The 141748-nt window shown below is 45.1% G+C and overlaps 3 protein-coding genes and 1 long non-coding RNA gene across 45 annotated transcripts; 3 read left to right on the top strand and 1 right to left on the bottom strand.

Annotated features, from left to right (window-relative positions):
- Window positions 1-29712: 29712 nt before the first annotated feature.
- Window positions 29713-37399, bottom strand: LOC148184969 (uncharacterized). Of its 2 annotated transcripts, XR_015771827.1 has the most exons (6): window positions 37306-37399; window positions 36047-36557; window positions 35269-35331; window positions 30783-30926; window positions 30529-30685; window positions 29713-30331 (listed from the first exon to the last, which is right to left on the bottom strand). It is a non-coding gene; the product is annotated as an uncharacterized LOC148184969 (long non-coding RNA). The 2 variants fall into 2 exon arrangements; XR_015771826.1 differs by lacking the exon at window positions 30783-30926.
- A 183-nt stretch (window positions 37400-37582) lies between these two features.
- LOC102100037 (kinetochore protein NDC80 homolog) lies at window positions 37583-52935 on the top strand. 3 transcript variants are annotated; one of them, XM_088051115.1, is made up of 18 exons: window positions 37803-37863; window positions 38374-38489; window positions 40266-40483; window positions 40862-40948; window positions 41713-41836; window positions 41965-42137; window positions 43311-43413; window positions 44153-44242; window positions 45493-45586; window positions 46725-46831; window positions 47638-47782; window positions 47980-48185; window positions 49260-49412; window positions 49680-49769; window positions 50274-50366; window positions 51816-51946; window positions 52445-52547; window positions 52812-52935. In XM_088051115.1, the coding sequence occupies exons 3-18, from the start codon at window positions 40383-40385 to the stop codon at window positions 52932-52934; spliced, it is 1923 nt and encodes a 640-aa protein (XP_087907241.1). In that variant the 5' UTR covers window positions 37803-37863; window positions 38374-38489; window positions 40266-40382; the 3' UTR covers window position 52935. The 3 variants fall into 3 exon arrangements, with proteins under 3 accessions (XP_087907238.1, XP_087907239.1, XP_087907241.1); XM_088051112.1 differs by lacking the exons at window positions 37803-37863; window positions 38374-38489 and adding an exon at window positions 37583-37768; XM_088051113.1 differs by lacking the exon at window positions 38374-38489 and having other exon boundaries at window positions 37762-37863.
- Window positions 52936-60157: 7222 nt separating this feature from the next.
- Window positions 60158-100686, top strand: LOC148184968 (E3 ubiquitin-protein ligase FANCL-like). Of its 39 annotated transcripts, XR_015771817.1 has the most exons (14): window positions 60327-60554; window positions 62122-62180; window positions 63200-63260; window positions 64028-64084; window positions 65686-65783; window positions 68329-68423; window positions 70756-70797; window positions 71919-71987; window positions 72117-73747; window positions 75465-75537; window positions 90234-90422; window positions 97850-98072; window positions 99447-99504; window positions 100447-100686. XR_015771817.1 is itself a non-coding variant. In XM_088051130.1 (10 exons), exons 5-10 carry the CDS (start codon window positions 70788-70790, stop codon window positions 100390-100392), a joined length of 282 nt encoding a protein of 93 aa, XP_087907256.1. In that variant the 5' UTR covers window positions 63062-63260; window positions 64028-64084; window positions 65686-65783; window positions 68329-68423; window positions 70756-70787; the 3' UTR covers window positions 100393-100686. The 39 variants fall into 39 exon arrangements, 10 of the variants coding, with proteins under 10 accessions (XP_087907248.1, XP_087907247.1, XP_087907249.1 ...); XR_015771815.1 differs by lacking the exon at window positions 97850-98072; XR_015771814.1 differs by lacking the exon at window positions 97850-98072 and having other exon boundaries at window positions 100389-100686.
- A 9848-nt stretch (window positions 100687-110534) lies between these two features.
- Window positions 110535-119756, top strand: LOC102099667 (uncharacterized). Its single transcript, XM_014262686.2, has 4 exons — window positions 110535-110639; window positions 111967-112119; window positions 117714-117792; window positions 117979-119756. Exons 3-4 carry the CDS (start codon window positions 117771-117773, stop codon window positions 118899-118901), a joined length of 945 nt encoding a protein of 314 aa, XP_014118161.2. The 5' UTR covers window positions 110535-110639; window positions 111967-112119; window positions 117714-117770; the 3' UTR covers window positions 118902-119756.
- Window positions 119757-141748: the final 21992 nt, after the last annotated feature.

The raw sequence follows: 141748 nt of genomic DNA, 5'->3' as shown, positions 1-141748 counted from the left end.
TAGGGGGAAAAATGGGAATTTTTGGTGGAAAAATGGGAATTTTAGGGTGGGAATGAAGGGAATTTGGGGGGGAAATGGGAATCTTGGGGGGAAATCCGGGAATTTTGGGGGAAGAACTGGGAATTTGGGGGGGAAAAAACCGGGATTTTTGGGGAAAAACTGGGAATTCTGGGGGAAAAAAATGGAAATTTGAGGGGGAAAAAGGGAATTTTGGGGAAAAAAAGGGAATTTCGGGGGGAAATCTGAGAATTTTGGGAGGAAAAATGGGAATTTGGGGGAAAAGTGGGAATTTGGGGGGGAAAATTGGGAATTTTTGGGGGGAAAATCCGGGAATTTGGGGTGGGAAAATAGGGATTTGGTGAGGGAAAAAACCGGGAATTTTGGGGGGAAAAAATCAGGAATTTTGGATGAGAAAATGGGAATTTCTGGGGGAAAATGGGAATTTCTGGAGAAGAATGGGGGTTTTGGGGGCGAAATGGGGATTTGGGAGAAAAAGCAGGAATTTCGGGGGGAAATATGGGAATTTGGGGGGAAAAATTGGGAATTTCAGGAGAAAAAAATGGGAATTTGGGGGAAAAATCCTGGGAATTTGGGGGGAAAAAATCGGGAATTTTGGGTGGGAAAATGGGAATTTTTGGGGAAAAATGGGAATTTTGGGAGGGAAAAATGGGAATTTTGGGTGGGAAAATGGGAATTTGGGGGAAAAATGGGAATTTCGGGGGAAATCGGGTACTTGGGGTGGGAAATGGGGGGAAAATGGGAATTTTAGGGTGGGAAAAATCGGGAATTTGGGAGGGAAATGGGGAAAAACTGGGGAATTCAGAGGGAAAATGGGAAAAAAATTGGGAATTCGGCTGGGAAAATGGGAATAAACCGGGAATTTTGGGGGGAAAAGCGGGAATTGGGGGGGGAAATGTAGGAATTTTGGGGGAAAATGGGAATTTGGGGGAGAAAAACCTGGAAATTTGGGGAAAAAACCGGGAATTTGGGGTGGGAAAAGGGAATTTTGGGAATTCAGAGGGTGAGGAAGGGGATTTGGGGTGGGAAAACGGGAATTTTTGGGGATTTTGGGGTGGGAAAAAGCGGGAATTTGGGGTTGGAATTGGGGATTTGGGGGTGGGAAAAGCAGGAAATTGGGGGGGAAAAGCAGGAATTTGGCGTGGGAATTTGGGATTTTGGGGATTTTTGGGATTCCCGGATGGATTTGGGGATAAAATTCCCGATTTTTCCCGCAGCCCCGAGGCGGCTCCGGGCGGCTCCTCCTGGAATTCCGCTCCTCGCGCCCGGAGCTGCTCCCGATCCTGGATTTCCACCTGGAACCGGCCGCAATTCCCAAAAACTGCAGAAATTCGGGAATCGAGCTGGGACCCGTCTGTTTCCTGGGATAAAAAACCCCCCATATTCCCGCTTTTCCCCCCGAAATTCCCGCTTTTCCCTCCCAAATTCCCGATTTTTCCCTATTTCCCCTCAAATTCCCGATTTTTTTCCCCATTTCTCCCCAAATTCCCGGGATTTCCCAAAAAAATTCCCGGTTTATTCCCATTTTTCCCTGGAAATTCCCGATTTTTTTCCCAATTCCCCCCCCAAATTCCCGATTTTCCCCCGAAATTCCCGATTTTTCCCACAAATTCCCGGTTTTTCCCGCCGGGAATTTGGGAATTCCCGATCCCGGGGTTTTTTTTTGGGGAGGAATTCCCGGGAATTTCGGCTCCTCCCGACATTCCCGGATTTGAAAATTCCCAATAAAAATTTTCTATTTTCCTATGGAAAGAGGAGAATTCCCGGAGCGCGGGAGTTTGGAACTGGGAGGGACTGGGATGGACTGGGATGGACTGGGAGGGAACTGGGGGAACTGGGAGGGAACTGGGAGGGAACTGGGAGGGACTGGGAGGGACTGGGATGGACTGGGATGGACTGGGAGGGAACTGGGGGAACTGGGAGGGAACTGGGAGGGAACTGGGATGGACTGGGATGGACTGGGAGGGACTGGGATGGACTGGGAGGGAACTGGGAGGGAACTGGGATGGACTGGGATGGACACTGGGAGGGACTGGGATGGACTGGGAGGGAACTGGGGGAACTGGGAGGGAACTGGGAGGGAACTGGGAGGGACTGGGATGGACTGGGAGGGACTGGGATGGACTGGGAGGGAACTGGGAGGGAACTGGGATGGACTGGGAGGGACTGGGAGGGGACTGGGAGGGACTGGGAGGGACTGGGAGGGAACTGGGAGGGACTGGGAGGGAACTGGGAGGGAACTGGGATGGACTGGGAGGGACTGGGAGGGGACTGGGAGGGACTGGGAGGAACTGGGGGAACTGGGAGGGAACTGGGAGGCAACTGGGAGGGACTGGGACGAACTGGGCCGAACTGGGACAAACTGGGACGAACTGGGACAAACTGGGCCGAACTGGGACGAACTGGGACGAACTGGGAAGCTCCGAACGCTTCCCCCGCTCCGAGCTCAGCCCGCGCTCCCAAACCACGCCCACATTTACCATATAAGGTCATGACCACGCCCCTCAACCGCACGCACCAATCAAACAATAACCACGCCCCCTTCATTTACATAACCACGCCCCCAGCGCGATCAGGGCCGTACATTTGCATAACCACGCCCCCTACGCGGTCGGAGCCGCGCTCATTTACATAACCACGCCCACTATCGGCTGTGATTGGTCCAGCCCACCTGCTCTTCCCATTGGCCCGCAGCGCTTTGACGTCATCAAAGCGGCGCCACCCGGAAGCGGCGGCGGCGTCGCGCGGCCGCTTTTGGGGGGGGGGGGGGGAATTTTTTGGGAATCCCGGCGGGAAAAAATTTGGGAATTCCGGCGGGAATTTTTTTTTTGGGAATTCTTTTGGGGATTACTTGGCGTGATGGCCGCCCCCGCCAGCGCGCAGAGCGCCAGCAAGACCTGGGAGCTGAGTCTGTACGAGCTGCACCGAACGCCGCAGGTAAAATCCGGGAAAAAATTCCCGAAATTCCCAAAATTCCCGAAATTTGGGGTGGGGAATGAGGGGGGAGGGGGAGGAGATTGAGCGGTAAACGGCGGGATTTGGCGGGAGAAATGTGGGGGGGGGAAAGAGGAAGTTTGGGGGGGTGGGTTGGCGGGAAAATCCCAAAATTTGGGGGGAAAATCCCAAAATTTGGGGGGAAAATTTGGGGGAAAAAAGAGAAAATTTGGGGAAAAATCCCGGGATTTGGGGTTTAAAGTTTGGGGAAAAATCCCAAAATTTGGGGTCAGAATTTGGGGGGAAAATCCCAAAATTTGGGGTCAGAATTTGGGGGAAAAAGGAGAAAATTTGGGGAAAAATCTGGGAATTTTGGGGCAAAATTTGGGGGAAAAATCCCAAAATTTGGGTCAAAATTTGGGGTAAAAAGGAGAAAATTTGGGGAAAAATCTGGGAATTTGGGGGCAAAATTTGAGGAAAAATCCCAAAATTTTGGGGCAAAATTTGGGGTGAAAAAGAGAAATTTTTTGGGAAAAATCCGGGAATTTTGGGGCAAAATTTGGGGGGAAAATCCCAAAATTTGGGGTCAGAATTTGGGCGAAAAAGGAGAAAATTTGGGGAAAAATTCCGGGAATTTTGGGGTCAAAATTTGGGGGAAAAATCCCAAAATTTGGGGTCAAAATTTGGGGGAAAAATCCCAAAATTTGGGGGGAAAATTTGGGGGAAAAAAGAGAAAATTTGGGGAAAAATTCCGGGAATTTGGGGGCAAAATTTGTGGGAAAAATCCCAAAATTTGGGGTCAAATTTGGGGGAAAAATCCCAAATTTTGGGTCAGAATTTGGGGGAAAAAGGAGAAAATTTGGGGAAAAATCTGGGAATTTTGGGGCAAAATTTGGAGGGAAAATCCCAAAATTTGGGGTCAAAATTTGGGGGAAAAATCCCAAAATTTGGGGTCAGAATTTGGGAGAAAAAAGAGAAAATTTGGGGAAAAATTCCGGGAATTTGGGGGCAAAATTTGAGGAAAAATCCCAAAATTTTGGGGCAAAATTTGGGGTGAAAAAGAGAAATTTTTTGGGAAAAATCCGGGAATTTTGGGGCAAAATTTGGGGGGAAAATCCCAAAATTTGGGGTCAGAATTTGGGGGAAAAAGGAGAAAATTTGGGGAAAAATTCTGGGAATTTTGGGGTCAAAATTTGGGGGAAAAATCCCAAAATTTGGGGTCAGAATTTGGGAGAAAAAGGAGAAAATTTGGGGAAAATTCCGGGAATTTTGGGGCAAAATTTGAGGAAAAATCCCAAAATTTGGGAGCAAAAGGAGTCCCCAGAGTGGGGGAGGGGCGCCCCAAAAATGTCCCCAAAATTTCCTCAAAGTGTCCTCAAATTGTCCCCAAAAATGCCCCAAAATTGTCCCCAAGGTGTCCCCAAAATTGTCCCCAAATTTCCTCAAATTGTCCCAAAAATGTCCCAAAATTGTCCCCAAATTTCCTCAAATTGTCCCCAAAATTGTCCCCAAATTGTCCCAAAAAAGTCCCAAAAGTGTCCCCAAAAATGTCCCAAAAATGTCCCAAAATTGTCCCCAAAAATGTCCCAAAAATGTCCCAAAAGTGTCCCCAAATTGTCCCCAAAACGTCTGCAAAATGTCCCCAAGGTGTCCCCAAAATTGTCCCCAAATTGTCCCAAAATTGTCCCCAAATTGTCCCCAAATTGTCCCCAGGAGGTGTCAGGGTGTCCCCAATGTCCCCAAGGGTGTCAGGGTGTCCCCAGGACTGTCAGGGTGTCCCCAGGAGGTGTCAGGGTGTCCCCAGGACCCTCAGGGTGTCCCCAGGACCCTCAGGGTGTCCCCAGGGCTCTCAAGGTGTCCCCAATGATGTCCCCAATGTCCCCAGGACTGTCGGGGTGTCCCCAATGTCCCCAGTGATGTCCCTGATGTCCCCAGGAGGTGTCAGGGTGTCCCCAGGACCCTCAGGGTGTCCCCAGGAGGTGTCAGGGTGTCCCCAGGAGGTGTCAGGGTGTCCCCAGGGTTCTCAGGGTGTCCCCAGGGCTCTCAGGGTGTCCCCAGGAGGTGTCAGGGTGTCCCTGATGTCCCCAGGAGGTGTCAGGGTGTCCCCAGGAGGTGTCAGGGTGTCCCCAGGGTTCTCAGGGTGTCCCCAGGGCTCTCAGGGTGTCCCCAGGAGGTGTCAGGGTGTCCCTGATGTCCCCAGGAGGTGTCAGGGTGTCCCCAGGAGGTGTCAGGGTGTCCCCAGGGTTCTCAGGGTGTCCCCAGGAGGTGTCAGGGTGTCCCCAGGACCCTCAGGGTGTCCCCAGGGTTCTCAGGGTGTCCCCAGGACTGTCAGGGTGTCCCCAGGACCCTCAGGGTGTCCCCAGGGTTCTCAGGGTGTCCCCAGGAGGTGTCAGGGTGTCCCCAGGACCCTCAGGGTGTCCCCAGGGTTCTCAGGGTGTCCCCAGGGTTCTCAGGGTGTCCCCAGGAGGTGTCAGGGTGTCCCCAGGGCCCTCAGGGTGTCCCCAGGGCCCTCAGGGTGTCCCCAGGGCTCTCAGGGTGTCCCCAGGGCTCTCAGGGTGTCCCCAATGATGTCCCCAGGACTGTCAGGGTGTCCCCAGGACCCTCAGGGTGTCCCCAGGGCCCTCAGGGTGTCCCCAGGACCCTCAGGGTGTCCCCATGGGTGTCAGGGTGTCCCCAGGAGGTGTCAGGGTGTCCCCAGGACTGTCAGGGTGTCCCCAGGGCTCTCAGGGTGTCCCCAATGTCCCCAGTGATGTCCCCAATGTCCCCAGTGATGTCCCCAGTGTCCCCAGGAGGTGTCAGGGTGTCCCCAATGTCCCCAAGGGTGTCCCCAATGTCCCCAGGGCTCTCAGGGTGTCCCCAGGAGGTGTCAGGGTGTCCCTGATGTCCCCAGGAGGTATCAGGGTGTCCCCAGGACCCTCAGGGTGTCCCCAGGGCTCTCAGGGTGTCCCCAGGAGGTGTCAGGGTGTCCCCAGGGTTCTCAGGGTGTCCCCAGGAGGTGTCAGGGTGTCCCCAGGGCTCTCAGGGTGTCCCCAATGATGTCCCCAATGTCCCCAGGACTGTCGGGGTGTCCCCAATGTCCCCAGTGATGTCCCTGATGTCCCCAGGACCCTCAGGGTGTCCCCATGGGTGTCAGGGTGTCCCCAGGAGGTGTCAGGGTGTCCCCAGGACCCTCAGGGTGTCCCCAGGAGGTGTCAGGGTGTCCCCAATGTCCCCAAGGGTGTCCCCAATGTCCCCAGGGCTCTCAGGGTGTCCCCAGGAGGTGTCAGGGTGTCCCTGATGTCCCCAGGGCCCTCAGGGTGTCCCCAGGGCTCTCAGGGTGTCCCCAGGAGGTGTCAGGGTGTCCCTGATGTCCCCAGGAGGTGTCAGGGTGTCCCCAGGGCTCTCAGGGTGTCCCCAGGGCTCTCAGGGTGTCCCCAGGACCCTCAGGGTGTCCCCAGGGCCCTCAGGGTGTCCCCATGGGTGTCAGGGTGTCCCCAGGGCTCTCAGGGTGTCCCCAGGGCTCTCAGGGTGTCCCCAATGTCCCCAATGTCCCCAGGAGGCCATCATGGACGGGACGGAGATCGCGGTGTCCCCGCGCTCGCTACACTCGGAGCTGATGTGTCCATGGGGTGTCCCCAAGGGTGTCAGGGTGTCCCCAGGACTGTCAGGGTGTCCCCAGGACTGTCAGGGTGTCCCCAGGAGGTGTCAGGGTGTCCCCAGGACCCTCAGGGTGTCCCCAGGGCTCTCAGGGTGTCCCCAATGTCCCCAATGTCCCCAGGAGGCCATCATGGACGGGACGGAGATCGCGGTGTCCCCGCGCTCGCTACACTCGGAGCTGATGTGTCCATGGGGTGTCCCCAAGGGTGTCAGGGTGTCCCCAGGACTGTCAGGGTGTCCCCAGGACTGTCAGGGTGTCCCCAGGAGGTGTCAGGGTGTCCCCAGGACCCTCAGGGTGTCCCCAGGGCTGTCAGGGTGTCCCCAATGTCCCCAGTGTCCCCAGTTTCAGGAGGCCATCATGGACGGCACGGAGATGGCAGTGTCCCCTCGCTCGCTGCACTCGGAGCTGTTGTGTCCCATCTGCCTGGACATGCTCAAGAACACCATGAGCACCAAGGAGTGTCTGTACGGCTTCTGCTCCGACTGTATCGTCACCACGCCCCGGAGCGGGTGTGTGTCACCTGTGTCACCTGTGTGTGTCACCTGTGTGTCACCTGTGTGTGTCACCTCTGTGTGTCACCTGTGTGTCACCTGTGTGTCACCTGTGTGTGTCACCTGTGTGTGTCATCTCTGTGTGTCACCTGTGTGTGTCACCTGTGTGTGTCACCTGTGTGTGTCACCTGTGTGTCACCTGTGTGTGTCACCTCTGTGTGTCACCTGTGTGTCACCTGTGTGTGTCACCTCTGTGTGTCATCTGTGTGTGTCACCTCTGTGTGTCACCTGTGTGTCACCTGTGTGTGTCACCTGTGTGTGTCACCTGTGTGTCACCTGTGTGTGTCACCTCTGTGTGTCACCTGTGTGTCACCTGTGTGTGTCACCTGTGTGTGTCACCTGTGTGTGTCACCTGTGTGTCACCTGTGTGTGTCATCTGTGTGTGTCACCTGAGTGTGTCACCTGAGTGTGTCCTCTGTGTGTGTCACCTGAGTGTGTCACCTCTGTGTGTGTCAACTGTGTGTGTCACCTGTGTGTCACCTGTGTGTCACCTGTGTGTGTCATCTCTGTGTGTGTCACCTGTGTGTGTCACCTGAGTGTGTCACCTGAGTGTGTCATCTGTGTGTGTCACCTGTGTGTGTCACCTCTGTGTGTCACCTGTGTGTGTCACCTGAGTGAGTCACCTCTGTGTGTGTCAACTGTGTGTGTCACCTGTGTGTCACCTGTGTGTCACCTGTGTGTGTCACCTGTGTGTGTCACCTGTGTGTGTCATCTGTGTGTGTCACATGTGTGTGTCACCTGTGTGTGTCATCTGTGTGTGTCACCTCTGTGTGTCACCTGTGCGTGTCACCTGTGTGTGTCATCTGTGTGTCACCTGTGTGTGTCACCTGTGTGTGTCACCTGTGTATGTCACCTGTGTGTGTCATCTCTGTGTGTCATCTGTCACCTGTGTGTGTCATCTGTGTCACCTGTGTGTCTCACCTGTGTCACCTGTGTGTGTCACCTGTGTGTCACCTCTGTGTTACCTGTGTGTGTCACCTGTGTGTGTCACCTGTGTGTCATCTGTGTGTGTCACCTGTGTGTGTCACCTATGTGTCACCTGTGTGTGTCATCTCTGTGTGTCACCTGAGTGTGTCATCTGTGTGTGTCACCTGCGTGTCTCACCTGTGTCACCTGTGTGTGTCATCTGTGTGTGTCACCTGTGTGTCACATGTGTGTCACCTGTGTGTGTCACCTGTGTGTGTCACCTGTGTGTCACCTGTGTGTGTCACCTGTGTGTGTCACCTCTGTGTGTCACCTGTGTGTGTCACCTGTGTGTGTCACCTGTGTGTCACATGTGTGTCACATGTGTGTGTCACCTGTGTGTGTCACCTGTGTGTCACCTGTGTGTGTCACCTCTGTGTGTCACCTGTGTGTCACCTGTGTGTGTCACCAGAGTGTGTCACCTGTGTGTGTCATCTCTGTGTGTCACCTGTGTGTGTCACCTGTGTGTGTCACCTGTGTGTCACCTGTGTGTGTCACCTCTGTGTGTCACCTGTGTGTGTCACCTGTGTGTGTCACCAGAGTGTGTCACCTGTGTGTGTCATCTCTGTGTGTCACCTGTGTGTGTCACCTGTGTGTGTCACCTGTGTGTGTCACCTGTGTGTCACCTGTGTGTGTCACCTCTGTGTGTCACCTGTGTGTGTCACCTGTGTGTGTCACCAGAGTGTGTCACCTGTGTGTGTCATCTCTGTGTGTCACCTGTGTGTGTCACCTGTGTGTGTCATCTGTGTGTGTCACCTGTGTGTCACCTGTGTGTGTCATCTGTGTGTCACCTGTGTGTGTCACCTGTGTGTGTCATCTCTGTGTGTCACATGTGTGTGTCACCTGTGTGTGTCATCTCTGTGTGTCATCTGTCACCTCTGTGTGTCATCTGTGTGTGTCACCTGTGTGTCTCACCTGTGTCACCTGTGTGTCTCACCTGTGTGTCTCACCTGTGTCACCTGTGTGTGTCACCTGTGTGTCACCTGTGTGTGTCACCTGTGTGTGTCATCTATGTGTCACCTCTGTGTGTCACCTGTGTGTGTCATCTCTGCGTGTCACCTCTGTGTGTCACCTCTGTGTGTCATCTCTGTGTGTCACCTGTGTGTGTCACCTGTGTGTGTCACCTGAGTGTGTCACCTGTGTGTGTCATCTGTGTGTCACCTGTGTGTGTCACCTGTGTGTGTCACCTGTGTGTGTCACCTGTGTATGTCACCTGTGTGTGTCACCTGTGTATGTCATCTCTGTGTGTCATCTGTCACCTGTGTGTGTCATCTGTGTCACCTGTGTGTCTCACCTGTGTCACCTGTGTGTGTCACCTGTGTGTCACCTCTGTGTTACCTGTGTGTGTCACCTGTGTGTGTCATCTCTGTGTGTCACCTGTGTGTGTCACCTGTGTGTGTCATCTCTGTGTGTCACCTGAGTGTGTCATCTGTGTGTGTCACCTGCGTGTCTCACCTGTGTCACCTGTGTGTGTCATCTGTGTGTGTCACCTGTGTGTCACCTGTGTGTCACCTGTGTGTGTCACCTGTGTGTGTCACCTGTGTGTCACCTGTGTGTGTCACCTGTGTGTGTCACCTCTGTGTGTCACCTGTGTGTGTCACCTGTGTGTCACATGTGTGTCACATGTGTGTGTCACCTGTGTGTGTCACCTGTGTGTCACCTGTGTGTGTCATCTGTGTGTGTCATCTGTGTGTGTCACATGTGTGTGTCACCTGTGTGTGTCATCTGTGTGTGTCACCTGAGTGTGTCACCTCTGTGTGTCACCTGTGTGTGTCACCTGAGTGTGTCACCTCGGTGTGTGTCATCTGTGTGTGTCACCTGAGTGTGCCACCTCTGTGTGTCACCTGTGTGTCACCTCTGTGTGTCACCTGTGTGTGTCATCTCTGCGTGTCACCTGTGTGTGTCACCTGTGTGTGTCATCTCTGTGTGTCACCTGTGTGTGTCATCTGTGTGTGTCACCTGAGTGTGTCACCTGTGTGTGTCATCTGTGTGTCACCTGTGCGTGTCACCTGTGTGTGTCACCTGTGTGTGTCACCTGTGTGTGTCACCTGTGTGTGTCACCAGAGTGTGTCACCTGTGTGTGTCATCTCTGTGTGTCACCTGTGTGTGTCACCTGTGTGTGTCATCTCTATGTGTCACCTGTGTGTGTCATCTGTGTGTGTCACCTGAGTGTGTCACCTGTGTGTGTCATCTCTGTGTGTCACCTGTGTGTGTCACCTGTGTGTGTCATCTGTGTGTGTTACCTGTGTCACCTGTGTGTGTCACCTGTGTGTCACCTGTGTGTGTCATCTGTGTGTCACCTCTGTGTGTCACCTGTGTGTGTCACCTGTGTGTGTCATCTCTGTGTGTCACATGTGTGTGTCACCTGTGTGTGTCACCTGTGTGTCACCTGTGTGTGTCATCTGTGTGTGTCATCTGTGTGTGTCACATGTGTGTGTCACCTGTGTGTGTCATCTGTGTGTGTCACCTGTGTGTGTCATCTGTGTGTCACCTGTGCGTGTCACCTGTGTGTGTCACCTGTGTGTGTCACCTGTGTGTGTCATCTCTGTGTGTCACCTGTGTGTGTCACCTGTGTGTGTCATCTCTATGTGTCACCTGTGTGTGTCATCTGTGTGTGTCACCTGAGTGTGTCACCTGTGTGTGTCATCTCTGTGTGTCACCTGTGTGTGTCACCTGTGTGTGTCATCTGTGTGTGTTACCTGTGTCACCTGTGTGTGTCACCTGTGTGTCACCTGTGTGTGTCATCTGTGTGTCACCTCTGTGTGTCACCTGTGTGTGTCACCTGTGTGTGTCATCTCTGTGTGTCACATGTGTGTGTCACCTGTGTGTGTCATCTCTGTGTGTCATCGGTCACCTCTGTGTGTCACCTGTGTGTCTCACCTGTGTGTCTCACCTGTGTCACCTGTGTGTCTCACCTGTGTGTCTCACCTGTGTCACCTGTGTGTGTCACCTGTGTGTCACCTGTGTGTGTCACCTGTGTGTGTCATCTGTGTCACCTCTGTGTGTCACCTGTGTGTGTCATCTCTGCGTGTCACCTGTGTGTGTCACCTGAGTGTGTCATCTCTGTGTGTCACCTGTGTGTGTCACCTGTGTGTGTCACCTGTGTATGTCACCTGTGTGTGTCATCTCTGTGTGTCATCTGTCACCTGTGTGTGTCATCTGTGTCACCTGTGTGTCTCACCTGTGTCACCTGTGTGTGTCACCTGTGTGTCACCTCTGTGTTACCTGTGTGTGTCACCTGTGTGTGTCACCTGTGTGTCATCTGTGTGTGTCACCTGTGTGTGTCACCTATGTGTCACCTGTGTGTGTCATCTCTGTGTGTCACCTGTGTGTGTCACCTGTGTGTGTCATCTCTGTGTGTCACCTGAGTGTGTCATCTGTGTGTGTCACCTGCGTGTCTCACCTGTGTCACCTGTGTGTGTCATCTGTGTGTGTCACCTGTGTGTCACATGTGTGTCACCTCTGTGTGTCACCTGTGTGTGTCACCTGTGTGTCACCTGTGTGTGTCACCTGTGTGTGTCACCTCTGTGTGTCACCTGTGTGTGTCACATGTGTGTGTCACCTGTGTGTGTCACCTGTGTGTCACCTGTGTGTGTCACCAGAGTGTGTCACCTGTGTGTCACCTGTGTGTGTCACCAGAGTGTGTCACCTGTGTGTGTCACCTGTGTGTGTCACCAGAGTGTGTCACCTGTGTGTGTCATCTCTGTGTGTCACCTGTGTGTGTCACCTGTGTGTGTCATCTCTATGTGTCACCTGTGTGTGTCATCTGTGTGTGTCACCTGAGTGTGTCACCTGTGTGTGTCATCTCTGTGTGTCACCTGTGTGTGTCACCTGTGTGTGTCATCTGTGTGTGTTACCTGTGTCACCTGTGTGTGTCACCTGTGTGTCACCTGTGTGTGTCATCTGTGTGTCACCTCTGTGTGTCACCTGTGTGTGTCACCTGTGTGTGTCATCTCTGTGTGTCACATGTGTGTGTCACCTGTGTGTGTCACCTGTGTGTCACCTGTGTGTGTCATCTGTGTGTGTCATCTGTGTGTGTCACATGTGTGTGTCACCTGTGTGTGTCATCTGTGTGTGTCACCTGTGTGTGTCATCTGTGTGTCACCTGTGCGTGTCACCTGTGTGTGTCACCTGTGTGTGTCACCTGTGTGTGTCACCTGTGTGTGTCACCAGAGTGTGTCACCTGTGTGTGTCATCTCTGTGTGTCACCTGTGTGTGTCACCTGTGTGTGTCATCTCTATGTGTCACCTGTGTGTGTCATCTGTGTGTGTCACCTGAGTGTGTCACCTGTGTGTGTCACCTGTGTGTGTCACCTGTGTGTGTCATCTCTGTGTGTCACATGTGTGTGTCACCTGTGTGTGTCATCTCTGTGTGTCATCGGTCACCTCTGTGTGTCACCTGTGTGTCTCACCTGTGTGTCTCACCTGTGTCACCTGTGTGTCTCACCTGTGTGTCTCACCTGTGTCACCTGTGTGTGTCACCTGTGTGTCACCTGTGTGTGTCACCTGTGTGTGTCATCTGTGTCACCTCTGTGTGTCACCTGTGTGTGTCATCTCTGCGTGTCACCTGTGTGTGTCACCTGAGTGTGTCATCTCTGTGTGTCACCTGTGTGTGTCACCTGTGTGTGTCACCTGTGTATGTCACCTGTGTGTGTCATCTCTGTGTGTCATCTGTCACCTGTGTGTGTCATCTGTGTCACCTGTGTGTCTCACCTGTGTCACCTGTGTGTGTCACCTGTGTGTCACCTCTGTGTTACCTGTGTGTGTCACCTGTGTGTGTCACCTGTGTGTCATCTGTGTGTGTCACCTGTGTGTGTCACCTATGTGTCACCTGTGTGTGTCATCTCTGTGTGTCACCTGTGTGTGTCACCTGTGTGTGTCATCTCTGTGTGTCACCTGAGTGTGTCATCTGTGTGTGTCACCTGCGTGTCTCACCTGTGTCACCTGTGTGTGTCATCTGTGTGTGTCACCTGTGTGTCACATGTGTGTCACCTCTGTGTGTCACCTGTGTGTGTCACCTGTGTGTCACCTGTGTGTGTCACCTGTGTGTGTCACCTCTGTGTGTCACCTGTGTGTGTCACATGTGTGTGTCACCTGTGTGTGTCACCTGTGTGTCACCTGTGTGTGTCACCAGAGTGTGTCACCTGTGTGTCACCTGTGTGTGTCACCAGAGTGTGTCACCTGTGTGTGTCATCTCTGTGTGTCACCTGTGTGTGTCACCTGTGTGTGTCACCTGTGTGTCACCTGTGTGTGTCACCTCTGTGTGTCACCTGTGTGTGTCACCTCTGTGTGTCACCTGTGTGTGTCACCAGAGTGTGTCACCTGTGTGTGTCATCTCTGTGTGTCACCTGTGTGTGTCACCTGTGTGTGTCATCTGTGTGTGTCACCTGTGTCACCTGTGTGTGTCACCTGTGTGTCACCTGTGTGTGTCATCTGTGTGTCACCTGTGTGTGTCACCTGTGTGTGTCATCTCTGTGTGTCACATGTGTGTGTCACCTGTGTGTGTCATCTCTGTGTGTCATCTGTCACCTCTGTGTGTCATCTGTGTGTGTCACCTGTGTGTCTCACCTGTGTCACCTGTGTGTGTCACCTGTGTGTCACCTGTGTGTGTCACCTGTGTGTGTCATCTGTGTGTCACCTGTGTGTGTCATCTCTGCGTGTCACCTGTGTGTGTCACCTGTGTGTGTCACCTGTGTGTGTCATCTGTGTGTCACCTGTGTGTGTCACCTGTGTGTGTCACCTGTTTGTGTCACCTGTGTATGTCACCTGTGTGTGTCACCTGTGTGTGTCATCTCTGTGTGTCATCTGTCACCTGTGTGTGTCATCTGTGTCACCTGTGTGTCTCACCTGTGTTACCTGTGTGTGTCACCTGTGTGTGTCATCTCTGTGTGTCACCTGTGTGTGTCACCTGTGTGTGTCATCTCTGTGTGTCACCTGAGTGTGTCATCTGTGTGTGTCACCTGCGTGTCTCACCTGTGTCACCTGTGTGTGTCATCTGTGTGTGTCACCTGTGTGTCACCTGTGTGTCACCTGTGTGTGTCACCTGTGTGTGTCACCTGTGTGTCACCTGTGTGTGTCACCTGTGTGTGTCACCTCTGTGTGTCACCTGTGTGTGTCACCTGTGTGTCACATGTGTGTCACATGTGTGTGTCACCTGTGTGTGTCACCTGTGTGTCACCTGTGTGTGTCATCTGTGTGTGTCATCTGTGTGTCACCTGTGTGTGTCACCTGTGTGTCACCTCTGTTTGTCACCTGTTTGTGTCATCTCTGTGTGTCACCTGTGTCACCTGAGTCACCTGTGTGCGTCACTTCTGTGTCATCTGTGTGTGTCACGTGTGTGTCACCTGTGTGTGTCACCTGTGTGTGTCACCTGTGTTTCATCTGTGTGTGTCATCTGTGTGTGTCACCTGTGTGTCTCACCTGTGTGTCTCACCTGTGTGTCTCACCTGTGTGTCATCTGTGTGTCACCTGTGTGTGTCACCTGTGTGTGTCACCTCTGTGTGTCACCTGTGTGTGTCACCTGTGTGTGTCACCTGTGTGTCACCCGGCTGTCCCCCCACGTGTATGCCACTGCTAGCAGAGCCTCAGCCGCTGCTCTCAGCTCCAGTCCCGTGCCCCTGAGCCTGGGGCTGAGCCCGGGCAGCACCGGGCTGGGGTCCGTGTTCCAAGCGCTCGCAGGCAGGATTTGGGCTCCATCCCTGGGGCCCAAAATGCAGGATTTGGGCTCCCTGCTCAAGGCCCTGGCGAGTCTCATTTTGCACTCCGAAAACAACGGGCTGAAGTCGCTGTTTCACAGCCCTCAGCCCGGCCAGATGGGTCCAGGACTTTGTCCCTGAGCCCTCCATACCTTCACCCCCACCAAAAAACCCACGGGACTTAACACTCCGATTGTGAGAGCAGAAAAATGCCCAATTTATTAATCTCAGTTCACAGGGCTGTGGATTTCACCGTGGACATCCCCACGGGTGCTGACAGGATGTCTCACACATCTGATTCTGCCCTGAGAACTGCTTCGGGCTAGCAACAAGCCACACGTGGGTTTAGAAGGTTGGGAGCCTCCCCTGGAATGAAGGCACGTGTAGCCCATCCGCATTACCTTATCATTCTGCCGGTGTGCTATCCCGTTATCCCAGTGCCGGCTCTGCGGTGCCGCCTCCAGCTCACCGAGTGACCCTGCTCGTGGCTCCAGGCGCTCCCGAGGCACCGGGAACACGCCCGGAGCTGCTCGGCCCCGTGGAACTAAAGGGCTGAAGATGCCCAGGCCCGAGCAGGAGATGATCCAGGGGCTCCTCCCGTGTCCTGAGCTCAGGCTGAGGCAGCTCCCCAGGGATGCCCGCGCTTCCTGCGCTGCCCGGCCCTCTCTTTGGGAGGAGGAGCTCAAGTCCCGGCGCTCGGGGTGCTGTTAACGAGATGTCAGCTTTTCTATGGATGAAATGGACACACACTAAAAGGAGCCCTTTACTTCTGACTTAATGCTATGGACTAGACCCAAGTTACAAAACCATGGTTGAGGGAGACTGAGGAAAAGAAAAATAGAAGTGGACTTGATTTAAAGGAGAATTTCTCACATTAAGAATCAAATCTTTCCTGAAGCAGGAAATGTTGAAGCCTCTTGCCTATCGCTCTTCCAAGCACCTGGTAAAAGCTAAGCATCTGTTAAATCAGAACTCTGAACTTCTGTAATGAGCAGCAAACCTCAACCCTGTTATGTTGCTCTTTCTCTGTTGATGCAAGCCTTGGAAGCTGCAAAGCAGAAAAGTATTTTTGCTGCTGTAATATAAACTACACGTGAGCATAGATGTACACCTAAGCATCATAAGGAATATGATTCCTGGTTTGCCTGATTCATCATCCCAAAGAAACTGAGAGGGACAGCAAGCTCATTAAGACAGGGTGATGCCTGGCAGCTGGACCACACTGGGCAAATATTTCCAAATTTTTTAGCTCCTGACTTGCTGTCACACTGGGGAAGTCATCACACCGCAGTAGCACAAGCTTGCTAACCTTGCTGCTGCTTTACACAGCAGCAATTCAGACAGACTGCATTGCATTTGGTCACTGAGATGGACTATGAAAACACAGCTGACCTAATTTTTTTCCCTTCCTCCCCAATACCCCTCCCAAAAGGAGGTCACCAGTGCCTAGACAGCAACTTCACACCAGATCATATGAGAAAATATAGCCTTGGATAGGAATCAGGTTTGTGTACAACAGAAGAGAATAATGCTAAGTGAATGATTCCCAAAATGAGATTAGAGGATGACTTTTAGTGATCTGCATAGAAATGATTTGTTGCACACTACCAAGTCTCTCTCATTCTTAGGCAGCTCTTGTCATTTTACTAATGTTTGTGCTCATGTGAGCACTCAGATTTTGACACGTTATGACTCGATGCTCGGCTAAAGCAGCTTAGTTCATGACATTGTCAGTATACAAATCCTCCTCTTCCACACATAGAGGATGAGGTGCCAAACACAAGGATTTGTGATATGCACTCAAAGACATACCTCAGTCCTGCAAGAGGGAAAGATGAAGAGTGAGGAACAACTGGATGCCTGTATGTCTAGGGAAATTTAGCATCCCAGTGATTCAGAAGATCACTGCTGCCCGGACTAAGTGATAATTGTTTTCTTGTACACAAACACTGACTCTTTTTCTGTTTAACATACAAGGGATTTATTCAAATTTCCCAAAGTTCTTAGAGAACTTTGCTAGAGAACATGAACACCTGGCTTGATCTCCCTCCGTGCCTTCCCCAGCTAGGACTTGCAGTCCTGGGAGAGAGAGCCAGGTGCCAGTTTCTGTTCAGCAAGATGGGGACTCATGCTAAAAGAGATTTCAGCCTTGTACAGAATCTATTTGCTTTTCATCTATTCTCTGTGACCATCAGTGAGCTGCGGGTCACGGCCAAAGAAGGCAAAAAAATAGAATCTGGAAGTGAAGAGACGGAGCATGCAAAGCATTAGGCAGCTTTATGCACTTAGAGCCACCAGAAGGGGAACTAATTGCCTGCTCTTTTCATATGTTTCTTAAATATTTACTTTGTTTGGGTGTTTGAGTATCCACAAGAAAGACGATTATGCTCGCTGCTGAGGGAGAAGAAAAGCAAGAAGGCCATGCTTTCCAAATGCACAAAACACCAATTTAGTATGTGCAACAGGGCTGCAAATCTCCCATGTTCTCCTTGAATTTTTGAGTCTCATGTTGTGTGCTACTTTGCAGTTCTTGTAAGTGGAAATTCAAAGATTATTTTCATCTCTTCACTGTAGCACTAACCTCAGATCAAAGTCCCTCAAAATTTCACAGAAATGCTGGTTTTAAGATTTTTGTGTTGTATTAACATCTGTAGAAAAATGCCCACCTAACTTTTTTTATGAAGACTTCTTCCTTTGTCTTGTGTTGGAGAAGCCACCTGTCATCTGCCAAGTCAAAAAGGGACTTTGTTAACAAGCTAAAACATCCTGTTGCACTCAAAAAAGAAGTGGATGTTTGAGACCTTGGTAATGACAGGAGCTGGCAGCTTGTCACCTCAAATCCTTGCCACCACAAAAAAAAAACCCCAGACCTAGAGAATTTTAATATTTCTGCTAATTCAGCCTTGGAATTCGACAACTGACCTATACTATTACCAGCAAGTGACATTCCACTCGGTTATACTGCTCGGTTGACTCACGAGTGGAAAAAGAAAAACCGCAGTAAGGGTTGAGGGTTCTTGAAATTGAGCCTGTAAGAGCAATGTTCATAAACCACCGATGAGCAAGCACTGTCAGACAGCTTCTCTGAGCAGCATTTGGCAGTCTGACACTCACAAGCTTCGGTTTGAATGTGGAGGCAACATCTGAACACCAACAGTTTCAAACCTACACGCAACAGAGAAATAGAAAATCTGCAGAAGAGGGCAAAAGAGAGCAAATTGCAAGGAGGAGAGGTCTCTAGATGTACTACTGTTGCCATTTGGTTCAATAAACTATATTAGTTAGCATTAGTTTGACATTAATAGTAGTTATGCTAAGGCTTGGTAGGCCACATGTAACCTGCAGATGAACTATACGGCAGATATTGCAAAGTAAGCAGTGTAACTAGGAGATAATCTAGGAATGTACTTTTGGCAAAGTTTAAATGTCAGAGAGATAATTGTACCAGGTAGTGAGAGAGAATTAAGAAATTATGATGATGAAGAAATCATGTAGAAAACATATAAAAACCCTGTGATTTTTCTGTGAAATGAGGCTCTGTCTTTGGACGCTAGTCCACAGGCTCCCGGGCCCTCAATAAAGCACCGCATAAATGACTTCGGTTGTTTGTGTTTTCTTCGGATCGGGCAACACTACCAAAGCAACGTGTCCAGCTTTCATCTTTCAAGAGTGTCCCTCAGAAATAAATCCATCAGTGGAAAATGCATAGGTAATTATTTATTTTGAACTAAAACACTGGGATTTTACCCGTCATCCTTCAAGTAAGCTTGTTCCTGAGCCAAGAGCAGCCACCTGGGAATGTGTCCATCCTTTCATTCTCTTTGACACTGGCAGAATAGCAGAGTTCTCAGCAAGGACCTGTAGCCTAGCCTGACTTCCCTCCAGCAAAAACTTCATTATCCTGAGATTATTCCTATCCCTCATGTAATATTTCAAAGAATTAATGAATCTGCTCCTGAGAATTTCCTGTGAATCCTTAGATGTTTTGATGCACATTTGGCCTTTAGATTAAATAATTGATTATCATTAAATTAGACTATCAGACTGAGCATCACACATAACATACTAAAGCCTACCCTTAGTCTTTCCTACTCCCAAATGTATGAAAATCTCAAACTGGTAGATTTGTTGAGCTCTGTTACCAAAACAACATGCCAATACCCCTTCTAACCAAAATATTTACCCAAATGCTAGATATTAACTAAGATATTAACAAAGTTCCCTCCTTAATTATTCTGAAAATTTCTTGTGCAGTATTTTAACAAGTTAACTACTAAGGACAGTTATCATTTGTTAATGACTTAGAGAAGTAGAATTGTCAATGCAAAAATTCAAATAGTTCAGTTGAGTAGATAAAAATGCCAAGATACACCCATCCCATTCATCTATTGGAATAGTCTCAAGTTTTAAATTACAGGCAGCTGTCATTTAAAATAATGATGAAGCGCCATAATTTACTTGCCCGCACTTAACTGAAGCTGAGTCTGTTCACATCAGTAAGCTGACTTGCCCTAAATCTAAAATACATTCTTACAAGTTGCTTTCCTTTCCTTCCAAGCAATCATCTACTGAACTCAGCATTCATAGATTCTCTTCTGGTTTCAGCTAAATGCCACCCCTGAAAATAGAGCTTTCTCCTTTCAGAGAAAGCAGACAGTGCTCACTAGTCTGTGTAAGTCAAAGACAGAAGTTTATTTTTAGCTAAAAAGAAGAAATCTTTGCCCAAATACTTTACTTTTGTGGGCAATACTCGAGGATTAATCATGACATGTTATTGACTCTGGTCCGTTTTCATAGACTCTTCATGTTACATTCTTTGGACTTTACATCAGCAAGATGAGGAGTTCCCATAAAGCCATTTAAGGAAGGCAGCTAAATAAAATCAGGGTGGTTGCATAATCCACGTAGTATTGGACCACACAACAGTATAAAAACAATCAAGATAAGATGTGAGAAGAGGATTGTATTTCCCTGAAGCCTGCCAGGACAGATGACAGGGTTTATGCCAACTTTATGTCACTGTTACGAGAGCTGCGGGAGGACAAATGATTCACGGTCCAGAACAAAATAAGGAGGGGTTGGGCAGATGCTACCCTGACAAAAACTCTGGACGAAGAAACCTAGTGCATAAAAACCACTGCAACATCTTGGATCCTGCTCCAGTGAGGGTTGGTGTTGAAACAACTTTTGACTTCATTTCTCGTCTGATTCTGAGTGCTAATGCCAGATTTACTGGATGACTCGCTCTGAGACCGTATGCAGAGAGATCTTAACCAGACTGAATGCATAAATATCCAAGCCTATTTCCTTTCATTCAACACCAATGACTTTCATGTCAGTAAGCGTGAGAAATTTAGCACACAGGTTTATTCATCAAAGGCTCACAGAATAAATCAGCTGTGAAAGGACCTCTAAAAGGCATTTAGTCCAATGCCAGCCCTCAAAGAAATACTACCTAGCTGAGAAAGCCCAGGGCCTCTCCAACCCAGCTCTCATCTCCAAGGATTGAGGCTTTGAGTTTTCTGCCAGTGTCTGCTTTCCCTCAGATGAAAAAGTTCTGCCTTGTACTCTCTCATATTACAACTTTCAGAACTTTCTGTTCCAAATTTTGTGGTCATTATCCAGTAATTTCAAATAAATTCAGCACAGAGTGACAGAAACTGATCACTGGTCAGATCTCACAACTTGAATTTACTAATCATGGTAAATTTACAACTTACTAGTCATAGCAGCTAGAAAATGATAGATTTAACAGTGTGCTTTGGAGAGATTATTCATTACATTTAAAAACCAAACAGTAGTAGCTATTGTTGCTCAAAGACTCAGCAAACCCTGGGATTTAAGGTGCACAGAAGGTTGATACATATGAGTATGAAGAGCAGCAGGTTACTGTAAATCAGAAAGACTTTTTTAAAGTGTAGAAATCAGAACTGTCTTCTTACCTTGCCATATTTTATCAAGAGCTGGATGTCGAGGCCTCCACAGACTCATCTCTTTCCACCTGTTGACCTCAATTCCTGGCACACAACAATGGTGCTTGCAAACCAGCACCCAAATTGCTCCACATCTCTTTTTATCATCTCACAGTTCATTCACTTAATTTTCAAAACCTTGGCAAATAATCTGTACCAGCTCTAAGGTGTGATCTGAAAACCACAACATTCTCTTTTTGTTCAAAGACTTGCTGTGGATACAATGAGGGGGGGAAAAAATAGAAACAGAACTTATGTATTCCATAACTTTCCATAAGATCAAGTTTTAATCATTAAGACATCCTGCCACAAGTAAGTGTATTGCATGGCAATTATGTGCCTTTAGATCACAGTTTGCTATTTTTTGTATAGGTGGGGTGTTCTCTTCCAAGTGCTCTCCCACAGTTGTACAGGAATTAAAACATGCCAGGGCATGGTTTTGATTGATCTTGCCATCAGCTGACTGTGTCTTAGTCTGCTTAGAAACAGTCACTGGCAGTACCTCAAAAAGCACCAGATGCACCATTTACATAAGCAGGGCGTTATATGTGAGCTCTTCCCTTTCCTTTTTCCATCACTGAAGCTTTACGGTAGCAAATGGGTTTGTTCACAGATGGACAAGAAATTAGTGAGAACCTCTGAAATGTCAGTGAGCTCACCAAGTAACCAGGAGCACATCCAGCTCTGTTGGACAGGCTGTGATGGAGTCGCAGTGCAAAGTATTTCAAGTAGTAAGTTCCAATGTTGTTATGCTGTTCAGTAATTTCAATACATTATCCAGTAATGCATAATGTTCAAAAACATCTCAGTTAAGTTTTCAACATTTCCTTCAGTCCCCAAAATTATAAAATAACTGAAGACAGTTTCACAAAGAAAAGTGGATAAAAAGCCCAAAAAGGTGCCCAACCTTGGGATTTTCTTAACAGAATGAAGTATTTTTAGAACTTGAAAATAAAGTTGGGAATAAAAACATTGAATTGCCATTAAGGCAGTAATAGAGGACTCTGCAAACAAAAAATCAACCAGGAAAGATTAATAAAAATAATATTTTGATTATGTATTTCAGAAAACTATTCAGTAATTACCAATAAAACCAACAAGTCTCCTACAGGGAGCTGGTTTACCCATAAAATTGAGCCAAAGAGAAAGAAGAATTCGGTACCACAAATCCCTTTTGCAAAGTAGTCGTAGTGATGGAAAGCCCAAGCCATAACTTTATGGTGAATAGTTGAGGAATGCTGCAATTATAAGAGAATTTACCTTGTATCAGGCTCATTAAAAACATAAGGATGAAAATTACTTTTCACTTGGTACTAATTGCATTTTGTTGACATCTGATTAGCCATACTGGTCTTAAATGCCAACAAGGCCATTAATAAGGGAGAAATTAATGAATTAGGTAATTTAGAGTATTTTTGAGTAAATAAATATTTAGAGTAATTACCCTCTGCAATGCCATTTTAAGACAGTGCATGTGGCATATTTGTACTGAAAAAGCATTTTTAGCAATGTAAAAATACGAAGATTTTTTTGAATCAAGGAAACAATCAGTAAAAGGTTGACCCGATAATACTGTTAAGGCAAAAAATTGACAAATTATTACTACATTACCCTAATCAAATACTTGCTAGAATAGCTTTACACTGCCACAAAACCTCAGAATGTTACTGATTTCTACAGAATGTCAGCTTAAAAAAATGAAGAGAGGAGGTAATAAAAGATTCTTTTGAGACTTAATGACTATAAATTGTAGTTACCACTGCAGTGAAAAGAGATTCTCGTTTCAATGGCAACTCAAAGCAATAGAATTTTTATCTTTCAAAGAAATAGCCTTTTTTATGGGTGCAGTAGAATTCCATAAACAATGCCTTACTAACTCCTTTTCCAGTTAAATAGCTACGGAATCCTAACTTCATTGAAATTACTATAGGACATAAGACTAATGCCTTCATTGGTGATCAGAAGAGGTAGTTACAGAGATAGACTATTTCAAAGTCATCTTAATGCAAGATTCACAGCAAAAAGAAACACTTGAAGTATCCATGAAGAATAAATTAATCATAAAACAACAATACTATCAAACTACTTCTGCCACCAGCTCACACCTACTGACCTCAAACAAGTCTTGTGTCAGTTTTTTAAGTCAAGGTTTTGTGGGGATCACACTTATTACTCAGTTTCTACAGTTTCACAAAGATTCTGGTTTCTGCCGGTGCTTTTCATAGACAGGCTCCAGCTTATGCACATCCAACAGCAGAGCACACAAATCTTCCTGCCTTAGCTCTACTCAAACACAAAAATATTACCTTCTGCTCTGATTTTTATTTGACAGATTCCTCTTCTGTATCAAACTCTAGCAGCCACTGTGAGTCATCACCAAAGTCCACGTGACTACTTTTGATAAAGTTACACAGGTGAACATTTTCTGGGGCTGGGTGGCCTCCAGCTACTGCAAAGGACTCCAGTGATTAGCTGTCAGAAATTGGTTATACGGAATGAGCTTTTGTGTTCAGAGCTCATTCAGCATGTTGGCATTTGTCAAACCTTTGATTATTAATAGGGTCAGAATTTCATTCCAAATACAACTGAGGAATTTGTGCCTCGGGCTTTGGCAGGACAAGATTTCACACGCTGAATTTCAAGGAAAAGGCTCACATAAGGCTAATCAGAACAAACCTGAATGAGAAAGAAGCCTGAAAGTAAGCCTTACCCGTGTGCTAGTTCCCCTGGGGGTTTTCCTGAGAAAGTGATTAATACTTCCCTACTCATATGGAAAAAACACTGTTAAAAACTGCTTTTCCCTTGCTCGAGTCAGAAAACGTGAACTGAAATCAAAGTGTATTAGTGACAATAAAATATTAATGCTCTGGATTTCTTATGCAAACTTTTTCAACACTGTATTATTAATGACACCTAATTGTAGTGGAGATTGCTGCAGGACAAGCTAATTTTACTACACACTTTATATTTTTAACTATGAAATGCTTTCTTGTAAGACCCCCCCCAGGATCCTAGTAGGATTTCATCATGTCTTCTAAAAGTCAGTTGTTAGTACTGATTCAAAAGTTTTCACAGGAGCCAGTAACTTATGAAAATATTGTGAAATGTGCCAATTTTTGTACAATTTTCTTTGACGACAGAAAGAACAATTTATTTTAAATTGTTCTTGCACAGACTGCATTTAAAGAGTGCTATACTCAGTCTCAGTATTTTACCACAGCAAGAAATTTCTTGAAGTTAGTATTGCCCATACGTAGACACACATCTTTGGTTTAGGCTGAGGTGGGCAGCACTGAACCACTCCAAGCTGCTGAAGCAGACCCTGAAAGCCAAGGGCCGCCAGAGCAGCAGTACAGTTTAAACATGCCACCTTCTTCCTACAAGATCAAAAGGGACTGGAAGATCACGCAGGAGTTCCTTTACCCCATATCTGTGGCATGTAGGGACTGTCAGCTTCTTTCAGTGGCACAGCAACAAAGAGAGCACCTGAAGAGCAATATCATATTTATTTCAGGAAATTACTGTATTACTCAAGAATGGGATTGCTGAGCTGCAGTTAAGACAGATTTCAAATCAGAAGAATTTTACTCTCAGATACGAGTTTTTCATGAGAGCCTCAAAACATCCAGCCTTCATCCCCTGCCTGGAGCCCCCTCCTGATTCTAAATGACCATATCCCTTCTTTTAAAGGAGGACACATCTCCTGGAGCAAAAAAGACATTCTTCTATTTGATAAAAAAATAAATCTTCTGAGGCACTTCAACCAAGTAAAAGACACCTCTGTAACTGTGTCTCCTTACTACAACCTTGGCACAATAAGGTTGTTTGACTCATCAACAAACAACAGCTTCAGGTATCTGTGACTGGCAAGAAGAGCAAGGAGGAAATAAATATATCCAGGGAAATCATGGCACAAACAACCCTGCAAAACCAGGGAAATGAAGAAGGTACCATATTGTAATGAGTCTTTTTCATTGCAGATCACTCAATTTTTACTGGCGCTTTACCATTCTCTGATGTGAGGAATAACTAGAAACAGTTGTAGATGAATGCTCAATTTCAGCAGGAATACAAACTTGTTCAACAGAACCTGACTTGTTTCATTATGCAGATTAATAATGGCTCTTTAATGCAGTGTGCTATGATGGATTTTTATTAAGCAGCCCCCTGTTTATTTCACATTGTTCCAAGAAAAAGAATAAATTCACTCAGGCTATTCTTAACCCAGTGGATTCATGACACACATCTTTGTCTACTGCCAGTTGCTTTCCTCTTTCCAGTGTTCCAGTCATAACACTGTGGTGCATTTAGTTATAAAACAGAAGACTCAGTTCTCCTTAATTTGAAAACTCAGTCATTTGAACAGGATTTTCTTTGTTTGCTGAGAATGGGAACAGCCATGTAATCTCCTGTAACATCAGCCTCCGTGTTCCTTATTCCTACAGTGGATTTGCTTTCCCTTACGGCACTTTGGCAACACAAAAGCCGCTTTGAAGTTAAGTACTAAATTATGTATTATGGCTCTCGTCATTCAAGAGCACTACAATAATTATCTCTATTAAATAACTGGAAAGTACAACAGGCAAACCTAAGTGAAGCAAAAAAATTATGGAGTCCAAGATAAAGCTGTTGGTTTTACCCCCATTATTCCCTGCATTATTCGTTCCTAGTAGGAAACTCCATGAGAAAAAAACCTGCTACCTATTACACTGATAATTAGTTGCTAAATACTCACGTGACTAATAGCAGCCAACTTAAAGAGAAATCATACATATTTGTGTTGTTAAACCCTAGCACGTCTGTGAGCCTAATGGAAAGGATACCTAGATTTAATAAAAAATGGCAGTTCTAAGAGAAAAAACAGTACAGAACTGAAAAAAAATCTGGCCTTTGTTTTAATTAGAAAATAAGGGAAAGAATCAAACAAAGAATATATAAATAATACAGTCCTTGAAGTATATTAAAAATTTTCCCATTATTCCTATGAGAAACAGTACATTTTAGACCCTGAGTTCAAAATAGGACTAAGACCATGACAAACCTTACTGTAACCTTCCTTTTAACCATGTAAAAGCTCCATTATTTAGGCATTCTAGAATTATTGGCTTTGTTGAAGAAAAATACCCAACAGCAGTAAGCAATTATGCAGCTGCATTTGTACTGCAGAAGTTAAAGGTTTATTATGCTTTCAGATTAATAGAATAATGCCCCTGTATAGAGCCAGCCAATTCCTTTACAAGTTTGCATTTCACATTTAATCTAGTCCCATAATTTAATCATGACAGGTCTTGTGCATTATACCAGGGCTGAAAAAGTGTAATGATCTGAAAGCAGGCTTTTTATGCATGAGATAATTACAGTGTTACCAGCTAGCGCCACAATGTAGACAAGAATAGATGAACCAATTATTTTTTTTAAAATGTTTTTATGTTACGCAACTCTTCCATGCTCCTAGGTAAATATAAGACATAATAGAGACTACCGCGTTTATATGAATTTAGACCTCAGATACTTGCCATCTCTGAGGAGAACCCACTTTGAATTTGATTGAAGTGTGGCAATGCTGTTTCAGGATCTGTACCCATCCTTTCCAGCCAAGACAGCGACCTAAGTGGGATAGCAAGGACACTCCCCGTCATAGTTGTATGAGAAAAAGGTTAAGAGTCTCTGCTTCCTTTTCCTTCCTGGCTCAGCCAAAACAGCTCAGCTGAGCTGTGCAAAGATGGTGGCTGCAGTGAAAAGGCAGCAAAGCCAGCACAGCTCAGATAAGGGAATAAAATAACAAGAATCCAAGACTACATATTTGCCATGAAAGACAAGAAAATATTTCCTTTTGTGCTTTAGTCATGGGCAAGAAAGAATATAGGTCCTGTCAGACATCCCTCAGACAGAAGAGAAATACTAGGAACTGATTTCGTTTCTGTCGTATAATTTATTTTCTCAGCAAACAGATTATTTTTTTGGTATTTACTCAATATAGAACTTTTCCACTAAAGCAATTTCTTTTTCAAGTGTGTCGTGGTTTTAAACCAATAACTAAGAAAATTACTTATTTCTTGCTGTGAGATATGGATTAGAACAAGAGCAAAACAGGCATAAAACTTAAAAGGGAAAAAGAAAGAAAGTTTATTGACAAACTACAATAAGAACACCAGAATAAACTTCCAGAAAAACCTTTTCATCCCCTGTCTACCCACTATTCCCTTGTTCACATGACAAAAGAGACAAAACCTTTAGAACTTTGATGGTTAAAACAGTCCCAATTCTTGCTACAGTCTTTTCACCAGTCTTTATAGAGAAACAGAAGTTTCTTCCTGTTAATTTATGGAGTTTCTCACAAGAAAAACTATTTTTCTTATAGTTTTCCATTGCTCTAATGTTAGCTGCCCAGAGCTGCTGTTATTAGAGCCCACTCCTCCCATTTTCACATCCCAAGTGTGTATGGGCCATGAGTCTAGGGATGGGATTTTTAAGGATAAGTTATTCAAAGGCAAAAAGTCTTCTTCATCTGTTTCCGTGAGCTTCACCAGAAAACAGTTTTCTCATTGCCTCTCAAGGCTTCAAATCTTCCAGCACTTCACTGTACCATAATTACTCTACTTTTTACTCAAAATTTACACTTTGAACACTCTATTCCTCCCTATTTACTGTCATGAATTAAAGGAGCGTTTTCAAGACCTTATTGTCCATTTCCATAGTTTTAACAGAAAGATATTTCAGCTTAATTAAAGCATCTTCTTAATTCTCTACCTTTTTTTTCTTTCCTGTCACTAGTAGTTTATAAAGTCTCTTTTCATGTTGATCACTCTCTTTTCTCTGTCTGGATAAAAAGATTAATAAGCAAGTCTCATCTGGGTAATGAAAGAGTTAAAATCTTGCCCAGGCTGTTGTAGGTAGTTCTGTGGCCTCGGCCGGTGCAGGAGCTGGAGCCGTCTGCGATGGAAAGCTCCTCATGGCTGCTCTGGAGAGTGCAGTCGCCGCGCCCAGCCCGCTGCAGGCCCAGAGCCTCTCTCTTTCTTCACTCAGCAGTCTCCAGTGAATCCAGCCACAGCAAAAAACCTGCAGCCGAGCCAGAGATTGGCTCGGCCCGGCCCGGCCGGAGCCCGGAGAAAACCCCCTCCACAGGGCCCGCATCCCCCGGCCGGGAGACGCTGGGCCCAGCCCAGTCCCCGCCCGGCCGCATGGCCTGGGCAGGGAACGGGAGGCCTGGAGCTTTGCCGCCCTTCCCAGCCAGGAAACAAAGAGAACCAAGAGAGCTCTGGTTTTACACTTTAAGGTAGGGTTCACAAGTTGATCCCACTTTTCAATGGCCTAAACTGCTGTCAATTCTCAGCAATGACCGATAATTGGTCAGGAGAAAAGACGCCAGGCAGATCCCAGCAACTTAAACTTTCTTAAAGGTAAAGTAACTCCATGACAAAGTGTCAATCTGAAAAAGCTTTTCTACTGGTTTATAAGTATGAAATAAACACTACCTTAATGTTTAACTCTTTCTGTCTTCTCTCCTTTAACTTAGGAGAATTAAAGCAGATAGAAATTCACCCTTATTTGATGTTGCCAGAACAAGTTCTGCAACACAGCATCAATTTCGTTGCATGCACAGACATTATCACCCTTCTGCCTAAAACTTCAGCTGAAAAATGGTGCTAAACCAGCAACACAACTTGCATCCTTTTCAGGGAGGAACTGTAATGAATATTAAGCTTTACTGAATATCAGTGCAGAACAAAATTGTAACCATGAAGGATTTTATACTCCTCATGGTCTACTTCAGACTTAGAAATCACTCATCACAAATCAGGATGATGTAATGTGGTTCTGCTAAAATACATTACATGAAGAAAATGAGCTGATTTCCCTTACTGACTCACCAGTATCCATTTCTGTCATAGACAAACTAGAGGGGTCTGGGTTTGCTTTAATGTATCTGAATAATTCCAAATTGATTTACAGTGAGACATAAATGGGTAAATACAATAGCCAGCATTGGTGAAAGTTACAGTTTTAGAAAGACTAACAAGTCTTATTAATGCATATTCTCTTTCTGAGAGGCACTATCAACCACGAGACAAATCTTTCCAAGCACCATAGGTTGACTGTATTCCATCACACAGCCAATACCATGTAATCTGGCATGCCAGAAACTCACACCCTGTAGTTAAATACCTAATTTGGGCCCCCGAATCTGGCACCTTTATAAAGGGAAGAACCAACCCAGTAACTGCTGAATGAGCTGTTCTAGAGAGTTTTTAAGCAGATGGTGGGCACAATATATTAGTAAAAGCCTGTCTGCACAAACCAGCCTCTGGAATAAGTCGTAATATTAAGGGCTAAAATCCTTGAAACTTGCCTGCAGAAGAGAGAGTAAAGCAAAACAATATTCTTGTGTAGAAGGGAAAAAATGTAAACCTGTGTGTGTTAGCCAATAGTAGCTTGCTCTGCCCGCGGACCCTGTAGAACCCTATAAAAGGTGTGTTAATAATAGAAATAAACGGTGTTCACGATTACTTCTGTGAAGAGTGGTGAATAGCTGGCGGTCTCCCAATAAACTGTGAACAAGCCTCTAACCTGGTGGCCCTGCTTGGAGCCTGCCACTTCCAGCAAGTTCCAAGCAGCTTACAGAGAAGTAAAACATGGCTGTAGGAACCATTTAAGGGTTTGAAAAACTGTAAGAACATAAAATTTAAAGTATCTTGATTGTCTACCCCTATCTCTTACACCTCTGTACAGTATACACAGAAATGCTCCTTGACAGAGAAGTAACACTGTAACACCGCTAACAGTAGCTGACCGCTGTGAAAAACAAGGTTCACATATTTTTCTTATAGAATTTAAAAGTTTAATAAAAAGACAATTTGGAGATAAAAACAAAGTACACAGATACAGCCAGGTGTCTCTGCATTCAGCCAAGAGAGCACCCCTTACTAACAAAGGATTGTCCCTTAAAAACAGAACCCTACTTCGTATCCATAAATTCTCATACATATTCAGATATTCTTCTTAGGATCTTTGGTGTTCTTTTGTTTAGTTTTCTCTTGTCCCCTTCCCTATAGATCAATCTTCTTGGCGCCATCGAGATGTACATTCCCTGATAACAGAAATGCAATCAATTCCTCCCCCAGAGTTCTGGTCACTGCTGTCTTCATCTGGATAAGATAGTTTACAAATGCAGGGCTTCTCTAGCTATTTTTTCTGTCTTTGGGTTATACAAACAAAAGTAGTTTTTGTTTTAATACTATGCCATAGGCCAACATATATGTATTATTCCACTATTTCTAAGTTTCATCAATAACAGAAATAAAGGAAACTATATTAATACAACAAAATTTTCCAATCTTATACACATAGCATTCTTTTTAATATTTGCAAAAAGCCAACAATATAATATGTATCTATAACAAGACCCAGCTCACATCTGGAGCCAGCAGTGTCCTGTCAGCGCAGGGAAGCAGCCCAGCATCCTGCAGTGATGCTGACCAGCAACGCTTTCATCGGTGCTTCGTGTGAGGACCTCAGCTCCACAGCCACAGCCCCTGCTTCAACTCAGCTGGCAGAACTGTTTCTTGGAGAAACAAAAGCAATAGAAGTCAGAGGTGCTTCTAATGATAAGAAATGCTGATGAACAAATCAAGGTGATTAGGCAGTTTCAATCACACCCTCCTTTATGCTGAGCTCACTGTCTGCTGTGGAACCATTAGAAATCGTAAAGTTTACTTCTATTTTTTCTGTCTTGCAAAACTCAGCTATTATCTCACTCACCTCTCTCAAGGATTAAGATTACAGCTGGGTGTTCTCCCCTTTCATTTTAGAAATGAATATAACTTGCAGAAGATATTCTTCTTTTATCTTGTCTTGCTAGATCCGTGTACAAACAGCTCATATTGTCCTCAGCTGATTGAGTTTGTTGAACAGACAACTGTCAAAAGCAGAAATGAACAGATAAAATGTTCTTCAAATTTGAACTATTACCTGTGACACTCAAGTGAGGTTACTGTACTGTTCTTGCTTCATACCATAAAAAATGATTGTCCAAAAGTCTCCTGCAGAAGACAGTAGTGGAAAGAGTAGTTTTTGGAAAATGACATCCTCTCCAGAAATTCATGCACAGAAAGTGGGAGTCTGTTTTCATGAACAATATTCTGGGGGTGCTTGACATCCTTTTCATTTGTAAAAAGCAAACAAAAAGAATGGGGATAGTTTTGAATCAACCTTCATTTTGTTATTTGTTTCTCAGTAGCATTTCACACAAAAACAGAGACTTGCAGTTTAAGTAATTCTGATGATGAGTGAACAAGAAACAGTTTTCCTACATGTAAATCAGATTTGCCTTTTAAATGGTTTACTTCTTCCAACTTGTTATTTAGCAGCATGTCAGTTTTGTAAAAAATACTAAAAATTAGCTGACATTAATTGTGCTTTGCTTGAGCAAAACCATTTCTTTTTTAAGACATGTTATTCAAAGAAATGTCCTTTAAGTCTCTAAAATCAAAAAGTTAATTTTGTTATGCCTAAACAGGCTTTAAGGTTATTGAAATTGTTAGTAATGGAGTGAAAAAATGGTAAACAGAACTGGCTTTACAGCTGGAAATTTCCTTCATAAGTCTGGATGCAGTTCTTGCCTGGTGCCATACACAGTGCTTTTTTATACAAAAAAGCAAACCTATCCTGTCTCAAAGATTTAATTGATCAAATATCTGAGAAGATACTGAGCAAAAATGCAGTTAGGGTTTGGGTTTTTTTGATACATAAGCTCATTTTTATATGACTGAAATTGCTTTGGTGATTTTTATTCTATGATGTAATGCTTAGTGGGCTTATGGACCACCCACCGAAATAACAATTTGAAGTGAAGGTTTTGGCTATGGGAAGCTGTGCTTTGTAATAGCACGCAAGGGCCCTTAAAAAGTACTTTTTTAGGCAAAAAAGAAGTTTTGCTTGCTCTGTGATTATACTAGAGAGGGTCTAAACCTCGTGTGATTAGCAACAAAAATTCTGGTCAAGTCTGCTAATCTTTTCCTGTAAAATATTAACCTCTTCTATTAAGAATAAATGGCAGTATGTTATTTTATAGATATATTTGCTCATTAATTTAAGACACTGTCAGGTTTGTGGTGCATGTTCTAAATTCTCAAGTTTATATCACCGAATAGTTACTGTTATTTCTGAAGTTCCTTACTCTCTAGTGATTTCTCAATATTTTGCTGCTTTCCTTCGCATTATTGCTGGTTCTGAGGCACTCTTAATTTGTAACCAGTATTAGCTTCTTAATGAAAGTCTCTTCAGGTAGATTTTAATCTAGATATTTGAAGATGCCAGAAAAAGGATGAAATTAAGGTCAATTTTCATGGGAGCTTGGGAAATTTTACATATTGTCTTTTAAATTTGCAATTTTCTTTTAATTAAGAAACAAATTTGGATGAAGCTGCATTGATACATTGTGATGCCTACAATTTTATTTCCAAGTCTTGTGAAAGAGAACTTGATTTGATGACCTTACTGAAAGTTAATTACTGCTAGTAGATTATTGAGGAACCACTTCATAAAATAAGCAAGGAAGTCTATAACTCTCTCTAAAATACTGGCTTTGATGTGGGTGAAGACAACTTTGGACTATTCTGAAAACATAGACAAGAGCAAGAAATTTTGCTTTTCATTAAGGAGAATGCTAATTTCTCTTCTTACAAATGTGGATAGTTGAGATTCATTTTTATATTTTGATGATAGATGACTAATAGGAAATGTGTTATCTTAACACTGGTTTACATAATCTCTGAAACACTCTGCATTTTAATATTTTTGAGGGTGATATAACTGACAGATGGAAGTAGCAGCCAGTCATAGATCAAATCCAATACCAGGACACCACGCTAACTTCTGTTGTTGGTTTTCATTTTTTGGTAAAGTTACAATAATTAGAAGGCTGGAGAAAGAAAGAATGTGAAACTACTGAATAAAACATTTCAGACAACAGACGTAGAATATCATTGTTTCAACCAAACATTTGAATTTCAAATTTCAAAGCAACTACCTGAAGTTTAATTTAAAATTCTAATTTAATTTCAAGTCACTGTGCCCATGAACATACTTTTAATTGAAATGTATACTGGGATCTAAAAATAAGTCATTTTCCACATTTCAATTCACTTCATAAAACAACAGTTTATGCATTTTACAGTAATACAGAAGTACAATCAGTAAATCAAAGTATCAGAATTTGATTTTTGTAACTTTTCTAAGTGGCAAACCTCTCAAATAGCCTGTTAGTCAGTCCAGGATGACACAATTCCTGGACCTATATACACTGTTATTCACTTCAGCACCTTCACAAAATTTAGAGACCTGTTTTGCTGCATTCTGCAGCTGCAGGATCAAGTCCAGGGAGGTTATGGATTCTGGTGACCAACATGGGACTCAACGAGACGGGTCTCTGCTTGGTTAATGTCAGGAAACCATTTATTCAACACAGGAACAAATTCATCTTAAATCCAGACACAGAGAATACAGAGCAGAGGCAGGGTGGGGGTTTTATGGAACAGAGCCAGGCTGGAGTTTAAGGTCAGGGTCTAATAGGGACAGAGCAAAGGAGAAACCCAGGGGCACAAAACACATCACAACACCCTGGGCTGCCACCCCACCAGGGGTCTGCAGGTGGGGCAACTCATCCCGGGCTCACAGGGCACATCTCCTGAGGCAGAGGGTGGAATTGACTTTTCCTGGCCTTTAAAGACACACCTCTCACTTTAACACTGCTTATCCAAAAACAAATCTTTGCCCCCCACACCATTTTATACCCAAATCATGGAGCCTTTATGTCTTTTGATTGTCAGTGAGGTGTGTTTATCCATTTGTCCATTGTCAGTTAGAGTGGCTTTATCAAAGGTTTCAAATGCTTCTGATTACAGAATCTTCAAGACTACAAGAGGGTTTTACAAAATATGCTTTATTACAATTCCCAGATTAGTGACGGGGAAGAATTTTTTTTTTTAATAATTTAATAGTGCCACCTCTAGATATCAGAGAGTACAGAGTCATAAATTTTTAGTACCTGGGTTTGTGATAAGAGGAGTTCATACTGTTTCAACAGAATTAATGAATATATCTTTAGAAACGACACCCTCTTACATGCACGCGTTAACTCACAGGTGGACAAAGTGGACAAAGTCTCCTGTCTATCAAGCTATTGAAGCAGGAGTTTTAACAAATGGCTGCTGAAGGAATTTAGCATATTTTGTACTGTTGCCACTGACTGAAATTCATAAACGGATTCAATAGCTAAAATTCATAGATTCACTTGCAGAAACAAAATTGGGGTTCTTTCGGTTTCTTGACAATGACTCTATAGAAACAAATACATGCCAAAATAATCTGGGTTGACTTGCAGAGTTATAACCTTCAACAACACAAATATACTAAAAACCCAATACTACTTTCCAATCTGTGAATGATAGAAGAGGCTAACTGGGGTCACAGATTTTTCCAAACTCTGTCTTTTCCACATATTTACCAAATATCATTTGAAGTTAAACAAGCCTTCAAGACTTCATTTCTTTCCTTATTTCTACTGTTGAATGATTTTATTTTTGCCCTGAAGTTTTCATACTCATGTTGAACTTCATGCTGAACTTCAAAGTTTTTTCCTTTATGGTGATTTTGCACATGCACAGCTTACTCACAAAAATAATCACAGGACCTCTACACTGTATCAGCAAGCTGCAAATGTTTACTACAAGATTGCTGCCATGTAAAAGGAAAAAAGCATAATCATCTAAATGTAGTTCAAGCAGAACAGATTTAAGAATAAAGCCCAATATGACTAACATCTTTGCCAAAGGAAAGAAAGCAAGTGTAGCTCCCAGTTCAGGCTCACATCACTATTTGGGAAAGCAGTAAAATACATCAAACATTACCTACAGATTGTATTTCTACGATTCACTATTATGCTTCAGTGTTAATCAGCTGTATCTTCACCAGCACATCACTGACATAAGCACATAGATTTGAATTCCAATTAATGCATGATCCTTTAGTAGGACAATATAAAACGTTAGAGAAAAGTTGGTTGTTTTTTTTTTTTTTCAATTGCAGAATAAGATACTTTGAAGCACATTTTCTTCAAAGGTCCCAAAAGCTTTGAGTAACTCAGCACAGTGTCCTGAAATGCTGAGGAGCTGATCTTCAGAATGGGTTATGCTGCCAATATCAAATTGATCACTTCCTAATATTCAACTCATCACAACATAATGTTCAGTTATCTATAGCAGCTTCCAGCTCTCTGTAATGTCTCAGATGCAATTTCACATGTATCTACATAGAAGATCTACTTTGTAAACATGAATTCATGTAAGGATTGGAGAGATTGACCTTCCTTTCCCTTTCCTTCTTTGCACCAGTGGAACAAGCTACGAAAACAGAATTTGTTTGCAACCATGCCCTCCACTTTTGCACATGCCCAAAGTCAAGTTGCTTTTACTTGCAAAATATACATTTTTTCCAACTTACATTTGAATGGTATTCCAAAGCATCCAGTTCACCTTGGTTGAATACACATTTCCTTTCACCTTTCTGCAGAATTAGCAAAAAAACAACAAAAAAACATATAATTCCACAATGAAATAAAAGGGAAAAAAAAATCAAAGATACCTGAATTACAACTTACCTCTTTAAAAGCAGACAAAATTTTCCATCTCTTTTTACTATCATGAGTACAAGTCAAATAAGCAAAAAGATCTGAAAATAACTAAACTACTGGAGGCATTCACAAGGTACATAGGCTTAAAGCTGCTCTAAATTATTCATGGTACTAGGATCTGAAGGTACCTAGTGCACAGTTTGTGCTCATGCCTCCTTTGGGCCCATACTAAAAGTTTCAGCTGCCAAGTGCAGCTTACCAATAAAAGAAAAATATTAACTATTTCTCTATGATTACATTTATTGGTTTAGGCAAGTGACTCTTATTTTCTCATGTCCATATGGAACAGTACTGAACAACACTTAAAGTAAACTCATACTGTCCTTCCCAACTCGCTAATCTGCACAATCTCAACAGCTACCACAGTTTCAGGCTGTGTACCTGACCACAACCAGTGCCAGGAGATCTCAGGAGCAATCCACTGCTTATGAGACAGAATGCACATTACTCACATGAGGGGCACAAGAATATCCTCAAAAGCGCCCGCTCTTCTACACTACCTCAAAAGACTCAGGTATACAAAACAATATTAGCAGAATATTATTTATCAAGGGATTACTGCAATTTACTATGTTACAGAGAACATACCTTCCTAGCAGTGGCAAGAGAATCTCCAGTGTCACTGTTTGCTCCTTCTTGGTATTCCTGTCTGTTGCTGTTGGCCTTTACTTCTGCCAGACTCACCTGAGGGCAGGACACAGCTGCTCCTCACAAGCTGCAGCTATATAGGGCTTAGAAATATCCAAGAACTCCTCCCAAAACACGTATCTCATTTTTGCTCTTTTACCTTCTGCTTCTACGGCATCTCCCGGATCAAAAGGAGGACCATCGCTTGATGAGGGCGTGGCAGCAAAAGTAGAAATACTGTAACAGTCTTCAGTAGATGTGACAGAAGTACTGTGAGTGACACCACCAGCGTGTGCAAAGGAGTCACAGATCTCATAGCCACACTGGCTGATGAAAGAGAGATGATCCACAAGCCATCCCACTGTCAGACCATGTACCACCGACATCCTAAGTCCCCTTTTCAGGACGAAAGATGAGCTCCCTGAAACCACAGCCTTCACCAACCGTCTGCACTTCCTGGAGCAACCTCCTCCTGTGGGAATTTTTATAAGAATTCACTTTACAGAATTATCACTATTTAATAAACTAGCACATCCCTTCTGACAGACATTTCCATGCTCACACAGGCCACACTGCTGACTTCAGCTGGTTTCCCCATTATGTTGATCCCCATACCACTACATTTTTTGTAGTAACCAAGTTTTATATGACTTTCCATACTTTTATACGGTATGTGCTTACTCTGGCTCTTTTTAACAAGTCAGAAAACAGCCCTATGACACTCCAATTATGTCTAAGACTATATGATACCTGTGTATATCTATACACTCTATATACACCACATATATATGCATTTACACTACATATCTTTACTACATATGTTACACACATGCTATATAGACTACATATATCTGCACACTATAGACTATAAACTACATATATGCACACACTATATATACACATACGCTATACATATTCACATATGAACACACACATGTGCATACATACTCACCATGTACACATGCACACACTGTATCTACACACACACACACATATACATAGAGACATGGATCACTATGACGGCACCCGGGAGCAGCAATATAGGCACAAGGGCAGGGGCAGCCGCAGCCCCAGCGCGGCTGAGGCCAGGCGCCGACTCCCATCCCCGAGGGCACACAGGGACCGAGAGCTCGGGGCTGGGTTTTCTCCAGGAAAACTCTCGGCGGCTGGAGAAAAGCCCGGGGTTCGCCGTGGCCCGGCAGCGCCTGGCAAACACTCACCGCGGGCGCCGTCAGGTCGCTGTACGGCCATGGCCCGTCCCTGAGCACTTCTGGGGCTTCAGCTCCTCCTCTCCTCCGTTCCCTCCTCTTTTCCTCCGTTCCCTCCTCCTCTCCTCCGTTCGCTCCTCCTCTCCTCCGTTCCCTCCTCTTTTCCTCCGTTCCCTCCTCTTTTCCTCCGTTCCCTCCTCCTCTCCTCCGTTCCCTCCTCCTCTCCTCCGTTCCCTCCTCCTCTCCTCCGTTCCCTCCTCCTCTCCTCCGTTCGCTCCTCCTCTCCTCCGTTCGCTCCTCTTTTCCTCCGTTCCCTCCTCCTCTCCTCCGTTCCCTCCTCCTCTCCTCCGTTCCCTCCTCCCCTCCTCCGGGCGCTGCTCCGCCCGCGGCCCGTCCATGACGCAGTTCCGTGGGACGCTCTGAGGGACGTCCGGGCGGGCGGATTTGAAATTGCGAGCGGGCGGCGGCGCTGGCGGTAAGGGCAGGGCGAGGAGCGGGAGGGGAGCGGCAGCAACACCAACACCCTCAAGCACCAGGACAAATGTCCGTGCGGCGGCGGTGGTAGTGGTGGTGAGTCCCGGGCTGGCCTCGCTGCTGAGTGCCCCGGTCGCCCTCGGTACGGTTTACACGCGCTCTCAGGGCGAGAGGGCGGAGCTGCGCCCGGCTCTGCCGCGCTCCTGCGCTCTTCTCTTTTTTATCCTGCTGGCGTGCTGGCTCTGGCAAACTGCTCTTCCATCTCTGCTGCAGCTCTGCTCTTACAGCGGCCTGGCTAATGGCAGCAGCAGCGTGGCCAGCAGGAGCAGGGCAGTGACAATCCTGGTACGCGGCGCTGGTGAGGCCGCGCCTCAGTGCCGTGTCCAGTTCTGGGCCCCTCAGTTCAAGAAGGACGCTGAGGGGCTGGAGCGTGTCCAGAGAAGGGCAGCGGAGCTGGGGAAGGCTCTGGAGCACAAGTCCCATGAGAAGTGGCTGAGGGAGCTGGGGTTGTTGAGCCTGGTGAAAAGGAGGCTCTGGGCAACCTCATAATTCTGGAAACATCTGAGAGGAGGCTGTAGCCAGATGAGGGTCGGCCTCTTCTCCCAGGCAACGAGCGACAGGACACGGGCTCAAACTCTGCCAGGCTTTGGTGGGACAGCTGGAGGAATTGCTCCACAGAAAAGGCGATTGTACACTGGAATGGACTGCTGTCGTGAATGAGGGTGAGCTTGCTTAAGCAATCACCACACCTGCCCGGCATGATGGTGGAGTCAGTGTCCCTGGAGGTGTTTAAGGAAAAGCTGGATGTAGCACTTAGAGCTATGGTCTAGCTTACAAGATGGTGACTGCTCGTAAGTTGGACTAGAGGATCTCACAGGTCTTTTCCAGCCTAATTGATTCTGTTATACTAGAAGCTAATCACTTGCTATGTTTGTGAAAATTCAATCTTTTTGTGGTTGGTCCCAGTTAAAATAATGGAATAATGCAGCTTCTTCCCCAGACACAGTGAACTCATGAATATGCTGCCCTATGAATTGAGCTTGAGAGCTAGACTTCTGTTGTGGTTTGTGAGCAGTGTAACAGGAAGTAAAATGAAGCAACAGTTTATACTAATAATGTGTTTTGGTAATGTTTGTAGAGGAGGGGGCTTTTATTAGTTATAATTCAGTCATTTAAGCCTATCCCACAAATGAGATACACTTTCTGCCCTCTACAGAGGTTCTAACTTTTCTCTAAAAATTACTTTTTCTATTTCTCTGATTCTGCTGCATTTCTTCTGTATTTTCCTCTCTCTTCCCGGATTTCTCAGCCTCCTTTGGACTGAATTCTTTTGGGATCCTCCCTCATGGGGAGCTCTGCTTATCTCAGGTCTTGTGATTTGATGAAAACTCCCCAGCTCATTAGAATCTTGTTTCTCGTGTTTATTGGAAGGTCATCACAAAACTTGGCAGGTCTCTCCAGACTGACTGCACAAGGTTATATCTTTGCAATCTGGTACATTTCTTTCTTCTGCTGGTACAACAAGGCCTTGTGGCTCATCCCGTGCCCGACAGCACAAAATGGCCCTGAACTACGCAGTTTTTTTATCTTTATACCTATTTTTACCCAATTAACAATAGACATGTATATTATTTTTCTTAATGACCCAATGACCCTTCACCTCTGTGCTACACTGTGGCATTTTCTGTCCAATCACTTACTATTACCCAAAAACCTCTAGGAGAAGATCATGAAGAAGAAAGAAGGGACAAGAGACAACACCCTAAATCGTCCATCTTGCCTTCTGCTCTCTAAACTAACTTTTTCACCCAGTGATTTAAGAAAACTTTCTAATCTACACTTACACTTTTAGCTTTTTCTGTCTAATTTTAGCAGCTGTTTTCATGTATCACCATGAAAACATGCTCATGAATTTCATGTTATATGAAATTCAGTGTTTTTCTGGATCTTAGAACTAAGTATCAGAAACAAGGGTACACACTTTGTATCCCAGACTCCAACAGAAAGCTGGCATTTTTTTCCTGAATTAATTCTGTTTACTTCAAATTCCACCTTAATGCCACTGTGGGGACAATGGTATTAATATGCCAGTTTGATTTATATCTGCATGCACAGTCTGAAGACAGCCATAATATTACCTCAGAACAGATTTTCCAGTTATTGTGCTATGATGCTGGGGGATCAGTTGCAAATGAATTGGTAGGCTCAGACTGAGCAGCTCAGGAGCTGATGTATGGCTGAAGTGCTGTAAGCAGTACTTGTGAACTCGTGGTAGTGTGGCCTTTATCCCAGTGGACTGAACTGAAAAATTTCTCAAGCTCTTTTGCTTTTGGAACCTGGGCGTTTGAAGTGACCAAACAGAAAAAAAGGCAAAACAGTAGGTTTGGAGTAACCACTGACTCTTTCGTCAATAAAACAGTTGATTTAAAAGACTGTGGCTGCTCTTACATATTTCTGGAGTCTAACATAATCAATCTTTTTTTTGATCCAATGTACAGGTCTACTTCTTTATTCTGAGCTTTTGGGAAATCATTGTGGCATTTAGAACACAAAATACCCTTAGACCCTGTATTTTCTGACACTGCTGGAACACTGAGGGATTTACAGCAGTCACAATGAGGCGAAGCTCAAGTATTGCTGGAAGCAGCAGCCGACAATCTATGATGGCACTGAGAGTGGAGGACAGCAACAAGATGGGTCTTCAAACACCTCAGATGTAAGTCTTGCCTGTCAGATTGCTAAAAATAATTATATAAAACTAATTCTGAAGAGATTTATCATAGTGTGTGGGAGTAGCAACTGAGAAAATAAACTGAAACAGTGAGAAGTCTCCTTACAGCCACGGGTGTTTGCACAAGTGCTCCAGTTTTGCAACACTACTTGCTTTAACCTTTTTGTATACCTGTGTCATGTTTCAAATGGTAACCCTTTGTTACATGTTGCTTAGGAGATGGCTGGGTGCATGAGCTGACCTTTCTAAGATGTTGCTGTGATGAAGGTGCTTAGGAATATATGAGTGCATGTATAGTTCTTGTAAAAGCAAGAGATGGAATTGGTAGAAACAGTCACTTGAATCCTTCTCTCTATTCCTAAGGAAGGACAGAAGCACCCTTGGGAAGCTGAGCATGAGCAAACCTACATCTGGAGCTTCAGAAGGAAAAGCCAGCTGTTCTGGGAACAGGTACGTATAGGTTTTGTTCTCTGCACTGTATATTGAAACAAAAATGGTCCTATATAATTTTGGAATTTTTCTTTCTTGACTGGTTTTCGTTATAGGGAGTAATGGATCCGAGGCAAGCAGACCTTCAGGTCTGCCTTCCTCCAGTCCTTGATCAATAAACAATAATGCTGTGGAGCAGGAATTGCTTTGGGAGCTTTTTTTTTTTCTTTTGGGAATGACGTGCACTGCAGACCTTAAGAGTATCTCATTACATTTTTTTTTTGTTTAAGGAAGAATGACATCTAAAATATACTCTGCATTAATTTCTTCTCTCTGAGGTACTAACCTTCCAAAAATCTAAAATCTTTCTGCTTAGCTCATGACTTTCTGTGTTGTGGGTATCTTCTTTCATAGGACCCCCAATGCTGCAGGGGTCTATTCCTATTAAATAGTCCTTAAATATTTTGGTCTTTATTCACAGTCACCAACATGATTTCTTCATCTTTGGGTTTGTTTTCTGCTCTCTAAGAGTTTATTTCTTTCAATAAAATGATGACATTATTCATCTAGGATGCAGTAATCCCTTTGTTGCACACGTGGCATTGTGGCTTCCACATCAATGATGTTTATCCAATCACTTTAAATGAAGAGAAAACTTCAAGTATCACTTTGTATAACAAATGCAAAGAAAATATCAACATAGCATTTGTGCTGTGACTTAAACATGAAGAGTGTTGTTCTTTCTATGTATTGTCACAAGACCTGTGTTTACTGTCTGTCCTTAGAGCGAGTGGGGCTGGAGGGTCCCGCAGCAGCCAGCACGGTGTGTTTGGGACAGAAAAGATAAAGGATCCCAGGCCCCTTCATGACAAAACATTCATCCAACAATGTATCAAGAAGCTTTATGAGGTAACATATTAACTCCTTCTGCACTTATGTTATGAGGTGTACAACGTATTCATCAGAAGGGTCCTTTCTCTTGGTTTCAACTCTTAAGCTTTATTTAGTGACTGGTATTCTGTGTTTCTTTTGCACAGTTCCTCCTTGAGAATGCTTATGGGCACAACGTTTCCATGAAATCTCTACAATCTCCATCAGTTAAGGACTTTTTAAAGATCTTCACCTTTATCTATAGATTCCTCTGCCCTTCTTATGAACTGCCTGACTCAAAATTTGAGGAGGAAATTCCCAAAGTTTTTAAAGACCTTGGGTAAGATGATTATTGTTATTCTCCTGGGCTGAATAGATATGTTATGGCTAGAAATTTAAAAGCTAAGAATTTCGCATTGATACCTGGGGAGAATGGATAGGTTTTTTAATTCAGATGAGACTCTAAAAGTACAATGTTGTGACAGTTTTGTTTCACTTTTGTTTAGCTCTAGATTTACTTGCTGATTTTCAGAGTCTACTATACATTTTATATTTAAACCTGCAGAGCTATAAGCTCTTGGAATCTTGCTTTGTAACATTAAATTTAATTGATTATTTGTATAAAAATTTGAAAGATAGGACAGAATTCTTCTTGACAAACCTTTCTGTTCATTCTGTTAGAATCTAACAACTAAAATTTCCAGAATTTTTGGATCAAGTCAATTTAGTTTAAAATATGTTTCCCTGTAATTACACTTATTCTGCTTTGAAAGCAGAATGTGGAAATAACAAAGATGACTGTTGAGGTGATAAAACGCTAAGTAGCTGAGTGGTTTATTGCTGAATTTGTTCAGTGTTTGAAATTATTAATGCCCCAACACTTTCCCAGAAAGAAAACCCTCTGCCTATTGTTAATTGTGAATTTTCAATCTCATTAAAAAAAAAAAAAGTCTATTTTACTCTTGTAGATTTGAACCCGTGATGGTGTGAAAGTGCCAGGGCTCCTTAAATGTAGGTGTAAATCTGTTTTTTTCACTTCTCGGCATTTTAATAAAATTTTGTTTTAATCTGTAACATTTGAAACTGCTGACCTAGTGTTGAAAAGGATTACACTCTGCTGCACCAAGAGTGTCATTTTGGATAAAATTATTAATTCTGACAACTCACTTGAGGTTGTCTTTTGGGAGCATCTGGATGACACTCTTGATCATACGGTTTAGTTGTAGGCAGTCCGATGAGGAGCAGGGAGTTGGGTTTGTTGATCCTTAGCGATCTTTTTCAAATCAAGATATTCTATGAATCACAAAATGAGAAACCCACAATAATTGAATAAAATAGTGCTGTAAGAACTTAATTTCCTTTGAAGTACAGTATAAAGTGCAATTGAGTTTGCTCTTCCTTCTGTGCTTTCATCCACATATAAAAATGTGCTGCTTTATTTTCCAAATATGCTGGTTTGTTTTGGTCAGTGTCTGCCACAGCTATTAAAAATGTATCTTCTTTGGCCTTATAGGTACCCCTTTGCTCTGTCAAAAAGCTCCATGCGTACCGTGGGTGCACCACACACCTGGCCTCAGATTGTGGCAGCTTTGGTTTGGTTAATTGATTGTGTCAAGGTAACGTTAAACAAATCTCTTTAACATATAGGTAAAGAAAAAGTTGGGTGTTCTTAGCTGTAATCTGGGAGCTGACCCTCAGCCTTATGTTTTAGTAACTTTTAAAGTGAGCTTTTCATGTTATACTGTGATATTTTTTTTCTTTAAATGCATGCACTGGATAAACTAAAGTATAAAAAAAAGGTGGGGAAATACTGACTTATGCATACATTAAACATGAGAAGTTAATGGGTACAATCATTGAATAGAACATCTATCTTCAGTGCAAATGTTGTGACATCTACCATTCTCTCCTAAATTTGAAATCTAAGGATGTAATTTTCAACTGAAATTATTCAAATGTCCTGTAATTCTTATACAGAGTGGCAAGTTTTGTGTTTGGGTGGGGTGTTTTGATTTAATTTTGGGTTTATTTGAGTTTTTTCGTTGTGGTAATTGTTGTTGCTGCCAGCTCAGGTCTGAGCAAAATTTGGAATCTGTGACAGAAGTTCACCACTGCTGACCTAAGCACCCATGAACATCCTTGTCCTTTTTTGCTGAGAAGACACAAGACAATTTGGCAGTGTTGACTGTCCAGTTCATGCCTCTTTACCTGCATGTTTAGTCAACTCAACACAGGCTCATTCCAACCTGCTTGCTGAAATCCTAATCCAGTGTTACTTTGCTTCTTATGAAACCAGTATGAAAACGAATGGATGTCTCCACGTTTGCTCTTTGTGTGTGCACCTCTGCTTTTCAGCTGTACAATGCGTTCAGGGAAAACCCACCATCGTATGATGATGGACAGGCCTGGGGAGGAGAGACGGATGATGGAATTGTACATCATAAGGTACCATAAAAAGGGAATTAGAATCAGAATTGCTCAACTGAATTTTGCCATGTGCTGTAGCAACACAATTTAAATGCAGTTTAGGTTGCTGTGTCATGTACTTAGAGATTCTGTTCCCTTTTTTATTCACAACACTTTCTAGGAAGTAGAGTAGCATTATATAAAAAGCCTGATCATCTATTTCCTGAGCAGGCATCATGGCCAGTCTGTTGGTGAAGACTGGGTATTAAACAGAAATGCCTTATTCTCCAAGCACCTACTGTTTCAGTTCTCCTTTGTGGAGGAAGGAAATCATGCTGCTTATTGTTTTAATAGAGTTTCTGGTATGTTTTGCTGTAGCACTCGAGACTTCTGAAGTTCACAGCAGTGCAGTGTAAAGACAGTGACTTAATTCTAAATATAGTGGCTCCTGCCAGTATCTAGTCAGTTTACTATGTAAAAATTGATTATAAAGTTTTATTTCTGAGCCACAAAATAGGGTGGCAATGTAATTCAGGGTCTTAAAAATCCAGCAGCTTGGTTTCTTTTTAATATATCATTGATTTTTAGTACTACTCAGATTTAACGCAGTGTTAACACACAACAGGTGTTTGGAAGGGGTCACATTATAAGCTAAAACATTTAATTAGAAAATTGCAAAAATCAAGTTAAATCATAATTTTGGACTAAGGTTACAACCTGACGGTTGGCAAGTAAAAATGTTTTTAAATTCAAAATGTTCTTCAACACTGACACTTATGCATATATGTTGATACAGAATTCACAATATTGGTGTAATTGCTTCTGAAACATCTGTAACAGTGTCTAGCAGATTCTTTTTGGGTAAGCTTTCGTTAATTCTAGACTAGTTCTTTGACATCTGCAGATCTGAATTTTAATGGTCATATTTACTGAAGAGATCTGTTAAACAGACCTCCAGTTTCCATAAACTAGCCTGAGAGAATCATATCCGTCAAGATGAAAAAGTCTTAAATATGGTACCTTCAATCCTTGTTAAATATTACAGAAATATACAGAATTTCTAGACCTTTCATACGGTGAATTATAGGTGCCTCCTTCTGTCTGAATATAATCTGTTGACATTCTTTGCTCAAAGGAAAGAAAAATGTTTAATTTTACAAAAGTACAATCAAAGCATTGAAAGATATTTCGGTGTCTGCTTAATTCCAGTGACTGAGTAGCTTTAGACTACCCAGATATTTTACAGGCCTTGGAATTGTTGAAATGAAAGATTTTTAAATTGTTTTCAGCTTTTCATGGACTACTGTGTGAAGTGCTATGATCTTTTCATGCAAGGGAGAGATACCTTTGAAGAGTTGGATGCTGAAGTGCAGTCAAAATTAAGTAAGTTTTTGAGTTTTAATTAAGTATTCAGTTGTGTTACTGGTTTTTCTCCTAACATCAGTTTGTTTGGTTTACAAGTGGAAGTGATCTAAGGGAATCTCGAATTCCTAAGTACTTTTTGGTTACTTCAACTTTTAATGCTCTCTTTTTTATATATTTTTTACCAGTACAGATGGATAGGTCATGATCTGCTATCAGCTGTAGCTGTGTCACCTGTTTTTTTAATGGTTTGTCACAGAAAACCAGAGTAACAATTCTTCAGATGCAAACTCCCATCTATGCAGATGACTCTTGTTCATGTCACATTTATGTCTTGTTTATGGCAAAGCTAACAATTAAAAATCAAGAAAAAGGAGGATTATCAGAGGATGCACACCTGATCAGTAAGAAAGTTCATCTTTTGAAAGCTCTGAAAACAGTCTGCAAGTTTCAAACTCTGTTGTGAGGGTTCTTGTATATGATTCAGCATGTACCTGTGTTTGTCTTCAGGTGGTGGAAAATTATTAGGTTTTTTTTACTCACTCACCACCTACAAAAATACAAACAGAATGTGAGAAGAGGGAAGAAAAGTGTTTTTTACTTTCTTTGATTTCCTATGAAAGGCCAGACTAAGGGCCCTTTGTTTGCAAAGTGGAGCCATCAGTTGGAGAGGAAACAAGCTACCACGCTGTTACTGGATATTAGGAAAAAATAATCATCCCATTCTTTGGCAAAGCCAAGTGAAGTAAGGGAAAAGATGTCTCAAGAAGCAAGGAAGTATGTGGATAAGAAAGAGGTTGTTAAATAAGTTTGATCTGTTCTAACTTCACAAGGTAGTCTGACTTGTATGCTCTCTTGTGGTTTGGGCTGTAGGAGAGTTTGGAAACTCTTACCCCTTGGGAGTGACTTTGAAATCTTTTCGTCATGAAGACTGAGAAACCCATTTCTCTTCTTGTTTGTTTTGGGGTTTTTGCCTAGTTGCATTTGAAGGAAGGGTTTTTCTGATAAGTTCTTGGGTTTTTGTAGTTACTTCTTCAGTGTAAAATAATTGTGCGGATAATGGGTGCTTACTGTGCTGAAGCTTAAGTTCAGATACTCAAAATAGGTGGTGATATTAGTGAGATTAATTTGTAACCCCACTTTCTCTTCTCTCTTACAGAGGATTTATTTAATATAGATCAAGCCCGGATGGAAAGTTTAGAAGCTGAGAACAAAAGACTTCAAGAAGAGATTGCAAGACTAGAAAAAGAGAAGGAAAGCGAGCCAGTTAGTAAATTGTGTCTCTCTTTTTATGGTGGAGTTGAACTTTATATTATTGACCATTTCTGAATGAAGATACTTACAATACATAACAAATGGAAAACTATTTTCAGTGCTTTAAGTTTTTAATTAGCCTAGGTTTTTACAGACTTTATACCATTGTAGAACAAGGCTTTTTCTGTGGAGTGTTCAGTGACTATTTGTTTGATAATGTGCAGATGTTTCCAGATAATAAGGTCTTGTATTGACTGAAATATTAATAAAATACTTGAACCTCTTTTTTTTAATATAAATTTCAAGATTATTTTTTCCAAATGTGTTGGTATGAGGCGTGGGATTCAGTGGTAACAATATATTTTATGGAAAATATTTTGCTTGAAAAGCTGGATTCTGCTTTTAATGCATCACGAGCTTAAACATGGGTTAGTGCCTGTGCAGGTGGCAAATTAAAACTCTTGCTGTGCAAAATGTGCTGGGTTTATTCCTGGCTTTCCATGCCCTAGTTTTATCTGCCTTCCATATATTATTAGAGTTTAGTTGTGAACTACTGTAGTAAGAATTTTCTAAGTGCAGTGTCTGATGCAAATGAGAGACCTAATGCTGCAATGCAAGAATCTTTTCAGGCTTCTTAGCTGTTATTTTAAAGGTGCTTGACTTGACTCAGCTCTCACGGGGCTAAAAAATTGTTAAAGTTCTTTAGTTTTATATTTGTGCTATTGATATTGACCAATTATTCTACTGTCTTGTCTGGAACATGAAGTCATTATTTTATATTCATCTAGGAGTGGTTGTTCTTCTCATCCATTTCCTAGGATCGTAGAGTAACGCTACGAAAAGTGAAAACATCTCTTGAAGGAGACGTCCAGAAATACCAGGCTTATTTGGCTAGTCTGGAATCTCATGTAGCTGTCCTTGATCAAAAGCTGGAAAGTGTTAACAGTGAAGTTGAGACAGCAGGTAAGGAGGCCTTGATCACAGTCAGGACAGTGTAGCTAGAAATAGTCTTCAAGTTGTAGCTCTTAGCTTGAGGACAGAGGTTGATCCTTGGAGTAGGATGATGCTACAAATAAGCTTTCTAGAATGGATTGCTAATAAAGATACTTTTTGTCTAATAGTTCTTTCATGTCCATTTCACAAATGTTTTGTGAGCTTAGAAATGGAGGTAGAAGCAATGAAGCAGGAGAATGCCCGGCTCCGGCATGTCTTAGATAACCAAAAGTACTCAGCTGTGGACATTGAGAGAGTAAATCACGAGAGAAATGAGCTGCAGCAAACCATTAACAAGCTGACCAAGGAACTGGAAGCAGAAGAACATCTGCTGTGGAATGAAGAGCTAAAATATGCTAGGAATAAAGAGGCGGTATGTGAAAACCACACTACACTCAGAGGTGGCTGTCAGTTGTCATCATATAAGCTTCAAATTGGAGTCTTGATAGTTTATTTCCTACATAATCTAACACCACCATATGTGTATCTAACCAGACAAAACTGACAAGAATGGCCTCTGTTTACAAGATCGCTGCAAGGTGTTTCTCTTTTTTTCCCCCCTTTTTTCTGTTTTGCACTTAATGGAAGTGTATTTTTCTTTTTTCTCCAGAAGAGATGTAGCTAGAATATGAATCACTGTCAGCTCTCACTGCTATAGCAGTGATAAGAGCTTTGATAACATTAGCATGCCGTTGCTTTGATAACACAAGAAATTTCAGACTAATGTCAATATTTCATAGCAAGAAAGCAAGGCAAAACTATTATTTGAATCAATAGCTTTGCATGCATTTAGGGCTTGATTAGTTCTTTGTGTAGAAGTTGTAACATCTTTCAAGGGCAAAGTTCAACCCCTTCAAACAGAATGAAAATATATAGTCCTGTAGGTGATGGGATTTAAAAGCTTCTGCTTTGCCAGTTGGAGAACTAAAGAAAAAAAGTTTCAAATATATTTGGTAAGGTTACCCTTTATCAAGCACTTGTATTAACTTAAATCCTCCTGTGCAAGTATGAAGTACATAAAACTGGAAAAAAAAACCTGGGTACTTTGTTTGCATATAAATAGCACTCATTAATTAGAAGTTAGAGCATTTAATAAGCTTAGTTTAGAGGCATGCTCAAGTTAGTTATAAGGATGTGTGGCTGTGTGGCATTTCCTGTCAAGACTAATGAGAGAAGGCATATTGACCTGATGACTGATTATTGGTTTAGTGTTATTTTCCAGCAAGTTTTTAGTTCCCTGTCAGGTAATTCTCAAAAACTTGAGGCAGGAAAAATTATGGCAGATGAATCTGGAAAACCACAGGTGAAGCTGTTCAGTGTCAGCCACATACCCTGAGAAACCTGGCTATATTATATGTGTGCTTCTTAAAGTACTGTACGAATGCTTCTCGCAAAGCCTTCCACTTGTATCTCTTCTATGATTTCTGCCCTTGTCTCCTCTGAGCAGATTGATAAGCAACTGGCAGAGTATCATAAACTGGCTCGAAAGTTGAAATTAATTCCAGTAAGTGCTAAGAATTCCAAAGGCCACGACTTCGAGATTCAGTTTAATCCTGACGAAGGACCAAATTGCCTACTCAAATACGGAACTCAGATCAAGGTAAGCAGAGTCAACACTGAAGGCTTTAGTTACCACTCACAAAAAAGATGTGTTTCTTTGGAAATGCTGGAAAGGTCTCTGTCTCACAATGAAATATTGTTGAGAAGTTTGTGTGATGAGTCACTATAATGATGTTGTATATGAAAGATGTTTGGGTTGGGAGAATGCAGTAGCCTAAAAAAAATAGAAAGAAAAGATGTACTGGGGTGCATCTTGGTTCAAATAAGCAAATTGCATTTGTCAGATCTTCTTGTATGTGTATTACAGGTTCCCCTCATGGAGATCATCAACGAGACTGAGGAAGAAATCATTAAAGCTACTCAACGGAAAATGACTTTGGAAGATACTTTGGAACAGGTGTGTTGGCTAATGAAGATTAGGACTAAAATACCAGCCCTAAAACCTTATCTGCTGCTTTCATTCAGCCTTTTGCATGGGTGAAGTGTGGTGTGGTGGGTTGGATTCTTGAATTGGTTGGGGTTTTTCTGAGGACAAGTAGAGGGGGAGAAGCTGTGAGAAAATTTAATTGTGATGGAACCTAAAAGTTTTTCTAGGAATTGGGGACTTCATTGGTTGCAATATTGCCTATTCCCTGAATTAAATTTTATCAAGGTTACATATATTTGACCATAAATATTGGAAATATTTGTTTTTAATAAGTTGCCCATTCCAGTCAATTGTGTGGCTTACCATCACTGACAAATTGTCATCAGGAAGATTTTTAGCAATACTTGGTTTGCTGGTATCCCAGCCTAGCCTATTTTGTTTTTTGGGAGCTAGCAGGTGTAGTTTGTGATGGCATCTATTTGTACGTTGGAATTCTTTCTGAACCATATTTCCTCGGTTACATTTTCATCCCAGGTGAATATAGAGCTAGCGGACAAGAAACGCAGTGTGAAAATGCTGACAGAAGAAGCTGAAAAGCTAGATGATCTTTACCAGCAGAAGCTTAAGGTAGAACTTCTTACAGCTTGATGACAAGTCATCCTTAATCATACCCTTATCCTTAACCTTTGTGTTTATAGATAAGTTTTGGGGGTTGCATTTTTGTTTGGGCTTCTGCCTTTGCCTTCTTCCCTTCCTCTTACAGGATTTTTTCATTCTTTTCAGAAAAGTTATTTGACTGCTACCTTAACTGAATCAGTTTTCACTCACTTGTAAGAGAATCTGGCATCATACTGTAGCAGATCCTGCAAATCTTAAATTACTGCATCCATTAATAAAAGCAGCAGCAGCAATCATCTGACCAGAATCTGCCGTGTCTAATTAATTTGTATATAATAAATACATTTACATTTTTTAGTAAACACGTTTAATCAGCCTCTGTAGAAAATAAGGAAATCATTGGCTGGCCAAAAGTACGTTAAATTGTTTTAATGATCTCAAACTGTTGCTTGCTTTAGCTTCCTTTCCCAGCACAGGAGCAGTCCCTATCCTTTTCCCCACTTGCAGTTCAGCAACAAAACACAGCCCTCTGTTAACAACAGAGTGGCTATTTTGGTACCTCCCAACTTCTCTGACAACACTGTTTTGATGGGGCTGAGGTGCCCTGCAGAAAAATGTTCTTTGAACTAAGCCAGTGTTTACCAGATATGCTCTTGTAAATCCTAACTCCTTTTGCTATAGCCATGAAACAGGGTTGCTTCACTGCTAATACCTGCTGAGTTGGCTAAGGACAATTAATTTAGTTTCTATTTTTCAAAACCACATGAAATTTAGCTTTTGCTCTGTGCTCTTGCACATACTTTTCTCTAAAGTTAAATTCATAAAATATACAGTTGCCATTGGATGTTTATAATAAGACAGTCATGTAATTCCTCTTGTGATTTTTAAAATGCTGTTTGTAAGTCTTAAGTATTAAAGTTATTTTTTAAGGATGATGGTTCAGTAATCTACCAGAATTGCATGTCGAGTTGATGACAGAATTTTGTTTGGTTTTGTGTGTAGCATCAACAGTGTCATTCTCCTTGAAGAGACGATTGCTTGGAATTGCACTCTCGGACAAAAAGGAAAAGCTGTTTTCGCACTCAAATGTGGTTATATTTTTTTAACCTAGAAAGAGTTGCTCACGATGTGCCATTTCTAAGCTATATAGACTATCTAAGCAACACATTTGGAGTTTAACTGTGAGGGGAAACTAGCTGCAACACAGACCTTTAAATATGGTCAAAGGAATAAAGAGATGGTTAGGCTTGTTATGGGATGGGGATGATACAGAAAATAGCTGAAACTTTATGTTTGGGAGGGATATCCTTGGGTTTCCTTTTTTTCAGTTCTGAAATTCAAGTTACTTGTGTGAGATTTGAATTCAGGCATTAGAATGTAATCAGGTAATAAAAACAAGAAAAAAAAAATTAAATTATTCCTGAGCAATGCAATTTTTTTCTCCTCTTATGACTATAGGAGATAGAAGAGGAAGAGCAAAAATGTGCAAATGTACGGGAATCATTAGAAAAGCATAAACAGTTACTTGAGAGTGGTGTCTATGACGGTCTCAGTGAAGCCACAAATGAATTGCATGATCTCCAACGACAGTAAGACTCCTAACTTCCATGTTTGCCTTGTTTGGTTTGTTTTTTAAGGATAAAGATATTCTCTTGAATGTAACATAAAGTTGTTTCAGCATGTATCCATGTCAGTGTATCAATTTCACAAGTTAACAACTGAAAAGTGTTTCTCCTCAACACTATTTTGCTAGAATATTTGTCTGCTGTATCAAAACTCCTGTTTTCCATGTAATTATATATATATATGGTTGTAGCAAAGAAATTAGTTCCCAAACTTACATTTTATACCTCGAAGTCTGGAAAGAGTATTCGGACTTTAAGGTACATTGTTTCTTCTCAGTTAGCAAAATACAGGCTTTTTTTTTTTTTTAATTGAGTATTACTATATTCTAACTTGGTCCAAATTAATACTAATAGAAAAAAGTATGGCTAAATATGATGATAAATCAGACTTGAAGTGTTTGTTTTAAATGTTAGGAATTCTTTAATTTAGGACACAACCTTCTGAGTATCTTTCCCTTTTAGATATCAAGTTGTTCTGCAAACAACAACAGAAGAGAAGAGAAAAATTGGTGCTAACTTGAATCATCTTATAGAAACAGTTGCTACTCATATAGCATCTATAGTGGTAAGCTAAAATTTGATATCCAGAATTAAATCTCTCTAGAGACATTTGCAGTTAAACACTTGGAAATTAGAACTTACTCTTTCTAAGGAAGTATCAGTTATTTAGCTGCTGCACTGAGTCCATGAAAGTGTTTAACTGAAATCAGTTAACCTCTGCAATGACTGCTTAAAATGCTTTAGCAGAATCAGTACAATACTGACAGAGCTAATAAATACATGATAATACATGATAGAGCTAATAAAGTTTTCTGTACCTCTTTTCTAGAAATACCTTGATGAACAGAATGTGAAAATTCACAGAGACTATGAAGAATTCATGTCTGAAGATCTATTGTCAAACTTGACCAGCATCCTAGACAGCTATAAAAAGAAGGCTGAAAGTCTCTAATCACTAGAAGGATGGAGATAAAAATGTTGCATTTCTGAAGCTCTTGTATGGTGCCTTCTAAAAGGATGGATACTACCTGTATTTAGCACTGAAACTGGTTTTAAGTGGAAGGAAGTAGTTACGAACGTTTTTTTGTTGACACAAATACATGAAAGAAATAAAAAACATATTTGCATTGTCTGAAGAAATGCTTTGCTCAGACTTTGTACTTGCAATAGCACATGTATACATGATGGGCACGTGCGTGACAGACAGTTCACATCCTTCTCCAAGCTTCATTTTACGAACAAGACCAAATGTAAAATGTCTGTCTCCTGCTTGTTCAGTTCCCTATGAAACTGCACAGAGACACCTCTTACATGAGTAAAAAATCAAAACCTCTTTGGAGAAGATGATTATTCCTTATCTAGTAGTCTTGTAAATAGTCTAGAAAAAGAAACAGTGCCGTGGCACTGTCAATGACAGGGGTGCCGCGACTACCCTGAAGAAGCCGTCCTGAAAAGGACTGCCCAGGGGCACAGGCACGTCCTCTGCCCGGCGAGTGGTCTCAGCTCAGCGGCAGCGTGCAGGCGACGCAGAGAGGGTGACTAGAGAGCTGTATGGCATTCCACTGAGAAACAGCCTTTATTATAGCAGGGCCCTCAGTGAAGGGAGCCAGTGACAGCAGCTCCTCGAACAGGGGAAAAAAAACCTGGGGTATTTATAGGGAAGGAGAGGGGCGGGGGAAACTGGGATACATGTAGCAGGGTGGAGTGGCAGGGGAGAACACCAATGGGGTGCAAGAGTTTAACAACTAACTCAAAGACCTCTGGGAGTGACACTTTTCTCTCTCTGAGACAAAAGTGCCTTGCCTAGGGAGAATCCTTCCAAGCGAGAGCCGGGCTCTCCGGGTTGGCCGGTTCTTTGGCCTCCACAACATAGCAGTTTGAAAACCAAGTCTTGTCTTTAGCTCCTCATACTTCCAGATGAAACTTCATTGAACTTCTTGAATATGTGTACCAGAGAAAGTTCTAAGTAGGACATCATATGAATTCTTGGTGTTTATCTAATCATTTAGATTTGGTTCATGTTCAATACATCAAAATGGTCTAAAATGTCTGTATTCTTCTTGTTAGGCCAGTTGGACAGACTCTATTTGACTTTTCTTCCTCAAGAAAGTAACAGTGAAATCAGCGTATGGGCAGCTTTGATCTAAAACAGTTTGAAGAAAGCGGATCGATGCTACATGAAAATAGTATCTTTTTATCTATTCTGTGTATAATTTTGTGTTTTAAAAAAAAATAAATAAAACCCAGCATTCATATCTTGGATAGTTTATGATGGTATTTCCTAATGAAAGCATTGAAGTATTTGAGAGTTGTCTCTAGAGGTCAGACATTCAAATATACAAAGATAAAAACAATTTTGCAGCTGCTTAAAGGCTTTTAGCAGCTGATAGGTAAAGGAAGCTGCTCCTTAATTCTACAATATTTGAATGAAACACTGATCCTTAGGATATACAACAAAACTTGAGTTAGACCATCTAAACACGGACTGCAAATACAAACTGAATTGTCTAATTCTAGGCTATTTCTGCAGAATGAGTTTAAAACTCAGTTGTCCTTAACATAGTGCATGAATTTTCTGGCCCTAGTATGATTATTTTGTTTCAGATATGACAATGATGACATTATTTAAGCTTCTAATTTTCTGTTCCTCTTATACTCCAGAACTTTAATTTGACAGCTTGAAAAATCTTCTGACAAGTGGGAAGTTCTTCTACTTTCTTTTGTTGTCCTCTTTTCTGTTACCTTTACAGACTCTTTGTTTTCTGTAACAAACTGCATCCCACTTCCTTGTCTTTAGAAGTTTTTTCCTTTTGTGAACTCTAAAAATTTGTTATCTAAAGCAATGTAGTAATCTAATGTAGCAAAACTATGAGTCATACATGAGAGCCACATTCCTTTAAAGAATGTGCTTATTTAGGGGCAGTGCTCTCTGACTCCCCTGTACCTCTTTGTCTCTGCTTCTATACTGATCTTGTGTTTCGTAGCATCTGTAGGTTCCTTGTTGTATGCAGTAGTCAGTTGATTCAATGAAAGCAAATAAGGGGCATTTCCAAGGACTTTATATTAACCCTTTATATTAATGAACACTGGTCAAAGAATCAAAATCACAAAGCCTTTGCTTAATGCACTGGCCAGTGTAATATTCTGAAATTAAAGTAGTCCAAGTAATAAAAAATAAAAAAAAAAAAATCCTTGTTAGGAACATTAGCAACGTGTTTTTGTTATTGGTCTGTATGTCAGTTAAGCTACACTGCTTAGAACCACCTCAAATTTGGATCTAGGTTCTGTAAAATACTTTGGGGCTGTTTGTTGTAATCTAAGAGATCAATACCAGCCAATGTTTTACTAGGTACTGTGTCTTCACAATTTGAAAATGGAGGGAATTTTTGAATCCGTGTTGAACATGTCTCCTCTGTGATATTGGAAGTCAGGTAGTTATTTTTGATTTGTGTTCTGGACTATGGCTTTTAAATTTAGGCAGTAGGCACTAGAAAATAATTACTGCTCTTGATTTTGTTTCTTTATTGGAATATAAAGTCTTAATGAGAAAGTACCACAGCACCTGTACATTTCAGTAGTATGAGTCATTTGTAAATTTTGGCTTTTTTATGGATACAGTTGCCTCATTTAGTGCTCGTGTACCTTTTGTACAGCTTAATGTGTCAAGTTTTTGTATTCTTACACTCAATAAAATTTCTTATGCCTGTTTCTACAAAGGACTGATTCTTACTGCTAGTGTGGAAATACTACATAAAATCCCAATTAATCTGACTTTCCTCATGGAACTAGATAATTATCCTAGCAGCAGATACTAATTCCCTGTCTCTCCTTGCTGTTGAACATGCATTGTGTAGAGGAAAAATAAAATATAGAAACATCATCTTCATGCAAGCTTTAGAGGAATAAAAATTGCTTTAACCTTTTTAAAAATAGATGGCTTTTTAAAAATTATTAGGAACATAGGGCCAAGCTGCTTTGACAATGATTTATATGGTGTCCTTTTGGCATTAATCTCACCAAGCAACCTTTTCATATTACATAAATATTTCCTCTATGCTACCACTCTTGCATCTGTTTCATTATTATTATTATTTAGCTGTAAAAAATAACACTTGATGCTGTAGAAGCATGCTGGAACTCTGTAGCTTTTTTCTTTTCCCTAGGGTATGTTGGTTTTTTCCCATATTTTCTTGTCTCATCACCATCAAGAACGTGGTAGTTCTTTTTGAGTAGTTCTTGAGTGGATCATGTAGATTCATTCAGGTTGGAAAAGGCTTCTAATTTCATGAAGTCCAACTGTTAACCCAACACTGCCCAGTCCACCACTGAACCATGTCTTTGAGTGCCACATCCTCACAACTTATAAATGCCTCCAGGGCTGGTGATTCAACCACTTCTTTGAGCAGCCTGTTCCAATGCTTGACAGCTCCTGCTGTGAAGAAATTCTTCTTAATAGCCAATTTAAACCTCCCCTGCTGCAACCTGTGCCTGCTAAGGCTTTAACTTTGCAGTGTCTGTTCAGCTCACTTGCATGAGGCTTCTGCAATGCTCTTCATTGGTTTTGCCAATGTAAAGCGTGGCATGCTGTAGTAGTTTAGATTTGCCAATTTCATTTCCCGGCCAATGCACCAAATAAAAGTCGTAGTTTTAAAGCAGTAACTAAAAAAAAAAAATCACTAGAAAACTTACTTATTTCTTGCTGTGAGATATGGATTAGAACAAGAGCAAAACAGGCTTAAAATTTAAGCCGGAACAAAGAAAGTTTATTAACAAAAACTGTAAGAATAAGAAAACAGAATAAAATCTCCAGAAACCCTTTTTTCTTCTAACTCCCCAACTATTCTCTTGTTCACATGACAACATAAAGACAAAAAAATAACCATGGTGGTTAAAACAGTCCCAATTCTTACTATAGTCCTTTCATCAGTCTTTGTAGAGAAACAGAAGTCTTCTTCTGCTAATCTATGGAGTTTTTCACAAGAAAACTCTTCTTCATAGCTTTCTATTTTTCTGATGCCAGCTGCCCGGAAATTCTGCCATCAGTTCTCTCCTCCCGTTTCACATCACTCTGAGGTGTGCTATGGGTCAATGAGTTTAGGGATGTCATTTTCAAGGATGAGTTATTCAAAGGCAAAAGTTCTCTTCATTTGTTTTTGTGAGCCTCTCTGGAAACAGAAGTTTTCTCTTTGCCTCTTAAAGGCCACAAATCTTCAACTATTACTTCTTCCCCCCTGTTCCAGCATCTCACAGGATCACAACCACTTCACCATTTGCTCAAAATCCACACTCTGAACGACTCCATTCCTCCCAATATACTCTCTCATTAATTAAAGGAGTTTTTTTTTCAAACACTACTGTCCATCTCTATAGCTTTAACAGAAAAATGTTTCAGCTTATTAAAGCATCTCCTTATTTTCTCTTCCCCCTCTAAAATTTAATTCCTTTCTTCACTGTCTTTGATAGTTTTTGGTTGTTTTTGGATAGTTTTTATGTGTTTTTACATGTTGATCACTCCCTCTCTCTCTTCCCCTCTCTCTAGAAAAAAAAGGATTAATCTGCAAGTCTCATCCGGGTGGTAAAAGAGTTAAAGTCTTGCTCAAACTGCAGATGTTCATGGTGTCAGGTTTCAGTTCTGCAGCAGAAACTGCAAACTGAGTCAGGCTGGCCAGCCCTGCTTTTCTCCCCCCCAACCCCTCTGCAGCCTTGTTCTGCCTGATGGGGGCAGGGAGGGGGGAGGCTGAGCCAGAGCCTGTTACCTCTGCAGAAGCCGGAAACCAAAGAGAGCCAGAAATTCCCGGGTTTACATCTTAAGGTAGGTGTTCACAGGTTTATCTCACTTTTCAATGGTTAAAACCACTGTCAGTTCTCAGAAATGGCCAGTTATTGGCCAGGAGAAAAAACTCCCATCAGCCTCCAGCAGTTTCAACTTCCCTAGCTCTCAAAGCCAGCCTGAAAGGTGCTGAACTTAATATATAACATAAACCAGGCCATTTGGGGATACCAGTATCATAAAGTCGCCCCAGGATAAATATTTAATGCTTCTGATCTTATTGTATTTTTATTTAGATGCATCTATAAATGCACTTGGCTAAAGGGACTTGACATTTTTTTAATGCCAGAGGCTCAGATAATCATGGCCAAAAAAAGAAGAAAAAAACCCCTGCCTCCAATTTTGCACTTGATGCAATTAAGAAATAATCAGTGGACCTGGTAAAGTACAGAGCTACTTCACAATTAAATAAAGTAATTTCTAGTGCAATGCATACTGAGCGAAAACAGCTCAAGAGGAAAAATGTTTTGGTCAAAATTAAATTAATAGATAACACAAGGGATACAAATTGCTACGAAACATTGGATGAACTGCTCATGGTGAGATATGCTGGGTAGTGAAAGGCACAGGAACAGCTTCAGGGGAGCAAACTACAAAAGGGCTGAACTTGATCGTTCATGTATTTAGAAAATGTTTCTTGTATTGGTAACAATCTTGCATTGTCCAAGCTTTTCTAGATCATAAACTGGTGAGTAAAGCAACATTCTTGCACAGAACGGAATCTTTCTTTCTCAGATACACTGATAGTTTCCTGTTAGTGTGGAAATCACGATACTTCCAAGGTATATGAAAAAGGTAAACAGTGGTGAGAATATATATTTAGTATCACATATTCCTGAAAATCTTACTATGATGAGTTTACATGTCAAATCTTGGGACTCTTTCACCTCTCTATTGCCTCCTTGTGCATTCTATGTTATATTTCCAATAGCCTCTATAACAACATAAAGCTGCAAAGGGTTTCTCTGCTTTTGACTCTTCTAATTCCATGCAATCCCTGAATGGGCCTCCCAAGCTAAGGAAATAGGATTTAACTGCAGGTGTGAACATTTGTATGGTTTTCTTCATTTCCCTTTCAACCCGTCTCCTATCCCACAGGTACAGTTGCTTGTGCCACACACCTCTTAGGTGACTGCGGTAAGTCACTTATCTCTTCAAAAAACTGTGTTTTCTTGCTCAAATATATCTATTTGGGCAAAAAACAGTGTTTTCTTTCTTAAACATGCCTATTTGGGCAGAAATTTAGTTTTGCATGTTACTCAGTCTTGGTGACGTGAAAAGTTGTAATACCTTCCAAAACAAACACAAAAAACCCCAAAGTTTTAAGTTTCTCTCCTCAGGCTTTCCCACAGATTTTGGCTACCAGGTCCTGGCAGCAACCCACCCAGAAAAGAAAGGAAGGTTTTTATCCCAACACCTGTGTGAGCGGGCAGAGGAACTATTACAACCCTCAAAGTATGAAACCCTTATGGTACAAAACATTGACTCCTAGAAAAGAAACCCTGACTCCTAGAAAAGAATGGATAAATCAAGTAACCCCTTGCCCTGGGTGGCACGAAAATCTCCATGACACAGTCAGATGACTACTATGAGCCTTACTTAATAGTTATCCGTACATAACAGCTAAGTCCTTACCTTAAATCCAGTCCCCTCAGGATGTGCTAAATAGAGAGGAAAGCCCGGCTCTGCTCTAGGGAAGCCGTGCTCCTTCAGCGCTCTGGAAAAGACGCTCCTCAAAGCAAGAGGAGCCCCTCCTTGCTGTGAGAGAAGACAGGGCTGCTCCTCGGGATTCTGGAAGCCGCTCCTCGGGATTCTATGGAAGCTGCCCCTCAGGAGCTCTGGAAGCCGCGGGGGCTCTCCCTCAGGGTTTCCCGCCTTCGCGACGCGCGCGCCTCCCCTGAGAGTGCGCATCCCCCAGCGCAGTGCGCTTCTCCCCTCAGGCCTTCGCCTCTCCATAGGTGCGCTCCCCTCAGTGGCACGCACGTCACCCCTCGAGGGCGTTCCTCCCCTCAGGTGCGCTTCCCCCTCCTCAGGTGTACTCCCTTCAGCGACACAACCTCCCCTCAGGTGTGGTCCCCCAGGAGTGCTCTTTTCCTCGGGTGCGCTGCCCTCAGTGACACGCACTCCCCCCGCCTCAGCTATGCTCCTCTAAGCGACACAACCCTCCTCCCAGGCGTACCCCCTCCTCAGGTGCGCTCCTCCCCTAGCGACACGCTCGTCACCTCAGGCGCGCGCCCGCCTCAGCGTCGCGCGCCGCCCCTCAAGAGCCCGCCCTTCCCTTGCCCTCGGGCGCGTGCGCCGCCCGCCGGCGGGGGCGGGGCCTCGCTTTCGAACGGCGGCGGCGGCGCCGGGCGGGAACATGGCGAGAGCGCGGCGGGAGCGCGGGCTCTGCTCTGGCACTGCCCGCCGCCGCTGCTGCTGCTGCTGCTCAGGACCGCCGCGGCGCCGCCTACGAGGGCTTTGTCACTGCCCAGGTACCGCAGCCCGGGCGCCCCTTGGCCGGCGGACTTTACTCCGAGGCGGAGCGGGGGTTGCTTCCCTCCCTGCCGGGTCTGGGGAGAGGGAAGCGCTTCCCGCCGTGTCGCGCCTGGTCTGAGGGGGAAGCGCTTCCCGCTCTGCCGGAGTTGCTGGCTGAGCCACGGGGAATGTGAGTCGGGGAATGCCGTTTCCCTGCCCTGAGGGATCCCGCCGCCGTCCCGCGGGTTTGCCCAGGGAATGGCTTCCTGCTGCCTTCTGGGCTGGGTTAGTTGTGCTGACGAAAGTGGTTTTGGGGCAAGGCTGAATGTGCCCGCGTTCATGGCCTGTGGTAAAAGTTGACGTAAATGACTGATGGCGGGCGTTTTCTTTTTATTTACTTGTGAGGCGGTTTATTTACTTTACTTACTTCAGCTGAGGCGGTGCATCGTCCCTCGGGATGCGGAAAGCGCGGGGCGGGGGGCAGAACAGCGCCTGAGGCCGGGTGAGGAGGATGCTCCCAACCCAGCTTTGCCATCACTGACACTGTGCCGCTGTGGCTCCTTAAAATATCACACAGACAGAGCTCTGAATTTTATTTTAATTTATATTAAATTTGTGTATTTTAATTTAGAAATAGCGCGGGGCTTTACTCCTCTAAGGAGATGGCAAAAGACATGGTCTGTGCCCCCTAGCATTGTCAAAACCGTAGCTGACATTGCGACTGAAAGGAACCTCTGGAGGTCCTCTGCCTTCAGCAGGTTGCTTTAGGCCATTTTCAGTCGGGTTGTGAACATCTCCAAGCATTGAGATTGTGCAACCTCTTAGATGGCCTGTTCCAGTCTCTGATCCCCCCTTATCTATAAATTAGGGTTATTTTTCATTCCATTCAGGTGACATTTCCTGTATTTCTGTCACCTTAGCCTGTCAGTTTGTGTCGCTCAGGTCTGGCTGTACATTTTTAGTCCTTCCCCAATCCCTCTTTTCTCCAGGCTAAACAGTCCAAGCTCCCTCAGGCTTTCCTGGCATGAGAGATGCTTTGAGCTCTTGGTCACCTTCAGAGCTCCTCCCTGGATTAACTCCAGCATGTCCACGCCTTGCTTGTGCTGGGGACCCAGTACTCCCAGCTTCAAGGTGTGCTGAGCTGGGATAGGGTCTGGAATAAAAGTTTTAAGATAAGTTATCCGTCCCCTATGCTTCGGGGCTTCACCAGCTTTATTTCAGTTTTAATTTGATCAACCCGTAAGTAAGTAGGAGGAGGGCCTCAATAAGGACTGCAAATACAAGTAGGGGGGATTTAGAAGCTGCTGCATGTAGATTGCACTAACAAGAAAAAAAGTTAAATTTATGTACCTGGGGCTGTTTTTGTTTTCAGTTTGTAAAACGCTGATGAAATGTGCTGTGGATCAGTGCCCAAGGTTCTTTTTAGTGTAGTTACTTCTTAGATAAGCGTCTGTTTTGACTTTTACTCGAGTTGAAGATAAACTTCCATGTACAGCAGCATGACTTGGATTAAATTATGTGTTTCGGTCTTGTCCAGATTTGGATAATGTTTATTTTTCTCCTGAAAAGTGTTATGTTTGCTTTATGAAATGTGATGTACTGAAGAGTTTTTACTGAATATTGTAAATTAAAGGTCAAGAGTATTTCAACTTCAGAATTAAAATCAACATTATTTGTACTTGTCACTCATGCTGCTTTTTATCCCTAAGGAAAGAGACTCTGAATAATATTCCTGAAAGACAAAAAAGACAAAGTTTTTTCCTTAGTAGCTGATCTGATGGGGAATCGTTCCCACAAGTGTCTAATATTTTTCTTTTCTGACCTTCCTGTTAACTAAATACTTCTTTTCAAGGGTGGAGACTTCCACATCAGGCTACTGCTACCGGTGGATTTGCAACTGAAAAATGCCAGGTAAGAGACTTTTATGATAGCACTTTCTAAGTGTGATGTAACAAAGTTAATTTTGATAAAAGCAATAATGGATATGAAAATGAGTTATTCTTTTTTTCCCAATATCAGTGTTATTAATTAATTTGCACTGGTTAATTCGCACTGGTTTCATCTTAACCTTGCAACAAAATTGCACAGCATCAGTGTTAATAAATGCTGACGATAAGCATCGCCTATATCAAAATATTTTGTTGTTAATTAACTTTGAAACATGTTGTAATTAATTGGTTGTATTTACGTACATGAAGCAATGTACTTGGGAAAAAATTATATTTTTATATAATTTATATATATAGATCATTTATATGTGACCATTACAGAAACAGAAAATTCAGTGCAAAGTTGTAAATTTAAGCAATTAGGTGAGCAATTTAAGCAATGATGGCTAACAGAGCTTTTAAACTTAATTTTCTGTTTGCTGTTTCTGTGTATTAATTGGTATAACCCAACCTTTCCTTAAAAGCTTTGTTCTTATTTCTGTTTATCCCAGCAGTCAGTGGGAAGTGGGATGAAAGGGGCTACTCCACCTACGTGGGTGAGCCTTTAACTTTGTATTCCATGGTTCTGCCTGGGCCAGCCAGCTCCAAACTGGGAGCCAGATGTGGTATTCCACAGCTTTATTACATTCTAGATTGGGTAATTAAAACTGCATTACAAAGCTAACTTTGACATTTTCAGGTTATCACTTTTAAATATTAGTGGATTTTATGAAGTCACACTTGCTTGCAAGAATTATGTTGTTATTTTTGGCACAGAATGGGCTTTTGCAGGTTGATGTTTAATTTTTAATGGGCTTTGACATAGTGACAGTTGGAAGTTTTAAGTAACTTTGAACACAAAACTCAAAGCAGTTCTGACGTATTGTTTCGTTCCTTTGGTTTTTTTCCAAGAAAAGCTGTTGTGTGTAGAAGGCTTTCTGCTCTCTTCTAAAAATCATGTACTGTGAGTTTAAAATCTCTACAAAACTCTTGTTTGTCTAGGATAGAGTGCAGCTGGTGTCTGAAGAAGATCCTGCATGGATATTGGCACATTTTAAAGCAGGTATGCAAGTTTAAAACCACTTATTTAAATATGATTATTAAACAGTCTTAAATCTTTGTTTATAAGGATTCTGAAAAGCTTGTGCTCGTGCACCTATTCTAAAAGGGCTAAAGAGCCTCCCTTTCATTGTAGAGCCAAGATGTTTTTTTTTTAAATGGATGAGGATTTGCAAGTAAATATAATGAGAAATGGATGGAATTCAGTGAATATTTACTTTTATTCAACTTTTATCTTTTATTTTTTTGACATCAGGCTAGAACAATTTTTAATAAATGACTGATGACATGGAATTTTTCTTTACTCTCTCAATTAGAAACAGATTTTGTCTTCTTTTTTTAACGTATTTACTTTTTTACAAGTTGTTCATTCAATGCACAGGGGAGAATTCACATTAATTTTTAATGGACTCAGTTCATTCTTGGGATCTAAATTACACCTGAGTACCCAAAGGAAGCTTTGGAGTGAGGATACAGCAGCCTTCGAGTCCTAAAGAATGCTTTGATTCCAAGGAGGAACCTTTGCCATGGTGTTGGTTGAGACACTGTATCTCATGGATGTGGGTTCATAAATACATAAATGAGAGATGCCAGGGGATGTTTCCTTCTCCATAAAGTTTCCTGGAAGTTCTCTTCTGTAACTGAAAAATGTAAACATGCGGTGTACATTTGGGGTTTTTGATGTTTAGTTTAACTACCAGAAAAAGAGTTGGGCTGAACCACCAGAAGTTACAATTTGCAGAAAATTAACTAATCCTCTCTTTCCTCCAGAGGCTGCAGAGCTGCCCAGATCTTGTCAGCTTTATGGTGGAACTGAAAACTGTTTTGGTGAGTGGCAGAATATATGTGTGGGACATGGGAGGCTCCGAGAGTTTTGGGTTTCACTTGCAGTTTTTACAGGTTACTGTTCCATAGATTTATAGCTTTTTTTTTTTTTTTTTTTTTTTTTTTTAATAAAAAGAAGTGATTTTGTATATATGCTGTTCATGTAACAGTTGTATAAATATCCTATTTAAGTGACTGTATTCTTTGGAATTTGGAGTATTATAGAAAATTTAGAATCCCAGCGAGGGATCTCAGTATAGAGATCCTCTTTACAGTGATTTTCTTGGAATTCCTGTTATTGTCTGGATGGTAAAGCAGGCTTGTAATTATACAATGGGTTATACAGTCAGTGGGTTGCTGAAGGTGCTTTCACCTGTGTAACAATTTGACAAATACAAGCAGGAAGGGTTTTTTTTTCCCCTAATATTTCAGAGGCTGCTGTTTATTCTTTTAGAAGATTTCCAGGTCTGGGGTTGAAGAGTAGCAAACTCTTTAATAAACATGAAACTGTGACTTCTTATCTAATAGTAAAACATTATTCTATGAACATTCTTCCTGATGAATACTTCATCCAACCTACTTTATTTCAGGAATAAAACAGAGGAAGTATTCAAAACTGCAGCAGCAGTTCCTCCTGGCATTACACTGCTGCTCTGCTCTGCTTTGCTTGGAATGGGCTTGAATAAGAATGTCTATTTTGGAATATTTTACAATAGTTATTCCAATCTATTTGCTTACTTACACAAGCACTCAGAAAATGAGAATGCAGTGAAAGTATAATCCATTCCAAATGGCAAAATAGCAATCCTCAGTTACTGCAGAGAATGAAAACACTGATGATGGTGTGGGAGAACTGGGCAGAAATTATTGTTAAACTTGTCTTACAAATTATATTTTCATTTAAATTTATTTTATTTTAAATTATTAATAATTTTATTCTAAATGTCATAAATGTTCTGTAAGCATAATTTTAACTTAAATGCACTTTTAGAGAACAAGTAGCACAACACAACTGAAACACATGGTTAGGGCTTATTTTTCGCAGTGATGTTAACTTTTCAATAAAAACTTATTTTTGAGACATTACTACATTCTTGATGAGTGTCTGTACCAAAACTTACTCTAAGGGATCCTGTGATGTTGAAACTGAGAAACTGATTTTGGTTTTTGATTGCTATATAAAGTTTATATATATATATATAAAATATGGGAAATATCATAGATGTGTTGTCCTTTGTGGCAGCAGAGCCAAGGAGACAGCTGTGGGCTTAATAGAACCTTATTTTGAAGTGTTCTTTCAGTCAAGATGCTTGACTTCAAATTTATTAGCTGAAAAAGAGGCACAATTGATATTTGCATCTGAAGACTCTGTTGTCAACATCTGTGGGTTTTTTTAAGTTGCAGATGTTTTCATTACCGGTATCTGAAGTAATTTATCGAACAGCTTCTTTATCTGCTTTAGCTGGAGGCTATAACAAAACAAATGCAGTGTACAGTTAATTTTACATAAGCTTAATATTTCTGAATTAATTGCAAAAATAACTAAATAGATGCAAAAATATTGAAATTGCCCTTAACGATGTTTTTAATGTTCTTTTAAACAGGAAATTGCTTTAAAAAACACACAAGACCTGCACATCTCACGGCCTCCAGAATACTACTCCTGTCTTGTCAGAGATCTAGAAATACTGGGCTGGAATAGGTATGATTATTTTAGTTCTTAACAAACACCATCTTTAGAAATCTATTCCTCTTTCGTATTTGTGAGTTGAACATATCAGATGTGCTTGTTCTGTTCATTTACTCTATTCAGAAACTGATTTTGCTTTGTTTTTAAATTAAAAACACCCAACAAACCTGTATCAACTGAAGGGATATTTTCTGTCTCAAATAACTAAGCTGAAAGATGATACTCTACTAGGAGATCACTTCTTCTTTTACCTATAAACTACGGGTATATTAAACACATTTACTGTTAATATTAGTAGTTCTCTTTTTCCCTATTTTGTACAGCTAGTTGTGACTATTGCTATAGATTATGGTTGACCGTCATGTACCTTTATGTTTGAATAAAAACATTTCATATGTTTTCTAGAATTAGAATAATAACTTTTTAAGAACCTGCTTTTAAGAACACAAGGATCTTCTTAGAGGAATTTATTATTTATTCCACAGAAAGGTAAATCTACCAAAAAAATTAATGAGTGGAGGGGAGAATATGAAAAACTCAACCCAAAACTTGAACAAGTGTATATTGTGCTAAATGAAATAAAGAAGCCTTAGTTGTAAGAACAGTTTTGAGTTTTCCCATCTGATTTCTATATAGATAAACAAGATGTGACTAACATTAAGTGGGAATTTGTTTTGAGGGCCCACTTTTATTTAACGTATGTAAAACACCCTTGTGAAATCAGCCAAAGATTGTGTCGGCGATTGCCATTGTTAATATGTAATTGTGCCGTATTCTATTTAAGTTTCACAGACTCAAATCTGAGAATATCAGGTAAAATTTCTTAAACACATGGGAAATAAATTTTCAGTTATGTTTGTTCTCCCAAAATGGATGAAAAACAAAAACACCAACCAAAAAACAAACAAACAAAAAAACTCAAACCCAAAAAAACCAAAATCTTGAAGAAAGGTTGGAGAAGTCAGTGATTAATCAAAGGACTACGCTGCACATGGGGAATCACATCGGGTTTACTCCGACATGGAAGCAGGATCACCTGAACAGGCAATGTGAAGTCCATTAGCAAGTCACACCTTTGATTTCGGAGTGCTTTTAACACTAAAGTGACTCTCTAAGAGACCCTCTTAACTGAGACTGCTTGTGAGTTGTAAGTGATGCTTTATTTGCTTGGCAGTTAAAGAACATCCTGCAATGATCTTTCAGCAGAACTGCCTGTGTTTGGTGCTGGTAGTGAGGAGCAATCACTGCTCACACCTTGAGCTTTAGTTAAGGATTTTTTTTAGGAAAAACCCTTGCTTGTTCTGTACCCCAGATTTACTCATTCCTAGCAAGTTTTGGGACATGCTGAAAGCTGACTGCACCCAAACCCACCTGAAAATTTGGAAGTCATTGGCTCTTCTAATACTTCCCCTTAATGAAACTGGTTGAGTCAGTGACAATTTGCCTGGGAAGGCAAATTATCAACTATAAAACACCTTTAGGACTGTTATCACCCTCATGGGGATTCATAAAGGTTGCCAATATCTCTTAAGTCCATGTTGTCTCAAATCTCAAAGCTCTTTTGCTTGATACATTGCCATTAATTTCATATGGAATATCTTCTCCTCTTGCCTTCTCCATTTCCAGGGAATCCTGCCTGGTCCTATGCTCTCAGTCATTCGTCTGTCATGCTGGACTTCAGAGATTTACCTGAGGCTTTCCATCTTTATGCTGATTCCTTTTATTCCTTTTTTTGTATTTTTCTTTTTTTTTTTCCCTCTGATAAAGTGATGGAGCGCCTAGAGAGGTATAAAAGTCTGTTTAAGTGAAATATCACCTTATGTACACAATTCCATATGTGTTTATACAAAAAGTGTGACTTTAAGCTGAAATAATCCAGCCTTTTCTTATAAATCAAGATTGAAGTGGTCCAAACAAGATGAATGTCAGAACAAGTAAAATCCCTGACACCTCAGCAGCATCCTTTGAATTTTTCTGTTTTCCTTTGCTGTGGATCTTTGGAGCAGAGTGCTGCAGGCTCCAGTTGTGCTTTGGTGTGGACACTGCTGCATTTTTCACTGCAGTATCTGTGCTGGGCCTTAGCTGCTGGTTCAGGAAGCAGTAGATGGAAGGGTGGTATAGAGGTAGTTTCTCATCTTTATAAAACTGGTACACTTTCGAGGTAAAGTTGGAATGAAGCAGGATTAATGATTTTTCTCCCCCAGTGAGAGAAAGAATCCTCTAATTCTTTCTAAGTATATCAAGTTCACCTGGTTCCAGCTGAATGACACTTTTATCAAGACTTGTCTTTCTTTCAGCTGTTGTGGAGAAATAGTCCCAGAAATCTGCAGGTCTCTTTAATATTGCAGAGCCCTGACACATGCTGTAAATAACCCAGAGATATATGACTGCATTAGGCATGAGGCCGGTGTATTAACAGCAGTAAATCTGCAGCAGCAGAAATGCTTGGCATATAGGATTCCCTCTGATTAATATTTGTAACAGACTAATCAGAGTATTGCAGACCTTTCAATCTGCACTTCTGGCAGGGCTCTGAGAGTTTTCTTCTCTATTCCAGAGTGGCCTATGTGGACACTGGGCTGACCACAGTCAAGTTAAAAGCTGAAGACTTGTGGTTGACAGCATCTCATCACTCTCAAGTTAAATGCAAAGGTAAATTGATGTGGGACAAAATACCTTGAGGCTGCCTTGAAATAAATCCATTTTTCCTAATTCATTAGGATTTTAGAGGATTGGTTTGTTTGCTGGTGTGTCTGTTCTGAAAGGTGATAGGTCAATTATATTTTCCTTATTTGAGGGTTTTCAGACTAACTATATTTAAAATTAATATTGGATTATGGTTATCTGTAAGATGCAGTAGTGCATCACATGAAAAAAACTTTGATATTGCACTAATTTTACTGGATTGCAGACAAAGCCATCTGGGAGACTTTCCTTCATTATCACTCCATCCAGAGACTGTGCGTAGAACAAGAATTAGAAGATGTTGGGTTGGTTATTAACAAGTCTTGCTGTTAAAGTCAGAGATGTAAAGATTTATGAAAAACTGAAGTCAGACAGAAAAATTATTTCTTTTTAGTCTAAATAAATGTCTCATTTTGACAGTACTTGCAAATCAAACCCCTGGCATTTGCAGAAAGAGAACAATTTTAATTCTTCCTGGTACTTATCACTGAACTCAAGTTGCAACGTTTCTTCATAGACTGTCTCATTTCAAGGCATAAATCTCTCATCAGAGACTGTGAATATCCAGGCTGTGTGGTGACAATTGCTTGTGAATAACTGTTGTCTTCAGAAAATCAGTCCAGGGGAAAAAGTGATCTAAAAGTGTCTGGGTGTTGTTGTTTGGGACTATCTGTGGCCCATCATCTTGAGTTATAATCTTGAAAGCATGAGGAGGGGGCACAGTATTGTAGAATTAAATCCCACCTTCACAGGCATCCTATTCTTTTAGAAACCAGGAGTTTTTCAGTCTTGCATAACATGAACAAGCTTCCCCTTTGAAAGGGGAAAAGGAGGGGAAAAAATACCATTAGGGAATGACTGTTGCTCAAGTGGATTTTTAAAAAGAGTAAAACTGTTCTACATGCAGAGAGTAATGAGTGCATAATTAATTTGCTAGTCAGTCCATTATTAAATACACTGATGGAAGAAATCCATCAGGAAGTACAATTATGGTCTATTTAATGTGCAAGGAGAGGAACCAGGTTGTGTTGTTTATAAGGGATAAATACAACGCTTCATGTGACACTAGAAATTACGTGCAGCCTGTTGCCCTAAGGCTTTCTTGCTCTTAGGACAACAGAAGTAAGGTATTTTTACTGTTTGAAAGTATAAAAATGCAGGAAAAACTCACAGTGCAATATTCTTTTTTCCCAAGCAGCTGTCACGGTCAAACACTGACACTTGTGCATTGGCTGGTTCTGTTCAGCCTTAACTTAGCACTGTCCTGAGAGAATGGAGGTTCTCATTTTCTGTCCTTGTACAGACTTGTGGGGTTCTTTTGATCATAATAAAATAGGTGAATATTCTTCATAGCAGAAGAAAGCACCATCTAACAACTAAAGATGTATGTAATAAAAAGATTTGATTATCAGACTTGTCTGTTTTAATAAGTAATCGTCTTTTTTCTTTTTTTGCTTCTTTTTTTTCATTTTGTTTTCAAGTGTTTTCGATGATGAAGGATCAATTACCTGTCCTTTTGAAACCATGTCTGGCATTTAAACTTGCCAGACAAAATTTGTGTGTGAAACATTGTTTTGATGGCGTGGGGATTTGATTTGCCTTTGTACGCACAGACACTACATTTGAGAAGACTTGGCTGAAGTATTTTTTGGGAAGGCATTTCTTTCGATAACATACTTTTATTAAAGTGTGTTTATTTTTGTTATGCTCTTTCTTTGATTAAGATCAGTGTAGGAGCATTTCAGACCCCAAGGCTTCAAATAGGCCACTGCAAGGGTTTGCCTGTTGTGTAATAATTAAGACACTTTGGTAATTATCTGAATGATCTGGCAAAGGGTATGAAAATGCTTTCTCTAGATAAAGTTAGCTGCATGCTCAGAAAGCCAATATAAATATTGTATTCAATAATTGTTTAAATTGTCCTAAAGAATGATAGGATGATTTCTGACACACACATTTGATTGTAACTGTAATAAGCTAAGGTGTTATCAAACATTTTATGGCTGTTTTTTTTTTTTTTTAAATACAGCCTTTTAAAAATTTTTCACATTGTTCTCTCTTAATTTGGCTTAAGAGTTTGTTTTAATTTTGGTTCTATGTTCACTCGTCTCTTTCTAAATAGTTAAGTAGTCTAGATTACTTTCAGTTTTAAAAAACAAAACATTGCCAATCAGAACAAATAGTTTAGCTTAAATAAAAATTAGTTACTGATTAATTGACTGTTTGATTTTTAAACTTTGCTATCCAGTATGGGTAATTGAGGAGAAATTTGTAAAAATATTTCATGCTTTGTCTTAAGGTTTCTTTAATGTGCCTTTGTGACCACTGAACATGGAAAACTGTGAGTCTGCTGCCTTTACTAAATACTGATATTATTGTGGTAAAGTTGTTAGAATGTTGTTAAGTTAGTTTTTGTTAGCAGGTGATAGCTTAAAATATATCTTTTCCCCTCTTTTAGTTGTGATTCCCCCCTGCCCCCCCCCCCCCCCCCCCCCCCCCCCCCCCCCCCCCCCCGCTTCTCATTCTCCTGTTGTTTACCTGAAGTCAGGTTACCATGGTTACTGAAGTTTTTCTCCTCAGCTCCACTGTGAGAGGCCCCAGATAGAGTAAAGATAAGACCCTGCTGGCGTTTCCAGCTGCTTGAAGTTTCGGTAGCCTGGGAAAGTGCAGGGGTGGTAACAGAGAGAACTTTCTTTCCAACACGCAAGTTTTACCTCTGAGCTATGGCAAGGCCTCTGAGCTATGGAAGCTGGGAAGGTGTGCTTACCTTCCATTCCTTTCCCCCCTGAGTTGCCAGGAAACAAGCCACCCCCCCCTCTCTCCCCCTCTGCCCCTCTGTGGAAGATACTCCTACACCTTTGTGGGCATTTGAAGAAGTTGGTGTCTGTTATTTCTTACCTTGGTGTGGGTAACCTTGATTTGTAGAAAGTTTGTAAGATGTACTTACTGAGAAAAATAATTGGTTCTCTCTCTGATGTTCCCTCCCTCCGAGAATCCCTGTTAAAAGAGACCCCCCCCAACCCCAAATCTTTTGTCTTTCGCCCTTTGGATTCCCCTTCACAGAAATAAACTGTGGAATGTAAACCAGGGAGAGAGTCCCCCCCTGATTTCTTTTCTTGCTTTATAGACTCGAATTCCTGAAGAAAATCAGTGAACCCCACAAACATATGCTGGCTCGAAACCGGAGTGAGGAGAAACCTCCTCACTGAGCCAGCCGGGCCACTCTCGGGAGGCTTGAGTCATGATATATAGAACATTTGCATGTAGCTTTCTTCTTTAAATGATAATTAACATTCATAAGTATTCCTGAAAATGTTTTGCAAACTGTTTCCTCTCAGAGCCAAATTCTCAAAATCCTTTAAATGCTCATATTTTGTTATCAAATTTGGAAGCTGAGTATGTCTGACTTTAAATTGCTAAGAAAAATAATATCCCAAACAGTATTTTCTTTCCCTCCCTCAGTATCCTACAGAACCACCAGATTGCCTTGTGGATTTTCCTGTTCCATTTGCTGTTTCCTGGATGCCACAGGTAACTACTTGTCCTGGTTTAGGGCAAATTTGGGAGAAAACCTCCAATGGGGCCTCTTTCTCCCACCCCGCAACCGGTTTGGGAAGAGATTTCTCTGAGAGAAGTGGAAAAAGCCTGTTTATTTCACAGGCACAGCACTACCCAGCACAACAATGAACAGTATCAAATTACAAAACCTCTCGCCGCTCTGAAGAGATGACAAACTTCAGAGGGTCTCTTTCCTATGGGTGTTCGCTCTGTTATCAGTCCCTCTGGCCCTGGAAAATGACACTGCCCAGGCTGGGCTCCCGGTAGTCCACGGGTGCAACACGTCTCACAGTCATGAATAACCTGAGAAATGCTGTTCATGGGTAGATCCACCCCTCGGCCTCGTGCCCACTTATAGGTGGCATCTCTACCCTGATGACCTGAGGCATCATGAGCCCATCGGGCTAGGAACAACTCTCCCTTACGTTCCCAATCCAAATCCATCTTTGACACTTTACAGAAGAAATGCATTTAAGATATGCTTCTACCACCCAAGGCCTTGGGAAAATGAAGGTCAAAGCACGTGCAGCTCCCTTTATGGGTCAGTACAGTACTGTGTGATCCATCACTCTGTTCCAGGGCCCTGGAACAGAGACTATGAGCTTCCACCAAAATAAAGAGCCAAGCAACAGGGGAAAAAAAGGGGAGGATTCAGTGGGGGCTGATTGCAGATGAGGAAGAGAGTGATGAACCCACTTGATCCAAGTCAGGTATTTACAACTCTGCACTGCTGCCCTGGAATGGAGGAGGCCCTTCCTCTGGGGAAGGGGACAGGTTCAGAAGAGCCTTCCTGGAAGACTGAACCTGAGTTCAGCTGCTCCAAGAAGGAAGCCCTGGGGAAAAGGTTCCCTTGTGGAGGCAGAGAGCTGATGGAATGAGAGGTGCTCAGCTCCAAGCTACCAGCCAGGCTGCTGGGTGGCCGCGGTGACACTGCTGCAGCCTTCCTGTGGCACTGTGCAATGAAAGCCTCCTGTCATGACACAATCAGGAATGCACTGAGCTACTGGGAATGATGGAAGAGAAATCAGGGTGGAATTGGCGCAGGTCCTCAGACTTTGGTCCGACAAAACCGTTCCCATGTGCTGTGATGCCACCAACTGCTCCAGAGAGCTGGACCGAGCAGCTGCCAGGACCTTCCCAAGACACCTGCCCCAGCAGCTGGGTACTGTGGGCTCCGACAGACACCAGTACTCGTTAAAAAGGGGACAACATTCCTCTCACATGAAATTTTGCTTAAAGGCAATGCAAAAACAACACTCTGAAAGCCAACTGCCAGGACTGGCTGTGAAGTTCACTGAGACTCTGATCGATTGGTGCGGTTAGGTGGGACAAAGGGAGTGAAAAATACACCTCCTTGCTGAGAGAGGTGGACAATCACTGACCCGCCACCTACCCCAAGCCCTAGGCAGAGGAATCTCAGTGATGGCAGGCAGCTGTGTCTCTTGGGTAGAAGAGAAGCAGTTTGAGAGCAGAAAGGTACAAGAAATCTAAGAGAATCATCTGAAAGCAGATTTGTCCCACAGCAGGGCCAGGGGAGGGTATGAGCCTTGGAGCTTTTTGGCTTAGGCAGCAATTTCTGTCACAGTGGTAACCAACTTCTGACCATTCCACACTGCCTTGAACTGTTCTGGGACAGGAAATTCAGTAAAGTCCCCCGCCTCGGTGGGGATGAGGACGTTCATCTCCAAGGACTTGGCACTGACGATCTCGCTGTCGAGGGAGCTCTTGCTCAGGTAAACGTGGCACGCATCTGTCTTGTTGATGGAAATTGTTGGCACTTTACCCATGACCTGAACTTTAACATCCCTGTTGATGATCTCTACAATGCCCACCACGTCATCAAACACCAAAGCCAGCTTCTTGCAGTCATCGAGGGTGATGGAGTTGATCTTGCCTTTGATTTGGAGTGTACCGTTTGTGCACTTGAAAATATATGCTACCTGCTTCAACTCTGTGTCACTGGTGACCAGGTTGGTGGCATTCTTCTGGTTTTCCACTCTCTCATGCCACATGCTGAGCACCAATAAAAGTATTTGTCCTGGTTTAGGGCAAATTTGGGAGAAAACCTCCAATGGGCCCCCACCCTGGGAAGCAAACCCATGTGGCCCCTTTCTCCCACCCCCCAACCGGTTCGGGAAGAGATTTCTCTGAGAGAAGTGGAAAAAGCCTGTTTATTTCACAGGCACAGCACTACCCAGCACAACAATGAACAGTATCAAATTACAAAACCTCTCGCCGCTCTGAAGAGATGACAAAATTCAGAGAGTCTCTTTCCTGTGGGTGTTTGCTCTGTTATCAATCCCTCTGGCGCTGGAAAATGCCGCTGCCCAGGCTGGGCTCCCAGTAGTCCACGGGTGCAAGTTCCCGGTGCTCCCCCGAGTCCCCAGTCCAGAACAGGTTCGATCCGTTTCAAGGAAAAGGGAAAGAAAACAGTCCAGGAAGATGTCTCTGCTTTGGCTAGTTGGAAAGCCAAGGCGATCTGTCCCTTGTTGTCTGTCTGTGCTGTAGTCAAAACCCCATCCTGGGATGCGGGGGGAGCAAGCACAGTCTCTGATAACAGACTCGGTGCTTCTTCTCCACTCACTTTTACTCTTAGATGAAGTTTTAAGGATACAAAACCTATTTCTGGGCTAGGTGGACAAATGGGGATACAATTTAACATCACACTCACCCCAGGACATTCCACTCCTTATCCCCATATCGTCAACTTACTGCCAAAACTAACATTCCAACTCTGCACATATATACATGCATAAAAGCTTCCCCTCCGTTCCACCCAAAAAATATGCAAGCAATATATCCATCATGCCCCTGTCATGTCCCACACCAAACTACTGAATCCAGGCCCCACGCTGCAGAGCTGCAGGATTCCCCACTCTCTCATTTTACTCACTCAAAGCACCATCTTTCACCTGCTCATACCTTCAACTTACACATTTCCTTCTATTTCATGTCTGCGTGGTTTAATGTATAGACAACTGCAGTAACCTTTTACCCAACGATCAGGTCTCCCTGAGGTACACATCATGTTCCATCTCTCTGCATTATCCACCATGTGCAACCTGGTCCTTGAGCAAAGGCAGCCCCACAAATGGGTTTGTCTCTGCTCAAGGTAGAATTGACCCAAACTGTCTTCCGTAGCAGACCTCTGACATGTACCACTGGGACTTTATCTAATACATGCAAAGACTCAGACCGGGCAGGACCTGCTCGGTTGGTGGAACCTCTGGTGTTGACTAACCAGGTGGCCTTTGCTAGATGTTGCTCCCAGTTTTTAAAAGATCCTCCACCCAGTGCTTTTAAGGTGGTTTTTAACAGTCCTCTCCACTTTCCCAGCTGCTGGTGCATGGTAGGGGATATGGTACACCCACTCAATGCCATGATCCCTAGCCCAGCTGTTTATAAGGCTGTTCTTGAAATGAATCCCACTGTCTGATTCAATTCTCTCAGGGGTACCATGCCTCCAAAGGACCTGCTTTTCAAGTCCCAGGATGGTGTTACGGGCTGTAGCATGAGGCACAAGGTAGGTTTCCAACCACCCAGTGGTGGCTTCTACCATCGTGAGCACGTAGCGCTTGCCTTGGCGGGTTTGGGGCAGTGTGATGTAGTCCATCTGCCAGGCTTCCCCATACTTGTATCTGGACCACCGCCCACCATACCATAGTGGCTTCAGCAGCTTGGCCTGCTTGATCATGGCACACGTCTCACAGTCATGGATGACCTGAGAAATACTGTCCATGGTTAGATCCACCCCTCGGTCTCGTGCCCACTTATAGATGGCATCTCTACCCTGATGGCCTGAGGCGTCATGGGCCCATCCAGCTAGGAACAACTCTCCCTTGTGTTACCAATCTAAGTCTGTCTTTGACACCTCTATCTTTGCAGCCTGATCCACCTGCTCATTGTTTCGGTGCTCTTCATTAGCCCTACTCTTGGGGACATGGGCATCTACATGACGGACCCTCACAGACAGTTTCTCTACCCTGGTGGCGATGTCTTTCCACTCATCAGCAGCCCATATTGGTTTTCGCCTACGCTGCCAATTGGCCCTTTTCCACCTTTCCAGCCATCCCCACAGAGCATTGGCCACCATCCATGAATCCGTGTAGAGGTAGAGCTTTAGCCACTTCTCTCTTTCAGCAATGTCCAGGGCCAGTTGAACAGCTTTGAGTTCAGCAAGTTGGCTTGATCCACCTTCTCCTTCAGTGGCCTCTGCGACCTGTCGTGTGGGGCTCCATACGGCTGCTTTCCACTGCCGGTTCATCCCTATGATGCGACAGGAACCATCAGTGAACAGAGAGTAGCGTGTTTCTTCTGCTGGCAGTTGGTTGTACGGTGCAGCTTCTTCAGCTCGTGTTACTTGTACCTGCTCCTCTTCATCAATGAGACCAAAGTTTTCACCTTCTGGCCACTTTGTAATTATCTCCAAAATCTCAGGGCGATTTGGGTTTCCAATACGGGCATGCTGCGTGATGAGGGCGATCCACTTGCTCCATGTAGCGTCAATGGCGTGGTGGGTAGCAGGAACCTTTCCTTTAAACATCCACCCCAGCACTGGTAGTCGGGGTGCCAGGAGGAGTTGTGCTTCTGTGCCAATCATCTCTGAGGCAGCTTGAACTCCCTCATAGGCAGCTAAGATTTCCTTCTCTGTGGGAGTGTAGTTGGCTTCGGACCCTCTGTAGCTTCGGCTCCAGAATCCCAGTGGTCAGCCTCGAGTCCCCCCCAGGCACTTTCTGCCAAAGGCTCCAGGACAAGCCATTGTTCCCAGCTGCAGAGTAGAGCACATTCTTCACATCTGGTCCTGTCCTGACTGGGCCAAGGGCTACCGCATGAGCAATCTCCTGTTTGATCTGAGCAAAGGCTTGCTGCTGTTCAGGGCCCCACTGGAAAGTGTTCTTTTTTGCAGGTGACCAGGTAGAGAAGGCTCACGATCTGGCTGTACTCAGGACTGTGCATCCTCCAAAAACCTATGGCACCTAGGAAAGCTTGTGTTTCCTTCTTGCTGGTGGGTGGAGACATTGCAGTGATCTTATTGATGACCTCAGTGGGAATCTGATGCTGTCCGTCTTGCTACTTTACTCCCAGGAACTGGATCTCTCCAGCAGGTCCTTTGACTTTGTTCTTGATGGCAAAGCCGGCTTCTAGCAGAATCTGGATGATCTTTTTTTCCTTTCTCAAATACTTCCACTGCTGTGTTCCCCCACACAATGATGTCATCAATGTACTGCTGATGTTCTGGAGCCTCACCTATTTCCAGGGCAGCCTGGATCAGTCCATGGCAGATGGTGGGGCTGTACTTCCACTCCTGGGGCAGTCGGTTCCAGGTGTACTGCACTCCCCTCCAGGTGAAGGCAAACTGAGGCCTGCATTCTGCTGCCAGGGGAATGGAGAAAAATGCATTGGCAATGTCAGTAGTGGCACTTCGCTGCCTTGGACTCCAGCTCATACTAGAGCTCCAGCATGTCTGGCACTGCAGCACTCAGAGGTGGAGTCACTTCATTCAATGCACGATAGTCCACAGTCCATCTCCATTTTCCGCCAGACTTGTGCACAGGCCAGATGGGGCTGTTGAAGGGTGAGTGGGTTTTGCTGACCACCCCTTGGCTCTCTAGTTCTCAGATCATCTTGTGGATGGGGATCACAGCATCTCAATTTGTCCTATACTGCCGGCGGTGCACTGTTGAGGTGGCAATTGGTACTCGCTGTTCTTCCACTTTCAGGAGTCCTACTGCAGATGGGTTCTCTGATAGTCCAGGCAAGGTGTTCAATTGCTTAATGTCCTCTGCCTCCACAGCAGCTATTCCAAAAGCCCACCTGAGTCCCTTTGGGTCTTTGTAATAGCCATTCCGAAGGAAGTCCATGCCCAGAATACACAGGGCCTCTGGGCCAGTCATAATGGGATGTTTCTGCCACTCCTTCCCAGTCAGGCTCACCTCGGCTTCCAACAGAGTCAATTGCTGCGATCCCCCTGTCACCCCAGCAATGGAAACAGGTTCTGCCCCTACATGTCCGGATGGCATTAGGGTACACTGTGCACCAGTATCAACTAAAGCTTCGTATTTTTGTGGCTCTGATGTGCCAGGCCATCTGATCCACACCGTCCAAAAGACCCGGTTTTCCCGTGCCTCTTCCTGGCCAGAGGCAGGGCCCCTCTAGCACTGGTCATCCTCTCCTCCCTGGGCATACATGCTAGAGGTTCTTTCAAGGGGATCATCCTCTTTTCTGTAATGTCTGGCAGTTTGGTCACAGGAGGTTGAGGCTACCTTCACTTTAGTGGAACCTTTCTGGTTACTGGTTCCCTGCCTGAGTTGACGCACTCGTGCTGCCAGGGCAGAAGTGGGTTTCCCATCCCACTTTCCCATGTCTTCCCCATGGTCACGTAGAAAGAACCACAGCTCAGTTCGTGAGGTGTACCCTCCCTCTCTAGCTGGGGGACGCTGGGCTTGGAGTTTTGGGCTTGTGACCCGCACTGGTGCCATATGGGAACTGCTCTTCCTCATCTCTTCCCTCATTTCCCTCATCTCCTCTTTGAGCTCCTTAATCACAGCGGAAATCTTAGCCTGCTGAGGGCCATGGACCATACTGTCGTAATTTCTAAGCCTGGTGGCGACAGAACCCACCGTCTCCCGGTTGTTATTGGCATTAATCATTGCAATTAATGTGGTGTATTCACGTGGCCCTAGATTTGCCAGACTCCAACAACATCTGCCCAGTGCACCTGACTTTGTTGGGGTCATTATCATGCTGTCCACCCCTCCCAAAAAGGACCTCTAATATCGCCACTTCTCTCAGCTCTTGGATCCCTTCCTCAATGGTTTTCCAGCCCCTTCTATGAAAGTGCTCTTCCATTCTCTCTCTGTGGACAAACCTCTCTCTTACACTCATCAAAAGCCGCTCCCAGAGGGAAAGGGGCCCTGGCTCCCTGATGAATACCTGATTCACACCTGAGTCCTGGGTCAAGGGTCCCACATTCCTTGCCTCACCACCATCCAGCTGCACGCCTGTACCCATAAGGTCCCAGACCCAAAGTAACCAGGTTGTATAAGGCTCAAGCCCCCGCCTCACAATGTCTTTTTGTAACTTACGGAGGCTGTCATATGTCAAAGACTCAGTAATGATTTCAACTTCTGGCTCCCCTGTGGGTTGTGAGGGCCCTCCTTTCTTATCCTTATCAACAAGGTGCTGTGATTTCATCTTAGACTTCCTTGTTTCCACAGGGGCAACTGCTGCTGGCTGTGACTGCCCTTGTGGTTCAGCTGGAACCTGGACGGTTGTAACGTCTGTGGGTTCCACTGCTGCACCATCAGACTCTTCCTCTTTGAGGCAGGGGGAGGGTTTCCCAGCAGCTGAGGAAATGCACTCCTTTAGCATCTGGCCCATCTCATGCATCTCCTTCACCAGAACCCCCACCCACTCTGGGTGGTTCATTTCTGAGGTGGGCTGTGGGGCAGGGGCAGGGTCTGGAGAAGCACCCCCTGTCTCTGGGGCTGTGCCAGGTTTTGGGGCAGCATCACTAGTCTCTGGGACTGTGTCAGGTTCTGTGGCAGCGTCCCCAGTCTTTGGGGTAGGTGTCAGGATGCTTATCCCAGTCAATTTCCCTTTGTCTCTGAATGCTAAGTAGAACAGGCCTATCAGCAACACCAGCCACTGTAAGATGTCATTAGCATTCAGAGAAGATTTTAACCCTTCGAAAACTGGCGGGGTAGGCCCAAGGAACTGGGTGAAAGGTTGGGAGAAAATTTCCTCAGCTGTGTTATAAATGCAAAGGCAGATTTGGGTTAAATAAAAACAATTTATTATAAAACAATTTCTATAAAAAAATAAACAATGAGGGAAAACCACAATAAAACAAACAGCGCAGCGCTGGGTGGACAGGGGTCTATACTCAAAGGTATAGGTGTTCCCAAATCCACGCAGGAGGGTAAACTGTCCGGGGTTTTTATAGGGATTTTTAGCCTTGAGGCCAAATTCCAGGCAGGCACCATTCATCAACAGTCCTTGATTGTCGTATGAATTGATTTCCTGGCATTGGAGAATAGAGTCGAATGGACGTCCGGACCGAGTCTCCTCATATGTAAAGAAATTCTGAGTGGCTCTTGTGGTTCAGACCATCCGGATGGGATGGCTGGATCCGGGTTGGAGCCGATGGATATTTCGGCTGGATTTTTCCTTTTGTTTACTTGATGGCTTCCCCCAACGGTAGCCCGCAAGGCGAGGTGTTCGGGTCCGGTGATGAATATCTCGTCGGTGCCTCTCCGTTTTGGCTTGATGTTTCGTGTCCTGCCTATTCTTCCCCGTTGATGGTCACCGAGCCTGTCCTTGTCAGTTTGAGGAGTTTTTTTTCCTGTCAGCTTGATGGGCCGCGTCCTGTCTATTCTTTTGTTGATGGGCGCCGGCTAGGATCGTTATCCTTTGAGTGGGAATTCGTGGCTAGATCTGGGAAGGGCTTGTGTGTCATACTGTACTTTATATTTTATATCATTATTGTTATATACATTTATTTAGATTTTTACGAATTTTTACAAGTTCATTTCTCACAGTCCCCCGCCTAATAATTCATTACATTAAAAATTCGTGTTATTTCATCTAATTCTGCAGGGGAGGACTATAATTTTTTTACTCACATTCATCTTCTTCCCAGTCTGTTAACGAATTCTCACTATATGCTTGTGCCAGGTTATATTTATTTTCAAAAATTCTTTAAGGCTTTAATCACATTTTCGTTTTCTTTTTCCTCCTCTAATTTCATTAGTTTAGAGAGAGGAGTAGGTCTCTCTTGCGCTTTCTCAGGATCAATTGGAAGTGTGGCAATCTGCATTCCTTGCACAACAGAGTGAATTAGTCTGATGAAGCAAGGAATTAAGCAGGGAAGGAAAATGATTCCGGCAACTGAACAAGTGATGAAAAATACTAGCTTCTTCCACCAAGCCCCTTGCCCGAATATCTGGTCTCACCAGGAGGCTTGTAGGATTGAATTCCATTTTTGGACTGGCACATGAGCTACCTTTTTAATTTCAGCAGCCAATCCTTTTATTGTTTCTCTGTAATCGTCTATTTCCATACAACACTCGGATTCGTTGTATCTGCCACACACTCCTCCCTCCTCGGCTAGCAAATAATCGAGAGCTAGTCTGTTTTGGTACACAAAAGCTCTCATTTGTGAATGTTGTTTGGCTAGGAGTTCTAGGGCTTCTGAAGTGTGGTTGGAAACTATCTCTACCACCGCTTGCAACTTGATAAGTCTGTTGAGGAGATAAATGGGGGTTCTGTAACCCCAGCTGCCATCATTTGCCTAAGTAGCGGCCCGTAATATTGAATGATCCTTTTGGCAGGTCATTCTTCCTCGTTCTACTTCTGGTTGCCTCCCGCTATTGGTAGTTTCCGTTTTAATTCTCTCCTTTGTTTGTTTAATGTCTCAAAGAGAGGGGCTCAATGATTTACTCTCTGTTTTAGGTAGAGTAAAGAAAAAGGACCGAATTATTCCAAGTGTGCAGGATCCTTTCTATTTTCTGGGTAGCTCGCTGTATGCCTTTTTCCACATATCCAATATATACTATTAGGAGCTTCCCAACCCTTGTTCAACTTTGCCGGATCATCTCAATATTCTTTCAATCCTATTAGCTCATGGAAGGGATTGGCCCCAGAGTTTTTGTACCAGTAAAGTTCAATTATTTCCATCTATTCACAGTTATTCCCCCGGGAGCGACTCCAATAGCCCGCGGGTGGTTCAGGTTGCCAGGTTTTTGTTTTGCTTTCTGAATTCACCGTGAGTGTGCTTACACACGGGGTATAGCCTACTAAATCAGTGAATTCTTTTCTCTCTGGTCTTTGTTTTGTTTTTGATATTTTAGAGCCTTCTCATTTTTAGAAGTTACTCTGGGGTTAGTTCCTCTCCCTTCCAAGGCTATCTTTCAGCTGATTTTAAACCGCCACAGATCTAACAGTTAGATAGACCTAATTCTGTGGCTATTTCTTGCATTAGATCTATGAAAAGATTCTGGTTGGGGTTTGGCAACCCCCAATTGCTGTATTGTTTCTCTAATTGCTCATAATGTTCACTAAGAGAGTTAAGCCTCTCCTGTTCTAGTTTCTTTTTCTGAGCTTCTGCTTCTTGCCTCTTTAACTCTAGGGTTAGTTGTTTTATATTTTGTTTTCAGGGTCCACCCCTTCCTCATCCCTGGAGAAGCAGAATACTTGGTTGAATTGTAAACATACCCGGTCATCACTACTTTTTAACAAATCAAGGATTATCGGTTCATTATTAAAAAAAGCCTTTTTTTCATGTTTTAAATTTCTACTTTCCCAATATACTTTCCCTCCCATGGTACACATTTTCAAATTCGCTTTATTGTAACATAAAGGGTTAACCGCATAATATGTCAAAAAGGTGGATTGTCTTTTCCCCCCTATCTAGACCGTTTTGTTACATTGACTGCAGATTGGAATTGGGGAAATCATTTCCACTTCTCTCTTATACCTGAAATGGGAATTTTCAGTCTTTCTTTTCATAGGAGTTTTAGACTGCCCGTTCTTAAGCCTTGCCCCTGAGTGGTAACACTGGACCTTCCCCTTTAATTCACAAAGATTATACTGAGTGCTGTTAGACAAACAACGTTCCGGAGGACAGTAGTTAACTATTCGTCTGGTATCTGTGGCAGTCTGACACTGCTCACACTTCCCCAGGAGACGCTCCCCCGGAGGTACTTCGGGAATCATTCTCTCGGCTAAGCACACGGCTAGACTCAGGACAGTCAGGATTCCCCACCGGTGTATCCTTCTGCCTTGCCCTTCGCCCGTATAGAAATATACGGCGGGGATTACCATCTTCTCGGCAGCAAGGATATTCTTCAGGGGCCCTTGTAGTTCTAATGGCGTACCTTCTCTTGAAAGCAGCCCACCGAGACGACTTAATTGTGTCTGTCTTGCTCGGTACCTTGACTGTCTTTTGGCACTCAATTTTTAAAGTTTTTGCTTTGGAGTCTAGTTTACCTCTAATCCCCTTTTGAAAAAGCAGGTACCACTCAGGAGAGTCAAGTTCTAAAAACCCTGCTCGGGTGACAAGTATTAAGAAACGGCTAGTCTCCTCCTGTTCTTTAGTCAGACAATTGGTACACAGTCTCTTAGGTTTGTACTCTCCTCAACAGTGGGTTACTCAAATTTGTTTACAACAAGCACATTTAAAATGTATAAATGGAAAACAATCACAGTTTGCGTTGATGTAACTTATCTGGTCTGCAGTTCTACGATTTTAGAACAATCATGTACTAATTTTTCTGAATAGAAACTGAGCAGGATTTTTTGTGCAGTGGTTTTCAATTCTAAACCGGGTGAGCTGATTAAGATGGCTTCATATTTTAGAAGCCTGGAATCAGTCAGCCACTTCTCTGCTTTTTGCTGCAATATGTTTTTCACATCGTGGGGAGTGTAAACTACTAGGGGAGGAAAAGTTATTTTCTTTGCTTCTCTTATTAACAGAGCTACTGTTACAATTGCTGGTAAACACGTAGGCTAACCCCGACTGATTGGATCTAAGATCTTTGAAGCCTATAGGCTTCCCTTTGTCTGCCCATTCCTGAGTCAGGACTCCCTGTGTTGTTTGTTTACTCACATTCACGAACAACTGGAATTCTTTATTCGTATCTGGTAGAGTTAGTACTGGGGCAGTCATAAGAACAGTTTTTAATTTCTGGAAATTAGACTCATTCTGTTCAGTCTACTTCAGCTTGTCAGTGTTTAATCTTTCATACAAAAACTTCACTTTTTCACTGAAACCCTCAATTCACTGCCTGCAATATCTTAAGAGCCCTAGAATTTGTCTAATTTGCCTTTTTGTTTTTGGTGCAGGCAATGCAAGGATGCCTGCTACCCTCTTCGGGTCTAATTTTTTTCTTTGAGATATCTAATGTCTGAGGTATTTTATTTTTTATTTCAGGCTCTGTGAATTGCAGCTTGGATTTTGATACTTTCAAACTTTTCTTTCTTAGAAAGTTTAACAAGGCAATCGTGCTTTTCTTCACACTCTCTTCAGTTGGTCCAGCTATTAGCAAGTCATCTACATACTGTGAAAGCTTTGTCCTGTCTTCAAGAGCAAATTGGGTTAACATTTGTTCTAAAGCTTGTCCGACAAGGTTCGGAGACTTTACAAACTCCTGGGGGAGGACCGTTCACCTTAGCTGTTGCTTACGGTTTGTATCTGGGTCCTCCCACTGAAATGCAAAATAATCTCTACTCCTTTCATCCAGAGGGCAAGTCTAAAAAGCATCTTTTAAATTAATCACACTATACCACACATCTTCTGGTGTGAGTCTATTTAGTAAAGTATAGGGGTTGGCCACCACCGGGAATCTAGTCCGGGTCCTAGCGTTTACCGCTCGTAGGTCCTGGACTAATCGGACGCTATCATCCGTCTTTTTACAGCCAGGATGGGGGTGTTGTGTTGAGACATGCAAGGCTCTAAAGTATCCCCGTTTAGGAGGCCATCAATTATTTGTTTCAACTCCCTTCTCTCTTTGAATGCTATACTTCAGGGTTTATTTTCTCTTCATTTTTAGGAGTCAACTTAAATATTTTCACTACTAATTCAGAATTTTTAATCAAGATATTAATTCTTAAAGCAACAATCATGTCCCTTCCCAGTAAATTGTAATTTGCTTCTTCTACTAATAGCAAATTCCCTAAGCAAATTTTATTTTCAGATTCTATTTCCACATCTTTTATTATAGGTACTTCAAAGGGGTCTCCCTTTGCACTGATTACAAAAACTTTTTCTCTGCTAGCCACACATCCGTATGGCAATTTCTGCAGGGTACTTTTCTCTGCCCCAGTATCTACAAGAAAACTTACTTCTTGTCGTTAGGGGCCCACTTTTAATTTTATCAAGGGCTTCTTGGATGTTCTGGTCTCTAAATTAAAGAGCCCCTGACACTCTTAATCTTCTTGAAAAATTTTCTCATCTTTTATTCTTTGTTTACAATTCCGCTGAACGTGTCCTACCTTTTTACAGTAGTAGCATTCCGGGGGCTCTCTCCGTGGGGCCGGGGCTGCCCGGTGAGAATCTCGACCTTTTCCGGGTAGTGATTTAAACTTACCCTGCATCTGTTCTTGTTTCTGGACTTCTTTTACCGCTGTTACTAAAATTCTAGCTTGCGATTTCTGCTTCTCATCTTCTCTTCTCATGTACACTTTTTGAGCTTCCCTTAGGAGCTCTTGAAGACTTTTATCTTGCCACCCCTCAATCTTTTCTAATTTCCTCCTAATATCTTCCCAAGATTTAGCAACAAATTGTGTTTTTAACAGAACCTCCCCCATAGGAGAGTTCGGGTCAGTCCTAGAATAAATCTGTAAACTTCGCCGTAACCTCTCGATCCACTCAGTGGGTGGTTCCTCCTTTCCTTGACACTCTTTGAAAACTTTGCTAATGTTCTGGCCCCTAGGGACCGCTTCTCTTATACCTTGTATAATCATGCTCCTTAAATCCATCATGTTCCTTCTGCCTTCCTCCGTCTGTGCATTCCAGCTCGGGCTTGCGCTAGGCCATTTCTGGTTACCTGGCATCCCCTGTGGATTGCGTTTGTCCCAGTCTCTGATCCCGGCTTGTTTAATCATTTCCCTTTCCTCCGGATTAAACAGTGATCTCAGGATTGCTATAAGATCGTCAAAGGTATAAATGCTACTCCCTAAAAATTCATCTAACCTCTCAGCCACTCCGAGAGGGTCATCTAACAACCGCCCCATCTCTTTTTTAAATGCTCTTACATCTCCAGAGTTAAGGGGGACATTCACAAAACTGATCACTCCCGGGGCCGTCGGTACTTCCCTAAGAGGGAGCAACCGGTGCCCCTCTTCACTCTCTCCCCATTCATTATCTATCATTCTCGCTCTTTAAACGGGTTCTACTTGCGGGAGGGGAATTGGTGATTGTGTGTTGCCTCCCTGTTATTAATGGTGGGAATTCTGCCGTCACCCGGTTGAAGGGAGGAGCCCCCTCCGTTGTATGGGAGGGTCCCGGTTGTGGCGGCCGGACCGGCAGGGACGGATAGGGTGTTCCCCAGCCTTGCGCAGAAAAAACCTCCGAGGAGGTTGCTGTGGTTACGGTGTTTACAGGCGGGGAAAGGGGAAGGGCTGCCAGCATTGCTGCTGGCCCCGACTCTCCCGCTTGAGACACACGTATCTCAGTGGGTTGGTCTCGGGGGCCCAAGGGTGCTGTGGGCATTACTTGATCTGCAGAGGAAGGTCCCGCTGGTCCTCGATACGGGGGTGGTAAGTGATCGAGGGGTTCCCAGGACTCAGTTTTCGACTCACGTTTTTCTTTTTGCTTTATTGGGAATAGCCCTACTCTGACATTTACCCAGAGTTTAGCGTATTCCCTCTCCTCAGGATCTGAGGGGACTTTGTTCTCCACATAGGAGAACAACTTGTTACACGTCCATTTTTCAAATGTGCCTAACACTGGCCAAGTGAGGTGACTTCTCAACTCCTGTCCTCCCCAAACCTCCATACAATAATGTATTAATTTCTCCTTTGATTTCCCCTTCCTCTGGGGACAATCTTCCTAGTGTTTTAGCATTCACCCCAAGGGACTTTCCAGTGGGATGTCTGGTGATTCCTCCCCCTGATCGGAGGAATCTTTTCCTGTGCTTCTTCCTTGAAGCTTACTCTTTTTCTGCCCTATACTTCGCAAATATATTCTTACCTTTCTTCGACTTCTCCGTGAGTCGATATCAGTTTCTGCGTTGTGTACTTAGGAATCAAAATTTGCCGATACTCACCTTTCAGCGAGCTGAGCTGAGGTCTCTTGTAATCGGAACTTTTGATTCTTCCCTGGACCTCTCCCTGGGTCCGTTACTAAGAGGGTTTACCAGCCTCGAGCTCGACAAGACGTCCCTTCCCCTCCAAGTACCTTGCGATCAGTTCCCGAGACACCCTTTGGTCTCAGGTTTTACGAGTGTGTGTCGAGGGAAAAAAAAAACTTTCACTCTGTATCGCTTCCTTCGCGGCCGGCCAATTCCCTCGCGGGAGGATGGAAACGCGACCTTGAAGTCCGCACTCGCTTCGTGATCAGATCACGTCTCACACACTCGCCCGATCGCCCGCTCAACCAGCAGTACTTACAGCTATTTTCCTGCGTGGGTGTCCCTTGTGCGCACTAGACGTTTTACGAGCAAAGTAAGCCGCGGCTCCCGAAGGCTCCGTGCCTTCCGAGCTCTCCGATCCGGATTTATCCTTTTTATTGTGGTTTTTACCTCCGCCTAAATTTGGTTCGGATATCGGAACGAACTACGGGGGTTCTTCACTCACCAGGCCGCCAAAATCAGCGGGGGTACCCGTCCCGGGCAGCGAGATTCCCCGCAGTTTCTCCGATCCGAGTCACGGCACCAATCTGTTATAAATGCAAAGGCAGATTTGGGTTAAATAAAAACAATTTATTATAAAACAATTTCTATAAAAAAATAAACAATGAGGGAAAACCACAATAAAACAAACAGCGCAGCGCTGGGTGGACAGGGGTCTATACTCAAAGGTATAGGTGTTCCCAAATCCACGCAGGAGGGTAAACTGTCCGGGGTTTTTATAGGGATTTTTAGCCTTGAGGCCAAATTCCAGGCAGGCACCATTCATCAACAGTCCTTGATTGTCGTATGAATTGATTTCCTGGCATTGGAGAATAGAGTCGAATGGACGTCCGGACCGAGTCTCCTCATATGTAAAGAAATTCTGAGTGGCTCTTGTGGTTCAGACCATCCGGATGGGATGGCTGGATCCGGGTTGGAGCCGATGGATATTTCGGCTGGATTTTTCCTTTTGTTTACTTGATGGCTTCCCCCAACGGTAGCCCGCAAGGCGAGGTGTTCGGGTCCGGTGATGAATATCTCGTCGGTGCCTCTCCGTTTTGGCTTGATGTTTCGTGTCCTGCCTATTCTTCCCCGTTGATGGTCACCGAGCCTGTCCTTGTCAGTTTGAGGAGTTTTTTTTCCTGTCAGCTTGATGGGCCGCGTCCTGTCTATTCTTTTGTTGATGGGCGCCGGCTAGGATCGTTATCCTTTGAGTGGGAATTCGTGGCTAGATCTGGGAAGGGCTTGTGTGTCATACTGTACTTTATATTTTATATCATTATTGTTATATACATTTATTTAGATTTTTACGAATTTTTACAAGTTCATTTCTCACAGCTGTCTTTTTCTCCCAGTAGGTACCATTATTAAAGTAACCCGAAAACCATCCAGTTAGTGTGTGACAGCTCTGAATCCATGAGCCCGCCGTCCAGAGGACGTTAAACATCCATTAATTCCTCACCTTATCAACCCACAAAACAAGCTGGATAATAGCCACAGTAGCCTTAGTTATAGGACCCATATTTACGTAAGGTACAGCAAATGGGAGAGATATAGCTGTGACCACATGCCCCCCGAACCTGGGTAAGCTAAACAACATGGTTCTACCTAGCAAGGTTTCTAAATCCATCACAAAAAAGTTAGGTTATTTAAGAACTGTTATTCCTTTTATGCCCTTTTTCTCTCAGTGCCCCATGCGTGGGCGCCAAAATCTGTCTTGGTTCTAGAAGACAGGTGTCTGCTAGGGAGAGCAGGAGCTTCTTTTGGGATGAAAGAATGTAGGCCCCCCTCCCTCCAAATTATTATAATTTTGGAATCAAGGGGCTTTCAGGCAGAGATCTGGGGATAGGAATAACAGTTCTTTATTAGTATTTATAACCAGGCAAACAAACAACAATAACTACAGCATTAGCAAGAAAACAGAACCAGGGACTCCGTGGCGGCTTTTTTGGCTGAGACAGGATGGAGGAGAGGCTTTGTTTTCACAAACCCCCTTGGGTGGGCAGTCCTGGTGCTCCTGCAGGGCTCTGAGGAACAGTCAGCTGGAACAGCAGGGATGAGCAGAGATCTTGGGCTGGTGGATGAGGTGTATCAGCAGCTCCACGGCGGTGTTTGGCAGTGTCACATGTCCTGGCAGGACAGGGGGTGTGAGACCACCAACGAAGAGGGAAGAAGGAGAAGCAGCAGCAGCTCTGTCTGGGTGATGGAAAAATTCCCTTCTCTCTATCGCAGCAGCTCCACGCCCCAAAACAAAAAAGAATGTCTTTCCCCGAAGCCGAAGAAAGCCAGCCAAAAACTGTCCCCACCCTCTTTTCCTGCCCCCTTCCCCCCGCTGGGCCCGGCCACTCTTTGTCCTTTGTCAAGCACCCACTAAGTACCCACAGTTAGGTTGTCCCCGCAACTAATGGGTAAAAATTCCACGGGCAAGCCAGAACAAAAAAATGTCACCTAACCCCCAACATGGCCTTTGCTATATCATAAACCCCTATGCAGATGTTCTCCCTCAAGAAGTGGTCACATAGACCCTGTGTCCCCCATTGTGTCAATTTGTGTATTTCATCCAATACCCTGCGGGCCAACGCTTTGCTTAGGAATTTCCTCCCGTCTTGGAGTACCCACTCCCCTTGAGGTCCTTGTTTCAGTTTTAATTTTTATAAGCTTTAACTCCTTTTCACTAAATATGGGTGTATTTACTGGCGTATTCTCTTTTCCATCTATAGTGCTGGTAAGTTTTAGGAGTTGTGCGGGTTCTCTGGGGCCTTGTGCCGCCTCTTTTGCTGCCAAATCAGCAATCCGATTCCCAACCACCTCAGTCGCATTCCCCTTTTGGTGGCCCCTGATATGGACAACTGCAACCTCCCTTGGGGCCATCAGGGCATCTAGGGTGGACTTTATCAATTCCTGATGGGCTAGATCTTTTCCCTTCGAATTCAAGTATCCTCTTTCTTCCCAGATTTTGCCAAAGGTGTGGACAATTCCAAAAGCATACTTGGAATCGGTATAGATTGTCCCACACCTTTTTTCAAGTAGCTCCAATCCTCTTTTTAATGCATAAACTTCGCATAGTTGGGCTGACCACTTCGTTGGTAACTTTCCTTCTTCTAAAACTCTTATGTCTCCACCTTCAGGTATTCCTGCAATTGCATAACCAGATGTTCGTTTCCCGTCTATTACCCGTGAGGACCCATCAGTAAAAAGAGCTTCCCCACAACCCAAAGGAACCTCTCTTAGGTCTTCCCTGACTTTGGTTTGCAGACTTGAAGCATTCAGGCAATGGTGCTCTAGGCCAGGCATGGGTTTCCCCTGACAAAAATTGTGCTGGATTTAACAATTTTGTGGTTGCTAACTCAAGATTATCCAAATTCATCAATATAGTTTCATATTTTAGGATCCGGGAATCAGAAAGCCATTTGTGTGCCCCTTAGCTCAATATGCTTTTCACGTCATGCGGAGTATATACTTTGATTCTTCCTTGGAATGTTAGTTTTTGGGCTTCCTCAACCAGTAGAGTGGTGGCGGCGATTACCTGGAGACAAGTCGGCCATCCCCGAGCTACAGGATCTAAAAGTTTTGAGAGGTAAGCTATGGGCTTCTTTGAGCCCGCCCATTCTTGTGTTAATACTCTGTAGGCAATCCCCTCCTCCGCATTTACAAACAGGTGGAACTCCTTATCTAAATCTGGCAATCCTAGGACTGGTGCTGACGATAGTTGTTTCTTTAAATTTTCTAACTGGATCTCGTCCGTTTTTGTCCATTCTATCGGGTCTGGACATACCAGCTCCTCATACAGGAATTTAACACTCTGGGCATAATTTTCTAGCCATAATTTACAGTAGCCAAATAATCCTAATATTTTCCTGATATCTCTCTTTGTCTTTGGAGCTGTGATGGACACAATCCCAGAAATCCTTTCTGGACTTAGTTTTTTGTAACCGTTTCCAATTATATGCCTAAGGTAAGTTATGTGGGGTTCTACAAACTGTAATTTATTTTTAGAAACTTTTAAGCCAATTGTCGCCAAGTGATTTAGTAGATTTATGCTGGTTGCCCAAACCAACTCCTGTTCCTCTCCAGATATTAAGACATCATCCACATACTGCAAGATCTGCACATCATCCTCGGGGGTAAATGGTTCCAGCATTTTTTCTAAGGCTTGTCCAAAGAGATTTGGTGATTCACAGAATCCCTGGGGCAGGCATGTCCATCTTAGCTGTAATTTTCTGTTCCCCTCTGGGTGTTCCCATTTGAACGCAAACAAGTTACGACCCTCCTCTGCCAGGGGACAAGTCAAAAACGCATCTTTTAAGTCCATTGTTGTGAACCATACGTGTTTCTTTGGGATTTTACTTAGGAGTGTGTATGGGTTTTGCACAGTCGGATGTCGGGTGACTGTTCTTTTGTTTACTTCCCGCAGATCTTGCACCAGTCTATACTTGTTTTCATCCTTCTTGACCATGAGGATTGGAGTATTATGGGGGGACATACAATTTTCTAAGATGCCTGCCCTTAATAGGGACTCGATAATAGGCACTAACCCTTTCCTACTCTCTAATGATAGGGGATACTGTTTTACCCTTATAGGAGGTCCTTCTCAGATTTCCACCTGTATGGGGGTCATATGAATGAATCCACATTTCCCTTCTTCTGCCCATACCTCTGCGTTGATCTGTCCTAGGTCAACCTCAGTTAACCTGAGCATCTTTACCACCATTCTCCCTTTTTCTGGGATAATGCCAACTCCCAGTTGGATTTGTAAATCCCTCCCTAGTAAATTACTCTCCAAGTCTGGGAGGTAAACCAAGTCCACCCGACAACACCAGGAATTTCCTCGGATCTCCACTCCTTCAAGCACGTGGACCGTGAAGGGCCTTCCTCCTGCTCCAACAATCTCACAAGTTTTTGACCCTATTATCACTCCAGATGGGATTTCATTAATACTTGATTGGTCGGCACCAATATCAACTAGGAACTCAAAATCTTGGTAATGGGGGCCCACTTCAAAATTTACCAGGGGCTCTGTGAGGTGATACATTGGGTCCCCCAGAGTATAGAGCCCCTGACACACCTAGTCCTTGCCTTTCAGCAATCTTTCCAAGGCTTCCTGTTCCCTGGCTATTGCATCATCAAAGCTGGCCTTCCCACAATCCTTTCTGAGGTGTCCCACCTCCCCGCAATAATAGCACCTTCTATCCTCATAGGGTCTTGGTTTAGTTCGCCACAGCGATATACTGGGTTTTTCCTGTGACCTTATTACTGACGGTTTTGGGCTCTCTTTCCTTTCTACCACCCCTCCGTTTGTCCCTAATCCTTCCTGTGCTACAGCAATCATCATCTTAGCCTTATTCTTTGCCTTTTCCTCCTCTCTCTGTAGGTATACCCATAATGCCTCTTTTAACAGGTCATTAATCCCTTTTTCCTGCCATTCTTCAATTTTTTCCAATTTCCTTCTAATATCAGGCCACACCTTTGATACAAACTGTACTTTCAACAAAACCTACCCTTCCTGGCTTTCCGGATCTGTTAGAATATTGTTGGAAGCTTTTCTTTAACCTGTTCAACCAAGCAGCGGGGGTCTCATCTTTTTCCTGCATTGAGTCAAAGGCCATCTTAGTCTTACTCCCTTTTGGTACTGATTCCTTGATCCCCCAGATCATCAGGGTCTGATATTCCTCCGTGCTCCTTCTGTCCTGGGCCTGATTAGGGTTCCAGCCTGGATCATCTATTGGTAGCTTCCGATCAGCTGGGGGCCCTGCCTGATTTTCCCTGTCCCAAATCTTCATGCCCACAGTTCTAATTAGCTTGACTTGCTCTGGACTAAATAAAATTTTCAAGATAGAGGTCAGCTCTCCCCAAGTATAAATATTGGGCCCCAGGAATTGATCTACCTGTTGGGCCACCCCAACTGGATCTTCAATTAAATGATCCATTTCTTTCTTAAATCCTCTCACTTCCGAGGAGGTTAGAGGGGCGTTCATGTAACCTACCTCACCGAACACTCCTCCCATTGGTACCTCTCGCAAGGGGAATAACCGGTCTGCACAGAGGGTCCTGGACCTAGTATTACAATATGGGCCCTCATCCTGAGTCTCATCTTGAAGCTGGCTTGAGCCCTGGAGTATCTGCGACCCACTAGTACAGGCATTACTGTTAGCGGAGGTGGTTATCCCTTCCCATTGTAAAGGGGGTCTGGGGACACTCCCTGGTGAGGTTGGGTTGTGGGAAGTAAGTATTGGCTGGGTTGTGGGAAGTAAGCGGGTGACAATGTTAGTAAGCGGGTGTTCGGAGAAGACTGAGGGATTCAGGGTCTGGGGGGACATCCCGTGTGATTTCTGGACTAACGGGGTGGAGACCAATGAGCTCGGGGGACTCTGGATGGCGTGAGAGATAGATTTAGAGGTTGGGAGTTGGGATGAAAGTGGTGAAGGAGTTCGGGCTTGTCCTGAAGTAAGAGGTGGAGAAACAGGAGTCTGGGAAGATGAAGAAAGTGAGGGAGCAGGGTCTTGGGCCATGGAAGATGATGGAAGGGTAGGATTCTGTGGGGGTGGTGGTGGGAGGGGAATAGGGATCTGGGACGATGGAAAGGATGTGGGGGATTGTGGAGGTGATAGGGGGATTGGGACCTGGGAAGCCGGAGGAGAGAGAGGAATAGAGGGTTGAAGGGGTGGAAGTAGTAAGGGGGTGGAAACTTGAGAAAGAGGGGGAGAGGACAGTATGGAAACTTGCAGAGGAAGGGATTCTATTCTTGACATTGGGGCTAGAGGCTCTAGGGGAGGTACAGGGTAGGAAGTGGGAGTGGGGGGTCGAGGTGGGTCCCACCGCTCACTCCGTGGTTCCTTCTTTTCATCAGCTCCCTCATCCTTTGTTTTCTCAAATTTACAGATCTTTATAGTTTTGTTCCCTATGCTCTCGCGCCCCCAGCAATCTGCATATACTAATTGTTCCTCATCAGGTTTGGGCTGATTTCTTAGGTGTTGTTTAAGTTGTGTACACATCCACGCATCTTGAGAGCTGAACCACGGCCACTCTAGCTCCAATTTTGGCCATTCCTCCATGCAATAATGGATCATCTTGATTTTATCAAGCCCCTTGGTGACCTCATTGTCTTCCCATTTATCTAACATCTTTCTGAGGGGGCTATTGGGAGGAATTACCTTTTTGTTTCTCCTCTTTGGAGAGTTCTGTCTACCCGCACACTGTCCCATTCCTCTAACAGTGGGTTTTAGCACAAAATATATTAATGTGCCCCTACGCAAACAGAAAAATACTGACGGGCAAAACAACGGCTAACGCCCAACTTCGATCTCTGCGAACTCAACTGCAAAAAAAAAAAACTACTACCCCTTCTCAAACTGGAGCTTACAACCAAAAACAAGTCATCTTATACTAGAAGGCAAAATTGGAATCTGAAACTTGCTCCTCTCTGCCCTAAGTCCCTAAAGTCTTTGCCTAAGTCACTAAAAAGCACGAGCACAGTTGGCCTCTCTGCCGGAATCTGAGTACTACCATCAGTTAATCGCCTCAGCCCAACGCCAGAGGAAACATAAATCTTTCCGTTAACTAATATTCTGAATAACACAGAAAACATAGGAGAAAATGCCATATCAAGAGTTATTTTTAATTCTTATAACTGAACTACCTCCACCCAATGTCAGAGGCGACACGTCTAACCAATGAAAGGGGAAAACCTTCCTGTTTGAATTAACAAAATGCAGGGAGTTTGGTAAGGTACTCGCAGGGCCTCCCCTTGTTAGCCCCTTCCCTCTACCCTTATCCCCTTATGGAGTCTGGTGGGGGTCCCAACAAGCTAATCTCTTCCCCACACCCTTATCCCTCTTTACTCGAGATGCCAGGATTTGGTCCCAACGAGTTAAGCACTATACCCTTCCAACACCCTGGGTCTTGACCTAAAGGCCAGGTCCAAGTGGAAACTGTGAAGTCCTTTCTGTCCTGTACAGGCCCCTGACTTCGTTTCCTCCCTGTTGCCTTATCCCGGGATTCGGTTCCTAGGGTTCCAGATTCTCCCTCCCTCTGTCCCGGCACTTTTGAGGGGATCTTTTAGTCGTTGGGGGTCGCTTACACGCTGCCCTTCAAAACCTCCCGGGAGACAACTCCACACGTTCCTCTGGACCCTATTTGGGCCTCATTCGCTTCCCCCCATTCCCAGCCGGCCCCCTCGCCGGAGTCTGGAACCGCGGTACTGGGGGGGTCCCACTTGCTTCAGGGGTCCAGGCTGCTGGCCCCCGTCTCACACACTCACTCGTGCGCCTCCCGATCCTGCCACCGGAGGTTCTCACCCAGTCTGACTCTCCTTGGCATTGACTCCCTCTAAGGCCGTCCTACGGTCCGGGCGTCTCCAGCGATCCCACGAAGGGTCCGGGCTGGATGGCCAGTCCCTCCTGGTCCTCGTGGGCATGGCAGATCCCAGATGAGCCCCCAATTGATGTAAATTAAAGGGCCAGGAGACCTTCTGCTCCCTTTAACAAGTCTTTATTAGAGAGAATTAGGCCTAGAGGTGGAGGGGTTTGGGGTGCCTGCTGCTGCCACTGCTCCCTGTGGTCGATGTTGAGGAGGAGGACCATGCAGGCCTGTCATCACCTACTGTCAGCAGGACTGGAGCTTCTGTCCTCGCCGGAATCGTCCAGAGACTCTGTCTTAGGCTTGAAAGTCCAGGGGTGTCTTCTCTCTCAAGTGCTGCCGAGGTCATGGCGACCAGCTTGCCGGACTGAGATTGGCACACCCAGTCTCCCCAGGTCCCCGCTGCCTCCACAGTGTGGTCCTCCAGATGTTCCTCGAGAGTGGCTCGTTGTCCAGGGCTGTCTTTGCTCCCAGGTGGTAATATGATTTTAATATGCACCCATGTGCAAGTCTTTATGGGAAATACGGAAGTTCGTCCAGGGTAGCAGCAGCTAAATTACCCGATGGGTTGGAAGGGAATAGGGGGTGGGGGTACAAATGCAAGGATAAAACAAGTACGAACTTCTTAACAGTGAACCCTTTTGGGACTTACAACACCAAACCCCTTATCCAGGGACCTAAACTGGGATTGGAACAAGAACATATAATTTGAACATTGTGATTTTTATTTATAACACTTATAATACCCATGGGAAAATATTAATAACTTGAAAATAAAAAGTATTTTATTGTTGCTTAGCTTTGAGCAAAAATGAGTGAGAGTGAGTAAAATAGATGTGAGTGAATGTGAGTAAATAAATGTGTAGTTGTTAATTTAAAAGTTGATTTTGATTTGTTTGGAAGGAAGTGGACTGTATTAAGTTGTTTGTGTTGTGGTGAGGGGTTGAGGACTGGCGTGAGACTATCAGGGAGCTCTTTCTGAGCCAGATGTGCAAGTAGAATGCAGAGTGGTGCTGGTGTGCAGCATAAACCGCAGTTAAGGAGGAGTGGGGGGCACCCTGTAGTTATAGCTTTTGTTTTATTAAGTCCTAACACAATTCCCTGTGTGATTGTGTGGTAAGCGTTTGCAGCAGTAAGCTGTGTTTATGTTTAAAATTTGAGATTTCAGGAAGATCAGTAAAGTTTGGAAAAGAGCTTAAAAGGATTTCAAAAAAATGCATCCTGGGGAAAAGTGAAGAAAGAACTTAACTGAGGATCTGTTTGGAGGAGCAGAAATAGTAGCTGCAGATTTGTTTTAGTTGGTATAGGTAGCTGGCTAGCTGACTGGTCTCTCCGGCCTCTCTGCAGGGCTCATCTGCCCTGCATTGAGTGTGAGTTGTGTCTAGGGCCTTTGATGGCTTTGGGGAGGGTCCCCAAAAGGCAGTGTTAGAATTTGTAGTTGATTCTGAGGCAGAAGAATTTGTGTAGTGGAGATTCTGGAGAGATGTGGTGTAAAGAGTGGCGCGGTGAGGGTAGCAGAGAGAGAGAGGTTTGCGATCCCTTTCATTAGAGCTGTGGAAATTAGAAGGAGAGCGAGAAGTGTCTTGTTGGCTCCGGGAGCAAGCACTGGCTTGTGGGGAGAAGAGCTTTCAAATGTGATTAGAGGCGAGAATTGTGCCAGAGAGGGGGGATGTCGGGAGCATCTGGGAGCGCCGGGTTAGGAGTTGCTAGGTTTAGGGGTTGTTTAGCCGCTTTTATGTAAAGCGGTTGTAGCAGGACCCGGTCCCGGTCCATGTGAGTGGCGAACAGCGGGGCCCGGAGCGGCGGTTCCCGGTCCTCTCCCACCCGATGTGAAGGGTGCAGGGCGCGGTTCATGAGGGGCACTGCTGGAGTGGGACCCGCTGTGTCTGTGCCAGGGTCTCGAGGGGTGCGGGGTGCCGGCAGCGCTCGCCGGCCCGGCAGCGGCGCTGGGTGAGGTTTGCCAGCAGAGGAGCCCCAGACCAGAGCACTGTGGACTCCAGGCTCTGCCCCTCGGCTGTGGTGGGAGCTGAGTGTGTTTGAACATGCCAGTCCTGTGTGTGGAGGGATGGCACAGCAGGGAGAGATGGAGCACAGGCTTTGTCCCAAGGGTCTGCACGCAGGTAGCGGCCTATGAGCCCCCTGCTGCTGAATAAAGCCTGCTCGGCCCAGAGCTGTGGCAGCAGGGGTGGAGAGGAGCGAGAGACAGCCTGAGGAACTGCTGTGAATGGGAAAAAAGCCAAAACAAAAACCGAGGAACAAACCAGTAGATTATAAGACCAAAGCAAAAGTAATCTTTCTCACTAAGTTCTGAAAACCTCGTCAAGGTGTTTAATTTCTTAAAGCAAGATTTCTGTTTCTTTCTTCCTTTCTTTCTTTTACTCTTGTTGTTAGAAAAAAGAGGTTTTTGTTTTAAGGAACTGTTAGAAGAAGTTTGTGAAGCTAAACAAGTAAATATTAACCAGAGAGTAAAAAAGTAATAAATGTGACTTAAGATAAGTCAAGACTAACCTAGCCTTTCTTGTTTAGCTCAAACTCACAGAAAGAGATTGGCTCCTATGTTTACTGTTAAATTTTGTTTAATCCAAAAGTTTTAAAGAATACTGATGGAAAATTTTGATGTGATGTTTTCACTTTCCCTGTGTTGCTAAGAAATCCCTTTCAGGTACTACTGATAACTAAGGCAGCGAGGCTGCAATCTGGACCAAAGGGTGAAGTTGGATTCACACCAAAAAGATCAAAAGACCTGAGGACTGTTCTATAACACCCAAACCGAGTGATACCAAATGGACTCTTGAGCAGAGACAGGGTGGTAATGAACTGAGACAATCCAAATGATGCAAGAGATGAGCTAAGAATCACACCTAACTGAGAAGTAAGAGCAAGGCTGTATCAGTAGTTTTAAGTCCTGCCTGGACAAATTCTGAGACACCTTCGATATCCACCTTGGGGAGGAATACTCACACTCCAAACAGGAGGATCGAGGCTGTTTGGGTTGGGAGATCCTCATATATTTTTGCTTTTGCCTGTGATTTGTATAAGGAAGGGGGGAGAATCACAACTTCCATCCATGCCACATCAAATACCTTGTCTAAATCATTCCAATACAAGACGTGCTAGCTGGATTAAATATAAGTGTTTAAATTGGGGAAAAATAAGTATTGTAGTTCACAAAGTTAAGCCTCTCATTGCAGGAAGTGTGTGCCAAATCTATTAAGAATAACTTAAATAATAACTTTTGCTTTGCAGATAAGAAATTACTAGTGCCTGTTGAGTGAGAAATACCTGAGGAATGGTGGGAGACTACTGCTAAAAGGTGTCAAAAGAGATTTGCTTAGAAATTAAAAAAGAGGAAGTGACCAGGAAATAGGGGGCAAGACCAGATTGGCCACTACAACCCGCCACCAAGAATATAAAACACCTGCTGTGAGCCGCAACCTCATAGGCAGAGGGGGTGGGGGTGTAAGCCATACTGGACCCTTATTATTCCTTCTTCTGTCACTTATCCTTTTCTCTTTTGGGACGCCAGCAAAGCCATGTTACAAATGCTATCGAAAGCTTGACATGGAAAGACACCGGGCTTCCTTTCTTATTATCCACACCAATATCAATAGTCACTGCTATAACCCATCCAAGTTAGGTATTTGTATACATAAAGAGAAAAATATTAGATCACAGACCATCTAAGAACAAAGGGTATCAGATTGAAAAACAATTGCCTGAAAAGCGAAAAATTAATTTGCTTCACAGTTGCTGCCAGGGAAAAGAACCAAGATTTGGTAAGAGAACAAGTGGTAAGTAAAAAGAAAAAGCCAACACAACAACCTAGACCTGTTTTAACCTCATGTCAGGACCTGTATGCAAGGCTCAAACAGCAATTGAATAGAGAAAATTTCTTAATGAAGTGAGAAATACTCCCTGTAAAAAGTATAAAATTAGTAATAGAACTTCTACATAGTAAGTTCCAGAGAAACCAACTCTGTATTAGACCCAAAGAAATGTAAAAGAAAAGAAGTGTATATGATAATAGAACCAGATCCTCCCAATGGTACAGGGAAAAATCCTTACTCTGGAATCCCAGAAATATCCGAATTTTGGGGAAATATAAATCAACAGAAAAATGACTATTAGAAAGCACCAGATGGCTTATTTTGGATATGTGGGAAAAGGGGATACCCAAAGCTCCCTTCTCAATGGAAAGGGAGTTGTAGTCTGAGAATGATTCAACCAAGATTTTTCCTTTTGCCAGGACCAGACGGAGATCAATTGGGAGTCCTGGTTTATGAGGACCTAGAAAGAAATAAAAGGTAATAGTTTGGAGCACCTCAAAAATGGGGAGATGAGGAATGGCCCCTGAGCACATATTGGAAACATATGGGCCAGCTTCTTGGGCACAAGATGGAAGTTGAAAATATTGAACCCAAATTTATATGCTAAATCACATCATAAGATTCCAAGCAGTTGTAGAAGTAATAACAAATAAAATTGTTCAAATAATAGAATTAATATCCAGTCAGCAATGTCAAACCAGAGCTGCAATACATCAAAATAAGTTAACTTTAAACTATTTGCTAGCTGAAGAAAGAAGTGTTTGTAGAAAATTTAATACATCAGATTGTTGTTTAAAAATAGATGACAATGGAGATGCTGTTCTAGATATAGTCAAAGATATCAGAAAAATAGCACACGTACCAGCTCAAAAATGAGACCCAATGCTAAAAAGCAGTTAGTAAGATAATCTATTTGTAATAGAATAGTGGAAAAAGTTAAACTTCTTCCTTTTGTGTGTTATAGCTGGTTTAATTTTTTTGTATTCTCTGTTTTATTCAGCTAATTACCTGCGTAATCCAAAAACATGCAGATAAACAAACAGACAAACAAAAAAATGTTTATTGCTCAAGCCAAATGATTTACAAAGAATAAAAGGGAGGTTTTGTTATAGATACACATTATATTGTTGGTTTTTCACAAATATTAAAATGAATGTTATGTGCATAAGACTGGAAAATTTTGTTGTATTAATATAGTTTTCTTTATTTCTGTTATTGATGAAACTTAGAAATAGCAGTATAATACATATATGTTAGGCTATGGCATAGTATTAAAATAAAAACTGCTTTTGTTTGTATAACCCAAAAACTGAAAAAGATAGCTGGAGACGCCCCTTACATTCATAAACTATCTTATCCAGATGAAGACAGCAGTGACCAGAACTCTGGGGGAGGAATTGATTGCATTTCTGTTATCAGGGAATGTAAGTCTTGTTGGCGCCAAGAAGATTGATCTATTGGGAAAGGGGGCAAGAGAAAACTGAACAGAAGAACACCAAAGATCCTAAGAAGAATGTGTGAATATGCATGAGAATTTATGGATATGTAGTAAGATTCTGTTTTTAAGGGACAGTCCTTTGTTAGTAAGGTGTGCCCTCTTGGCTGAATGCAGAGACACCCGGCTGTATCTATATACTTTATCTCCTAATTATCTTTTTATTAAACCTTTAAATTCTATAAGAAAAATATGTGAACCTCGTTTTTCACAACACTGAGCTGTTTAGCTGGACATCTGAAGCTGCAGAAGCACTCCTGTGGAGAGAGGAGGTGGCTGAGGCCCCCAGCTACCGCTGGCACGCAGGGACCCTCCTGCACTGCAGGACCCAGAGCTGCCAAGGCTCCCCAGCACGGCTGGACCTGCTGGCACAGCTTGGCCCAGCTGGACAGCTGCCCCTCAAGGCCCCAGCGAGCAGGGGATGGCTCTGGGCAGGGTCCCTGGCCAGGAGCGGGCCCCAGAGCGCCTCTGACTTTCAAGGGCAATCTTGTCCCTGCTCTTTCTCCTGCCCACCTTGCTTTGCCTCTGCCCGCTGCTCCTGGGGCTGCTCTTGGCCAGGCAGCCTCAGTGGCAGCCAGCACTGGCTGCAGCCCCAGCAGGCTCCCCAGGACAAGGCCCAGCAATTAAGAGGCCAATGAAATCCCTGGGCAGCTGCAGAACCCTCGACAGAGTTATTTGGACAACCACTGACTACCCACAAGTGCACAGCAGTCTCACTGAGAATGTTTGCTCTCTACAATAGACTTTCAAAAGGAGCTGTTTGAGGGAAAGATGAACAAAACACTCACTGTTTTGTCCTCCAGACATACCAGATTCCAACACCGCATAAAATGAATAAATGCACCAAAAAAAGCAGGCCTGCCATTAATTCTAGCCAACAGTGTGTTCCTTGACCTCTTCTGATGCACTTCTGGGAATTGGGAACACGGGTTGTGGTGGTGGCTGCATCTGTGGGAGCAATGGGCAGTGTGAGCCCATGCTGTGCTCCACTGCTGAGCTGGCAGCACGGTGGGTATGTCCAGGATATTCCCTGTTTCCCCCAGAGCTGGGGCCTGAAGGCACCTTGCCGGCCCTTGGCACAGGCTGTGCCACCCAATAAAACCCAGAAAGCTGAGAGGAGAACCCAGGGACAGAGCGGCTGCTTGGGCAGTGGCTCCTTCCAGAGACATGGGCCAAACCCACCCCTGAGCAGCCACTGCCACCCCTGACCCTCCCTGCTCTGTGACAGCTCCCCCAGCCCAAGGGGACAGAGCCAGGCCCTGTCAGGGGCCAGTGCAGCCCCTGCCCAGTTGGGAGCCAGGGCTGGCTGTGGCCCTGGGCTCATGGCAGGGCTCCCACTTGGGGCTGCTCCTGTGTCTTGGGCCTCTGGATGCTCAGAGCCAGCTCTGGGAGCAGCTGCAGTGGGATGGACATTGGTGCACAAATCCCATTTCCCAGGGGCTGAGAATGAGCTCCAGAGGCCTGGAAGCTGAGGTACCTCCAGCTTTGGCTGCTGCCGGGCCGTGCAAGGAGAGGCCCTGTGGGAAGAGCTGCTGGCACACAGCCCCACCGAGGGCTGAGCCCAGCACAGCAATTACCTCCTGTGCCTGGGCCCGTGCCTGCAATTGCCTCCCTTCCTTCAGGAAATGCTGCCTTCCATAGAGCCTCTCTGTCCATCCCTTGAGAAAGGAAGAGGCACAGCTGGATCAGATGGAACCATTCCATAGCAGGGAAGTGGCCTCTTCAGGAGGCAGTGCTTGTCAAAGACATGGAAGAGGATCAGGAAAAGGCCCAGGCTCTCTCTTGTCCAAACCACCACCTCTCCTGATCTGCTCAGAGACCAGGAAATTTCAGGGGATCTCAAGGAGCGCATGGCCCATGGTGCAGTTTGGGCAGCCTGCCTGCTGATGCCAAATGCCTTCCTGCAGAGGCTGGGGAGAAACTGCATCCAGGCCAGGCTGGGAAACATCACTGCAGGGCTTGAAAGCAGCAGCAGGGCAGCAAGGCTGCCATGGATCCCTCCCCATGGCATGGCATGGCATGGCATGTCCAGAGAAAGCCCCCGGCTGCTGAGTCTCAGGAAAGGCTGAGGGAAATGCACCCACCATGCCCTTTGATCAGTTCCTTCTCTATTTCTTTCAGGATGTGGTGTGACTCAAGTGATTCTTTATGTCCTGAGGCTTTGTTCTTCCCTCTCGGAGGACCTTAACAAAAAACAGTTCCATTTCCCAGGAATGGATCCCAGAAAAGCAATGCTCAGCCTGTGGATGCGGCAGGGACACACCACTCACCCCTGTGATGGGAGCTGGGCTTGCGGGCAGTAATCAGCAAAGGAGCTGGGAAAGTCCTCCCTGCAGACACACCTGTAACTCAACAGCCACAGAAGCTTCTGTCACATGGTTCCTACCAGGTTGTCAATGATTATTCCTTGTTGGGACACTGAGAACATACCTGCAGGATACTCCAAGGGCTTCAAAACTTTATGCAGCCAATCTAATGGAGAAGCCATCCCGGGAAACTCATCTGGAAGGGAGCACAGATGAGAACCTTTTTCAGGGTGTGCTGGGATCGCCTTCTGCCTTAGGGAACTGGGCACTGCAAGGGGGTTGGGTAAGACCATGGGAGCCAGATGTCAGTGGACATGGAGAAAGCTGTAGAGGGGCCTGGAATGCTCTGGGCTGGCTCCTGGTCACTATCAACACTCTTTCCATGCCCTGTGCAACATCCCTGAAGAGTGGGCACTCCCCAGCAGCAGAGATGGCAGCTCAAGCCTCAGGAGGGCTCAGGCCCAGAGGCACAGCAATTACCTCCTGGGACTGTGCCTGGCATGGCCTCCCTTCCTGCAGCAGAGGCTGCCCATGAGCCACTGCTTCCTCTGGGAAATGCCACCTTCAGCACAGCCTCTCCGTCCACTTCTGCAGAAAGGGACAGCTGGATCAGATGGCAGCATTCCCCACTGGGCAAGGTGGCATCTTCAGGAGGCAATGCTTGTCTAAGACTTGGTTAAGGACCAGGATATCATATAAACTTCTGGGATTGGCCAGGGCCCTCCTTTCTCCAAACAGCTGCCATTTCTGATCTACCCAGAGACCAGAGAATTCTACAAGACCTCAGTGTGGGCATGGCCCGTGCTGCAGTTTGGGAACCCTGTAAGCTGATGCCAAATGCCTTCCTGCAGAGGCTGGGGAGAAGCTGCAGCCCGGCCAGGCTGGGAAACATCCCTGCAGGCCATGAAAGCAGCACTGGGGCAGAGAGGCTGCCATGGATCCCTTCCTGCTGTGTTGGGCACTGCATGTCCAGATGTGCAGAGAAAGTCCACGGCTGCTGAGTCTCAGGAGAAGGCTGAGGGACATGGACCCACCTTTTCCTCCCTGCAGAATTTTCTTCAGCATTTGCCTCATGGGTTTGGATGGCTCATGGGGTTTCCTAACTCCTGTAGCTTTGGTATTTCCTCTTGGAGGACCTTAGAGCAAAATAATTCCATTTCACAGGAATGGATCCCAGAAAACCAGTGTTCAGCCTGTGGGGTCAGCAGGGACACACCACTCACCCCTGCGATGGGAGTCAGGCTTGTGTGCAGTAACCAACCCAGGAGCTGGGAAAGTCCTCCCTGCAGACACACCTGTAACTCAACAGCCACAGAAGCTTCTCTCATCTCTGCTGATCTGAACAGGCAGCACTGAGTCGCAGGAGTGGTGAGGGGATAGCGCAGGGCGAGGGCACACATGTGCACGGCTCTGTCCTGGCACCTGCAGCGATGCCACCCTGGCCAAGCTTTGGGCTCTGAGCTGGCAGCTCTCCCACAGGGAAAGGCCTTTACCTACCCTCACCATCTTCCAGAGCCTCAGTCCTGGGTGTGGGTTGGGAAGCCAGATCACCTTCAGCAAGAGGCTTGGCTGCAAAGAAAGGCAGAGCAGAACAGCTCCCATGGCACTGTAGGAGATCCTCAGGCTCCCTGGGGCTGGCAAAGGAGCCACACAAGGCACAGCCCTGGGACACAGCCTTGGGCCTGACCCCTTCCCTCTCTGATCTTCTCCGTGGCTGCACAGAGCACATGGAAGGAGACACTGGCATTGCACATGGGAAGAAGACTGACAGCTAAATTCACCTTCCTCCCACTGGCATTGACCTGTGGGATCCCTCAGGGCTCTAGAAGGGAGCAGGGCAAGGTTTCCAGAACCCATCAAGCCTGAGATTATTTTAAGAGATATGGCACATGAGTGAGCTCTTGCCACCTTGTAATTGTGTGTTCTGTCAGTAAAGGGAATAGAAGAACTTGCCTCCAGCATTCTCCAAGATATTCAAAGTATCATTCAGTAGCACTTCCAAATAATTGAGGTTGTGTTCCAAATCTAGAAGGGAGCACAGATCAGAACTGTTTCCATGGTGTGCTGAGATCCCCTTCTACCTTAGGGAGTGGGCAGTGCAAGGGAGTCGCGCTAAGGCTGTGGGTGCCAGATGTCAGTGGACATGGGCACAGCTGCAGAGGGGCCTGGGGGCTCTGGGCTGGCTCCTGGTCACTCTCCACCCTCTCTGCAGGCCCTGTGCAGCATTCCTGGGAGAGGTGGCTGGAGCAGCCCAGGCCTCACTGGGGCCCTCTCTCTGCCACAGCTGAAAGAATTGTAAAAGCAATGGGGAAGAACTACAGCAGGCAGTGCCACAACTGTCCCTCAGGCCCTCCCTCCCTCCTGCCCACGTTCTGCTGGGACAGCTCTCCCATCCCATAGGGACAGAGCCAGGCTCTTTCAGGATACAGTGGAGCCTTGCCCTCCCACTCTGCCTATTCCCCACCATGGGCACTCCTTTGCAGCCGCTGCCAGATTTTGGGACCTGTCTCCCATGGAGGGACCTTAGCAGGACTGCTCAGTAGGTGAGTGCCCTGAGCCTGCTGGGGATAATTCCTCTGGGCTGTGCCGGTCTTGTCCGGGCTGTGCTCACACTGCCAAGCAGCAGAGATGGCAGCTCAAGCCTCAGCAGGGCTCAGGCCCAAGGGCACAGCAATTACCTCCTGGGACTGTGCCTGGCACAGCCTCCCTTCCTGCAGCAGAGGCTGCCCATGAGCCACTGCTTCCTCCAGGAAACGCTGCCTTCAGCACAGCCTTTTGGTCCTTCTCTGAAAAAAATGAATTGTACACCTGAATCAGATGGAAACTTTCCCCACTGGGGAGGTGGCATCTTCATAAGGCAATGCTTATCAAAGGAAATCATATAAACTTTTGGGATTGGCCAGCTCCCTCTTTTCTCCAAAAAAACACCATTTCTGGTCCACCCTGAGACTGGAAAAGTGCAGAAGATCTCAGGGTGGGCATGGCCAGTGGTGCAGTTTGGGATCCCTGTCAGCTGATGCCAGATGCCTTCCTGCAGAGGCTGGGGAGAAGCTGCAGCCAGGCCAAGCTGGGAAACAGCCCTGCAGGCCATGAAAGCAGCAGCGAGGCTGCCATGGATCCCTTCCCGCTGTGTTGGGCACTGCATGTCCAGATGCGCAGAGGAAGTCTCCAGCTGCTGAGTCTCTGGAAAGGTTGAGGGACATGGACCCACCTTTAGCTCCCTGCCTTCAGCATTTGCCTCATGGGTTTGGATGGCTCATGGGGTTTCCTAACTCCTGTAGCTTTGTTCCTCCCCCTCAGAGGACCTTGACAGCAAGTAGATCCATTTCTCAGGAATGGACCCCAGAAAAGCAATGTGGGGTCAGCAGGGACACACCACTCACCCCTGCCATGGGCGCTGGGCTTGTGTGCAGTAACCAACCCAGGAGCTGGGAGAGCCCTCCCTGCAGACACACCTGTAACTCAACAGCCACAGAAGCTTCTGTCATCGCTGCCAGCTGGACAAGCTTTAAGGTTCTGAGCTGGCAGCTTTCCCAGGGGGAAAGGCCTTGACCTACCCTCACCATCTCCCAAGGGCTGAGTCCTGGACATGGTTTGGGAAGCTGGATCGCCTTCATCAATAGGTTCAGCTGCAAGGAAAGGCAGGACAGAACAGGTCCTGGACAGTGCTCATGATTGTCCTTCAGGTTGGAGTGGCAGTGAGTGCCACCTGGCTGATTGCTGCCCTCCAAGGCACTCCCTCATCTCTGCCTTCCACCCAGGAGCAGGGGCAGGGAGAACACCTGCCTGCAGTTGCCCCACACCGTGATGAAAGAAGCTTCTTGGATGGCAGTCAGGGGAGAAAGGGCTCCCTGGAACTGCCATCAGCTCTGAACTGAGCCCCAGGCAGGGCCAGGGCTTGGCAGCGACAGCTCAGGCTCCCTGGGGCTGGCAAAGGAGCCACACAAGGCACAGTCCCGAGGCACAGCCCTGGGCCCGGCCCCTTCCCTCTCTGCTCTTCTCCATGGCTGAACAGAGCACAGGGAAGGTGACACTGGCATTGCACATGGGAAGAAGATTGACAGCTAAATGCTCCTTCCTCCCACTGACAGCAATCCTGTGGGATCACTAAGGGCTCCAGAAGAGAGCAGGGCAACTTTTCCAGAATCCATCAAGCCTGAGATTATGTTAAGAGATAATGGCACACGAGGGAGCTCTTGCTACACTGACACCCATTATTCTATCAGGAAAGGCACATTGAGAACTTGCCTCCAGCATTCTCCAAGCGTTTCAAGCCATTATCCAAGAGGGCATCCAGATAATGCAAGTTACGATCCCAATATAGAAGGGAGCACGGATCAGAACCATTCCATGGTGAGCTGGGATCCCCTTCTGTTTTAGGGAACTGGGCACTGCAAGGGGGTCAGGTAAGGCTGTGGGAGCCAGATGTCAATGGACATGGCCAAAGCTGCAGAGAGGCCTGGATAGCTCTGGGCTGGCTCTGGTCACTCTCCACCCTCTTTGCAGGCCCTGTACAACATCCGTGGAGAGGCAGCAGGACCAGCCCAGGGCCCGTGAGGCCTCTCTCCCTCCCACAGAGTAAACCCTCTCTTAAGCCCTGGGGAAAACCATCCCCAATACTTCCCAGGGAGAAGGGAGCACTGCCCGAGGAAAGGGAAGCCAGGCCGCTGGCTCACCTGCTCGCCCTGCTCGCTGTGGAGCAGCCTGGGCAGCCCTGTCATGCAGGGCCACTGCCAGGAGGAGCAGAAGGAAGAGGCGCAGAGCAAAGGCCATGGTGCCTTGCCCACTGCCAGTCCTGCAGCTCTTGCTGCCACCACTGTCCTGACACCGCTGTCCCAATGTCAGCACCGCTGCTGCCGCCGCCGCTGCTGCCACAACAGTCGTGGTCAAGGACTGACTGCTCGGTGCTTGTGGTGCTGTGCAACCACGGGGCTCTGGCACCTCTGTGACCTCAGAGCCTGCTGTCATCTCAGCCTGCTGTCACCCCACAGGCTGCTGTGACCTCATGGCCTTGGCTGTACCCCCCGAGTGTACTCCCATCTGTGCTCCAATCTGTACTGGACTGATTGTAAATCTTTGAGTTCATCAAAGGTTCAGTGCTAAACAAAACCTTGGTTTTGCCTGCTGACATTGCTGGACAGGCGCTGTCCTGGGAGATAATCTTTACGGTTGCCTCTTTTCCTGGGCATGGCACTGGAGGAGGTTCAGGCCCAGGTGATGCCACTGAAGGAAATGTGCCCTCATCCCAGGGATGCTCAACATGGACTCCCCCAGCCCCTCAGGGCCCCGCCACTGGTCACAGCAGCCCCTGCCTGGCTTCTGCCTGCCCACACCATGGTCAGCTCTGCCTGCTCCTGGACATGGAGCTCAGCCAGGGCTGGTGCTGTGTGGGCTTTGCTGATGGTACCAGCCGAACACTGGGGTGAGAGCTCCACCTCTTTATTGGAACAGAAGAGCTGTGCTGGGCCCTGCCCTGGCAGGAGGGACCCACCTTCAGTCCAGGCCACAGAGCAGGGCAGGTCCCTTCAGGGACACAGGGCCTTGCTTTGGGTGGTGGCAGCATCTGCACAGCAGCAAGCTGGTAATGCAGCTGTGCCAGGGACATCACGTATGGGCATGGAGATGTGAAATGTGTGGTGCAGGTGTCCCTGAGGGAGGTGTTTGGCCTTTCTTGTGAAGCTGCAGAGGGGAACCTGTTGAGAGAGGATATGGCTGAGGCCCCACTGCAGCTGGCACACAGGGACCCTCTTGCACACTGGGAGATTCTCACTGTGCTCAAAGTTTCCCTCTGAAGACTGAGAGGTGAATGTGGATGGGCTTAGCCACTGGTCTGCAGGCCAAACAATTGAGGTAGCAAAAGAAGAAATTGAGAAAATACAAGTTTATCCATAGCAAGGAAGAAAGCAAGGCCGTTAGCATGGAAACCAATAAAAAGGGACATAAAGGGGTATTTGCAGTTGTAATAAATGGAATTGGTTCGTGCTAACTAAATTGTAACTGTTATTAAAGTTGTTATTATTAGAAACAATCAGGAATCAGTGTTACAAAGCAGATGTACCCCTTTGCAGATGTTACATGTCAAAATTAAGGTACAGGATGTAGTTTAGAAGATAAATGGTGTCTCAAGACCAAAATGGCCTTGAGATGGACCAAAATTAGAACAAATTTAGGCATTGGGCCTAAAGATTAGTAAACATAAGGCTAATTAGTAGACTAACATAACACTAGGCTTAGTACACACACGCAAACCTGTAAGGGTATGCAAAGGACAATGAGGAAGAGGAGAAGCCTTCACCAAAAGACCACCAAAGGAAGGCTGAAGACCCCCTAACAACAAGTGAGGCATGCGCCGTGAAGAACAGTGACGTAAAGTCAGAAAAATCGGAAATAGGAGGAAACTTACAGGAAAATTAATGAATATGTAGAAGCATACAGTATATAAGTTTAGCTTGAAGTGCTTTGTTTTGAATGTGAGGCAGGGTGGGAAGCCTCTGTACCCTGGTCGGTTTTGCTTATGCTTTAATCATACTTAATTTCTAGCAGATTATATATATAAATTTTAATTTTTATTAAACTGTATTATTTTACTAAACTGTATTCATTTTTAATTAAACTGCCATTAAGCCAAGGGACCTAGTTGTCAAAATTCTAATTTAATTTATAACAATATTTTAACACAGAAGGCTGTTACAACAACATCGGTATTTAACAAACATGACACAACATGAGCTATGTTAACAAAGAAGGCACCTTACGGTGACAACATTCTACTGTTCAAACTGTAAAACATCTTTGTGTACTGATCAGGAGGTCACGATTTACTCTTTACAATCCTGATACTGAATGTCTCCTTAGGAGGTCTGGTCACAGAGAAGAATGAGCCCCTTATGGGCTGCCCCTGTTTGGACAACCTGCTCCTCACCCCGAGCCTCAGCATGTCTGACATCGCCCACCTGGGACTGACATCCCAAAACATTGAGAATATTTATCAACTTTTCTTTATCATTAAAATCTAATAAATTAATAAAAATAAAATTTTAATTTTTACAATACTATTATTCTGTATTTTTATAACCTAATTTTTATATTTATATGAAAGAATTGATACATTTTTAGCAACTAAAAACATTATCGGTCTTTGGTTCTAAGTACCACAATTCCCTTCATTAATTAATTGATCACTATTTCTCCCTCTTTATGCTAATTACACCTATTTTTAGTCCTTTGATCATATTTTTTTATAATTTTCTCAGACAGGGTAAAAGGGACCGCTTTGGGGTCCACGGGGACTTTTCTGGGGAACATTTGGGGCAGTTTTGGGTCTGGGGAGGGAATTTAGAGAGAACTTGGGGGAATGGAGGACAATTGGAGGAGCCGGGTGGGTACTTGGAGGGGCACTTAGGGATTCTGTGGGACAATTCGGGGTTCGGGGGAGCACCTGAGGGTCCAGGGGGGCACTTGGAGGTCAGGGAGGGAAATCTGGGGGCCCTTCGGGGTCCGGGCGGGCACTTGGGGGGCTGTAACAGGGCTCTCTAAGGCGCGGGGGATGATGGGAGTTGTAGGCGCCGGTATAATACGGTTTAATGGGCCGCGGAGCATCACGGGAGTTGGAGGCGCAGCTCCAATGGATTCCGGTGAGGCGCGGTGCATGACGGGAGATGAAGTCCCGGCCGGAATATCGCTCTATGTGCGCCGCGGAGCATGATGGGAGCGGCAGCCGGAAGCGTGGGGAGAGGCGCGGAGGAGGAGCCGCGCGGCTCCGGCGATCCCTGAATTCGCAGCCCCCGTGACCATCGCTCCCCATCCCGCAGGTGCCCGGGGAGGGGGAGCTCGCCCCAAATACCCCGGGGGTCCCTGGGTTTGGGGTTTTTGGGGGGGATGTTTGGGGATGGCAGGGCTCCAGAGCTGAGCCGCAGATGCCCCTCAGGGGGACCCCGGGAGGTGTTTTGGGGGTCCCGGTGGCGGTGGCGGCAGAACCCCGGTGGGGCCGGTAGGGTCCACGGTCCATGGTAGGGGTTTGGCTTCCCTGGCCGGGCCCCCCGAGCTCTGCCGGGGCCGCGGGGGCGGGGGGACCCCGGTTTTGGGGAGCCCCGGGAGAGCCGCGGCTTCCCTGAGCGGGACCCCAGAGAGAGGAGAGCCCCAGAGCCACAAAGCGGGGACCCCGAGACGGGGGTGCTGGGGCTGGAGGCGCGGCATGGCCGGGAAAGGGGTTCGGGGTTCCCGGTGCCAGGAGTGGCTGCTCCCTGCATGAGCCCAGTTGCTCCCCGCGTGTGATTCCAGTTTCCTCAGCACCTCAGGATGAGGCCAGTCACTCCCGGACATTCCCAATTAGGGTACAATTTGTTGCCATTTTCCCCTAATTTATTCCCATTTTCCCACCTTTTTATCCAATTTTCCCCATTTTTCCCCATTTTCATATAATTTTTCCCCATTCTTATCCTATTTTTCTATTTTCCCCAATTTTTTCGCCCATTTTTCTCCTTTTTTCCTCCATTTTCCCCTTTTTTTATGTAATTTCATTTCCATTTATCCCAAATTTTCTGATATTTTTCCCCATTTTTCCTCTGCTTTCCCTTTATTTTTCCCATGTTTTCTCATTTTTTCCCCATTTTTTTCCCATTTTTAATCTACTTTCTCTCAATTTTCCCATTTTATGCCACTTTTGCTCCATTTATCCCAAATTTTTTCCCCATGTTCTCTCCTATTTTCCCCATTTTCTTCCATTTTTCTCCCATTTTTTGCTTCATTTTTTACCATTTTTATTCCCTTTTTTCCCCCATTTTTCTCCCAGTTTCCCCCATTTTTTCCCCTCATTTTATCCCAGTTTTATCTCATTTTTTCACAATTTTATCTGTAATTTCTTCCATTCCTTTCTCACATTTTTTCCAATTTTTCCTCCATTTCCATCCCATTTTTCCATATTTTATCCCATTTTTTCCCCATTTTTCCTCCATTTCCAATCTATTTTTCCCCAATACCCCATATAGTCCCCATTTAATTATCTTAAAACTTAATATTTTGGGGGGGGGTGGGAATAGAAATTTTGGCAGGATAAAAGGGTGTTTTAGGGGCAGAACTCCATGCATTTGAATCACAGCTTTCCCATGATTTTTCCATGATTTTTTTCACGGTTTCCAGCCGGAAGGAGGCGTGGATTCATCCGAACATTTTGGAAGCTGGAAGAGGAGCAGGCTATCTACCTTCCCAAAAATCTGGAGCAGCTCATCCACAATTTCACCCTTCCCCACTCCCTGGATTCCCAGGTCTGGAAATTCTTCTACAACCTCCCAGGTAGGCAATTCCTAAAATTCCATGGAAAAATGGGATTGGGGGATTTTCATCCTGGTTTTTTCCTGATTTTTCCCATTTTCCCATTTTTTTTCCACATTCTTCCTGATTTTTTCCCAGTTTTTTTCTGATTTTTCCATCCTTTTTTTCCCAATTTTTTCCTGGTTTTTTCCCAGTTTTTTCTCAGATTTTCCTGATTTCTCCCAGTTTTTCTTGATTTTTCCCTCTTCATTTCCCAAAATTTTCTGTCTTTTTCTCAAATTTTTCCCTTTTCTGGTTTTTCTCATTTTTCCTGATTTTTTCCCTGTTTTTCCTAATTTTTTCCCTGATTTTCCCCCAATTTTTTTCTTTTTTTTTCTGATTTTTTCCCTGATTTTTTCTAGGTTCTATTCCCTTTTTCTTTTCCTGATTTTTCCCGCATTTGTCACAATTTTTTTCACATATTTTTCACATTTTTTTCCTGATTTTTTCCTCTGATTTGTCTGTTTTTCCCCTATTTTTCCTCATTTTTACCTGATTTTTTCCTGTTTGTTTCCTAAATATTTCCTGGTTTTTTCCCTGTTTTTTTCCCAGTTTTCCAAGGTTTTTTCCCCCTGATTTCTTTTCCTCATTTTTTCCTTGATTTTTTTCCTTGATTTTTCCCAATTTTTTCCTAGTCTTCCTCTTTCTTTTCCTGATTTTTCCCTTTTTTTTTCCCAATTTTTTTCCTGATTTTTTTTTCCTGATTTTCCCCCATTTTTTCCTGATTTTTCCCTTTTTGCAATGTTTTCCTGATTATTCCAAAATCTTTTGCTGATTTCTCCCTGTATTTCCTAATTTTTTTACTGATTGTTCCTGATTTTTTCCAGGTTTCTTCCCTCTCTCTTTTCTCGATTTTACCCAGTCTTTTCCCAGTCTTTTTCCTGAGTTTCCCCATTTTTTCCTGATTTTTCCTGTTTTTTTTTCATGATTTTTTTCCTTTTTCTTTTTTTGATTTTTTTTTCCAATTTTTTCCCAATTTTTTTTTCAAACTTTTCCTTGATTATTTTGGTATTTCTCGGTTTTTTCCCATTTTTTTTCCCTGATTTTTCCCAATTCTTCTGATTTTCCCCAATTTTTTCCTGATTTTTTTCCTGATTTTTTCTGATTTTTTCCTGATTTTTTTATCCTTTTCCTGTTTGTCCCCTGATTTTCCTTTTTTTTTCACATTTTTTTCTCTGATTTTTTCCCATTTATTTTCCTGATTTCTTTGCCATTTTTTCTCAAATATTTCTGTTTTTTCCTTCAATTTTCCAATATTTTTCCCAATTTTTTCCTGATTTTTCCAGGGTCTTTTCAGCTTTATTTTCCTGATATTTTCCCTGTGTAGGAGTCTAGAAACGTAGAGGCATTTCTCTGTTTATTCTATTCTCTGAAAAAGTATCAATCCTATTTGCTATTGACAGAAGGGCTTCCAAATATCCCCGGGCAAACTAAGATTTATAAAAGATTAAGTAGAAAGTAGTAAAATGTTTAATATGTCACTGAGGTGAAAAATACAGATTTTAGGGGGGTTTCATACATGGAGTAAAGATGGAGGAAAAAAGGTATGGTTTTTAGTTCTTCCTTCTCCATGATTCTGCAGTTTTTGGGAGCACAAAGAATTGTTGGTTTAGACTTAGTCACAGTTTTAATTACGTAAGTAGATATAGAAAACTTATTTGTTAAAACATAATAACAATACACGTGTCTGTAGTTAATAGGGTAAAAATAGATATAAAGGTGAAGAGGCCACGGGGTTCGGGGCCATTTTGTACCATCAGAGCGAAATGAGCCAGGGTGTGGTGAATTGAGCTTGTGCAGTCAGTCTGGAGAGGCCTGCCAAGTTTTGTAATGACCTTCTAATAAACACGAGAAACAAGATGCTAACGAGCCCAGGAGTTTTCTTCAAACCTTAAGAACTGAGATAAGTGGGACTCCCCACAAGGGAGGACCCCAAAAAGAATTCAGCCCAAAGGAGACTGAGAAATCCAGGTGGAGAAGGAAAAATACAGAAGTGCAGCAGAATCAGAGAGAGAGAAAAGGAATTTTTTAGAGAAAAATTTTCACCCTGATTTTTCACAATTTTTTCATGCCTTTCCCATTTTTTCCTGATTTTTCTCTCTTCCTTACCTGAATGTTTTCTGGCTTTTTCCCAATTTCTTCTCAAATTTCCCTAAGTTTTCCCTGATTTTTCCTGGGTTTTTTCCCAATATTTTCCCATTTTTTCCCACATTTTATTCCTCATTCTTTTCTGGATTTTCCCTGATTTTTTCCAAGTTCTTTCCCAGATTTTTCCTGATTTTTCCCATTTTTTTCCCAACTTTTCCTGGTTTTTCCTGATTTTTTCCTTCTTTTCCTGTTTTTTTCCTGATTTTTTCCCCTTTTTTCCCTAATCTTTCCTGATTTTTCCCAGATTTTTTCCACTTTCTTTTCCTGATTTTTTTCCCCAATTTTTCCCATTTTTTCCTTGAGTTTTCTTCTTTTTTCCCCCCATTTTTCCTGGTTTTCCCCAATTTCCTGTCTAATTTTTCCCAATTTTTTTCCTGATTTTTCCCCATTTTTTTTATTTCACCCTGATTTTTTTTTTCTGTTTTCCCCTTCTATTTTCCTTTAATTTATTCTGTTTTTTTCCCATTTTCCCCCAATTTTCCAGTTTCCATGACACACTCCCAGTATGATCCCAGTAACTCCCAGTATGATCCCAGTAACTCCCAGTATGATCCCAGTAACTCCCAGTATGATCCCAGTCACTCCCAGTATGAGGCCAGTGGCCCCCAGTTGCTCCCTGTCAGTGCCAGTATGACCCCAGTAGCCTCCAGTGTGATCCCTGGGACTCCCTGTCTCTCCCAGTATATCTCAGTCAGCCCCAGCATGCTCCCAGTCATTCCCAGCTCCTCCCAGTTGCTTTCAGCATGATTCCAGTTGCTCACAGCCACTCCCAGTTAATCCCAGTATGATTCCTGTCACCCTCAGTGGGATACCAGTCTCAGCCAGCATGGACCCAGCTGCTCCCACTGTGATCCCAGTATGATCCCAGAATAGTTGCAATTCTTCCCAGTTCCTCCTGGTATGATCCCAGTTGTCCCTGGAATAGTCCCAGTCCATCTCAGCATGGTCCCACTCACTCCCAGTTGCCCCCAGTGTGGTTCCAGCTGCTCCCAGTGTGGTCACAGACACTCCCAATATATCCCAGTTTCCCCAGCAGGGTTCTGGTTAACTCAGAATAATCCAATTATTTCCCAGTTACTCCCAGTTGCTCCCAGTATGATCCCAGCTGTGGTCTCAGTCCCCTCAGCATGGTTCCAGTACCTTCCAGTTGATCCCAGTTGCTCCCAGCTGCTCCCAGTCACCCTGAGTGCAGTCCCAGTTGCTGCCAGTATGGTCTCAGTCTTGCCCAGCATGGCCCAGCTGCTCCCACTGTGATTCTAGTAGGATTCTAGTTGTCCTCAGGATGGTTCCAGTTGCTCCCTGTTCCTCTCTGTGTGATCCCAGTTGCACCCAGTTGCTTCCAGTATAGTCCCAGTCCCTCCCCAGATGATCCCAGCCCCTCCCAGCATGGTCTCAGTGATGCCCAGTTGCCCCCATTGCAGACCCAGTCACTCCCACTCACTCCCAGTGTCCCCAGCATGGTTCCCATTGTTCCCAGTGTGATTTCAGTCCCCCCAGTATGGTCACAGTCACTCCCAGTATATCCCAGCTACCATCAGCATGCTTGTGCTCATTCCCAATGATTCCCACTTACCCCACTAAGATTCCAGTTACCCCCGTCCCTGCCAGTGCTGCCACTCCTGGGATCCCCCAGCAATCTCTGCGTTCCCCCCTCTGGATCTCCCCAGAGGAGCCCCAAGGGCTGGCAGTCCCCAGCCAGCACCAAGTTGGATCTGCAGCCCCCAGTTTTCCTGTCCTTTTCCCCGGGCCGGGTTCCCCCCGTCCCCAGCGGGTGGGAGCAGCTGAGAGCCCCAGACTGCCCATCCCTGCCGTGGCACTGTCGATGACAGGGGTGCCGCGACTACCCTGAAGAAGCCGTCCTGAAAAGGACTGCCCAGGGGCACAGGCACGTCCTCTGCCCGGCGAGTGATCTCAGCTCAGCGGCAGTGTGCAGGCGATGCAGAGAGGGTGACTAGAGAGCTGTATGGCATTCCACTGAGAAACAGCCTTTATTATAGCAGGGCCCTCAGTGAAGGGAGCTGGTGACAGCAGCTCCTCGAACTGGGGAAAAGCTGTGGCATTTATAGGGAAGGAGAGGGGCGGGGGAAACTGGGATACATGTAGCAGGGTGGATTGATAGGGAGGGAAACCAACGGGGTGTAACAAATTAACATGTTCAACTGAAAGGCCTCTGGGAGTGACACTTTTTCTCTTCATGAGATAAAAATGTCTCGCCTAGGGAGAAGCTCTCCACAGGAGAGCTTGGATTTTGAAGTTGGCTGGTTCTTCGGCCTCCACGCATCCCCACCTGTCTCGGCTCCATCCCCACTCCTGTGGGCTGTGAGGGGTTCAGGAATGGGCACCGACCGTTTTGCTGTTCCTGGGGGAGGAGGAATGGAAGAGGAGGGATGAAGGAGAGCGAAAAGAAATGGAAGTAGGAGAAGGAGGTGGAGTTAGGGAGAAGGAAGATGAATGGAAGACAAGAAGCAGGAGGAAGAGGAGGGACAAAGGAGGATCAGGGAAAGGAGAAGGAACCACCAGATCAAGCACTCCCTGAATTCACAGCCCCCACCCTGGCATCGTCACCCCGCATCCCACAGGTGACCAGGGAGGGGTGATAGTAAAAGGTCTTAAAATCTTAGAAAATTCGGGGACTTAGAATGAAAGTTAGGTTTGCCAAGCCCTGGGAAAAGTAGGCCCTGAGAAATGTTAGGCCTTGTACTTGTTAAAGATCATGTCAAACTGCACCTGTGTAATCAGTATATGATAAATGATACAATTGTTAGATGTGATTAGATATAATTATTGTTTAAAGAACATGAGGAACAGTGTTTGGGGGCTAGGGGGGATCACGAGAAATCCATGCTTGGGTAAAAACAATGCATACAATAGAACAATGTAAGTTAAACAATGAATATGTAAGTTCTATAATGATAGAGTATAAAACATGTTCAGTTCAAAACCAAGACGGGTCAGGTTTGGGTATGTGTACTGCTGACACCCAGAGCTCTTCAATAAAGCGCATTCTTATAATCATTCGTGATTATGTGTGTTCCTGAACGCTAACAGGGGGAGCTTCGCCCAGATATCCTGGGGGGTCTCTGGGTTGGGATTTTTGGGGGGGATGTTTGGAGAATGAAGAACTCCAAAGCTGAGCAGAAAATGCCCCTTGGGGGTACACTGGGGAGTCCCAGCATCCCTAAGTGGGGAGATGGAGACAGGGAACTTCTGGGATTTCTGGCACTCCCAGCAGCCTGGGGAGGACAGGGGGGAACCCCTAAACACCAAAGGGGAGAGGCCAGAGATGGGGAACTCCTGGGAGGCATTTTCATGGCTGAATCTTGGTGTTTGGGTGCTGTTTATGGATGGCTGGTGACTTCTAGAGATGGACTTGGAGAGAAGGAAACCCCTAACCCATCGTGCTCATGCATTGTATTTTTTCCCCAAAGCAGGATTTCCCGTGCCGAAACCTCGACTAAACGGAGAAGGGGGCTGTGAGGAAGAAGATGCCCCATGATACCCAGGCAGGTGAGGAGGAAGTCAGTGCCCCTTTTCCCCTCTCTCCTGCTCCATCTCCCAGCCCAGCACGGCCCCCGTCTGCAGGACAACCCCGCTGCTGATGCCGTCCTGCCGGGGATGCACTGGGGGGATCTCCTTCCCCTTCCCTCTGGCACAGAGGCAAATCCCATCCTCTCCTTGTCCTTCCTCCCCCAGACAAGGAGCTGAGGATGGAGACCAGGGAGGACAAAGCCCCACGGCAGACCCTCGTGGAAGAGGCCAGTTTGAGCAGCTCCACAGCGCAGAAATCCAACAGGGAAGAAAAGCTTCAGAGATCCCGCAGGAAGAGGGGCTCCAAACCCATTCCAGGGTGCTCTGAGGAGGAAAGACCCACCCTGTGCCAGGAAGGTGGCCGGAGATTTGGCCGGGGCTCTGAGCTGGTGGTCCATGAGCAGCTTCAGGATAGGGAGAAGCCCTACAAGTGCTTGGAGTGTGGGAAGAACTTCAGCCGGAGCTCATTCCTCATCCGCCACCAGATGATCCACACTGGGGAATGGGCATACGAGTGTGGGGAATGTGGGAAGGGCTTCTACTGCAACTCCAAACTCATCACCCACCAGCGCATCCACACTGGGGAGAGGCCCTACGAGTGTCCTGAGTGTGGGAAGGGGTTTCACAGCAGCTCCACTCTCCTCGTGCACCAGCCGATTCACACGGATGAGAGGCCCTTCCGCTGCCCTGACTGTGGGGAGCGCTTCAGGCAAAACTCCCACCTCATCACCCACCGGCGCATCCACACTGGGGAGAGGCCCTACAAGTGTGAGGAATGTGGGAAGGGGTTCAGCCAGAGCTCCAGCCTCAGTACCCACAAACGCATCCACACCGGGGAGAGGCCCTATGAGTGTCCCCAGTGTGGGAAGAGGTTTCAGACCAGCTCCCATCTCCTTGTCCACCAGCGGATTCACACAGATGAGAGGCCCTTCCACTGCCCTGACTGCAGGAAGGGCTTCAATCAAAAGTCCAACCTCATCGCCCACCAGCGCATCCACACTGGGGAGAGGCCCTGCGAGTGTCCCCAGTGTGGGAAGAGCTTCTCCAGGAGCTCTGACTTGACCAAACACCAACAGAGGCACCGGTAAGGGAAGCCCTGTGAGTGCCCCAAGTGCAGGAAGAGCTTCGTGTTCTGCTCCAGGTCCATTCTCCATCAGAGGACTCACGTTGGGCAGAGCCCTGATGGCCCACGTTCCCAGTGATCTGTGTTGGGAACACACTGGGCTGGTGGTCATTTTGGTTTGGTTCTATCTTTTGATTCATCTGCATTCCTGTAAAACAGACAAAATTTTGGCAAAATCTATGACTTCATCAAAGGTATCTAAAGCCTCACTTTTTCTTAGTGCTTTAAGGAAATCTGGGATTCAAGGAGATACTTGGGAGTATTTGGGGATTTTGGGGTTATTTGGTGGAGTTGTCTCCATTTCTTGCCACTCAAAGAGCCTAGAGGCTTTGATCTGTCACCTCAAAACCACTCAATACCACTGAAAACTACACAGTCCCACCCAAAATTACTGGATTCCACAGCCCCTCAGGGTGTGATGCCTTAAGTTTTAGCTTTCATATTTTTCACATTCTGCACTGCCTAGGTTTGTAGTTTTGAACTTCATATTAAGTGTTAGTGAGCTCTCTTCACAGATTAGGTAGACAAAACAATTCCTTTTCTAGCTTGATACCAAGGACAATTGTTACAAGTTCCAGGCCCAAAAGCATAAACAAGGGTGGACTGCAGAGTGAAAACAAGAAGGATGGGACTTCATCATCTGAAGCTGTAATTGGACAATGAACCCCAATATGCAGATGGACTTAAATTTCTAAAAATGTGAGACCTCGTGATGAGTTGTCCATTTTTGTGACCATTTTTGGTCCATCTCAGGTGTAGCCCTGTCCAGGCTCTAGGTGTGTCCTTTAAGGCCTTTTAATAAACTTTATTCTTAACTCTGTCCAGCCTCTGTTCTAGGTCAGCCTTCCTCAAGGCATCGGGTGGAATGGGGTTGGAAGGGGACTGGGTGAAGTGGGATGCAAATCAGGAGGGGTGAGATGAGCATTGGGTGGGGCAGGATGGATGGGATGGGGATTGGGAGGTGTGAAATGGGGGAAATAGGGCTTGGGAAGGGGGTCTTGATATCCAGCAGGGATGGGATGGGTTGGAGTTGGGACTGGGGAGGTGGGGTGGGGTCTGGAATGAGACACCCAAAGTTTGGGGATGATGAAGGGAGGGGGTGCCTGTTACTGAGTGAGTTTTTGTGTGAGGTGCCCCTGCCCAGGGAGGCAAGGATTGAGGTTCAAATGAACATTATTAAAGTGAGTGCCATGGTCAAAACGGAATTCCATCCCTCTGCCTCAGAGGATGGGCCCTGTGAGCCCAGGAAGAAACTCCACCCTGTACTCCTTGTGGGGTGGCAACCCAGGGATTTCTGATTGGGTTTGGGCCCCTCGGGTTTCTCTCTTGCTGTGTTCCCAGTGGTCCCTGACCTTGAACACCACCCTGGTTCTCAAACCCCATCTCCCTGCCTCTGTTTGGGGCTGTCTCTGGATCTGAGTTTGTTCCTGAGCTGAATAAATGGTTTCCTGAGCAGAATCCCATCTCATTGGTGTCTCACGCCTGTTTCTGGTAGCTGTGGCCTCCCTGGACATGATCATTCGGCCCCAGAACGCAAGACCCCGCAAAATCAAGACCCCCCCCAGACCTCAAAAAATCCCAAAATTCCCTAAAATTTGCCCAAATCCCCCTAAATTTCCTTAATTTTTCTAAAATGGCCTTTTTGTCCCCCTCCAGGGGGACATCCTCCAGGACCAGATGCCTTCGCTGGATCTCGAGGACACCCCCGGAATTTGGAGGGGGTCTCTCCTCCCCTGCCACCCTCAAAAATCCACAGCTTTTGGGAAAAAAATTCCCCCAAATCCCTTGGATTCAAGGGGGAATTCCCCATTTTTGACACATTTTTTGGGGGTTCCTCCCCAAATTTTTCAAGTTTTTTGCCTCTTTGCCATTTATTTAATGGTTTTAACATTTTTTCAAAATGAGCTTTCTTGTAGTGGTTCCCCCAATTTTTTTAGTGGTCCCTCAATTTTTTCCTGGGGGTTCGATGCCTCCCGCAATTTTACCTTCATCCCCCTCCCCCCAAATTTGGGTGAGGGTGTCTTTTTTTCTGTTCTTTTTCTTTTTTACTTTTTTCCTTTTTTTTTCTTTTTTCCTCTTTTTTATTTATGTGCACTTAATTTGGGGGGCTGAGGGGCAAGAATTTTGGGGAGCGGTTGCCTGGGGGGGTGCTGGAAAAGTTGGGAAGACCTCCTCTCTCCAAAAGAATGTGAAAAATACTGAGAATTCTGGGATTTCCCCCCCCTACACCCCTGCCCAAGGTGTGAAAAGTGTGAAATAAAAAAATATACATTCTCAGCTTTTTTGTTTATTCTTGGGGAGGGAGTTGTGATTTTGGGGGGGTTTTGAAGAGGGGTTGCTATTTTTTTGGGGGGTTCTCCCAGTTTTGGGGGGGGAATTTGGGGGTTTGGAGGGAAATTTGGGGTTTTGGGGGGAAATTTCAGGGGTCCTGGGAGGAATTTTGGGGTTTTTGGGAAGGAATTTTTGGATTTTTTTGTAACATTTGGGTGCTTGGGGGAGAAATTTGGGGTTTTGGGGAGAACTCTGTGTTTTTTAGGGGGAGGATTCGGGGTTTCGGGGAAAAAAAATGGGTTTTGGGGGGAATTTGGAGTCCAGAGGGGAATTTTGGAGAGAGGGGATTTGGTTGTTTAGGAGCACCCCCTGTATTTATAGGGAGGAATTTGGGAGTCTTGGGGGGGGAATTTTGGCGATTTGAGGTGTAATTTGAGGGTCTTGGGGGGGGGATTTGGGATTCTGGGAGGTTTTGGTGGTTTGGGGGGAAAATTTGTGGAGTGGGGAGAGTTTTGGGGGTTTTGAGAAATTTGGGGGTTTTGGGGAAAAATTTGGGGTTTTGGGGGGGAAATTTGGAGTTTTGTGGGGGGATTTTGAGTCTTGGGAGGATTTGGGACTTTTGGGGGGGGTAGGGGGGTTTTGGGGTTTTTAGGGGGATTTGGGAGAAATTTGGGGATTTTGGGGGAGAAACTTGGTGGTTTTGGGGGGAAATTCAGGGGTCCTGGGAGAGGTTCTGATTTTGGGAAGGGGATTTGGGGAGGATTTTTTGTGTTTTGGGGGAATTTCCATTGATGGGGAGGGGCATTTTGGGGAGGCATCCTGAATTTGGGGAGGGGTCTCAGGGGGGATTCCTGATTTTAGGGTGGGATTTGAGGTGAATTTGGGGGGATTTTCCAGCAATGGGGAGGCATCTTGGGGGTGGGATTTGGGGAGGGGTCTCATCAGAGCCCCATCCTGAGCTGGAAGTGAGGGGGATGTTGGGAGTGGAATCTGGGGAGGATCTGGGGGGAGATTTTCCATCCATGGGGAAGGGTCCCGGTCCCGGGGCACTTCCTGAATTTTGAGAGTGGTCTGGAATTTGAGGGGGGTCTCGTTGGGGCAGCAGGTGGAGCTGGAAGTGGGGCACGATGTTGGCAAAGCCGCTCTCCAGGGGGGCCGTGGGCAGCTCCTCGGGGGGTGCCGGGGGTCACGGCCGCAGGCGCTGCAGCAGCGAGGTCAGGAACAGGAACAGCTCTGCCTGCACCAGCGCCTCCCCCAGGCACAGCCGCTGCCCTGTGGGGAGGGGGCGTCAGCACCGCCCCACCCCAAAGGGTCGGGGGTCCCAAAAGGGTCTGGGGGTCCCAAAAGGGCTGGGGATCTCTAAAGGGTCCGGGGTCACAAAAGGGGCTAGGGGTCCTAAAAGGGGTGGGGGTGTCTAAAGGGTCTGGGGGTCCCAAAAGGGGCTGGGGGTTTCAGGGGTTTGGGATCCCAAAAGGGCCTAGGGGATTCTAAAGGGTCTGGGAGCTTCAGAGTCTGGGGGGTCCCTAAAGGGTCTGGGAGGTCTGGGATTGGGGTCCCAAAATGGTCTGGGGGTTTCAGGGGTGGGGGTCCCAAATGGGTCTGGGGTCCCCACCCCGAGGATTTATGGGATTTAGGGGATCCCAAAAGGATGTAGGGCCCCTCCACAAAGGATTTATGGGATTTTTGGGATTCCAAAAGAATTTAGGGCCCCACCCCAAAGGAATTTGGGGATTTTGGGGATTTAGGGCCCCACCCCAAGGATTTATGGGATTTTTGGGGTGCCCACTAGCCAAGAAGGGCACAAAGGCCTCCTTGCGCTGGAACCGACCCTGCTCATCCAGGAAGCTCCCAGGTTTGAACTTTTGGGGGTTTTTGAAGGGGTTTGTATAGGGGTTGTATAGGACCGAGCTCAGCGGGGGGTAAATGTCTGTGCCCTGTGGGGTCAGGTGTGGGTTCATTTGAGTCATTTGGGGTTACTAGGGTGTAAAGAGATGGTCCGAAGTTTCCCTCACCTGCCTCAGCCATTGCAAAAACAGAGACCAAGACCCTGAAGACCCCAAGGGACTTTGTGCAGGGGTTCTGGCCTGGCTGAAGTGGAAGCTTGCCAGGTGATTGTTTGCAGGTGTGCTTGTTGTGCTGTCAAGGTACACTGCCTTCATTCCTGCTGGTGAGCAGGGATTTGTAAGGAGTGGCCTGTTCTGTACCTTACACCTGCTTCCCAGAGCAAGGGGTCCCATCAGAATAGCTGAGGAATTTCCCCACCTCTTGGCCAGCTGCCCCTTGCTTTGAAACAGACTATAAAAGTGACTTTTCTAAGATACTTTCTTCAAGAGAGATCTCCCCACCAAGGAAGACACCAGCGACCCCGTCTCATCCGTTGGTAGCTATAACCCCCTCTTTTCTCTCTTTACATTGCCTCTTTGCCCCTCTCTCCCTCTCTCTCTCTCTCCCCTCCTCTGATCTATCACATAACCCATGTTGCTTGCACTAAAATAAAAGTGCATTATTGCTGTTGTGATTTCAACTGAAATCCCTTGGTGTCCTTTTTGCACTCTGAGATCCAACGAACCTCTCATGACTCCCACTTGTGTTAGGGGATTGTGACACTCGGCAGCGGGGTGACCCAAGGTGCGGCTCAGAGCAAATGCTCTACACCACAAGGATATTGGTAGGCACATGGTGAAGGCAAGGATGAGGAGGAGATCTCCAGTATGGGTTCCAAAGGCTTCTACTCCACTGGAGGGTCCAGGGACTGAAGACCAAAAACACAACTGTGTGTGGGTTTTTATATAGGGGAGTCCAGAGGGAGGGTACAAAATTTTAACCAATAGGAAGAAGCTATGGGTGGAGTGGAAGGTTCCATTCAACAATACAATGGGGGAAACAAAGGGAGCAGAGTGGGTCACATGGGCCAATGGGGAATTGGAGATCAGGGGATTTCCAAAGGGGCTGTTCAGGTAGGAGGCTGGCCTGAGGGAAGACTGACAACTGGGTGTAATGACAGGCAGGGAATCTGAGCAAACAAGGGCTAGGCTTGAGGCAGGATAGATAGGTGGGTAGGAAGATACAAACTAAGAGCAAACCAATGACTTAGGGGAATAATGGGAGAAACCACTCAAACAAAACACACCACAACAATAAGAACTGTTAACCATTACAGGAGGTGGCATCTTCAAGAGGCTATGGCATGTGAGTGGGCTCTTGCCACATTGACACTCATTGTTCTACATGGAAAGGGACATTGAGAACTTGCCTCCAGCATTCTCCATGGATCTCAAACTGCCATGTGCCAGGGCTTCCAGATAATCCATGTTCTGATCTAAATCTAGACGGGAGCACAGATCAGAACCCTTTCCATGGTGCCCCCAGTGGAGCCACGTCTGCCTTTTGTCTGTCAGGAAAAGGGATGCTGGCAAAGCGGGCAGGTGCCACCCTGCTCTATTTGTGTGCCAGGCCTGAGCCTCAAGTGTTTCTGGTTTCTTAGCTAATTTCTCCCTGGCTCCTCTTTAACACGAGCAAGAGAATAGCATCGCACAGTCCAAATAAGGCTTGTGCACGACTGAGTGTTTCCACTAAATTAAAAATGTGCTTGAAAGCCAACCTTCTGTTCACTCAGGCCTCCTCACCTCTGTAGATGAGGTGAGTTTATAATGCTGGTATGTGGGTTTCAGGAATATGTGGGTTTTTATCTGTGATAGAGATGAGGAACTCGTTCCAATGAGCTGCCAAAAGTGGTGACTTTAGTCTCTCTTTGGCTGGGGAGTAGCACCGGCCTTGTTGAACACAGGCAGCAGCACAAGCAGGGCTCCTCCAGCAGCAGGGACACGCCACGAGCCAGGAGAGGACCATGGCACCAGAGGGGACCGTGGCACCAGAGGGGACCGTGGCACCAGAGGGGACCGTGGCACCAGCTGTGCCCAAAGTCTGAACAGGGTGGCAAAGTCAGGAGGTGCTGCTTGAACAGCCCAGGCAAGGCGTGGTGAGGAGCCAGGTCTGGGGGCCATCCAAGGAGTCCTGTCAAGAGCAAATGGTTCTAATATTCTCTCTGGGATGAAAAAGAGCAATCTTTGGAGTGAACTGGTGCTAATAAATATTTGCTCACATATGGTGGGGTTTCTCTGCAAATGGGCTTTGATGCGAAATTTCTGACCACATTTAGTTTTACTCTAAGTTGAGCACCTGAGTAGCTTTGTTGAGGAATAGAGAATTGTTTGTAGCTCGGTATTTTCTCAGGAGGAGCCTTACATTTTAGCACAGGAGGAAGGTAAGGCAAAGGTTTAAAAGCTTTCCCCTCCTGAAGTGACGCACTTTCCGAGGAGTCTGTGAGGAGAATTCCCCTCAGCCACTGTCAGGGCTGTTTGCCTCCTCTGCAGGCTCAGGATTCTGGGAGTTCCACGAGCCTCAGCTGCCACGGTATTTTCCTCTGAATATTTCTTGTTTTGCAGTACACAGGGAGAATATTTTGTGCTAGATTCTCTGCTGGGCTTTGAGGTGAATCTCAGTAATTCAGTTGATTTTCCTGTCCAGATGAACTTTTGGTAGATAGGAAGGAAAAGGGAAGAAGTACCATGGAAAATTAATTGCTCAAAATTTGAGAGGCCCAACCACAGTAAAAATAAAGTCTAAACTGAAGAAATTTTTTAATTTTTCTTTTTTTCCCTTGGTAGGTGGGGTAAAACATGAAGTGTTAATAAAGTTCTTTGAAAAGATTCAGCAAGCACCTAGCTATATGAAAATCAAAAGAAAAAAAGATGAGACAGGACATGGGGAAGAAACTTCAGCCCTTCCTGTTGGAAGTAAAACAGTAGGAAAACTGCCTCTGGCTGTTACCCACAGGTAACATGTTATTTGTAGCCAAGAGCAGATGCCCCAAGCTGTTGGTAGCCCAAGCCCTGCCCTGCCGTGGCTGGCCCACTTTCAGTCCAGGCTGGACCAGGGTGGCCGGCTCGGGAGGGGAGGAGGTGGGGGGATCTCAGGGGGCTTCTGCTTCACAGCCGGGCTGGGGGGCCGTGGAGGAGGCACGGAGTGATGCTGTTCTGCTTTCCGGAACAATTCCTCCTTCTGAGGCCACCTCTGAGAGCTGTCAAACCAGACAGTCTTTGGGCTCCCTGGGGGCAAGGGAGAGTTGCGCCTTCTTGGCCGGGAAGCTGGAGCTGCAGAGGTGCTCCTGTGGAGAGAGGAGGTGGCTGAGGCCCCCAGCTGCCGCTGGCACACAGGGACCCTCCTGCACAGCAGGGCCCAGAGCTGCCAAGGCTCCCCAGCACGGCTGGAGCTGCTGGCACAGCTTGGCCCAGCTGGACAGCTGCCCCTCAAGGCCCTGGAGAGCAGGGGATGGCTCTGGGCAGGGTCCCTGGCCAGGAGTGGGCCCCAGAGCGCCTCTGACTTTCGAGGGCAATCTCGTCCTGCTCTTTCCCCTGCCCACCTTGCTTTGCCTCTGCCCGCTGCTCCTGGGGCTGCTCTTGGCCAGGCAGCCTCAGTGGCAGCCAGCACTGGCTGCAGCCCCAGCGGGCTCCCCAGGACAAGGCCCAGCAATTAAGAGGCCAATGAAATCCCTGGGCAGCAGCAGAACTCTCAGCAGAATTATTTGGGCAACCAAGGACTATCCACAAGTCCACAGCAGCCTCACTGGGAATGTTTCCTGACTATGAGCAGCCTTTCAAGAAGCTGGAGGGTGGGGATGAACAACAACTTACTGTTTCTTGTCCTTCCAGCACCGGAATCCAACATAGCACAGGACCATGGAAAGGGGCACTGTGAACAGTATCACTACAGTGCCTATCATGCAGGACTTGCGCACATCCTGCGGGCAGAACACCCTTGGGGTGCTCAGTGGATTCTCAGTGTTATAAATTTGTATTGTGATATTGGCTTTCGCAGATGAATATTATATGTTAAATACTTTTTAGCTATGTATGTACTTTTTTCTTGCTAACAAGTCTTAAGCTTAAAAGAATTTCCTAGGTACAAGGCAAGGAAACCCCAGAGGGCAAGGACAGTGGGGCCCAAACTCTTATCAAGAGAACAATAGAGGCCAAACTGTTATCAGCGGAAGATATGAAGCCCATCTGTCCTCAGGGGAAGGATGATGGCCCCGGACTGTTATCTGCCCTAACCATTTGCAAAAAGAAAGGAAACCAAACTCCAGAAAAATGCTGACCAGCAAGAATAATGATGACCAGCAAAAAATATATGCTGAGCAGCAGAAAATAAAACTGTGAAAAGCATGATCCAAGAAGGTGGAACCAGGGAGAGGACATGCTTGAATATGCATTAACCCCTCACAGCAAGGAGGGGATAAAAAGGAGATCCCTGGGATACCAGGTGTGCTCTTGGCATCGCGCCAAGGCACCCGGCCGTTTTAACCCTTTGCTTTATTTCTTATGTCTCCTAATTGTCTTTTATTTATATTAAATTATTTTTATAATTTATTAAGTGAATCTCGTTTTTAAGATCAGCATTTATATCTGACTTGCCAAGCGCTTCTGTGGGAGCAATGGGCAGCGTGAGCCCATGCTGTGCTCCACTGCTGAGCTGGCAGCACGCTGGATATGGCCAAGACGTTCTCTGTTTCCCCCAGAGCTGGGGCCTGCAGGCACCTTGCCGGCCCTTGGCACAGGGTGTGACACCAAACAAAGCCCAGAAGGCCGGGAGCAGAGCCCAGGGGCAATGCAGCTGCTTGGGCAGTGGCTCCTTCCAGGGACACAGGCCAAAGCCATCCCTGAGCAGCCACTGCCACCCCTGACCCTCCCTGCTCTGTGACAGCTCCCCCAGCCCAAGGGGACAGAGCCAGGCCCTGTCAGGGGCCAGTGCAGCCCCTGCCCAGTTGGGAGCCAGGGCTGGCTGTGGCCCTGGGCTCATGGCAGGGCTCCCACTCGGGGCTGCTCCTGTGTCTTGGGCCTCTGGATGCTCAGAGCCAGCTCTGGGAGCAGCTGCAGTGGGATGGACATTGGTGCACGAGTCCCATTTCCCAGGGGCTGGGAACGAGCTCCAGGGGCCTGGAAGCTGAGGTACCTCCAGCTTTGGCTGCTGCCGGGCCGTGCAAGGAGAGGCCCTGTGGGAAGAGCTGCTGGCACACAGCCCCACCGAGGGCTGAGCCCAGCACAGCAATTACCTCCTGTGCCTGGGCCTGGCATCTCCTTTCCTGCATCAGGAGCTGGCACAGAGACATTGCTTCCTCTAGCCATCGTCTGCACAGACACTTGCTCCAGCACTTGAGAAAGGAAAAGGGACAGCTGGATAAGACAGAACTGTTCGCCATTAGGAGAGGTTGTGTCTTCAGGAGGCAATACTTGTCAAAGTCATGGATAAGGATAACACCCAGGTTATTGGGGCTGGGCCAGGGCCCTCCCTCCTCCAAACAGCCCCTACACCTGAGCTAGCCCAAGACTGGGAAATTGCAGGGGATTTCAGGTTGTTTATGACCCTTGCTGCAGTTTGGGAACCCTGTCAGCTGATGCCAAATGCCTTCCTGCAGAGGCTGGGGAGAAGCTGCAGCCAGGCCAGGCTGGGAAACAGCCCTGCAGGCCATGAAAGCAGCAGCAGGGCAGCGAGGCTGACATGGATCCCTTCCTGCTGTGCCAGGCACAGTGTCCTGATGTGCAGAGAAATCCCCCGGCTGCTGAGTCTCAGGAGAAGGCTGAGGGACAGGGACCCACCACGGCGTCTCTCCAGATCACTCAGCGTCTTGTCCAGAAGTTGGGATGCCTCCAGGGATTTCTTCTCTTCTATGTCTTGGTTCTTTCATCTAGGAGGACCTTAATGGAAAGTAGTTCCATTTCTCCTTCAGGCCAGAGTGGCAGTGAGTGCACTTGGGTGACTGATGCTTTCCAAGGCACTCCCTCATCTCTGCCTTCCACTCAGTAGCAGGAGCAGGGGGACCACGTGCCTGCAGTGGCCCCACAATGGGATGGAAGGAGCCCCTTGCATGGCAGTCAGGAGAGAAAGGAATCCCTGGAGCTTCCAGCAGCTCTGAACTGAGCCCCAGGCAGGGCCAGGGCTTGGCAGTGGCAGCAGAAGCAGCTCAGGCTCCCTGGGGCTGGCAAAGGAGCCACACAAGGCATAGCCCTGGGGCACAGCCCTGGGCCCAGCCCCTTCCCTCTCTGATCTTCTCCGTGGCTGCGCAGAGCACACAGAAGGAGACACTGGCATTGCACATGGGAAGAAGATTGACAGCTAAATGCTCCTTCCTCCCACTGACAGCGATGCTGTGGGATCACTCAGGGCTCCAGAAGGGAGCAGGGCAACTTTTCCAGAATCCATCAACCTTCAACCAATCCATCAACCTTCAGACTCTTGAGGGAAATGGCACATGAGTGAGCTCTTGCCACCTTGACACTGATTATTCTGTGGAGAAAGGGACGTTGAGAACTTGCCTCCAGCCTCTGGAAAGGTCTCCAAACTACCATCTACCAGCACTTCCAGATACTCCACATCACGGTCCCAGTCTAGAAGGGAGCACAGATGAGAACCTTTTTCAGGGTGTGCTGGGATCCCCTTCTGCCTTAGGGAACTGGGCACTGCAAGGGGGTTGGGTAAGGCCATGGGAACCAGATGTCAGTGGACATGGCCAAAGCTGCAGAGGGGCCTGAGGAAAGCTCTGGACTGGCTCTGGACACTCTCAAAACCCTTTCCATGCTCTGTGCAGCATCCCTGAAAGGCAGGCACTGCCAAGCAGCAGAGATGTACAGCTCAAGCCTCAGCAGGGCTCAGGCCCTGGGGCACAGCAATTACCTCCTGGGACTGTGCCTGGCATGGCCTCCCTTCCTGCAGCAGGGGCTGTCCATGAGCCACTGCTTCCTCTGGGAAACGCTGCCTTCCGCACAGCCTTTCGGTTCATCTCTGGAGAAAGGAAGAGCCACAGCTGGATCAGATAGAACCATTCCCCATTGAGGAGGTGGCATGTTCAAAAGGCAATACTTGTCAAAGTCATGGATAAGGATCAGGAGAAAGGCCAGGTTATTGGGGCTGGCCAGGGCCCTCCCTCCTCCAAACAGCCCCTACACCTGAGCTAGCCCAAGACTGGGAAATTGCAATAGAGCTCTGGGTGTGCATGGCCCATGGTGCAGCTTGGGCTCCCTGTCAGCTGATGCCAGATGCCTTCCTGCAGAGGCTGGGGAGAAGCTTCAGTCAGGCCAGGCTGGGAAACAGCCCTGCAGGCCATGAAAGCAGCAGCGGGGCAGCGAGGCTGACATGGATCCCTTCCTGCTGTGCCGGGCACAGCGTGTCCAGATGTGCAGAGAAAGCCCCTGGCTGCTGAGTCTCAGGACAAGGCTGAGGGACATGGACTCGCTACGGTGTCTCTCTAGTTCACTCAACATCTTATCCATGTGTTTGGATGTCTCCAGGGACTTACTATCCTCTATAGGTTTGTTCCTCCCTCTAGGAGGACCTTAGCAGAAAGTATTTCCATTTCAGATGAATGGATCCCACAGAACCAGGGCTCAGCCTGTGGGATCAGCAGAGACACACCACTCACCCCTGTGATGGGAGCTGGGCTTGCCTGCAGCAACCAGAAAAGGAGCTTGAAAGGTTCTCACTGGTGACACACCTGTAACTCAACAGCCACAGAATCTTCTGTCACCTGGTTCTTTCCACGTTGTCAATGATTATTCCTTGTTGGGACTATGAGAACATACCTGCATGGGGCTCCAGAGGCTGAATATCTTCATGAAGCCAAGCTGCTGGAGAAGCCTTCCTACCACCCTCATCTGGAAGGGAGCACAGATCAGAACCATTCCATGGTATGCTGGGACCCCTTCTGTTTTAGGGAACTGGGCACTGCGAGGGTGTCGTTCTAATTAGGAATGGCAAAAAGAACGACACAGACTCTCAAGGGAGTCAGAACAGGAGAATCCCTCTAGTTTATTGCTTTAGGCTTGTTATATAGATTAGTTCGTGGAAAGTACAGTAAGGAAACTCTTATTGGTTAGCAAATCAACACATCACCATCATTGGTCAGTGGGGCACAACACCCCCTGACTTTCTCTTGCAAGGAAAACAAGAGGACAGACAAACAGCACCTGGCAGTTGTTTTCTGTCTCTGAGGACTGTTTTGAAATCCTCCTATGAATTTCCCAGGCTAGCTCTTAGGCAGGACTGAGAGGCCATGGGGCCTGCAGCCTGCTCCAAAGCTAGCATCCACACAAGGGGTTTGGTTAAGGCTATGGGAGCCAGATGTCAATGGACATGGCCAAAGCTGCAGAGTGGCCTGGAGAGCTCTGGGCTGGCTCTGGTCACTCTCCACCTTCTTTGCAGGCCCTATGCGTCTTCTCTGGAGGGGCAGCAGGACCAGCCCAGGGCCCCTGAGGCCACTCTCCCTCCCATAGAGGAAACCCTTCCTGAAGCTCTGGGGAAAACCATCCCCAATGCTTCCCAGGGAGAAGGAAGTGCTATCCCGGGAATGGGGACCGAGGCCGCTGGCTCACCTGCTCGCCCTGCTCGCTGTGGAGCAGCCTGGGCAGCCCTGTCAGGCAGGGCCACTGCCAGGAGGAGCAGGAGGAGGAGGTGCAGAGCAAAGGCCATGGTGCCTTGCCCACTGCCAGTCCTGCAGCTCTTGCTGCCACCACTGTCCTGACACCGCTGTCCCAATGTCAGCACCGCTGCTGCCGCCGCCACTGCTGCCACAACAGTCGTGGTCAAGGACTGACTGCTCTGTCCTTGTGGTGCTGTGCAACCACGGGGCTCTGGCACCTCTGTGACCTCAGAGCCTGCTGTCATCTCAGCCTGCTGTCACCCCACAGGCTGCTGTGACCTCATGGCCAGGGTGGAATTGTGTGGGGAGTGGGATCTGCCTTCTTCACTAAGGAGCTCATCCTGCCCAGCAGCTCTGTCCAAGGGCTACGACAGGGTCCCAGCCCAGCTCAGCTGATCTCACAGGCTGGGGGATGAAGGGATGGAGAGCAGCCCTGCCGAGAAGGACTTGTGGCTGCTGCAAGGTGAGAGGCTGGACATGAGCCAGCCATGTGCCTCCAAAGGAGGCTGCCCAGCAGCTTGAAGGAGGTGATTCCACCACCCCTCTGCTCTGGTGCGAGCCCACCTGGAGTACTGCATCCACCTCTGGGTGCCCAGCACAGGAAGAACATGGTCCTGTTGGAGCTATTCCAGAGGAGGGACAAAATGCTCTGAGGGCTGGAGCCCCTCTGCTTTGGAGACAGGCTGGGATAGCTGGGGGTGTTCAGCCCAGAAGGAAGAAGGCTCCATGGAGACCTGATTGCTCCCTTTCAATAATTTAAGGGGGCTTGTAAAAAAGACAGGACAGAGTTTTTAGTAGGGCCTGTTGTGGCAAGACTGAGGGGGAATGTTATCAATCTAAAAGATGGTAGATTCAGGCTAGACATAAAGATGTTTTTTACACTGTGGGTTTTGAAACTCTGGCACAGGTTGCCCAGAGAGGTGGGCATCCATCCCTGCTGACATTCAAGCTCATGCTCTGAGCAACCTGATCTAAAGGTGTCCCTGCTCACTGCAGGGCACTGGACTAGATGGTTTTAAATGTCCCTTCCAAGCCAAGCCATTCTGTGCTCCTGTGCACCATCAAAGCAGTGCTGGAATAATGCTGGGGTGATGATGCTGGCACCTGTGTTTTGGTAGTTGTGCCATTTAGCTATTGGCCAAGAGAGGATTGATGGGCTGCACAGTGAAGTCTGCAAGAACAGTGTGCTCAAGGAGAAACAGGAGAGGAACATGGCTTCCAGTTCAGATAAATGCCAGCGTTTTACTGCCCATTCCTTGTAAAGAACTAAAGGAATGTCCTGAAGATCCCTTCAATGTGGGTGCACTATTGGCTGTATCAGTGCTTGTGTTCTGTAAAACAGGTGGGTTGTTACAGTTTCTTTCCCCATTTATCACTGGATAAAACCCAAATACTGCATTGCTCCATGTCTACTTTCTTCCAAGTAAAGGCAGATTTTGTTCATTCTTGAGTGGGACATATTCATCTGTTGACAAGCAAATTCTTCTTGCCATTCACCACCACCAGTTGATTTGCTGTAATCGGATTGTAATTAAGATCTACCGTTCATTGTAATTAAGACTGATGGATTGTGAGGCAAAGTGTTGCATAATTTGCCCTGGAGAGAGTTTTTCTCAAATGACATATGAAGACAGGTGTAGCCTACCATACTTCTGGCATTAGTCTCCCACTCTGTCCTTTCCTCTCACCCAAGGGGAGGATCAAGGTCTGCAGGTCTCATCTGTGCACTGAAAGAGTTAATATCTCACCCAGGCCTGCAGATGGTCATGATGGTTTCTGCCGGGCAGTGGCCGAAGCAGTCACGGTGATGAATTTCAGGCCGTGCCAAGATCTCAGGGGGCCCGACCAGAACAGTCGTGGCCGTTTGTGGGCGCGGAGGAGCCCGCCCAGACTGAGATCGTGGCTCTGCCCTGGAGACAAGATACTTCTCTGTAAGAGAGACACAATGTGTCGCTCCCAGGGGTCTTTGAGTTAGATATGTTAAACTGTTGTGCCCCGTTGGTGTTCCCCCCTGCTGTCCCACCCCAATACATGTATCTCGGGCTCCCCCCGCCCCTCTCCTTCCCCAGAAATACCCCGGCTTTTCCCCTGTTCGGGAGATTCGCTGTTGCCAGCTCCCTTCGCTGAAGCTCTGCCTGAATAAAGGTTTGTGCTTAGCGGAACGCTGGACCAGCTTTCTCGTCCCTGCTTCCTGTGTTGCCTGCCCGCTGCCGCTGAGCTGAGCTGAAATCAGTCGACCGACTGAAGCTGCTCGCATGCACTTCGCTCCAGCCCTTCTCAGGGCTGTTTCTCCAGAGAAGTCGCGGTGCTCCGGGCTTTCCGTCACCGCGGCACTTCAATAGTTCCTACAGCCATGTTTTACTTTTCTGTAAGCTGCTTGGAACTTGCTGGAAGTGGCAGGCTCCAAGCAGGGCCACCAGGTTAGAGGCTTGTTCACAGTTTATTGGGAGACCGCCAGCTATTCACCACTCTTCACAGAAGTAATCGTGAACACCGTTTATTTCTATTATTAACACACCTTTTATAGGGTTCTACAGGGTCCGCGGGCAGAGCAAGCTACTATTGGCTAACACACACAGGTTTACATTTTTTCCCTTCTACACAAGAATATTGTTTTGCTTTACTCTCTCTTCTGCAGGCAAGTTTCAAGGATTTTAGCCCTTAATATTACGACTTATTCCAGAGGCTGGTTTGTGCAGACAGGCTTTTACTAATATATTGTGCCCACCATCTGCTTAAAAACTCTCTAGAACAGCTCATTCAGCAGTTACTGGGTTGGTTCTTCCCTTTATAAAGGTGCCAGATTCGGGGGCCCAAATTAGGTATTTAACTACAGGGTGTGAGTTTCTGGCATGCCAGATTACATGGTATTGGCTGTGTGATGGAATACAGTCAACCTATGGTGCTTGGAAAGATTTGTCTCGTGGTTGATAGTGCCTCTCAGAAAGAGAATATGCATTAATAAGACTTGTTAGTCTTTCTAAAACTGTAACTTTCACCAATGCTGGCTATTGTATTTACCCATTTATGTCTCACTGTAAATCAATTTGGAATTATTCAGATACATTAAAGCAAACCCAGACCCCTCTAGTTTGTCTATGACAGAAATGGATACTGGTGAGTCAGTAAGGGAAATCAGCTCATTTTCTTCATGTAATGTATTTTAGCAGAACCACATTACATCATCCTGATTTGTGATGAGTGATTTCTAAGTCTGAAGTAGACCATGAGGAGTATAAAATCCTTCATGGTTACAATTTTGTTCTGCACTGATATTCAGTAAAGCTTAATATTCATTACAGTTCCTCCCTGAAAAGGATGCAAGTTGTGTTGCTGGTTTAGCACCATTTTTCAGCTGAAGTTTTAGGCAGAAGGGTGATAATGTCTGTGCATGCAACGAAATTGATGCTGTGTTGCAGAACTTGTTCTGGCAACATCAAATAAGGGTGAATTTCTATCTGCTTTAATTCTCCTAAGTTAAAGGAGAGAAGACAGAAAGAGTTAAACATTAAGGTAGTGTTTATTTCATACTTATAAACCAGTAGAAAAGCTTTTTCAGATTGACACTTGAAAAAGAAATTGCTTTAGTGGAAAAGTTCTATATTGAGTAAATACCAAAAAAATAATCTGTTTGCTGAGAAAATAAATTATACGACAGAAACGAAATCAGTTCCTAGTATTTCTCTTCTGTCTGAGGGATGTCTGACAGGACCTATATTCTTTCTTGCCCATGACTAAAGCACAAAAGGAAATATTTTCTTGTCTTTCATGGCAAATATGTAGTCTTGGATTCTTGTTATTTTATTCCCTTATCTGAGCTGTGCTGGCTTTGCTGCCTTTTCACTGCAGCCACCATCTTTGCACAGCTCAGCTGAGCTGTTTTGGCTGAGCCAGGAAGGAAAAGGAAGCAGAGACTCTTAACCTTTTTCTCATACAACTATGACGGGGAGTGTCCTTGCTATCCCACTTAGGTCGCTGTCTTGGCTGGAAAGGATGGGTACAGATCCTGAAACAGCATTGCCACACTTCAATCAAATTCAAAGTGGGTTCTCCTCAGAGATGGCAAGTATCTGAGGCCTAAATTCATATAAACGCGGTAGTCTCTATTATGTCTTATATTTACCTAGGAGCATGGAAGAGTTGCGTAACATAAAAACATTTTAAAAAAAATAATTGGTTCATCTATTCTTGTCTACATTGTGGCGCTAGCTGGTAACACTGTAATTATCTCATGCATAAAAAGCCTGCTTTCAGATCATTACACTTTTTCAGCCCTGGTATAATGCACAAGACCTGTCATGATTAAATTATGGGACTAGATTAAATGTGAAATGCAAACTTGTAAAGGAATTGGCTGGCTCTATACAGGGGCATTATTCTATTAATCTGAAAGCATAATAAACCTTTAACTTCTGCAGTACAAATGCAGCTGCATAATTGCTTACTGCTGTTGGGTATTTTTCTTCAACAAAGCCAATAATTCTAGAATGCCTAAATAATGGAGCTTTTACATGGTTAAAAGGAAGGTTACAGTAAGGTTTGTCATGGTCTTAGTCCTATTTTGAACTCAGGGTCTAAAATGTACTGTTTCTCATAGGAATAATGGGAAAATTTTTAATATACTTCAAGGACTGTATTATTTATATATTCTTTGTTTGATTCTTTCCCTTATTTTCTAATTAAAACAAAGGCCAGATTTTTTTTCAGTTCTGTACTGTTTTTTCTCTTAGAACTGCCATTTTTTATTAAATCTAGGTATCCTTTCCATTAGGCTCACAGACGTGCTAGGGTTTAACAACACAAATATGTATGATTTCTCTTTAAGTTGGCTGCTATTAGTCACGTGAGTATTTAGCAACTAATTATCAGTGTAATAGGTAGCAGGTTTTTTTCTCATGGAGTTTCCTACTAGGAACGAATAATGCAGGGAATAATGGGGGTAAAACCAACAGCTTTATCTTGGACTCCATAATTTTTTTGCTTCACTTAGGTTTGCCTGTTGTACTTTCCAGTTATTTAATAGAGATAATTATTGTAGTGCTCTTGAATGACGAGAGCCATAATACATAATTTAGTACTTAACTTCAAAGCAGCTTTTGTGTTGCCAAAGTGCCGTAAGGGAAAGCAAATCCACTGTAGGAATAAGGAACACGGAGGCTGATGTTACAGGAGATTACATGGCTGTTCCCATTCTCAGCAAACAAAGAAAATCCTGTTCAAATGACTGAGTTTTCAAATTAAGGAGAACTGAGTCTTCTGTTTTATAACTAAATGCACCACAGTGTTATGACTGGAACACTGGAAAGAGGAAAGCAACTGGCAGTAGACAAAGATGTGTGTCATGAATCCACTGGGTTAAGAATAGCCTGAGTGAATTTATTCTTTTTCTTGGAACAATGTGAAATAAACAGGGGGCTGCTTAATAAAAATCCATCATAGCACACTGCATTAAAGAGCCATTATTAATCTGCATAATGAAACAAGTCAGGTTCTGTTGAACAAGTTTGTATTCCTGCTGAAATTGAGCATTCATCTACAACTGTTTCTAGTTATTCCTCACATCAGAGAATGGTAAAGCGCCAGTAAAAATTGAGTGATCTGCAATGAAAAAGACTCATTACAATATGGTACCTTCTTCATTTCCCTGGTTTTGCAGGGTTGTTTGTGCCATGATTTCCCTGGATATATTTATTTCCTCCTTGCTCTTCTTGCCAGTCACAGATATCTGAAGCTGTTGTTTGTTGATGAGTCAAACAACCTTATTGTGCCAAGGTTGTAGTAAGGAGACACAGTTACAGAGGTGTCTTTTACTTGGTTGAAGTGCCTCAGAAGATTTATTTTTTTATCAAATAGAAGAATGTCTTTTTTGCTCCAGGAGATGTGTCCTCCTTTAAAAGAAGGGATATGGTCATTTAGAATCAGGAGGGGGCTCCAGGCAGGGGATGAAGGCTGGATGTTTTGAGGCTCTCATGAAAAACTCGTATCTGAGAGTAAAATTCTTCTGATTTGAAATCTGTCTTAATTGCAGCTCAGCAATCCCATTCTTGAGTAATACAGTAATTTCCTGAAATAAATATGATATTGCTCTTCAGGTGCTCTCTTTGTTGCTGTGCCACTGAAAGAAGCTGACAGTCCCTACATGCCACAGATATGGGGTAAAGGAACTCCTGCGTGATCTTCCAGTCCCTTTTGATCTTGTAGGAAGAAGGTGGCATGTTTAAACTGTACTGCTGCTCTGGCGGCCCTTGGCTTTCAGGGTCTGCTTCAGCAGCTTGGAGTGGTTCAGTGCTGCCCACCTCAGCCTAAACCAAAGATGTGTGTCTACGTATGGGCAATACTAACTTCAAGAAATTTCTTGCTGTGGTAAAATACTGAGACTGAATGCAGTCTGTCGTCAAAGAAAACTGTACAAAAATTGGCACATTTCACAATATTTTCATAAGTTACTGGCTCCTGTGAAAACTTTTGAATCAGTACTAACAACTGACTTTTAGAAGACATGATGAAATCCTACTAGGATCCTGGGGGGGGTCTTACAAGAAAGCATTTCATAGTTAAAAATATAAAGTGTGTAGTAAAATTAGCTTGTCCTGCAGCAATCTCCACTACAATTAGGTGTCATTAATAATACAGTGTTGAAAAAGTTTGCATAAGAAATCCAGAGCATTAATATTTTATTGTCACTAATACACTTTGATTTCAGTTCACGTTTTCTGACTCGAGCAAGGGAAAAGCAGTTTTTAACAGTGTTTTTTCCATATGAGTAGGGAAGTATTAATCACTTTCTCAGGAAAACCCCCAGGGGAACTAGCACACGGGTAAGGCTTACTTTCAGGCTTCTTTCTCATTCAGGTTTGTTCTGATTAGCCTTATGTGAGCCTTTTCCTTGAAATTCAGCGTGTGAAATCTTGTCCTGCCAAAGCCCGAGGCACAAATTCCTCGGTTGTATTTGGAATGAAATTCTGACCCTATTAATAATCAAAGGTTTGACAAATGCCAACATGCTGAATGAGCTCTGAACACAAAAGCTCATTCCGTATAACCAATTTCTGACAGCTAATCACTGGAGTCCTTTGCAGTAGCTGGAGGCCACCCAGCCCCAGAAAATGTTCACCTGTGTAACTTTATCAAAAGTAGTCACGTGGACTTTGGTGATGACTCACAGTGGCTGCTAGAGTTTGATACAGAAGAGGAATCTGTCAAATAAAAATCAGAGCAGAAGGTAATATTTTTGTGTTTGAGTAGAGCTAAGGCAGGAAGATTTGTGTGCTCTGCTGTTGGATGTGCATAAGCTGGAGCCTGTCTATGAAAAGCACCGGCAGAAACCAGAATCTTTGTGAAACTGTAGAAACTGAGTAATAAGTGTGATCCCCACAAAACCTTGACTTAAAAAACTGACACAAGACTTGTTTGAGGTCAGTAGGTGTGAGCTGGTGGCAGAAGTAGTTTGATAGTATTGTTGTTTTATGATTAATTTATTCTTCATGGATACTTCAAGTGTTTCTTTTTGCTGTGAATCTTGCATTAAGATGACTTTGAAATAGTCTATCTCTGTAACTACCTCTTCTGATCACCAATGAAGGCATTAGTCTTATGTCCTATAGTAATTTCAATGAAGTTAGGATTCCGTAGCTATTTAACTGGAAAAGGAGTTAGTAAGGCATTGTTTATGGAATTCTACTGCACCCATAAAAAAGGCTATTTCTTTGAAAGATAAAAATTCTATTGCTTTGAGTTGCCATTGAAACGAGAATCTCTTTTCACTGCAGTGGTAACTACAATTTATAGTCATTAAGTCTCAAAAGAATCTTTTATTACCTCCTCTCTTCATTTTTTTAAGCTGACATTCTGTAGAAATCAGTAACATTCTGAGGTTTTGTGGCAGTGTAAAGCTATTCTAGCAAGTATTTGATTAGGGTAACGTAGTAATAATTTGTCAATTTTTTGCCTTAACAGTATTATCGGGTCAATATATTTATTGTCTAAATAGAATAAGAAGCACATACTTGGGGAAAAGTGTTTGTGACTAGACTTTAGGTTTAGATTGTTAGACCTCCAACTGCCCTCCTTATAATTGTTTCAGATATCACAGCAAATAGAATCAAACACATGTTAAGCTCACTAGTAGTAGCTAAGCAAGGTGTTCCTTCCATATTTACCAAAAAGATTTTGAAAGCTATAAAGCAGTGGGGAAAGAGCAGGTTTTTTTAGTCCTTATTTTTAAACTGCCCCCAAAATAATTCTACAAGCAGGACGCATGTTGTCCGTGACTATCAGTGGAAATGGGAACACCAAAACAAAACCTGAACCCTTTGTAATAGGTTCTGATCCAGATCTAACAGAACAGATGTAAAATATGATTGCAGGTAGAAAGCTCATGTGAGAGCTTAGAAATGCAAATACTATCAGCAGAAGAAGGGAGAGTGTGTGGCAAATTAAATGATAGATAAAAGGTGGTGAAACAAATTACAAAAGCAATAAGAAAGTTAACTCATGTACCAGTCCAAACATGGAAAGAATGAGAATAAGACGTGTTTTCATGGTTACCTAGTAAACTATGGATTTAACAAATGTTTTTCTTGTGCTGTAGCAACTAATCTTTTTAGCATGAATGATCCCTTGCTTAGTACAACTTATTCAACATGTGATAAAAAGGATGCTGGTAGTAGCCATCCCTACTAATCCAGGAATAGCTACAAAAGGACAGAAATTGCTGTCACTGGAAATAACTGCAAAACCAAAAAAAACCCCAGAAACAGTAAATTAAGTCAATGAGTCAATAATAACTAAAGTTTATAAAGACAATTATTAAAAAAATAAAAAAGATTGAGAGGAATGACGGATGTGTCTTTACAAACAAGCTGTGGGTCTGCTAGTTGATAAAACTAGCACTGAGAGATAAAAGAAACAATGGGAAAGATTCCAGTGATTGATGAATGGAAAAAAGATACTTGCCTTTACAAACAAACTGTAGGTTTGCTGATAAATGAAATTGGATATTGAAAGATGAAAGAAACAATGGGGAAGTACCATCAATTTCTAAGAATTGGAAATTAAGAGGGTTATACATTAGAGGGGAATTTCGGTATCAGGCACTCTGGAAAGTTTGTGCCTGTCAAGTACCTCAGCCACTGGGGAAAGAGAGAGGGAGATGTGGCTGGGAGATTAGGATAAACAGGAGGCTGCGCCCTCCAAAAATTTGAGAGACCCCAGGGGAATGGCCCATGGCCTCTCCCTTTATTGGAATAAAGTAAAATGACTCCTCTGTCTCCTTTTTGGACATAAATCTCTGGTGTTTGTGGATTAATTTTCCTGGCACCATCAAGTCCTGACAAGCAGGGGATGGCTCTGGGCAGGGTTCCTTTCCAGGAGAGAGCCCCTAAGCGCCTCTGCCTTTCAAGGGCAATCTCATCTCTGCTCTTTCCCCTGCCCACCTTGCTTTGCCTCTGCCCGCTGCTCCTGGGGCTGCCCTTGGACAGGCAGCATCAGTGAGAGCCAGCACTGGCTGCAGCCCCAGCGGGCTCCCCAGGACAAGGCCCAGCAATTAAGAGGCCAATGAAAGGCCTGGGCAGCAGCAGAACTCTTGACAGAGTTATTTGGGCAACCAAGGACTATCCACAAGTGCACAGCAGCCTCACTGGAAATGTCTCCTGACTATGACCAACCTTTCAAGAAGCTGTTTGAGGCAAAACACTCACCGTTTTCTCTTCCAGCAATACCAAATTCCAGCATAGCACTCTTCTCATGCTTTCCCAGATATTGTGAGCATGTGTTGTGGTGCCAGCTGCATCTGTGGGAGCAATGGGCAGCGTCAGCCCGTGCTGTGCTCCACTGCTGAGCTGGCAGCACGCTGGATATGGCCAGGACATTCTCTGTTTCCCCCAGAGCTGGGGCCTGCAGGCACCTTGCCAGCCCTTGGCACAGGGTGTGCCACCCAACAAAGCCCAGAAGGTCGAGAGCAGAGCCCAGGGGCAGCGCAGCTGCTTGGGCAGTGGCTCCTTCCAGGGACACAGGCCAAAGCCATCCCTGAGCAGCCACTGCCACTCCTGACCCTCCCTGCCCCATGACAG

The sequence above is a fragment of the Pseudopodoces humilis genome, chromosome 2, assembly GCF_049639895.1.
Source record: "Pseudopodoces humilis isolate 2021_Gansu_Grassland_sample_001 chromosome 2, ASM4963989v1, whole genome shotgun sequence".
NCBI classification, from domain to species: domain Eukaryota; kingdom Metazoa; phylum Chordata; class Aves; order Passeriformes; family Paridae; genus Pseudopodoces; species Pseudopodoces humilis.
Note: the sequence above shows the minus strand (reverse complement) of the source record. Positions and strands in the feature narration are given on the sequence as shown.

What these genes read in the sequence shown, in the direction of transcription:
- LOC102099667 (XM_014262686.2), top strand. Translation starts at nt 117,771, where the DNA reads ATGCCCCATGATACCCAGGCAG. An exon ending in GCCCCATGATACCCAGGCAG is followed by an intron (nt 117,793 to 117,978) that starts GTGAGGAGGAAG and finishes TTCCTCCCCCAG; the next exon opens with ACAAGGAGCTGAGGATGGAG.
- LOC102100037 (XM_088051112.1), top strand. Translation starts at nt 40,383, where the DNA reads ATGAGGCGAAGCTCAAGTATTGCTGGAAGCAGCAGCCGACAATCTATG. An exon ending in CAGTGAAGTTGAGACAGCAG is followed by an intron (nt 47,783 to 47,979) that starts GTAAGGAGGCCT and finishes TTGTGAGCTTAG; the next exon opens with AAATGGAGGTAGAAGCAATG. An exon ending in ATGCTAGGAATAAAGAGGCG is followed by an intron (nt 48,186 to 49,259) that starts GTATGTGAAAAC and finishes TCCTCTGAGCAG; the next exon opens with ATTGATAAGCAACTGGCAGA.
- LOC148184968 (XM_088051121.1), top strand. Translation starts at nt 60,528, where the DNA reads ATGGCTTCCTGCTGCCTTCTGGGCTGG. An exon ending in TGGAACTGAAAACTGTTTTG is followed by an intron (nt 64,085 to 65,685) that starts GTGAGTGGCAGA and finishes TCTTTTAAACAG; the next exon opens with GAAATTGCTTTAAAAAACAC. An exon ending in CTCTCAAGTTAAATGCAAAG is followed by an intron (nt 68,424 to 69,937) that starts GTAAATTGATGT and finishes TTTGTTTTCAAG; the next exon opens with TGTTTTCGATGATGAAGGAT.